The 144179-nt window shown below is 40.8% G+C and overlaps 7 protein-coding genes and 1 pseudogene across 9 annotated transcripts; 6 read left to right on the top strand and 2 right to left on the bottom strand.

The window, feature by feature from the left end:
* Positions 1-8306: 8306 nt before the first annotated feature.
* On the bottom strand, positions 8307-51746 carry arl4aa (ADP-ribosylation factor-like 4aa). 3 transcript variants are annotated; one of them, XM_084944185.1, is made up of 2 exons: positions 51392-51746; positions 8307-9736 (listed from the first exon to the last, which is right to left on the bottom strand). In XM_084944185.1, exon 2 carries the CDS (start codon positions 9633-9635, stop codon positions 9033-9035), a length of 603 nt encoding a protein of 200 aa, XP_084800311.1. In that variant the 5' UTR covers positions 9636-9736; positions 51392-51746; the 3' UTR covers positions 8307-9032. The 3 variants fall into 3 exon arrangements, with proteins under 3 accessions (XP_084800311.1, XP_084800310.1, XP_084800309.1); XM_084944184.1 differs by lacking the exon at positions 51392-51746 and adding an exon at positions 12063-12145; XM_084944183.1 differs by lacking the exon at positions 51392-51746 and adding an exon at positions 11324-12014.
* On the top strand, positions 29181-31528 carry LOC146378242 (uncharacterized). Its single transcript, XM_084945078.1, has 4 exons — positions 29181-29913; positions 30420-30617; positions 30791-31001; positions 31267-31528. The coding sequence occupies exons 1-4, from the start codon at positions 29181-29183 to the stop codon at positions 31526-31528; spliced, it is 1404 nt and encodes a 467-aa protein (XP_084801204.1).
* Positions 46514-49572, top strand: LOC146378243 (uncharacterized). The gene is made up of 4 exons (XM_084944186.1): positions 46514-47246; positions 47739-47936; positions 48111-48321; positions 49310-49572. Exons 1-4 carry the CDS (start codon positions 46514-46516, stop codon positions 49569-49571), a joined length of 1404 nt encoding a protein of 467 aa, XP_084800312.1. The 3' UTR covers position 49572.
* Positions 51747-66713: 14967 nt separating the features above from the next.
* LOC146378244 (uncharacterized) lies at positions 66714-69051 on the top strand. Its single transcript, XM_084944075.1, has 4 exons — positions 66714-67446; positions 67953-68150; positions 68314-68524; positions 68790-69051. Exons 1-4 carry the CDS (start codon positions 66714-66716, stop codon positions 69049-69051), a joined length of 1404 nt encoding a protein of 467 aa, XP_084800201.1.
* Positions 69052-82569: 13518 nt separating this feature from the next.
* On the top strand, positions 82570-85633 carry LOC146378245 (uncharacterized). Its single transcript, XM_084944890.1, has 4 exons — positions 82570-83302; positions 83795-83992; positions 84167-84377; positions 85371-85633. The coding sequence occupies exons 1-4, from the start codon at positions 82570-82572 to the stop codon at positions 85630-85632; spliced, it is 1404 nt and encodes a 467-aa protein (XP_084801016.1). The 3' UTR covers position 85633.
* A 15032-nt stretch (positions 85634-100665) lies between these two features.
* Positions 100666-103013, top strand: LOC146378246 (uncharacterized). Its single transcript, XM_084945062.1, has 4 exons — positions 100666-101398; positions 101905-102102; positions 102276-102486; positions 102752-103013. Exons 1-4 carry the CDS (start codon positions 100666-100668, stop codon positions 103011-103013), a joined length of 1404 nt encoding a protein of 467 aa, XP_084801188.1.
* A 13241-nt stretch (positions 103014-116254) lies between these two features.
* On the top strand, positions 116255-119320 carry LOC146378247 (uncharacterized). Its single transcript, XM_084944154.1, has 4 exons — positions 116255-116987; positions 117480-117677; positions 117852-118062; positions 119059-119320. The coding sequence occupies exons 1-4, from the start codon at positions 116255-116257 to the stop codon at positions 119318-119320; spliced, it is 1404 nt and encodes a 467-aa protein (XP_084800280.1).
* Positions 119321-124072: 4752 nt separating this feature from the next.
* Positions 124073-132283, bottom strand: LOC146378248 (uncharacterized; annotated as a pseudogene).
* Positions 132284-144179: the final 11896 nt, after the last annotated feature.

Consider the following 144179-nt stretch of genomic DNA (forward strand, 5'->3'; position numbering starts at 1 on the left):
GCAGTAAAGTTACGAAAAATTTCTGCATTATCTACCCTGTACATGCAGCATTTTGATGGAGACATATAGAAAAAAGCCTTTCACAAGTTTCTAGAATATGGTAAATAGACTGGTTCTTATATGGCACTTTTCTACTCTAAGCACTCAAAGCACTTTACAGAACTTCTCTCATTCACCAATTCACACAAGCACTTTTTTATGCTTTTCCTGTGTAAGTGCTTTCTTTCTAACATTCACACACATTCATACTCCAACGGATGCATCAAAGAGCAACTTGGGGTTAGGAAATTGGAGATTGGAGCACCACCAGCCTTCTGATTAGTAGGTGACCTGCTCTACCTTCTGAGCTACAGCTACCCCAGGATTTACTCCAGTAGACATAAAAAACATTTACAGAAATACCTTTGTGGTACAATAGACATGCTTAGAATTACATTTACACACTAAAGTCTTGACGGATTTATGCATAGCTGATGCAACTCAGTACTGTGTAGTATCCAAGTGATGCACTGTATTCCTCTCCCATGCTCAACGTGTGCACTCATCTGATAAAGCAGAGATGCAATTAAAATATCTGCAGAGAGAAGTTATACATATGACCTCTGTGTGAACCAAAAGTCCGCTTGCTTTGGTTGAGGAGTTCCTTTTCATGGCAGACATCACTGGGAAGCGTTAAGATGAATCACTCACAGTAACTGATTTGAATTTCAATTAGGATAAAGAGGGCAGAGTGTCTAGACATAACAACAGTTGTCTGTCTATATTCAAAGGTAAAAGGTTTCTAATAAATAAATTAACCTGCAGCAGATGCATTAAAAATATTAGGAGGCAGAAAAAATAAGTGAGCATTTTAACTAAATCTAAATCTTGCACTCTAGTTTATTTAGCTTTGTTTGTTATTTTAATATAGTGTTGATTTCCCAGATTTGCTTTCAGATTATAACCTTGTTGTAAGACATAGGTTTATGTTACCCCTAACCTCCTGGGTTTAATTTAGGTGATACAAATGTGTCCTAAATTGTACTGTTTTATTCCTTTTCCCAAAGTTATCCAATTTGTAGGGACAGCAGTTATGCATTTTGTTATTTTTTGTCATATACAAAGTGTAATATATGATATTCACAAGAATCATGGCAAAAGTTGAAAATTCTTAGATCAGTGTAGGTGCAAGCAGTTAACCTTTGATTTGGAAAGGGCAACAAATCAGAACCACTGTCTTAAAGTAAGGGGAATTAGGTAATCAAGGATTGTTTTGAACTGTGAATCATGCAAAGCTACTAGTAGAGAGCATAACAGGTTCCTGTCAAATGCTGCAAAACTCAAAAATAGTAATAGATATTATATTGCAAACTCTGGGGCCTTTCATTTGTGGAATGATGAAATGCTACCAAACAAATCCGAACACAGTGTTCTCCACAGATTTCCCTATCAGTCAGTGTGCAAACATAAAGCACTGGGGACCACAGCCTAAACCCACCCTAATCCCTTATGCCCAAACAAGACCAAAGACAGATTTCACAGGCTTGTGCCTCACAATAGCCAGACTGGAGGGGACATAGCTCTTTGTGGACTAGATTTGTGTGTGGACATGGGTGCATCATGGGTGTTGAGTGAGTGCAACTGGGTATCACAGAGTTCAAGGTCAAAATGAAAGAGAGAATGAAAAAGTAATTTGCCCCTCATCTAACGCACTCACCCACGCACATACAGATTTCCCCTGTTCCCATTCCAGCTGTCGACAGCCATCCTCTTTCAGATGAAGACTGAGAAGTGAAAGAGCAATCATCACCTCGACAAAGAAGCTTCCACACAAACTGAACTGAGGAATGTCATCACATGAAGACTGTCAACAATCCACGGCAGAAAAACACTCCTGAAACACACCAGTAATGCCTACAACAATTAGTTATGCATGTAGTTCTACTATAATGTGTTTTATTTGCATCACAAATGTCCGGCAACAGATTCGTTTATATCAGGTTGTGTTTAATTACATATATGTACCCTGAATATAAATCCCAGTAATCCATATTTGTAGGTTTAAGAAAAAGACAAAAAAAAAAGTTTGATTTTATATCTGATGATGGTGCTTGAAAGGTTGCATTTACTGAGTGTAGATTACACTACTCTGTGAGCAGGAATCTGTTTTTTTTCCACAGTACAAATGTCTAACAGGTGTGCGCACTGCATAACACTTAGTTTGATAGAGCAGTACTTAGCTTTTATAAGTTGGGCACTATCAGTAAAAGTCTTCAGAACAGAGGCAAAATTTTCCAGTTTAAAAACCTTAAAGAAAGTGAATGATTCTCTTACACACTCAGCTAAAGCAAGGTTTAAAGATGGGATTCAAGTCCAATGGCCTGTTAACATCCTGTTTGGAAAGATTTGACACAACTGTTTCTGTTCACCAGTTTGAAAGCACACATTATTTTTATATATTCCTAAAAAAAAAATCCTACCATTTGTCCTTTTCTCTGGACTGAATGTGAAATCCATGACGCCAAGACTGTGTTTTTTGGTTTTTTTTGCTGAAATCCCAGCATTTATATAGGTTGTAAAGTAGTGAATTCAACACAACATTTCTGTCAGTTTGACCTCTGTTCACTTTGGCACAGCTTACCCTCTATGTATCGTAAGGATTAATGAAACCAGTTTTTCGTCTCCGCACCAAAGAAAAGAGGAGTACACTTCTGTAGCTCCTCAAACCGTGTCTTCCTCCTCCTCTTCCTCCCCACTTTCCCCTTGCAGGTGGCCCCGTTCGCTACTTTGAGCGAGGCTGCAGGGCTGCGGGAGGAATTCACATGTAAATAGGCCACTAGCTCTCAATAGACTGGGGGGAAGAAAAATGAAACCCGTCATGATAACCTTGCATAATAAGCAGGCTACAAGTACGCATGTACTGCAATCTCCTTTTTAAGTACACAACAGGGTAAATCTCAAAACTCAGCAGAATGAGAGAACCCTCTGGAGGCTGATTTATGGGAAAGTGCAGTGGTGCAGTTTGACACAAACATTACTGTCACAGGCATGCAGCACAAGTATGTGTATTAACTTGTTCCTGCTTTATCTGCAAGCGGTTTCTTTCAGTGCACCAAATGTGTCCACATCCTTATCTCCAAAAATGCTTTCTTTGTGAAACAGTCTATATTTAAACGCTTGCATTGGAAGGTAAGGAGTATTAACTGTGCAGTCCCAAGGTCAAAAAAGATATTTGCAAAATGTGAGCACATGTGCTCACATTTAAGTTCACTTTCAGTTCATACCTAATTTGACCTTATTTCTCTGTGAATCATTTACGTTTAATATGAAGTTCATAGGAGTGCAAGTCCTATCCATAGCAGCCTCCAGCTTTTCCTGTCACTGCAATTTCATGTCTCAACATTTTGCAGTAAGGCCAATTTAAAACAGCATATTGTAAGCATAAATAACCACTTGCATACAACAACTGAAAAGCCAAATACATGTTTATAGTGTTTCTCTGGATAAGACTCGTGGGGATGCAGTAGGTGGTGTGCATGGAAAATCATTCTTGAAACCATTAGGTTTAACTTTAGTCATGCTCTCACCCACCCACCCAGCAAACATTTGCGAAAAAACACACTGAAAATTTATTTTGAAAAGACAGTGACTTTGGAGAACATCTAAATGTTGTACATAGAAAAAATTCATCTTTTAAAGCTTTCAAACATTGCCTAAAAAGATCACCCTTTCTGTTAGTTGAACCGTTAAAGAATTATTTTCCATTCATCTACAGTACTTATCTACCTAGGGTCTGAGTACTTATGGGAAATATGTGGGAAATCCACACATTTTGGACACGTACATAAATCATAGTCAAATCAGGCATAGCTGCCCCCCCTCTTTCTGTCATTGTTTGGTTAGAGTTAGGCACCGAAACTAGATGGTTAGGTTTGGATTAAATATAACCTTTTGCATGGTTAACCACACAATGTAGGAGTTACAACTGGTTGTAAATCATGTACAGAGATATTTTGGTTATTCAGCATTTATGAATTGTCCCACCCAGTTAAAACTTGTTGAAAGTATACTAGATACATACACAACTTTGGGATTAGGTTAAAAAGTGAAATGTTTAAAGCTTTTTTTTTCATGTCACTGAAAAGACCCTTTATGTCTAAAATGGTTTGAAAGTACAGCCCATCTCTTAATCCTTAACATCTCTTCAAATTCCACAGACTGCCAGCAGATTTAAAGACAGACCCTTCGGACTGTCAAGTAACATTGCTAACCACTTCACCACCCCAACACTCTAGCATATGGGCCTCCAGAGACCTGTACAAATAAGCTCATCATGCAACACACAATGAGAGAAAATTCCATGAGAAATGTAATTTACATATATTATAAATGGCTTAAACATGTTTTTATATTTTTAAAAAACTGCTGCTGGGCAATAGTAGTCTAGCTAAAGTTAATGTTAATGTGACATTCTGATCCAAACATTTAAACATAAAAAGGAAATGTTTCTCTACCATTTATATGTGTTTAGACCTCAAACAACCAGAACATTTTGTCAGTACTGGTGGTCGTCTTGATGCATTCTCAATCATCCAGGAAAGGACGTAGCGTTCTCCCACAAAACGCTACGTCCAGATGAACAGAATCAACTTTTGGAGGAATACTGGTGGTCATTCATTTATGTGACTTTCTGGCCAACTGTAACTCTGAAAGAAGCATTTTAATCAAAACAATCTAGTGAAAGATCAAAATCCTTGAGCAACTATGGTGTGATTTTTTTTTACTGTCATCTTTAACAAACAATAATTTACTTCATCTTAGGCATATCTTCTTCTCCATACTATAGCCTCATCCTTCAACAGACCTTGTGGCTATTGTTGCAGTATTTACAATCACCTATGTAAAAATGATGAGGGAGGGAAATATCACAGGAACAAAGCTGACAGTATTAGAAAGGAGGTACAAACCTCTTACAGTTAAAGAGTCTGAGTTTCCACGACAACTTGCATTCCTACATTGAGGGTGTTTCAAGGGCGTGACTGTGTTTAGCAACACTGAGCATATCATTAAAAGCAAACTTTGACATGAGAATTTACAGTGTGGAGAAATCCTCCTGAAACCAGCACCTCCTCCCACTTTGCTTCTGTCACTGGTTGTAGAAAACTCTGTTCTCACGTGGAAGAACATTTTGTACCATGTTCAGCTTCATGCCGCCCAAGCTGGAAAACAACTGCCAATCTCAATCATGCCTCAGGCAGTTGATATGGTTCCAGTATAAAAGCAAAAATTAGTGGGAGGTGTTGTATGGATGAGGTATTGCAGTTTGTGTGCTTTTTTTTTAATATATTGTGAGTGTTTTTGTGTCAAACACACCATCTGGGGTTAAATGCTTAATGGATCATACACGAAGAGAACATCTATTCACCGTAATTCACTTTTCATTGAGGACACAGCACTCTTACAAATAGAGGATCCATTTCTGACCCTATAAGTATATCCTATCCAGTGAGCGGCAGTTCTGTGGGAAAATGCCTTGTTGATGCTAGGGGTCAGAGGAGAATGACCAAACTGCTTTGAATTTACAGGAAGGCAACAGTAACTCAAATAACCATTAATTACAACCAAGATATGCAGAAGAGCATCTGTGAATGCAGAAGACAATGTACCTTGAAGCATGTAAGTGCTGTTTCAATATAAATTAAGGGTACAAAAAGGTCAATTTGAAATTCTATTTATCTTTCAAAGTTGTTTTAACCCTTTCATGTATAGTGGTCACTACAGTGGACAGCTATTCAAAGGCTGTTTTCTTGTATTTGTGTTAGTATTGATGGTATACTTGCACATAAACCACTACAGTGGACACTGATGTGTCACTCCATACAGTTGTCCACCTAAGTGGACATGTAAAAAACTCTTTGAAAAGTACATGTGTGAAAAAATGAAGTTCAAAATTTTTTTTTTCATGCCTAAAGATGAATACAAATACTTAAGAAAAAAATCCAGATTGAGGTTGTCATAATTCATGCGTGAAAGGGTTAATATCAAACAAGTGTGCAAAACTGATCAAAATAAACATCAGTGTTCAACCTTGATTCAGTTAAATTTAGGCTGACAGTCCAATGTTGATTTAACATAGTTTCAATGACTGTTTGCTATCTGGGAGATAGGCTACAACAGCAGAAGACCACACAAGAACAGGAAACTGAGGCCACAGTTTGCACAGGCTAAATAACATTGGACAATAGAGGGCTGAAAAATATTTGCCTGGTCGGACGACATTCAAATGACAGGGTCAGAAAATAGTGTAAACAGCATAAAAGCATTGATCCATCCAGTCTTGTATCAACCCTTTTGACTGCTGGGGGTGGTATAATAATTTGGGCCATGTTTTTGTGGCACATTTTGAGCCTCTAAGGCAGGCCGTATTGTTTAAACAATACTTAACAGACACTGAGTGTTGCTGACTATTTCTATCGCTTTATGACCACAGTGTACCAATCTTCTGATGGCTGCTATCAGCAGGATAACAAGTCATATCACAAAGTTCAAATGATCTGAAACTGTTTTCACTTAATAAGTACTGCCTGTGTAGAATGCCATTCACAAGACTTTATACTGATAAAGATACAGTCAGATACTTTTTTGCTGAGTGTACAGGAATAAGAATGGATAAAGAACAGGACAGAGTGAGCCCATTGGAAATACACTAAAAGTATGTATAATTAACTATTGGTTCATCCAAAAAGTATTTAAAAAAATTATGCTTCTATAACCACCATATTTATCCTTACCAGAGTCAACATGTGCTTATGGACATTTAAACTGTGTCCCAAAAACTGATACGCAACTTGGTGTAGAACCAGTAATTATTGAGTGCTTCAGTACAAATGACCTGAGGAACATAACAAGACAAAACAAGATAGGACACATAAAATTGACTTGTGCACACACAGAAAGCTGACGTGGCTTGCTTGCAGAGAGAGGGAAGTGGAATCAGGAAAAGTGTGAAAATGTCTGTGCCCCTTTGAGTTTCCTTCCTTGGCAAACAAGAGGCACCTGGGCTTCTAAATACAAAAACATGCTTCATCATTTGACAAAAATGAGTCATTCTGGCAACCTGACAACAATGTAACCAAAACACTGTGTACCATTGTTGCATTTATTCCTCCTCGCTGTCTTCCCATTAGTTCCTGTTCCCCTCTGCCTTTAAATACTGAAAGCTACTGAAAGTATTCCTTCATTTACTTCCTGCTGTTGCCTTTCAGTCATACAAATGTGTAAAATCCCACACTAAGGACATAAGCTTATCCTTCTATATGTGACAGGCCCCCTGGGAAACAGCACCAAAATCCCACATTGAGGTTATAATTATGACATTTAATTGGAACAGATATTTATGTGGTGAGGAAACTTGGTGATTTAGTCAGAGCGGAGTGCAAACTACCAATCTGCATCACACAGCTATTTTAGAAAGCCAGCTGCTTCTACACTGGCCTGCTGGGCTTACAGTCATTAATTGTTTCAAAGGAATGAGAGAACAAATGGCATTAATGCAGTGGACAAAATATCCTCGCCAACCCAGTCCAAAAATACTCAGTAATGCCCCTGGCTTCACAGTCTCCTTCCCCAGCCTGTTGTACTGGGTCAGGCCTCCAGACTGCCCTGACAACATTTTCAAGCTCTGAGGACAACATGTCTGAGCAGTAACGCATCAGTGCACTCTTTATCCCACTGCACTGAAGTGCGCAAAAGCAAAAACACATTCAAACTTCTTTTTTTTCCACTAAAGAGATTTGGTTTGTGTTTTTGATGACAATTTGGGGCCAAGATGTTAATGCTATTTTACTGTCAGTTTTACAGAAGGTTTGACTTCTGTGTGTTGTTAGCTCATTAGAAAACACTGAAACTGACAATCTGTAGGGAAATACAGGCTATGATAAGACATGTCTGAGTTTCCCGGGACACAATCTTATAAATGGAACTTCAACCTTTGGGTGTGTTCCTGTTCCACACAATTAGTGTGCAGGCTGCGTAAAATGAAACCCAAAAAGAACGTGACAATTAGAGGTCAGGTTGGCTGAGCATGCATTTTGGAAACACTCCTTATCACATGCAAACACTAGACTTGTAACATCAGCTAGTCAGCAGCTCTTGAATGCTTTAATGCCTTGTTGGGAGATTTGTTTAACAAACTGCTAATAATCTTTTTCTGGAGACTCAAACCAGCTCCTTAAAGCTTAGTGTTGCTATTATTTGAATAAATGAGCCTTTATGTGGCTGCTGTTTAAATATTAACTGTTAAATAATAGCCACTATATCGCAGTCAATATTGCTCTACATGTTTTATTCAATAAAACATATTGCATAACCAGTCTAAAGACAATGAGGCCAATGTGGACCAACTACTGTTTAGTAGCATTTGCTGTACATGTTTCTGTAAAATCTGACATAACTTTATCTTTTTAAAAACTCCATAGGAAGTGATAACCTAAAGTGCTTTGAAAAAAAGAGCGATATAAGACAGCAAGCACACGCATAATAATAATAATAATACAATAAAAACATAATACTTTTCTTTCACAAAGTCCAGTGTAAAAAAACCAAAACAAAATCAAAACAACAAAACAAGTCAGAACAACACATGAAATAGTAAAATAAATCATTGTTCAGCCGTTCACCAAATAACCCTTCATCTAGGCCAAGTCTTTTCTTAAATTATTTTTGGTTATATTGTTTGGAACAGACATCCTTAAAACAACTTCTATCGCCCTTCCAGACCCCAAACCCTCAATACTTTGCAATCCATATAAATTCTTTATAACATATCCACACATATCTGAAACTTTCTCATCTTCATACTGCATTCCTTTATGTGCATTTCTTGATCAACAGCATAAACATAAGACCATAAACATCGACCGGGAATCCTAAAGCTCAGTTTTGACTGATAAAACTCAGCATACTGAATTTGAACCTGAAGCTTAACAGGACAAATTCCTTTTTTTTAGGTTTCCTTCATACGAAACAACAGGAACGTCTATCTCATGAAAAGTTTATCTCTTTTTTCTTTGCTGCCGAAGCATTTTTCTCCTTTTCAGTATCATCTCATGGAGTTTGTCCAGGCCATCCCTGAGTCCTTCTCCTATGATGGCACAGGCTGGCTGCAGATGCCAGGGTGTAGCAGGGCCCAGTTCTTTCAAAGCCAGCAGTTTCTCAATTTCAGCCAATCCTAGAGAGTGCCTCAAGTCCTGTTTGTTGGCGACCACGAGCAGGGGAACTCCCTGGTTCTCAGAGCTCTTGGCGATTTTATGGAGCTCTGTTTTGGCCTCTTCCATGCGCTCTGCATCCACAGAGTCCACCACGAATATGATGCCATCTGTGCATCTCGTGTATGACTTCCACAGGGGGCGCAGCTTCTCCTGACCACCCACATCCCAGAAGTGGAAAGTCACAGTCTTGTGGCCTCCCAGTGGCACTCTGACTTTCTCTGCATTGAAACCTTTGGTGGGAACAGTGTTTACAAACTCATTGAACTGCAGTCTATACAAGACAGTGGTCTTTCCAGCAGAGTCTAGTCCAAGGATGGCAATGTGGAAAGACTGGAAGAACGGGATGTTTGAGAGACAGCTAGGTTGTTCCGAAAATCCATTCCCCATCTTTTCTCATGGGAAAGGCAGGTGAATTTGGAAGGATTGAGCCAACTGTCCAACAGATGTCCAAAGAACTGTTTAGATTCCAAAATGATGGCACCAAGTACCTGAAAGAACATGGATGGAACAAAGATTACATCAAATTTCCCAGGATTCTCAGGTTCAAAGACATTACTGCTCAGTCAGTAATATAACAATCTAGTCACTTAGTAATAAACAAGAGTCAAAAAGTCAACAAACTGAATGGTGTAAGTTACATAACAAATTCTATTTATTGGTTAATTTAAGTCACCTATTACTGATCATATCAAACCAAGTCAGCCTGTTTCAGCAGAACTCCTACACCTACTGAACTAGGCGGGGCGGGGGACAAAGATAGGATTTTATTATAGTAAATTCACTTGGGGTCAACATATGGTGAACTTTGGTTCACGAGTTTCGAGGTACAAAAAATAAATACATTTAAAGTTAAAAAATTAAAATCAAGCAATAAAATCCAACACATCTTTAAACTGGAATGCACCAAAGTCAGAAGAAGAATACTTTTCCCAAGTTGGACCACTAACTGAAAAAGAAAAGAAAAAACAAACAAACAAACAAACAAAAACAAACAAAAAAAACCCACAATGGCTCAAATGGCCTTAATGGGATAGTTTTCCTGCTCAGGAGGCAAATATTACAGAAAAAAAAAAACCCACACAAACTGTCTAACCTTAGCTGAGCTTAACTTAAAGCTTATAATTACTTTTTTAGCCAGCAGGTTAAGCACTGGTATACCCGTTTCCAGTTTCAGAATACTGGACAATGCTGAACATAGTGACTTCTAGCAAACAAAACTGGAAAATATTTTGTCAAGGCTAAAACAAAGATAAAAGCTAATGCACTACACTTGTGTATTTGTCAGTTGGACTGACTCCAGCTGATGTCAATGCTGCTCAATGCTTACTGAATGTGCAAAGGTCAGCTAGTGCTTTCAGTTCAGCTGCCCTCAAGTGGCCAAAAAAAAACCCCGACAAATGGAAACAAACAAAAAAAACAAGCAAAATGCAAACCTTGAATATGACAATATAAAAGACTATATCATTTGCTTTACATAGTGAGAATGCTACCAAACTATTAGTATTCAAGCTATCAATAAAAACATTCACAATCAGCATTAAAAAGACTATACTTCATTATTTCTTTTTATTATGGTGACACTGAAACTGTGACCATGCTTAGTCATGGTCTACCAATTTATTTTAACATTAAATACTTTCTTACATAATAAATATGCAAATCCACTTTTTATTTCACCCTCAATATCCATAAGTGCCTACTCACTGAATGACAATGTGGCTTTTAAGATGTATAGATATAGGTTTATAATTATTATTACGTTCATTTGCGGTGTATCAGAGTCAAAGCATTATTATGTAAAGTGAATTAAAGATGATAACTTTTAATTACTACATTGCATACTGGCTGAAGTCCCTCATAATGGAGCTCAAAGGGGTACTTAAATTCAAATTACTGCAACTCATGTTTCATTACACGGTATTTATGTATTATACTCGATCCCTAATTGCATTTTAATACTTCCCTTTATCACGATATGATTCTCCACTAATTTTGCAGTGGTAAGGTCTTTAAATCGAAGGAAAAGAAAATACGTTTTTATTTCTAGTAAAAAAAAAAAAGAATGTGTTACCTACCCTTCATATGACGATAAGATAATACAGTTAATCTCTCTGGACAGAAACGCGGTCGTCTTCTGCATCTACAGCGTCTGAAATTCAGCTCACGGTATATTTTCCTCTCTTATTTCCGCAAAGACAGCAGCAAAGCCTTCGCCAGAAACTGACACACCATGTCCGTCTGTCCTCAGTGTCCCGTATGGATCTACCGCTGATGACACTGCCGCTGTGTGTGCGCCCAGCCTGGAACAACGCCCATACTGACACTGCGGGACCGCGCAATTGGCCCGTGCCCTCATTCCTCTGTCAGCCGATTGGCTAAAACAGCTGTCAATCACGTTTCTGCCCGGGAACGCAGATCACCTGTTGCTCTGACTGCCCGTCGCACCATTTTACTCCGGACGTCAGTATTCTTTGATTCTTGATCCGCAGTAAGACGTACTAATTATGCGTCAAGTCAAATTTTCTATTAAAAAAAAAAAACCGCCGGGGAGGTTATATTTAAAAATACTACACAGAACATGCATACGGCTGGTTATTACATTTAGAAATCTATTCTGTCAAGCAAATGCAGTTCACGAAGAGCTCAAAATACGTTTCTAAGCTCTGTCAAGTCTACAACCCTAAACATTTATCATAATAATTATTGTTTCCGGTATTTTAGCCTTTATAAACAATTAACATTAACAGAATTTGATGAATGATGACCCGAATAGACACAGGTTAGTAACCATTGTAAATAAAATTTGAGAGTTACCTTTGATTCAGCTAATGCAGGCAGTGTACTTTCCCTTTATGACCGCGCCAGATCAGTGTGTGTGTGTGTGTGTGTGTGTGTGCAGAAACTGCACCGCCCCCTTCGGCCGCGTGTTTTTGTTTGAAATGATTGGTCAGAGGGCAGGAAAAGCGCCTCTCTCAGTGCAGGCCATCGCGCAGAAAGGATAACAAACAGTGTTTGGCCCTTAGCCACTGCCTTGCATAAGCAGTCTGTGCTGGACTATTTTAGCGCCTTTGATTTGTTTATTTTCACACAAACCCACAAAGACAGAATAATAGAATACACAGCCTAACACTGGACACAGAATCCGGCAGCACCATATGGTATGTATCCATATAAATAGCTACAATATGCAGCACACCTTCCCAAAAATGGCACAAAATTCAAGCACAACTGCTGGAAGAGGGAAGTATTGATGGGGAATTTGCTTTCAATGAATTGTATTTATAAAAGGCAGCAAATGTGCTGTCATAGTATATTATATAGTACTTTAGTCCTTACTGAACACTCCACAAGCCACATTTGCTCATTCATGCAGAGAATCATGCAGTCATTTATTATATTCCTTTCACCCTTTCACCAACATTGGGTATAAGAATCTTGCTAAAGGACACTTTTGCATGTGGACTGCAGGATTTAGGGATCAAACTACTGACCTTGGATTTACTAGGCAACTTACCCAGCCAGTTTAGAGCCATTTTTCTGAGTTGATCTTAATCACGTGCATGCTGAATAGCAAAAATTAATTCAGGGACTAACCTTTTTTCTTCAATTCAAAATTAGATGGTTTGGACATGTGTAAGGGAGGGATAGCGGATGTATCAGACAAAGAAATGGGAAACACAGAGCTTCCAGGCAGGATAAAAAGAAGAGGATCTCAGATTATGTTTAGGGATGCTGTGAAGGAAGACATGCAAGGCGTTAGTGTGACAGAAGAAGATGCTAGGGACTGAGTGAGATGGAGGCAGATTATTTACCTCTATGTAGTTTTTTTTTTTTCCAAAATGAAATGAGCAATATTTACAATTTTAGGTGTCAAAATAATCTCTTTTATAAGCACGCATAAATACTTAGGAATAGTATTATTATTATTTAGTGTTCACAAAAATATCTCAAGAAAGGAGCTGAATTTTTAATGTTTTTAGATTTTATTGCAAGCATTTTTTTTTTCATTTTTTTAATGTAACTTCTCAATGCAAGGTGGTGAAAGCTTACAGTGCAAAGAAACCTTACTAGAAACAAAAAAGCTACATGCAAGTAATACAACATAAAAGTTAAACTAGGTTAAAGCAACTAGCAAGAAAGAAGGAAAAAGAGGGTGCTTTCTAAAATTATGTTAAAGTAATTTTGAATAATTCCCCTAAACATTCTATAATGTAGGCCCTAAAAACATTACCAAAAATATTGAAATGCTTATTGATGTATTTTATACATGGTAAATTTTCGTTCCACTTTTATTATTCCATTGTTTGCTTTTTAACCACAGTGCTCAGAAACATAATGCCAAATTTAATGCAACAGAAGAACAATGTTCAGGATGCACGCTGTACACGGCAAGTTTAGAGTAAACTTCACTTGTTGTGCAATTTTATGTTATTGGTAACTTTAACTGGCTATATTTGAATTTAATTATATTTGCTAGCCAGCTTACACTACCTGGCTAACATGAGTTGATTTTTCAGAAAAGTAAACACAAGAGAGAATTTCTTTCTATTTTCATTCTATAATCTACACCAGAAACCAATCATCCTACATTCTTACTTTATCAACTTAAATCTACCAAATTGTTAATGTAGAGCACAATTTGCAGTGATTTTATTTAACTGGAGAAAATATTTAACATGGAAAGCATCAATAGATAAAATGTCTTCATGGCTGCACATCTACGACCCATAAAACAATACATGTAAGACCATCTATCTGGTCAACCAACTGTAACTATATCTATCTTTAGTTAATAAACTATAGAGACCTTTCTGAACTTTTCAAGTGATTATTCTAATTAAATGTTAACATCCACTATTTGTAATACAGAGTTTGCAAATTTAAAGTTACAGAATGTTCTTACTTTGCCTCTTACAAAAATTATTTTACTTTTTATTGTCACTTCAACCATATACAGTTAGTACACAGTGAAGTGAAACAGCGTTCCTCCAGGAACCAAGGTGCTACATAAATTTACAACATAAATTAACAGAAAAACACTAAACTAGCTAACTAAGAGGCCTAGTTAGCTGGTTAGCAGAGACAAGACAGACTGACCTAACATAAATTACAACATAAATTAACAAAAAAAAAACAAAAAAAACTATAACTACCTAAGGAAGACTTTTTTTTTTTTTTTTTTTGTTAATTTATGTTGTAATTTATGTTAGGTCAGTCTGTCTTGTCTCTGCTAGCCAGCTAACTAGGCCTCTTAGTTAGCTAGTTTAGTGTTTTTCTGTTAATTTATGTTGTAAATTTAAATACACTATCTTTCTACTAAATAAGCCTTCTGAAATTCTTTTTTTTTTTTTCATTCTGACAATTCTACAGTATCATCTGTGTACAGAAGCACAAAGTCTTAGACCTCAACATTGTCATCACTCATTTCTCAGCCAGAAATGATAGCCCGTTATCTCTTCTTTTTTTTTTTTGCCTGTCCCATTTGGTTCTTTAGCCGTCAGAATTGTTGTCTGAAGACCAACAAGGATACCCAATGGATTTACTTTGCCAAATGGATCATCATGGCCTTGCCGTATTGGTCCATTTGATCGACCTTTGTTGTTATTATTTATTTTATTATATTTTCAGTTGTTACAGACGGGACAGACATGACTGAGGGATAGGAAAGGGAGAAAGAAAGATGAAGGAAAAGAAAATCAGAAGGGAAGAGGGATAGTGAGAGAGGGCACTTAAAAAGAGAAAGAAGAGAAAAAAAAATCTCCTGGATTACCTGTTGAGAGAAAAAGAAGAGAAAACAAGCAAAAAAAACAGAGCAACATACTAAACACAACACCATCACATTAATCTAGCTAAGTGTAAACAGCAGTAAATACGAAATGTTGAATGTTGTTGTGTAGCAAGCAGGACCGACAGCGCACATTGTGCTTGGAAATAGCAGCCAATAAAGGTGTAGTTTATGTCTATGAACAGTGGACACCCGTGTGCACACCTGTGTGGATCAGCGCGCTTGTATTCAAAAGGTTTCCCCATGTAATGGTCTACTAGAGGATGTAGAGAGCCATAGCCCCGTCTCCCAGGGCATGAAGCAGGCATGGAGGAGATCCAGGCCCCAGACATCCAGAGGCCCCAGAGTGCGAGAGCCCAAGGAGGACCACCGGAGGGGCATCTGTGCCACCCTCCTAGGAAGAGCTGAGGAGAGCCCCAGATGAGGGGTCACCCAGTAGCCACGGAGCAGAAACCAGAGGGGGCTGCACTGGTGTGCCCGCCGGCTCTGCCGGCAGCCAGCTGTGCCAAAGTGAACCAAGCCGCAGGCCCAGAGGCCGGAGGCTGAGGGCCCCCTTTGCCCCGGAAGAGGCCTGACCGAGCAACAGGCACCAGGCCCTGCCAAGTAGTCACCGGGAGTGAGCTGGTACATACCTGAGCGCCCAGCCCCGGACACCAAGAACCACCAACGCACCGACCCCTGAGGGCATCAGTTACTGGCAGGGAGTGTGGTGAGGGGAGATAGGCCTTTGGAGGGCCTGGGAGTACCCAGAGAGGTGGAGTGTAAGACCCGACCTGACATATAAACACAGACAAACAGGCACACACAGACACAAACATGCATTCCCACCCTCATGCACACATATACAAATACTCAGCACTCACCCAACGTAGGGATAGACATGCATGGACACACAATCACACTCCCCAAACAAACTCTATACCCCAGGTCCAGGCTCCCTCGCCCCTGGAGGGGGAAGCGGCACCTAGACCCAGGAGATGTTACCCTTTCCCCCGGGGTGGAGGCAAGCGGACCGCCCCAGGCTCTGCAGTAGCAAGGAGGCCCCGCATCCCAGCCCGTTATCTCTACTACTAGTATACGCAAAATCATTTAGAAATTTTTACAGAGCAGAGTTGATAAATTTTCACCCTGTCAAACCCCGATCTTGCAGTCACAACAACACTGATTTCAGGCCATCACACACAACTTGGTATTTTGGTTTAAATTATACACAACTGTAAAAATTCTCCAATTTATGTCTGCAATGTTTAACTTTCTCTATAACAGACACTTTCAACTAATTCCGCAGCTTTTTCATAATCAAATAATCAAAAAATTGTATAATTGTTTCCTATAGTTCAAATATAATTCACATTATGAGAAACAACTATATGATCAATTGAGGAACCTGCACTAAAACCAGCTTGCTCATCTCCCAGAAAACCCTCTGCAGTTAAATAAGTTGTCATTAATTACTGAAGTAACACATTTTCCAATTGTCACGGGTTGCTTGGAGGATCCACTCGCAGGACTCCTGGGTAGCGTTCAAACAGAGATGTTTATTACAGATCTTCACCAAGTGTATGTACAGACAGTGCGAGGTTAGTGCTATATACAAGACGTGAGGGGCAGGGGTCCAGGGCTCCAGGGAAAACGGGGAAATCACACACGCGCTCAGAACAGCCTCTCTCCACTCCGCTAGCGACCTGTCACTCCTTCCACACTCCACACGGGGAAACACGGGGACGGGTCCGGGGAATCTAGGAACAAAGGAACACATTAAGTCTCTGAGACAGAGGCACGGGAAACTTGAGCTAGGTGTATACTGACAAGAGCCTTCACAACAATCCAGCGTTGAACAGTTGATCTCCTCCTTCTAATATACCAGCTGGTCTGATGAGGCCCAGGTGTGCACGATCCGGGAAGGCGTGGACCGAGGGCGTGAACCCGCCATGAGTTCTGCCCCGGCAAAACAGGGGAGAGGGAGAGAGAGAGGAAAAAGAGAAGAGAAGGGGGGCTAGGAGTGGAGAGATGCTGATCAGCGCCTTGCCGATCCCGCAGGTCGTGACACCAATACACCTAAATAGTAATACTATGATTATCTGTACAGGCCTTAACACCTTTACCATTTATTTCCCTATAGTCCAATTTATTGGTGTTGAAGACAGGAATTATATCAACTTAATAATTTGATAACCAATGAAATAAACTCTTCAGGACAAGCAATATTCCTTATTCCCCATTATTTTTGAATTTTTCTTTCTCCTTACTAATTTATCCAAAATACATTGATATAATTCCATATTCATTAGTACCGCTAGCATTACGTTTTCTTTCCAGTACCCAGATCTTTCCCAAATCTGCCATTAACTATATGTAAATCAAGTTTTTGGCAAAATTCAATAAGCATTTTACCATTGTTATCGTAATAAAGTTACCTAATGATTGCAACTTGCATTTGGAATTATTTGAACTCCATTCAAATAAGGAAAATCCTAACCTAATAATTATAGTAGTATCCAACTCCAACATCATCTATGAAGCCTGCCCTTGCATTAAAGTCCCAAGTAAAATACAGTTATCACAGTAGAGTGACCGTTCAAGGGGAATGTCCACAGCACCTACAATAAACTCCAAACCTATTACTTGAACATCAATCAACATCCATAGAACATTACATGAACTTTTAACAGCTTTGCACTATTTTGATATCGCGATTTTGGACCAACATTGCTAATTTATGTTCCCCTCAAAGAGTACATTCTTCATTACAATAAATATTAGTTTTAATTTTAATAAAACAAAATCAAACTTTTCAGTATATTCTTGCAAAATGCTACAACTCAGCTTCTTAGAAACTTCAGATATTTAAACCTAAGAATTTAAATGATCTTATTTGGTAAGACTGAACATCATGACTACTGATGTACTGTAGCCCCTTCAGTCCGCAGTCTTGCTCTTGATACTCCATCATGCTTGCGGTCTACTTGTGGCCTGCAAGTCATATTTTAGACGGTCCAACCCCCTCTCACCACGGAGAGTCACTTGTTGAATATACTGTCTCTGACTGTTTGTCAATCACTATATCAAGTATGATTAAAGTAATATGGAGTAAAGTCAGATTCTCACGCTTTCTTTTCCTCAGTGCTCTCTTGCTCACACAGCAAGTCAAGGACGTACCGTAGCCATAACAATGCTTCTGGAATCGAGTTGAAAAAGTCAGGCAACAAAATTATTTCATTACTCAAACTACATTATCATCAATAATATTGATTAGGTTTGCTCTTGACTATACTTTGATTAGAATTAAGCACAATTCACTTGAACCACAAAAAGGCTGGATGTTAAGTCCACTTTTGGATGCAGATGAGCCGGGGCATCTCAATCTTTGACAATTTGGATAACAAAAAAGATCCTGGGCATGTTGAGTGAGCTTCATAGTTGTTGTATAGGGCCTTGGCCATTTTACCCTGACCTGACATTTTCTGAACACACTCTAGTTGTGTGGGAAATTCAAAGTAGATCAGTTTTTTCTGAAATGCCTAGACCAGCCTGCAGTTGCTGCCACATGAGTAGCTTTTCTTTTTTTTTCTTTTTTTGCGAAGAGAAGCTAAATAGATGTACCTAATAAAGTGGCTAAGTGTTTATTTATCATTCCTTGTTTTCTGAGTGTTGTTTATCATATGCACTTGTGAATTACAATTGACATTGTGCAGATCCATTTTTCCCTCCTTGCACTGCTTAATGGGACAAATGAGAGAACATTTTAGGGATTTATCATTACACTCAAAGTCCTGTAACTAGGTAGAGACAGTGCGGTCAGGAACCCCGGGACCATGACATGTAACTGAAGTTGCAGTGTGTTTACTTTCCTAAAAAGAAATATCTGCATAAATACTTTCAGTACAGCAATGCCTTTTTTTCCAGATGTTTGGTTCTGTAACATTGTTTGGTACTTGAAAGAATATCAAGAGCTTAAACACCTTTGCTCTTGTGGTTCATTGAGTGATATCCTTTTCATTTTATATTTAGTCTGAGTTATGCAAAGTCACAGATGACGCATTAGATGCACATGTGCAGCTATTGCAGATATGCTTGGAACATGTGCCGGCTTCACATGTTTATAATTCCTCATATAGCGAATGAACAGCTGCCTCTGTACCAGTGGGCATCATGAGATCACAGTACATGCATGCCTTCTGTTAAAAACTAGATGATGTGTGGATATTTTTAGACTGTTTACTTGAAGTTATGTTTAGTTTGAGGGTGGGGTCTTCTCTTAATTAGGAAAGTAGTGCTTTTAGGATGTTTGAATAGCTGATAAGCGTTCTTATACTTAATCCACTGTCAGTTATTCTTAATGCAGTATAGTAAAGTGTGATGACTTGGCTGTAGCACAACTGCTGAGACATCTACACTGAGGCATATTGGGCATAAAAGGTCAAGTTGAGGACTATGCAGCAGGTTGTACATTTGCATTATCATAGTGTACACCTTGGAAAGGTTTTACTTGGATGGGTCTTAAAATCTGGAAATGGGTTATATTGTAAAGGGCAAGGAAGTCACTCTGACACAGACTTTAAAAAGTTCGCTTTGCAGGACATGGAAGGATGTATCCAGCCTGACTAGTATCATCAGATCAAGTGATGGTATAATGGTGTGGGAGATATTTTCTTCAGTTGGACAAGTAATGCTTTACCCAGTCAAAGCTCAAACTTGACTGTTTGCTTATGATTAGAGTTAAAGGAAATGATGATTTAGAAATGTACATTACGCAATTAAATTGGCTTAAAATATGAAAAATGTTTACAAAGTTTAAATAAGTGCTTGTTTTGTGTGGCACACAAGTCTGGATTACAAATTATTTACAAATATTTTTCCTCACAAATAAGAGTGTTTTTTTTAAGTCCCTGTATTAATTTAAATATAAAAATTTAAATTATATATTTTGCATGCCAGTTCAGTTCAGGAAAGATGAATGCAGCACTTAAACAGTGTCGTCAAGAATTATGGGATTTAACTGTTTAAACTGACATGTTTAAACACGCTGATTTTTAAAAAGAAATGCAGCCCAACTACAAACTCCTTAACATGTTGGCATAAATGCAAACTGGACGGCACATTTCAAAGATGTGGTTGTGGTAGTGCCAAAAAACGAATGAATCAGTTATTCTGAATAGTTGGGTATGGGAGATTTGGATGTTGGCCCCAGTGCCTTTTGTGTATCCCATGTAGTACTTTAAGTTTCGACTAGCTCAAAAGGATAGTCTGAGATGTTTATGATCTAGTGCTGCCATCTGCTGGTACTTGGTGGAATCAGGATGATGCTTTGTAGTGCTGCGTATTTATCAAGGTCTGGTCTGGGGGAGGAAAAAAAAGCTGTCCTCAAGAAACTAACTGGGCGCACGTCAATATCTACTCTGTAAGTTGGTAATGATATGCTTAAATACCCATATGACTAAGTTGGTATTATATAGGAATGTCAGTGAGCCAAATGCCCCATTCAACTTGCACTGACTTCATGGAGTATTATAGGTTATAGCTTTGTAATGCTTTGGCTTCCATGATGCAGTAATTTCCCCACTTCATTTATATACATATATATGTATATATATATATATATATATATATATATATATGTGTGTATATATGTATATATATATATATATATATAGATATACACACATATACATATATACACACATATACATATATACACACATATATATGCATATATACACATATATATACACACACATATATATATATATATATATATATATATATAACTTTATAAGCAGCTAGTTCAGGGGTTATGAATCTGTAGCTCTTTTGAGTCTCTGGATATATGCAAAAGTTATATTAAGTATCATTCCTGCAAGTGACTCTTTAAATTCTTCAGTTGTCTCCTGATTTTACTGAATTGCAAACCGTTCAAAATCAACTTTTTGTTTCATTGGTCCACAGCAAGATTAAAGTGCATAATCAAAGAGGCATTTAGTTATTACTAGCTATAAATAAAATGTTTAACAGTGTATTATATATTGAAAAAAATCTTTTGGGTTGTCCCTGAATATGCTAGTAGAGCCCTTTGCATTAGAATTATTTCTAAATATAGTGTACAAATTGTGGCAAAAGTAAAGAAAAGTGTGTGTAGGTTCTCAGTCATCCAGGTCATAGTGGTCTAAGGAGGTTGGAAAAAAGACAGCAACTGGACTTCTGTAAGTTAAAGAAGTTCTAACCTAATCCTAAACAGTTGATGCAAAACTTTGCATTAAAACACATAAAACTAAAATTGAAAGTCATCACTCACACTGATTAACTACACCTGTTCTGTTCAGAGGCTAACATAAAAACTATTTCCAAGAAATTTATAGACCTTACTGTGTCTTAACAGTTTTTGTAATGTAAATTATTTAAATTGTAATCTCCTCAGCATCAGGACTAAAGCTATGTTGTAATGGAGTTATACGATATTGCAATCTTGAATAGTTGACGTTGAGTGCAAGACTTCCCTAGGACGTTTTGGTCAAAACTAAACAGGTTCTGTATTACAGAGAGCTTAAGTACAGACTGTACTTCGTTGTTTTGTTTCTTTTAGACTGGATGTGTTACGCTACTGCATCACTGCAGCTGCAGCACCAATCTGTTTGTGGATCTCCCGCTCCCTTCTCCCATCACTCATGAACAAGACCCCCCAAGGTACTTGAACTCTTCCACTTGGGAGAGAAACTCATCCGTGACCCGGAGTGGGCACTCCACCCTTTTCAGGCTGAGGACCATGGCCTCAGATTTGGAGGTGCTAATTCTCTTTCCCACTGCTTCACACTCGGCTGCAAACCGTTCCAGTGCGAGCTGGAGGCCATCGCCTGATGAAGTCAACAGAAGCCAACAGACTAACCTAGCCCGATAAGACTCCTTCTTCAGCCTGGTGGCTCCCTTCACCTCTGGTGTCTGCCATTTGGTTCGGGGGTTGCCACCACGACAGGCACCAACCACCTTGTGGCCACAGCTCAGTGCAGCGGCTTCTCAGTGGAGGTGCAGAACATGGTCCATTCAGACTCAATGTCCCCACTTTCCCTCGGAATGCTGTTGAAGCTCTGCTGGAGGTATGTATTGAAGATCTTGCAGACTGGGGCCTCTGCCAGGCATTCCCAGCACACCCTCACTATACGTTTTGCTTCAGCCACTACCAACAAGTGAAAAAAACAAAACAAAACACAACATTGGCATTAAAGTTGGTTAGTGACCAAATTGTTGAACTGTATGTGGTGCAATATCCTGGTGTTAATTCAGAATGGTTTTCTCAAAATATGTTCCACATTATAATGAAACTTTTTCAGCTTGTGAGTTGCAATGTGAGCTGCATTTATTGTCATGTACATGGATTTTAACCCTTTTTTGGCTAACTATTTTATTCTAATGTTATAAAGCAAAACTGTCTTATATACCAATGATAAACACTTCATGTATTACCCCATTTTCTAAGGGTCACAATTACGCTTTTTAAGCTTAGTGTTTGTTTTTACTTTTTTTGTGTGTGTTAGTTTTTTTAGGTTTTGTTTTTGTTTTTCTTTCATTGACTCAATAAATCTGACTTTGAACATGAATTTATTTTTGGTCTTTGTAGTTATTGCCCTACTGGGTGAAAACCATCTTCTTCTTTAAATTTTTTTTTAAGATTTTATCTATACACTATGATCATGACATCCTGGTAAAAGACTCAAGAGGAGCTTCTATCCCCAAGCCATCCGGGCCCTAAACACACACACACCCGCCCTCTCACATCATCTATAATTGACTGAGACAGGACTCTCTTCCAGACACTCTAAACCAAGGCACAATGTACATTCCAAATTCCTTTAATTTTAAATATGTTTATATTGTCTATTCTGTAAAATAGTCAGATGTCTATTCATATTAATGTACAGAATTCACCTGCTTGCTGCTACTACTGCACATTCACCCAATGTATATACTATTTATTATACTATAATGTTCTTCCTCTACCCCCCCATTTTTGCACATGTCGAGGACCGTGTCAGGCTACATTTCACTGTGTGTTATACTTGTATAACTATGCATGTGACAAATAAAGAACCTTGAACCATAAAAACCTTGAAAGTTGTGGAAAAACAAACTGAGCGTTTAAACCAAAGTAATTTTCTAATATGCATTTGAAGAAACGGTGAGAGAGGAGAGAGGATAAAAAGCTGATGCAGTGTTTAAAAAAAAAAAGTTATTACAAGTTTTTGGACTTAAGTTGTAATAAATAAATAAATAAATATAACAAAGAAAATTCTGATAACTGGAGTTCCTGTTTAATTTTTACTGTGGCCTGTTTTTTTTTTTTTTTAATGATAATAAAAGTAATTTTCAAAATTCTTAAGCACATTGTGTGAGGAACTTTTATTCAATTGTTTAATTATTTTGTAGTACAAATAACCATGGGTGAGATCTCGGATGCTCATGATCATGATTATCTGGGCAAAGTGTATATAGAATTGTAAGTACAATCATGCAATACTGTTTTACTGTTTGACACTTGGACAGCAGGTAAGTAAACATTGTTTATTTTATTTTGTTTTACACTTTAAGTCGCTTCAGTTGTCTGACATATGGTTAAGAATCCCAAGCATCAAATCTCCTCACTTAAGAATGAATAGTTGATTTACTTTTTAAAAAAAAAAATGTTTTTAAAGACTCAAATCATAGAAGCATTATTCCATTGAGCATGTGATTTCACAATCCACTCTCTTACTCATCACATCTGGTTAGAAAAAACACCAACATGGCAAAAATACTAATTTCTACGATTCATAATGGAACGTCACAAACCCCTGAAGCATGTCATAATGGTTATAATCCATCTTTTATAGTGTCTACATTCCAAATACAGGGTGCCAGCAAAAATGGGACTAAAGAATTTTTCTGTGACTTCTCTGAGCAGTTTTCTGATTTACCGTTAGTTATTTAACAGAAGCACTATATTGCTTCTTTATTCCTGCTAATCTGCATATTTTACATTTTATTGTGCTCACTTCTTGAATACAACCAAACTGTTTTCTGTCCCCTTCCCATTGATTTTACCGTAGTGAACCAGTAAGACACCACTTCAGCATCACTGAGCTACAACAACTAGAGCAGCTGGAGCTGGGGTGCTTTCACAGAGACTGTCAAGGCCAAGCATGACCAAGTCAATCTTTGCAGAGGCCAATCAGGGAGCTGTCTTAGAAAAGCTTCAGGATCAACAATATGATGCAGCAAAGTTACGTTTTTTGAGTATGTGACTGTGTTTGGGGGGAGTAAGAACACAGGACTAAAACAATACTGCGATGTAAACATTTCAGAATCAACTGGTTGAATATTTAGAAATACTGTGAGGAGGTAAAACGATTTTTATAATAGGTCAGTTATTTTTAGAATGCCTTTGTTCACAAAAAGGGAATGAGGACAAAGGAAACAAGAAGCTGCTTCCTTGTTTTTGAAGTAAAACATTAGACGTGGTTATAATGATGTAATAGAATATCATGGTGTGAATTCGGTGTGCTTATTTTTTAATCATTTGCTCCAGTCGTGTTATGACAATTTTGGGGGGTTGTGCATTTTCATCAAGAGTTGTAAATTTAACAAAATAACAATTGTTTTTAATATTTGGATGAAAAGCCTTGAAACCTCATTGAAAGCATGAGCTACCCTTTATCATTTTGTCTGTGAAGGTCCAGTTTTGCAGCATTTGGCTGAATCTGAGCAGAGAGTACAACCCTGTGCACAATTCGTCCTGTTTCTTATATGAGCAGTCACATCATCACTAAACTAGTAACCTGGTTCCACTTTCAACCATGCATGCTCATGCTATAACATGTCACATAACTCATATCGTATTTGATCATCTGTTTTATTTTCCATTTCAGAAAATTAAGAGCAATTCTCGTGCATCCAGGGAAACACTTTGACTTTTCCAGAAGCTTAAATGAATGCAAATTACTGTCATCTGTTAAACAGCAGAAGTGTGGTCAAAACAGTGACCACAAAATGACAACCTCTCCTTTGGAAAATATGTTTTCTTATTTCTGCAACGAAAGCTATAGCACCTGTCTGTTTTTTTAAACAGTTACAGAAAATAAAAAGGACAGTCCTATATCACATCTCTTTGTGCAACACAAATGCTCTGTGTAAAAATAATATCACAAATACTAAATAAAAATGGGTTTGGTTGAGCAAATTACACTGGGGAGAAAAGTGCAACTGTACTTAAAAAACTAATAATACATCGATATTAATAAAGATGTAGCTTGTAGAACTTCAGGTTGTATTGAAAAGAGTTCAGATTATTAACAACTTGGTATTTCTGCAAAACCCAATCAAATCCTCCCCAGAAAATAAATAAGTCATTTAAATTTGCTGGACGCACTCTTTATAGAAAGAGTCCACAGAGAGCTGGAGATTTTCCTCAGTTTCAGCTGGACCCCGTTTCAGTTGGGTTACACTACTGTCAAAAAAATTCAAGGAAATATGTATACACAGATACAGTGTTTTATAATTAGATTTTTTTTTGTCTTATTCACCACTTTTTTTGCTGTTCTCTCACCTCTTTATTCACTTTCTAGCTTGGTCGACCACCACTGCTCACTTTGTACATTTTCTGTGAGCATTAGTGATAAACTGCATGTAAACAAAACTGGTCATTGGAACTTAGATTCTGCAGATTCAAGGAGAAAGGCATTTATAGAGGGTTTATAAGGTAATCAATAGCCATTTTTGGAGTTTTATTTCTCAAAATTAGGCCTCATTATTATTCAAACAGGCCCTTGAGTAACTTTCACCATATGGGTCGCTTCAACCAGGTGAGCTATAGTAGCAGCTACTTTGTACTAAGTGTTATTTTTTGATTATTTGTTCACGTACTTCTACACTTGCTTGATAATGCAAAATTCCTTTCAATATGTTTTTCATGTTTTACATGAAAAAAAAATTTTTTTTTAAACTAAACATGACATTTTGTGCTTTTCCCTCAGTGAAAAACTTTTTTTTTATCTCTTCTTCACAAAAACATTCTAAACTCAAATGTTTCTGTAATTTAGAATGTGTTTAACCAAAACAATTAAAGGCTTTTTGGGGGGGACTTTAGAAAGTGGGTGCTGCTCTGGGAACAAAGCAACAAACACGTGTTTGCCCATCATCTCTAAACTGGTGCAAAGAAGAGAAACCTCACCAGCTAGTTGCATGTGGAGAGGAATTGCCTCTGCAATCTGCACCTGTAACTTCAGATTTCTCATCCATTCATTTATTTCATGCAGCTGTTGTGCACTCTGCATTACCCCGGGGCCTCCAAACATTTGCCTATGCCTGCAGCCTCTGCTGCCAACAACTATTACTTTCAAACCTTCAGCCTTATGTGAATGTGGGTTTGAAGCAGGAAATTGCTGAAATCAAGCATCCGTGCCCTGGAGAGCAATTTGAACAGTTTTGAGCTTCTCTGATATGAATTATAAAATGCTAAAAATCTGCAGCCACTAAAATATTTATGATTGGACACTGGGAAAATAACCTGTTAGAAAACAGCAAAATCTTGCGGGATGTTCAGCTTAAGGCAGACTTGCGTGAAAAATATTGATTTTAGCCACATCACAAATAACTCAGAGCCTGTTATTGAATTACATTCTATAAGGTTCAGAAATAAAAACTTTGTTGTTGTTAAGATCAATATATTAGCCAGATAATTGTGATCATGATCATTCACATTATTTTACTTAGTTTAGGTTATTCTGTTAGTGTGGCACTCTGTTGTTTATGTAAGAAGTCTCTTTGTGTGTCTGTTTCCTTTGTTTCCCTCTTTTATGGTTTTTCTATGGTTTCTCTCTACATGCAACTAGCTGTTGAAGGTGTTAAAGGTTGTTAACGATTGTTTTCAACTTTCACAGTTGTTTTCATCTGTGTCCATTCACTGGTGCATATGGTCTCCACCTTATTGCTTATCTCTCAGTCTGTTCTCCTTGTGTATGTTTACCCATGTTTTTATTTTTGTTGTCATCAACTCTTTGCGTTTTGTTGATTTTTTTTTTTCAAGTTACTTTTGTCATTAATCACTTTATTTGAATTGCCTAGGAATTCTTACAACACACAAGAGTCTTTAGAAATACTAATTGAAAAGCAAATCCAAGGGTTGAATTTTCTGGTATTTATGGCCTGTGTTACAGTGGGGTGGGGGGTCGTTCCTGGAACTGTTGGGATGAATAGGTCATGTCAGCTGTTGCTGGTCATCCTTGGACAAACTTTATTGTCTGTCCAAAGATTGGCAGATTAAAGTTGGCTTTCTCACATGCACTTCTGTCCTTTAATTTGTAGAACAGTGTGTAGCTTTTTGCAGTCCTCGAGAGCTACACACCTGAATCAAATGCTACCTCGTTATCAAGCCTTTGCCAAACTTGATGGCACGCTGAAGATGTATTCCCATCATCTGATTCAGCTGTGTTGGAGTAGGGATGCGTCTAAAAGCTGCAGGACAGTAGCTCTCGTGGGAATCTAGTTGGACACCCCCGCTCTAGCTGCTACAAAAGGATTTGGAAGAAATTCATCATCTAAAGATTAGATCAGTTCTTACTATAATTGGAGTGTTTTTGTAAGGGATCATGGATACAGTTAAAGTGCATAAACAAATAACCTACTGCAGAGTAGTCACATGTTTATGTGGCTCCATGCAGATTTTAGACTGCTGAAAAAATAAATTGTGCTAAAAACAGATTTTTTTTTTTAATGTTAAAGTTTGCTGGTCTCTGAGTTAGCAAATATACAGTGATGGACTGCAGATAAGATCTGTGTAACTATTACAAAACCTTTGGTGCTGTTGAACATTCAGTTAAGACAAGCTTGAAATAAACTCTTTTAAATGAAACATTGAAAATATTCTTTACTTTGATTTCTATTTAGCTAAGAAAAAGGGACAAAATGTGTGGCTCAGTGTGACTGGTGTTGTTTGCTAAGTGTGCTAGTTAAGTCGTTTTACACAGGAATTCTGTATGAACACATGCAACAGCAATATGTCATGGTGGGCTTTCAGTTACATATGAGAAAGAAAAAGGACATGAAACAGTGAGTGGGGTGTGGAGACATGTAAGTGATGTGATCAAGCAGTCTGGAACACAACAATGGAGTGATGAGCTTCAGCCTCAAGCACGTTTGATTGACCTATCGAGAGTTGTTGGGGTGTAAAATGAGTCGTTGACACACCCCACTTGACTGATGATGTCAACAGCAGACAAATAAGAGGATATACAGGGATTATTTTATTGACAAAGTCGTATGTTAATTAAGTACCAGCAAGCTTTTTAAGGGTCACAGACCAGGGATGGTCACTCTGCTTTGGCCCTGTGTGTGTGCAGGCTGGAAGAGCTTCTCCATCTGCTTCTTGCTGGATTTGAACTTTTCAGAAACTCCTGCAAGGTAAGGATTATTCTCTACCACAAACTATAATTTGCTGTGTAGTTTAAGTTTACCTGTTGTAGCATCTCTGCTGGTTAGATGTACTGGAATGCTGTTTTCGTTAAGTTAAGCATTTAAAGTATGGATAGATCTTTACTGACCTATTTTAAGTAATTTTGGGAGTGAAAGTGGTTTTTCTGTTAAAACACATCTCAGATTATCCTTCATTTGTTTCTTTTTGGCTGGCTGTAGGGAATTAACATGTGCATGAAATGCTTTGTGAAAATAATCTAGGATTGTAATAATAATAATATGACTTTTTATATCCACGTTTCATGAAGCCAGACTGAGTCAGAGATTAATTTATTTGTTTGGAGATAAATACAAGGAGGCCTTGTTTTCAGTGACTCACAGATACAAGCAAATTTCACCTCAACAAGCTTCTTTAAATTCACATGGCAACCCACAAGGACGTTGGGATAGTTATTTCATATTACCGTCTTGCTGGAGGTGTGAAGCTTGCCTGAATAGTTTGGGGCAAAAATAAACACCTTTTACATTAAAAAAAGAGCTTAAGTGAGGTCTTGGTCATTTTTTGTTTAGCCTGAGTTGTAAACTGTAGTTGTTCCCTTTCCAGGTGCTCCTACATTTCAGCGAATCAGTGTGATTACTCAGGGACAAAGGACTATTAATTGTAGGTCTGCTGCCTCTGCATTGGTTGAATTTGGTTAAGGAATTGAGGTGCAATGGCTCAAACAGTCAACATGAAGGTCCCGGAGCTACCATATCTGCCACCTGAAGTTTGGGTTTTGGTGTTCGGCTACTTGAACACTGAGGAAAAGCACACAGCCCGCCTCTGCTGCAGACACTTCAGAGATCTCATCGACCACCCGTCCCTGTGGAAGGATTATACAGCAGGACTCTCCAACTTTCCCCGCTACACATCTGGATTCTGGGACACCGTGCAGTGCCGTGGGGTCAGCCGTGCCACAGTGCAATATTTACGACCCAAAGATTGGAAATTCCTCAGCGAGTCCCTCCCATCGCTCAACACCATTGTCTGTGTGAGGGAACGGCGATATTACAAGATGAAATACTTAGACAACCTGTGTGAATTCCCCAAACTGACGAGTCTTGGGGTACGAAATGCCACCTGGGTTGGGCCGTTACTGGTGCAGTGTCAGAGTCAGCAACTAGCAGAGCGGTTGACTCACCTCAGCGTCTGCAACATTCAGATGTCCTGCGACGACACTGTGGCGTTCATTAACAGCGTGTCACACTTGGTCAACCTGGAGTACTTGCTGTTCCACCAGCAGGAAAGTGAAGGGCTTGAGAGGATGAGGCCAGTGCCCTCTTGTGTCTTCCACAACCTGCTGCTAAGACTGAAGAAACTCAAACACTTATCCTGGGGAATGAAAGGGGAGCCACCAGTGCCACTGCCCAACAACTACTTCTACCCACTGGACCCAGAAAACCCAGGTAAGCCAGTCTCCTGATTACATTTTACACTTGCAAGCATCAGAACCAATACAGTCACTTTTTACACCTTTGACAAGAGCTTTTCATCAAGAAAATACAATATTTTCTTGACATTATGCCTTAATATTGGAACAAAACCCATCATATTGAAGTCAGTTGAGCTGCACACATGCTGCATTATTATATATATTTCACCTCTGTAATATTCTTGATGTTTATAATTGAGCGATTTGTATATATTAGTGCTATTTCTTAAATTTTGGAAACTGTATTGTACTTGTAATATATTGTATTATTTAATTAGTTTAGTCTATTACTGTTACTATCTTGGACAAACTGTAACCCACATAATTTCCTTAGGAATTATTATTCTGATTACATTCATACATACATATTAATCTGATTAGTATTGTGATCACACAGCCTGTTGTGCAATATTGTGTGACTATGCTAAACTTAACTGACAGAGACTAAATGTTTAACTAACCACCTCTTTTATCCTGTAGGAGAGTACGGCGGCCCAGAACTGATCTCTTTGGAGTTAGTCAATTACACAGAAATCATCCTGTCGGAGGACGCGCTGAGGGGTCTGACTTCACTCAAGTCACTTGCTGTCCACTACAGGTACCCCTGGGATGGTCTGCAGTGCCATATCTATTCCTGGCTCAGTTATCTGCAACAGCTGGAATCACTCTCAATCATTGGTGAGTCAAAACATGCATTTAATCTTTGTATTGTGTGTAAGTGTGTGTAGTAAGAAAAAATCTGTTGTCTTGCATGCATCCTTTTGTTTGTTTGTTTTTTTTGTGAAGCTGTGTGAAGCTCCAGGCCAAAACTGTTTTCTGTAACTTCTGTCCTGTCGTTTCTTTCCTTATAGGAGGGACTTTTCTTGCCTCTTATACGGAAGACCTTCCATCCCAGGTAACCAGTCTGACACTGCGAACATCCATATGCGAGTGCCAGATGAGCTCCATTGCATCTCAACTCAAGCAAGTTGAGCATCTGGACATAGATCAGAACCGCTTTGCTGATAGTCTCTGCAAACAGCTTCCTACACTGTTTCCTCAACTCAAGACTCTCAGGATACGGTATGCCCAGCAGATTTTTATTTTTTTTACTATTACAAAGTAAAAGTTCCATTTGATGGTTTATGTGTGACCTGCAGCATCAAATCATCTCACTTGAGAAACTGACATAACTTAATTTGCAGCAAAATGTAAATTTTTTTCTGTCTTGATTTCTTAAGTACAACTGAAACACTACAGAAAATCGTGTCAACAATTTCCCATTATGGGCCTATCGTTGCCAACACACAACTAGAGCTGACGTTTTTTCCTGTCTTGTCTTCTGTAGCTTCCACCGTGAGGAACCAACAAGAGACCTGCTGTTCCTCAACAAGCTGCGACACCTGGAGCGACTGGAGCTGATCAAGAGGCAGACATACATTCTTGTACGTGACAAAAACAAAACTTGGCCGAATCCATCTGTGGAGGGACTGATCAAGGAGCTGCGGGAGATCTCCAGGAACAGGTTCAGCATCCTGACCACAATGCCCGAAAGGGACGTTTTGCAAGAATGCGACTGCATTTGGGAAAGAGTGGAAACACGATTCTAATCCTGAGCAGTGCAAAGTGAACTATACAAACAAAAATTATATTATTATACAGTTTTCCTCCAGTGACTCATGTGACTTTCATGTAGATCCAGCAGGTCCTCAGTTCTGTAACTGTCAGTAACCCAAGGACTCGCAATGCGTGCAACACTACCTTTAAAATAAATGAAGGTCAGAGCAAGAAGCTGCTGCTTTGTTGCTGCAGAGAACTTTACACATAGTTAAAGTGATGTGATGAAATATTCTACTGTTTTTTTGGTTTTTTTAAAGGTTTGGTTCAACCATGTTATGATGAGAAATTCTCTGGTTCTGTGAGTGTTTATGTTTTTTTTTTTTTTCGATCAAATAAAAACTACTTTTCATGAAGAACTGCATTATTGTTTTTCTGTGAATTTAGTTATTATTTCATTCAACAGCTTTCAAATCAAAATACAGACCTCCAAGTGATTGTATAGAAAGCCTCCCTCCTCAGAAGGACATTATCAGTGTCATGCTCATGTCTAGCTGTGGAAATTCAGTTCACTTCACTTTTTTCAGCAAAAAAGACAGTAATAAAAAGAAACCCAATCACAACGACCCTGTCATGGTCTGGGTGAGTGCTGGTTTTTTCCATTGTACCAGTGTTTCCACCTTGTCTACTTGGATTGGCAACACCTGTGTCTATGGGGATTTAAGACCAGAGCTCACAGTCTTCACAAGCTGCAAAGCCGGAAGGAGGCAGTGGTAGTAAACTAGGGAAGGATGATACAAATTCAGGAAATTACAGACCTATAACTTTAACGTCAAATATCTGTAAAGTAATGGAGCGAATGATAAATGAAAGATTAATGTACTATATAGAAAATAAAGAATACATATCTAAACATCAAAGTGGGCTCAGAAGAGCGAGAAATTCAATGGATCTGGTATTGTGTTTGGAACACGAAGTCAGCACAACACAAATAAACAAAGACGATCGTGGCAGTGGTTTTTTGATATAGAAAAAGCCTATGACATGATGTGGAGAGAAGGCCTACTAATTAAAATCAGTAAATTGGGTATGAGGGGGCAGATGTACAGGTGGACAATGGATTTTTTTTTTAAAGGGAAGACAAATACAAGTGAGGACTGGAAAGGTTTACTGTGAGAGGTTTCCAGTCGAAAATGATACACCTCAAAGGAGCGTAGTGTTATGTTCTTATTTTCTTTAATGATAAATGATGTTTTTAATGATATAGAGGGTGGGATAGGGCTTTTGCTTTTTGCTGATGATGGAGCAATGTGGAAGAGAGGGAAAATGTAGAGTATATTGTAAAGAAACTGCAGGGAACAATTGGAAAAGTTGAGTGGTGATATAAGTCTGGTTTTAAATTCTCAGTTGATAAGGACAAGACAATGTTTTTTGTTTTGTTTTTTTTTTTACAAGGAAAAGAGTTGGTGAGGATGTCAAGCTTAAGTTATATGGTCAAGGATTGGAGTGAGTAAATGTAAATTTGGTGGTTTGATGAAAGGGTAACATGGGATGTACACATTCAGAAAGTGTTGGATAAATGTAAAAAAGATTTAAATATAATAAGGTGATTAGTTGGGAGGGACAGGGGAGCAGATAGGAAGTCTTTGAGGGCCATATACACTGGGTTGGTTAGATGGGTTGGTTAATTTGAACTGGATCAGGTAGACCTCAGTCAAAGAGTGCCATTACCAGCAATACCTCTATGGATAATACCTGAAGCCACAGTAGATTTCACATTATTGGACAAGAAGAATAAGGATAGGGCATTTATTTTAAACTCTCATACAGTACAGGCTTACATTGATATGTTCAAATATATACAGATGCATCAAAGAATGCAGCCAGTCAAACTGGTGTAGCAGTTGTGATCCCGGAGTTTGTGGTTGAAATGGGGAAAAGGATCAATGATGGACTTTCAGTATACACTGTAGAAATGCACACAATACTATTAGCTGTTCAGTGGGTAGAAGACATGAGGCCATTAAAAGCAGTCATTTGTTCAGACTCAAGATCGTCATTGGTCAGTTTACAGTGTAGTCACTCAGAAGGTAGAGCAGATGTTCTAGCAGAGGTTCAGCAAACACTTTTCAGAATACACATGATGGGACTTACAGTTGTGTTTTTATGGATTCCAGCGCACTATGGAGTAAGGGTGAATGAAATGGCAGAGTTGCAAAGGAGGCCACAAAACATGGGGTAGTTGACCTGGCTATTAGTTTTGGTCAGGCAGAGACAAAGAGTATGTTCTCCCTCTCACAGTGACTCTGAGGTCTCCACCTTATATCTTCACTTTCCTACAGCTTCAAGGTTCCTACTCTAGATATTACCCAGTGCCTGGTTCCCCCAGTCCTCGTCATGGACAGCTCTAAGACTCCCTCGTAGGACCCCCCACTTCCCTTTTGTGACTTTGAGCTCGAGCCCTAGCTCATGTGGTGACTCTTGGTGCTTAACCTTTTTCGTTAGTATTGCTAGTAGAAACTCATAGTATTGTTTCTTAGTTTATTGTGTCTCCTTAGAAATGTTCACAGCATTTTCGTCAGCACTGCTGATAATAGCTCATAGTATAGTTTTATAGTGTCCTTCCTACAGTCATGTTCATAGTGTTTTCCTTTAGTGCTACTGATAGCATCTCACAGCACAGCCTCATAGATTATAGAGGACTTCTAGTGATTTGGTGGTTCATGAAAAGTTATGTGCTACCTTGAAAATTAGTATTGTCCTCTGAGCCGGTTATTAGGTCAAGGTCAAATTTATTTATATAGCACATTTCCAGACAGACGATGCTGCACAAAGTGCTTAACAATATAAAATTGTCATTAAAAAGAAATAATGTAAAATAATAATAACAATATAAAACAATGATACAATAAAATATAATTTTATTCATATAGCACATTTAAAACCAGGGGTACACCAAAGTGCTTCACAGTAAGGAATAACGGTAAATGAAAATAACACGGTAAATGACACTGAACTGTAAGTCATTAAAACAAGGTAAAATAGAGAAACAAACCAAAGCATTAGTAAGTAGAGATAGGGAGAAATCATGATTATCCAGAGAAATGAGTAGCGATACAGCAATTAATGAGCGGTGAGAAATAGCAAGTCGGAAAAGCCATTTAATCCTTTAAAGGATTAAATGGAGTCAGAGGCACGAATGGTAGCAGGAAGACTAGGGATGGGTACCGGTATCCGGTGCCATGATGGCACCGGTTCTGACATAAACGGTAGTAACCAGACTGAAAAGCAGCGCACATTTCGGTGCTTTATTTCGGTGCTTTTTTTTCCTGAGCTGTGATACACTTTAGATTCTAGCCAATCATTTTACGTTTCCGAGGATAGTAGGCGGGTCCAGGTTCTGGACGTTCTTTTAGAGCAGAGCTACAGATTAAAAATGCCCAAGGCGAAGCGGTCAAAAGTATGGCTGTACTTCACAGCAAAATATGCAAACTCAGCAGCCTGCAACAAGTGCTTTAAGCTGATACTGTGATACTGTCAAAGGAGGTAACACCTCAAATCCGATGAAACACCTGCCGACGCATAGCGTTTTTTTTAAAAGCCGAGAAATGCGCCGTATTTGATAGCTTGCTGCGAGACCTCACACCGTGCACATCTACTGCGGGTGTGGTGCCTGTTATCGGACCCGGAGTTAGCAACATCCCCCAAAAACCCGAAGAGGAGAGTCCTGGCCCCTAGCCCTGCCAGTGTAGCAGAAATGATGACGGATGATGATGGCAGCAGCAGCCGTTCTTCTCTGCGTGAGTAGCTTAATGTTGTTCGTGTGTAATTTACATTGAGTAGGCTCACCACGTTATTACATTAATGCATGTAAGGTGAACTAGCAAACATCATCATAGCTACATGCGGCTGTCTTCTTGTTTGATGGCAGATACTCCCTTCACCCTGGCCAAAAAGGCTAAAATGACCAAAGAAAAAGTGGAAAACAGTTAAACATGAGAGGTTTTTGGACAAAATTTGTGTTTTTTCCATTGTTTAAGCACTGCTTCCAGCCAAGAGTGATACCATATATGCCCCATAGCTGCAGAAAAGGCTAACATTGTTATCTTTTTACAAAAAAACAGCTGAACATGAGAGGTTTTTGGACCAATTTTGTGTTCTCCATTCTTTAAGCACCGGTTTGAGCACCGTTTAAGCACCGGCACCGTTTCAAAAGTATCGGTTTGGCACCGGTATCGGATAAAACCTAAACGATACCCATCCCTAAGGAAGACTATTCCAGAGGTTTGGTGCTACAGAGGCAAAAGCACGATCACCCCTAGTTAGGGCTGGGCGATATGGCCTAATATTCATATCGCGATATAATTTGAAGCACGTGCGGTAACGATATATATCGCGATATATTCTTTTCTTCTGTATAACGTATTTTCCACACTATAAGGCACACTTAAAATCCTTTAATTTTCTCAAAAATCGAGAGTGTGCCTTATGTATGAATTCTGGTTGTGCTTACTGACCTTGAACCAATTTTGCCGTGCAGAAATCTGTTAAAAAATGTTTTAGTACAACTTTGGTAAGCCGCACTGCTTGATGGATTGTCAGAGCATTACGGCAGCCGTAGTGAGGAGCTTCGTGGAGTAATCTGGGTCCAAAACTCCGTTCCCTTCAGGTCCCAAAGTCAAACGAACATTGAGAGTTAAAAACGGTCTAAATTCTTTCATCTTTAGTCGAAAATGATACACCTCAAAGGAGCGTAGTGTTATGTTCTTATTTTCTTTAATGATAAATGATGTTTTTAATGATATAGAGGGTGGGATAGGGCTTTTGCTTTTTGCTGATGATGGAGCAATGTGGAAGAGAGGGAAAATGTAGAGTATATTGTAAAGAAACTGCAGGGAACAATTGGAAAAGTTGAGTGGTGATATAAGTCTGGTTTTAAATTCTCAGTTGATAAGGACAAGACAATGTTTTTTGTTTTGTTTTTTTTTTACAAGGAAAAGAGTTGGTGAGGATGTCAAGCTTAAGTTATATGGTCAAGGATTGGAGTGAGTAAATGAAGACTATTATACATATTATACAGATGCATCAAAGAATGCAGCCAGTCAAACTGGTGTAGCAGTTGTGATCCCGGAGTTTGTGGTTGAAATGGGGGAAAAGGATCAATGATGGACTTTCAGTATACACTGCAGAAATGCACACAATACTATTAGCTGTTCAGTGGGTAGAAGACATGAGGCCATTAAAAGCAGTCATTTGTTCAGACTCAAGATCGTCATTGGTCAGTTTACAGTGTAGTCACTCAGAAGGTAGAGCAGATGTTCTAGCAGAGGTTCAGCAAACACTTTTCAGAATACACATGATGGGACTTACAGTTGTGTTTTTATGGATTCCAGCGCACTATGGAGTAAGGGCGAATGAAATGGCAGAGTTGCAAAGGAGGCCACAAAACATGGGGTAGTTGACCTGGCTATTAGTTTTGGTCAGGCAGAGATAAAGAGTATGTTCTCCCTCTCACAGTGACTCTGAGGTCTCCACCTTATATCTTCACTTTCCTACAGCTTCAAGGTTCCTACTCTAGATATTACCCAGTGCCTGGTTCCCCCAGTCCTCGTCATGGACAGCTCTAAGACTCCCTCATAGGACCCCCCACTTCCCTTTTGTGACTTTGAGCTCGAGCCCTGAACAGTATGTCATTAAAACAAGGTAAAATAGAGAAACAAACCAAAGCATTAGTAAGTAGAGATAGGGAGAAATCATGATTATCCAGAGAAATGAGTAGCGATACAGCAATTAATGAGCGGTGAGAAATAGCAAGTCGGAAAAGCCATTTAATCCTTTAAAGGATTAAATGGAGTCAGAGGCACGAATGGTAGCACAAAGACTAGGGATGGGTACCGGTATCCGGTGCCATGATGGCACCGGTTCTGACATAAACGGTAGTAACCAGACTGAAAAGCAGCGCACATTTCGGTGCTTTATTTTGGTGCTTTTTTTTCCTGAGCTGTGATACACTTTAGATTCTAGCCAATCATTTTACGTTTCCGAGGATAGTAGGCGGGTCCAGGTACGTACGTTCTTTTAGAGCAGAGCTACAGATTAAAAATGCCCAAGGCGAAGCGGTCAAAAGTATGGCTGTACTTCACAGCAAAATATGCAAACTCAGCAACCTGCAACAAGTGCTTTAAGCTGATACTGTGATACCTCAAATCCGATGAAACACCTGCCGACGCATAGCGTTTTTTTTAAAAGCCGAGAAATGCGCCGTATTTGATAGCTTGCTGCGAGACCTCACACCGTGCACATCTACTGCGGGTGTGGTGCCTGTTATCGGACCCGGAGTTAGCAACATCCCCCAAAAACCCAAAGAGGAGAGTCCTGGCCCCTAGCCCTGCCAGTATAGCAGAAATGATGACGGATGATGATGGCAGCAGCAGCCGTTCTTCTCTGCGTGAGTAGCTTAATGTTGTTCGTGTGTAATTTACGTTGAGTAGGCTCACCACGTTATTACATTAATGCATGTAAGGTGAACTAGCAAACATCATCATAGCTACATGCAGCTGTCTTCTTTTTTGACTGCAGATACTCCCTTCACCCTGGCCAAAAAGGCTAAAATGACCAAAGAAAAAGTGGAAAACAGTTAAACATGAGAGGTTTTTGGACAAAATTTGTGTTTTTTCCATTGTTTAAGCACTGCTTCCAGCCAAGAGTGATACCATATATGCCCCATAGCTGCAGAAAAGGCTAACATTGTTATCTTTTTACAAAAAAACAGCTGAACATGAGAGGTTTTTGGACCAATTTTGTGTTCTCCATTCTTTAAGCACCGGTTTGAGCACCGTTTAAGCACCGGCACCGTTTCAAAAGTATCGGTTTGGCACCGGTATCGGATAAAACCTAAACAATACCCATCCCTAAGGAAGACTATTCCAGAGGTTTGGTGCTACAGAGGCAAAAGCACGATCACCCCTAGTTAGGGCTGGGCGATATGGCCTAATATTCATATCGCGATATAATTTGAAGCACGTGCGGTAACGATATATATCGCGATATATTCTTTTCTTCTGTATAACGTATTTTCCACACTATAAGGCACACTTAAAATCCTTTAATTTTCTCAAAAATCGAGAGTGTGCCTTATGTATGAATTCTGGTTGTGCTTACTGACCTTGAACCAATTTTGCCGTGCAGAAATCTGTTAAAAAAATGTTTTAGTACAACTTTGGTAAGCCGCACTGCTTGATGGATTGTCAGAGCATTACGGCTGCCGTAGTGAGGAGCTTCGTGGAGTAATCTGGGTCCAAAACTCCGTTCCCTTCAGGTCCCAAAGTCAAACGAACATTGAGAGTTAAAAACGGTCTAAATTCTTTCATCTTTAATAAAATCATCAGCGTTGCTGCTTTACCAGGTGTAACAATTAAGTTTAACATCCAGGCATCCATGAAAACAGTTATTAAATTTAACAGAGTTAGAAGTTAACAGGAAGTTAGCTCGCTAGTTTCCACCTAAACATGACATACCATGTTCTGACTGAGAGATTTTTGAAACTAATTAAAACGTACAGCTCTGCTACCACTTCCAAAATAATGAAGACAGAAAACTAAACAGCAGTGGCGTTTGCAGGGTTACTGAAGTTGGACTACCTGGTATATAGTGTTGTGCTACGTGATTGCTAGCGACACAGCTATGTTAGCATAACATTAGCACAGTGAAGCTGGAGGATGAACGCCAGCTTTTTTCCACTCGATAAAAGTTAACGTGAGGGATTCTGGTGGTTAGGGACAAATGCAATCGCATAGCAGGATGCTATACACGGGCCAAACTTCAGTCAGGAGAACAACTGAGCTCATTCATCCACAATACAAGGTTAGTTATTAATATACTGCAACATAGAGCAGCTGCGAGAGAATTCAACATTAATGAATCAATGTTACGGAAGTGGAGGAAGCGCAGTTTTTGGCTTTACCCATATTTCAAAAGTGCTTCTGTCACAGTGGTCGCTGATCAGCTGTCTCTCCCTCTTTCTCTCTAGTCCTCTCTCTCTCTCTCCCTCTCTCTCGCCAGGGCTGAACTCATTATGGGTTCACGCCCTTGGCCCACGCCCTCGGAGGAAGAAACACCTGTGCCTCATCAGTGTGGTATTTAAGACAGGAAGCAACGGCTGTTCTTCGCTGAATCGTTGTGAGAATCGCGTCAGTGAAAGTCGAGCGTCCCAGCAAGTATTTTCCCGTGCAGTGTGTGTTCAGCATCTAACAAGCGTTTCTTTGTGTACAGATTCCCTGAACTGTTTCCCTGGTGTGCGAGTGGATTCGTGTTTGGATTGTGTGGAGAGAGACGAGCGTGTTCCCCTGGATTTTCCCCGGAGCCCTGCCCCCCTCACCTTTTGTACATAGCACTGCCCCGCACCCTTGTAAATAGCACTGCCCCGTATCTGTGTATATACACTCATTGGACATTGTTCTTTAATAAATTCTCTTGTGTGCATCATCCCCGGAGTCCAGCGCGTGAGTCTACCTTGTACTTCGTGACAGCTTCATGTCTTTGCTATGACTGTCGCCCGGCATAATTTGCAGATGATATTTGTTGTAGCCACTGCGATGCTTTCGACCAAAACAGGCGCAGCTTGATGACTTCATCAACATGCGCTATCGCTATAGAGCGGTATAGTCAAAATCTCTATCGTTGGCCAAATTTATATCGTTTCTATCGCATATCGTTTATATCGCCCACCCTTACCCCTAGTCTTCAGATGGTGCCTGCGCTGGGCCAGAAGTAACTGACCAGATGATCATAAAGAACGGCTGGGAGTATAGACACTTTGACCTTGGAAATTTGGCGCAACTGGAAAAGGCCAGATTTAACCACTGAGGAAACCTGTTTATCCAGCTTAAATGAACTATCCAGGCAAACACCTAAATTACTTACAGTATCTGTAAGAAAGCAAGAAAAGGAACCAAATCGTGCAGCTAGCTGGTCTCATGGAGTGTGACTATCAAACACCATAATCTCAGTTTTCTTCTCATTTAAAATGAGAGAATTGGCTGACAGCCACTCTGTAACCTCTTTCAAGCAGTCAGGCTCAATGAAGCTGGCAGGTCATCAGACAATTGGAAACAGATTTGAATGTCGTCAGGATAACAGTGGTAGGAGATCTGATATTTGTCAAAGATAGAACCCAGGGGTAGCATGTACAAGGCAAACATTAGAGGGCCCAGCACAGACCTCTGTGGTACTCCACAGCAAACGGGCAGCGGCGGACGAGTAGCAGCCCATCATGACAGAGAAAGTCCTACCCGAGAGGTAGGATTTAAACCAATTAAGGGCAGAATCCTTGATGCCTATAACATGTTCCAGTCTCTCTGTATGGACATATTGCAAATCAATTTCTCATCGGGGAAAATAAAAGTTACCGTACCATTGACAACATATATTTAGGATTTATATTTGTTGCTGTTAAACTTATTTTGTGTAATTAGTAATTTAATAAGTACATTCATGGTTATAGTTGAACTAAAATTATTTTATTGCATTCGTGTTGGCTTGGTTAACTAAAACTGTGAATCCCTGTGCCTTAAAGGCTTGGTTTATGGTTAAAATCCCAGCATCAGGAATTTATGCAAATGAGTGCATGCGGTGCAGGTGGGGGGAGAGAGAGAAACTTAGTATAGTGTAGGCAAGATGCTGCAGCAGAGGAGGACAGAGCCACACGGTTTTCCTACCGTAGTAAGTTTACCGTAGGATAAGTTAAACCTGATCACTCCAGTAAGAAGATTTGCAAGCTGTGGAATAAATGGCTTAAAATATGGAAAATGTTTACAATTTTTAAATAAGTGCTTGTTTTGTGTAGCACACAAGTCTGGATTATAAATGATTTATCAATATTTTTCCTCATAAATAAGAGGTTTAAAAAATCCCTTTATTATTTTATAAATATTACTTTATATATTTTTATATGCCAGTTCAATTCATTGCCATAACATAAGTGCTCATTCTTTCAGAAAAGAAAAATTGGGCCAGAAGAACCTCAGACCTGCAGCTGAAGCTCAAACGGTTAACATGAAAGATCTACCACATCTCCCACCTGAAGTTTTGATGTTGGTGTTCAGCTACCTGAACACAAAAGAAAAACATTTAGTCTGCCTCTGCTTCAACGACCTCAAAAACTCATCGACCAACCATCCCTATGCAAGGACTACACAGTGGTGTTCTTCAGCCTCCTAAACTACACATCTGGCTTCCTGAACACACTAAACTAGTGCAGGATTACCCGGATTGCAGTGCGCCATTTACAGCCCAAGGATTGGCGATACCTCATCCAGTATCTCCCGTCACTCACCAGCATTGTCTGTACAAGGGGACGACGGCCATACACAAGTAAAAAAGAAGGGAAGATGGACAGTGAGAAAGGGCACTTAAAAAGAGAAAGAAGACGAAAAAAAATCTCCTGGATCACCTGTTGAGAGAAAAAGAAGAGAAAACAAGCAAAAAAAACAGAGCAACATACTAAACACAACACCATCACGTTAATCTAGCTAAGTGTAAACAGCAGTAAATACTAAATATTGAATGTTGTTGTGTAGCAATCAGGACCGACAGCGCACAATGTGCTTGGAAATAGCAGCCAATAAAGGTCTAGTTTATGTCTATGAACAGTGAACACCCGTGTGCACACCTGTGTGGATCAGCGCGCTTGTATTCAAAAGGTTTCCCCATGTAATGGTCTGCTAGAGGATGTAGAGAGCCATAGCCCTGTCCCCCAGGGCATGAAGCAGGCATGGAGGAGATCCAGGCTCCAGACATCCGGAGGCCCCAGAGTGCGAGAGCCCAAGGAGGACCACCGGAGGGGCATCCGTGCCACCCTCCTGGGAAGAGCTGAGGAGAGCCCCAGATGAGGGGTCACCCAGTAGCCACGAAGCAGAAGCCAGAGGGGGCTGCAGTGGCGTGCCCGCCGGCTCTGCCGGCAGCCAGCTGTGCCAGAGTGAACTGGGCCGGAGGCCGAGGGCCCCCTTTGCCCCGGAAGAGGCCTGACCAAGCAACAGGCACCAGGCCCCGTCAAGTAGTCACCGGGAGTGAGCTGGTACATACCTGAGCGCCCAGCCCCGGACACCAAGAACCACCAACGCACCGACCCCTGAGGGCATCAGTTACCGGCAGGGAGTGTGGTGAGGGGAGATAGGCCTTTGGAGGGCCTGGGAGTACCCAGAGAGGTGGAGTGTAAGACCTGACCTGACATATAAACACAGACAAACAGGCACACACAGACACAAGCATGCATTCCCACCCTCATGCACACATATACAAATACTCAGCACTAACCCAACGTAGGGATAGACATACATGGACACTGTACACACAATCACACTCCCCAAACAAACTCTATACCCCAGGTCCCCTCGCCCCTGGAGGGGGAAACGGCACCTAGACCCAGGAGATGCTACCCTTTCCCCCGGGGTGGAGGCAAGCAGACCGCCCCAAGCTCTGCAGCAGCAGGGAGGCCCCGCGTCCCAGATCCCAATCGGACGGCCAACACCTCCTCCCAGCCCCTCTGCCCCGATGGCCAGCAGAGAACAGGGGTGTGTGAAGACCCCAAACCTCCCTCCTCTCGCTCATGTGTAGTGTTAATGCGTGTTGTTCTAAGGTGCATTTAAAACACGGGAGAGCATGGTGCTGCTGCCAGAGAGCAGCAGGTGTTAGGACGGCCCCTCCCGAGAACCCTCAATGTCATTTGGCGTTTCTAACCTCAATCAATTTTGTTTGCACGTCACCATTCTTCCAGTCAAAGTATGATTGGAAATATTTTCCCTGTTCCATGGTTACTTGAGTCTGAGAAATGCTTTTATTGTTATTATTATTATCATTATATTTATTTTTAGCAACACACTAGTGTAATCCATGGATCTGTAGCTATTGTGATGCTTCATAATATGAAATGTCAGTGCACCTTCTGCTGCAGAACAACAGCATCCTCGTTTTCCCAGGTGTAACAAAGAACTCAGTCAACTTACTAGATGAATTTTTGCCTTGCACAACCTTTTTATGTTTTTCTGTGTCCATGTAAGCAACAAGATCTCCGGCACCTTTGTTAGACACACAAACGTTATGTGCCAGCTGTGCACACAGTGCACTACGCCTCCCATTTATTCCGACCGGGATGGTACGAGGGAAATTTCTTTTGCAGTTTGTCTGAAAAGATGCACTTGCGCTTTGGCATCTTTTCAGCGCGCCGCTCCGCGCTCTGTCCCGTCTGTGAGCGCGGAACAACCACTTACAACACAGCAGTTTGGGGATGACGTTGCACATATGGGTCCTCTGTAGGCCTGTAGGATAACCCGGACATTTTCATCCATCTCGAAAATCCCCCCGGACAGAACGTGAAAAGTGGACATGTCCAGGGAAAAGAGGACGGTTGGTCACCCTAGACTAGGAGTTTATTTCAGTGCCCAAGATGACTACTTCAGTGTACTAAAATGTAACATGAGGAAATGGCAGAAAATCCTCTTGAGGTCAAGTTTTCTTTTAGAGAAGTGCACTGGTATATTGTGTGGATCTCTGTAATGGTTTATATTGACATCAGCAAATAAGACATTTTAGGCGCTCTTAACCTGTTATCACATTAATGTTGCTCTGACGGAATATTTATGGGGCATAGATATGCCCCCTCCTATGCAAACTTATACATGAGTCAGTGGGAACGTGAGGCCCTTGCAAAATGCCCTCAGAAACTAACATTCTACTTTAGATTTTTGGATGACATCATAGGGGCTTGGTCTCACGGTGAGGAAAAGTTTTCTGAATTTATTGACATCCTAAATAACCATCACTCCTCTATCAAGGTCAAATATGAGTTGCATCCTACACAGGTGAACTTTCTGGACACAGTGTTTTTGGAACAACTGGATCCAAATTTGAAAAAGGTTTCTACTAAGGTTTATTTTAAACCCACAGATTCTCATGCCCTTTTACATAGGAGTAGTTATCATCCAAAACACACTTTTAAAGGTATCATAAAATCGCAAATTATTAGATTCTACAGAATCTCCTCAAAGGATTCAGACCTTCAGGATTCAATCGGTACATTATTTCGGAGTCTGAGAAACAGGGGTTATTCCAGAAGGTTTCTTGGAGCAATTAAAAGCAGTACTCTTGCAGGGCTTAACTCTAACACGACGAATGCAGGTGGAGCCTTAGATGATTCAGGGGAAAACTTGACTCAGAATCAGGCCCAATTGGGGGAACCGAGCAGATTCATGCCATTGGTAACTACTTATTCACGCCCCTATTTACCGTTACACCATCAATTTAAAACAAACTTTAAGGAGTATACCTCCGGTTTGATACAATTTCACAATTACAGGGTAATTTCAGCTCATAGGAGAAACAAGAACCTAAGGGACATGCTTGTTAGAGCTAAATTACCGGAACAGATAGGGAGAATAGGATCAGTGAAATCTGACCATTGGGCCTTCAAACCAAGACAGTTTATGTACAATCCTCATGGACAGGCAGGGGCACCCATTCTGCAGAGAATGACCTTGAACATGAAAAACATCATTTACTGTATCTCGTGTGAAAAATGCCATCGTCTCTATGTGGCTCCATGCAGATTTTGGGCTGCTGAAAATAACTTGTGCTAAAAACAGATTTTTAAAGTTTAAAGTTTGCAGGCCTCTGAGTTAGCAGATATACAGTGATGGACTGCAGATAAGATCTGTGTAACTCTGATGAGATTACAAACCCTTTGGTGCTGTAGAATATTCAGTTATTACAAGCTTGAAATAAACTCTTTTAAATGAAACATTGAAAATATTCTTTACTTTGATTTCTATTTAGCTAAGAAAAATTGACAAAAAATGGCTGGCTCAGTGTGACTGGTGTTGTTTACTAAGTCTGTTTAGCCGTTTTACACAGGAATTCTTCATGAACACAGTGGACATATTGCAGCAAAAGCAATATGTCATGGTGGACTTTCAGATGCAGCCAACAGTTACGTATAAGAAAGAGAAAGGACATGAAACAGTGAGTGGGGTGTGGAGACATGTAAGTGATGTGATCAAGCAGTCTGGAACACAACAATGGAGTGATGAGCTTCAGCTTCAACTTCATCGACAGTTGTTGACACACCCCACTTGACTGATGATGTCAACAGCAGACAAATAAGAGGATATACAGGGATTATTTTATTGACAAAGTCATATGTTAATTAAGTACCAGCAAGCTTTTTAAGGGTCACAGACCAGGGATAGTCACTTTGCTTTGGCCCTGTGTGTGTGCAGGCTGGAAGAGCTTCTCCATCTGCTTCTTACTGGATTTGAACTTTTCAGAAACTCCTGCAAGGTAAGGATTATTCTCTACCACAAACTATAATTTGCTGTGTAGTTCAAGTTTACCTGTTGTAGCATCTCTGCTGGTTAGATGTACTGCAATGCTGTTTTTGTCAAGTTAAGTATTGATAGATCATAATTGACCTGTTTTAAGTAATTTTGGGAGTGAAAGTGGTTAAAACACATCTCAGATTATCCTTCATTTGTTTATTTTTGGCTGGCTGTAGGGAATTAACATGTGCATGAAATACTTTGTGAAAATAATCTAGGATTGTAATAATAATATGACTTTTTATATCCACGTTTCATGAAGCCAGACTGAGTCAGAGATTAATTTATTTGTTTGGAGATAAATACAAGGAGGCCTTGTTTTCAGTGACTCACAGGTACAAGCAAATTTCACCTCAACAAGCTTCTTTAAATTCACATGGCAACCCACAAGGACGTTGGGATAGTTATTTCATATTACCGTCTTGCTGGAGGTGTGAGGCTTGCCTGAATAGTTTGGGGCAAAAATAAACACCTTTTACATTTAAAAAAAGAGCTTAAGTGAGGTCTTGGTCATTTTTTGTTTAGCCTGAGTTGTAAACTGTTGTTGTTCCCTTTCCAGGTGCTCCTTCCATTTCAGCGAATCAGTGTGATTACTCAGGGACAAAGGACTATTAATTGTAGGTCTGCTGCCTCTGCATTGGTTGAATTTGTGTAAGGAATTGAGGTGCAATGGCTCAAACAGTCAACATGAAGGTCCAGCAGCTACCATATCTGCCACCTGAAGTTTGGGTTTTGGTGTTCGGCTACTTGAACACTGAGGAAAAGCACACAGCCCGCCTCTGCTGCAGACACTTCAGAGATCTCATCGACCACCCGTCCCTGTGGAAGGATTATACAGCAGGACTCTCCAACTTTCCCCGCTACACATCTGGATTCTGGGACACCGTGCAGTGCCGTGGGGTCAGCCGTGCCACAGTGCAACATTTAGGACCCAAAGATTGGAAAATCCTCAGCAAGTCCCTCCCATCGCTCAACACCATTGTCTGTGTGAGGGAACAGCGATATTACAAGATGAAATACTTAGACAACCTGTGTGAATTCCCCAACCTGACGAGTCTTGGGGTACGAAACGCCACCTGGGTTGAGCCGTTACTGGTGCAGTGTCAGAGTCAGCAACTAGCAGAGCGGTTGACTCACCTCAGCGTCTGCAACATTCAGATGTCCTGCGACGACACTGTGGCGTTCATCAACAGCGTGTCACACTTGGTCAACCTGGAGTACTTGCTGTTCCACCAGCAGGAAAGTGAAGGGCTTGAGAGGATGAGGCCAGTGCCCTCTTGCGTCTTCCACAACCTGCTGCTAAGCCTGAAGAAACTCAAACACTTATCCTGGGGAATGAAAGGGGAGCCACCAGTGCCACTGCCCAACAACTACTTCTACCCACTGGACCCAGAAAACCCAGGTAAGCCAGTCTCCTGATTATATTTTACACTTGCAAGCATCAGAACCAATACAGTCACTTTTTACACCTTTGACAAGAGCTTTTCATCAAGAAAATACAATATTTTCTTGACATTATGCCTTAATATTGGAACAAAACCCATCATATTGAAGTCAGTTGAGCTGCACACATGCTGCATTATTATATATATTTCACCTCTGTAATATTCTTGATGTTTATAATTGAGCGATTTGTATATATTAGTGCTATTTCTTAAATTGTACTTGTAATATATTGTATTATTTAATTAGTTTAGTCTATTACTGTTACTATCTTGGACCAACTGTAACCCACATAATTTCCTTAGGAATTATTATTCTGATTACATTCATAAATACATATTATTCTGATTAGTATTGTGATCACACAGCCTGTTGTGCAGTATTGTGTGACTATGCTAAACTTAACTGACAGAGACTAAATGTTTAACTAACCACCTCTTTTATCCTGTAGGAGAGTACGGCGGCCCAGAACTGATCTCTTTGGAGTTAGTCAATTACACAGAAATCATCCTGTCGGAGGACGCGCTGTGGGGTCTGACTTCACTCAAGTCGCTTGCTGTCCACTACAGGTACCCCTGGGATGGTCTGCAGTGCCATATCTATTCCTGGCTCAGTTATCTGCAACAGCTGGAATCACTCTCAATCATTGGTGAGTCAAAACATGCATTTAATCTTTGTATTGTGTGTAAGTGTGTGTAGTAAGAAAAAATCTGTTGTCTTGCATGCATCCTTTTGTTTGTTTGTTTTTTTAAGTGAAGCTGTGTGAAGCTCCAGGCCAAAACTGTTTTCTGTAACTTCTGTCCTGTCGTTTCTTTCCTTATAGGAGGGACTTTTCTTGCCTCTTATATGGAAGACCTTCCATCCCAGATGACCAGTCTGACACTGCGAACATCCATATGTGCGTGCCAGATGAGCTCCATTGCATCTCAACTCCAGCGAGTTGAGCATCTGGACATAGATCAGAACCGCTATGATGATTGTCTCTGCAAACAGCTTCCTACACTGTTTCCTCAACTCAAGACTCTCAGGATACGGTATGCCCAGCAGATTTTTATTTTTATTACTATTACAAAGTAAAAGTTCCATTTCAAATTCAAATTTTATTTGTCACACACACACACAACCATACACAGTATGACATGGGGGTGAAATGCTTGTAGCTGTACAATGCCCGACCATTAAATGACAGAAAAAAAGTTTTACAGTATTTACAATTTACAGGTTACTACAAAATTTACAAATTAACTTAGAAATTTGCAGTAAAAAATGTGCAAATAGCAGAAAGAGATTATAAAGATTATAAATTATAGGAAATGTGTGGTGGTGCGTGTTGTGATGTGTGTGAGAGTCCAGTCTTATAGTGATGTGTGTGGGAGAGTCCAGTCCTACACCTGGTTCAGGGCCCGAATAGCCTGGGGGAAGAAGCTCCTCCTCATTCTCTCTGTTTTGGCCTTTAGGGAGCGGAAGCGCTTCCCAGACCTCAACAGTGAGAAGACTCCATTGTTGGGATGGGAGAGGTTCATCATAATCTTCCTAGCTTTGGACTTGCACCGCTTGGTGTAGATGGACAGCAGGTCAGGGAGCTCTGATTGAATGATGCGTTCGGCTGAGCGCACCACTCTTTGCAGATCTCGTCTGTCCTGCTTGGTGCTGTTCCCAAACCAGGTGCAGATGTTTGCCGTCAGGACGCTCTCGATGGTGCAGGAGTAAAAGTTCTTGAGCACCTTCAGTGGCAGATGGAAGTCTAAGTCTTCTGAGGAAGAAGAGACGCTGACGGGCTTTCTTAACAAGGGTGTTGACATAAACCATTTGATGGTTTATGTGTGACCTGCAGCATCAAATCATCTCACTTGAGAAACTGACATCATTTACATTTTGCTGCAAATTAAGCTTTTCTCTGTCTTGATTTCTTAAGTACAACTGAAACACTACAGAAAATCGTGTCAACAATTTCCCATTATGGGCCTATCGTTGCCAACACGCAACTAGAGCTGACGTTTTTTCCTGTCTTGTCTTCTGTAGCTTCCACCGTGAGGAACCAACAAGAGACCTGCTGTTCCTCAACAAGCTGCGACACCTGGAGAGACTGGAGCTGATCAAGAGACAGACATACATTCTTATAAGTGATGAAAACAAAACTTGGCCGAGTCCATCTTTGGAGGGACTGATCAAGGAGCTGCGGGAGATCTCCAGGAACAGGTTCAGCATCATGACCACAATGCCTGAAAGGGACGTTTTGCAAGAATGCGACTGCATTTGGGAAAGAGAGGAAACACGATTCTAATCTTGAGCAGTGCAAAGTGAACAATACAAACAAAAATTACATTATACAATTGTTTTTCCTCCAGTGCCTCATGTGACTAACTGACTGGACTTTCATGTAGATCCAGCAGGTCCTCAGTTCTGTAACTGTCAGTAACCCAAGGACTCGCAATGCGTGCAACACTACCTTTAAAATAAATGAAGGTCAGAGCAAGAAGCTGCTGCTTTGTTGCTGCAGAGAACTTTACACATAGTTAAAATGATGTGATGAAATATTCTGCTGTTTTTTTTTTTAAAGGTTTGGTTCAACAATGTTACGATGAGAAATTCTCTGTGAGTGTTTATGATGTTTTTTTTCGATCAAATAAAAACTACTTTTCATGAAGAACTGTATTATTGTTTTTCTGTGAATTTAGTTATTATTTCATTCAACAGCTTTCAAATCAAAATACAGACCTCCAACTGATTGTATAGAAAGCCTCCCTCCTCAGAAGGACATTATCAGTGCCACGCTCATGTCTAGCTGTGGAAATTCAGTTCACTTCACTTTTTTCAGCAAAAAAGACAGTAATAAAAAGAAACCCAATCACAACGATCCTGTCATGGTCTGGGTGAGTGCTGTTTTTTTCCATTGTACCAGTGTTTCCACCTTGTCTACTTGGATTGGCAACACCTGTGTCTATGGGGATTTAAGATCAGAGCTCACAGTCTTCACAAGCTGCAAAGCTGGAAGGAGGCAGTGGTAGTAAACCAGGGAAGGATGATACAAACTCAGGAAATTACAGACCTATAACTTTAACGTCAAATATCTGTAAAGTAATGGAGCGAATGATAAATGAAAGATTAATGTAAAAATAAATAAAAATAAAAATGGATTTTTGTAAAGGGAAGACAAATACAAGTGAGGACTGGAAAGGTTTACTCTGAGAGGTTTCCAGTCGAAAACGATACACCTCAAGGGAGCGTAGTGTTATGTTCTTAGTTATTTTAATGATAAATGATGTTTTTAATGATATAGAGGGTGAGAAAGGGCTTTTGCTTTTTGCTGATGATGGAGCAATATGGAAGAGAGGGAAAATGTAGAGTATATTGTAAAGAAACTGCAGGGAGCAATTGGAAAAGTTGAAGAGTGGTGATATAAGTCGGGTTTTAAATTCTCAGTTGATAAGGACAAGACAATGATTTTTTTTACAAGGAAAAGAGTTGGTGAGGATGTCAAGCTTAAGTTATATGGTCAAGGATTGGAGTGAGAATGCTACCAAACTATTAGTATTCAAGCTATCAATAAAAACATTCACAATCAGCATTAAAAAGACTATACTTCATTATTTCTTTTTATTATGGTGACACTGAAACTGTGACCATGCTTAGTCATGGTCTACCAATTTATTTTAACATTAAATACTTTCTTACATAATAAATATGCAAATCTACTTTTTATTTCACCCTCAATATCCATAAGTGCCTACTCACTGAATGACAATGTGGCTTTTAAGATGTATAGATATAGGTTTATAATTATTATTACGTTCATTTGCGGTGTATCAGAGTCAAAGCATTATTATGTAAAGTGAATTAAAGATGATAACTTTTAATTACTACATTGCATACTGGCTGAAGTCCCTCATAATGGAGCTCAAAGGGGTACTTAAGTTCAAATTACTGCAACTCATGTTTCATTACACGGTATTTATGTATTATACTCGATCCCTAATTGCATTTTAATACTTACCTTTATCACAATATGATTCTCCACTAATTTTGCAGTGGTAAGGTCTTTAAATCGAAGGAAAAGAAAATACGTTTTTATTTCTAGTAAAAAAAAAAGAATGTGTTACCTACCCTTCATATGACGATAAGATAATACAGCTAATCTCTCTGGACAGAAACGCGGTCGTCTTCTGCATCTACAGCGTCTGAAATTCAGCTCACGGTATATTTTCCTCTCTTATTTCCGCAAAGACAGCAGCAAAGCCTTGCCAGAAACTGACACACCATGTCCGTCTGTCCTCAGTGTCCCGTATGGATCTACCGCTGATGACACTGCCGCTGTGTGTGCGCCCAGCCTGGAACAACGCCCATACTGACACTGCGGGACCGCGCAATTGGCCCGTGCCCTCATTCCTCTGTCAGCCGATTGGCTAAAACAGCTGTCAATCACGTTTCTGCCCGGGAACGCAGATCACCTGTTGCTCTGACTGCCCGTCGCACCATTTTACTCCGGACATCAGTATTCTTTGATTCTTGATCCGCAGTAAGACGTACTAATTATGCGTCAAGTCAAATTTTCTATTAAAAAAAAAAAACCGCCGGGGAGGTTATATTTAAAAATACTACACAGAACATGCATACGGCTGGTTATTACATTTAGAAATCTATTCTGTCAAGCAAATGCAGTTCACGAAGAGCTCAAAATACGTTTCTAAGCTCTGTCAAGTCTACAACCCTAAACATTTATCATAATAATTATTGTTTCCGGTATTTTAGCCTTTATAAACAATTAACATTAACAGAATTTGATGAATGATGACCCGAATAGACACAGTTTAGTAACCATTGTAAATAAAATTTGAGAGTTACCTTTGATTCAGCTAATGCAGGCAGTGTTTCTTTCCCTTTATGACCACGCCAGATCAGTGCGTGTCATTTCATTCTATAATCTACACCAGAAACCAATCATCCTACATTCTTTATCAACTTAAATCTACCAAATTGTTAATGTAGAGCACAATTTGCAGCGATTTTATTTAACTGGAGAAAATATTTAACATGGAAAGCATCAATAGATAAAATGTCTTCATGGCTGCACATCTATGACCCATACAACAATACATGTAAGACCATCTATCTGGTCAACCAACTGTAACTATATCTATCTTTAGTTAATAAACTATAGAGACCTTTCTGAACTTTTCAAGTGATTATTCTAATTAAATGTTAACATCCACTATTTGTAATACAGAGTTTGCAAATTTAAAGTTACAGAATGTTCTTACTTTGCCTCTTACAAAAATTATTTTACTTTTATTGGGGTTTACACACAGTCTCCAGTCAACACTATCTTTCTACTAAATAAACCTTCTGAAGTTCTTTTTTAAAAAAATTTTCATTCTGACAATTCTACAGTATCATCTGTGTACAGAAGCACAAAGTCTTAGACCTCAACATTGTCATCACTCATTTCTCAGCCAGAAATGATAGCCCGTTATCTCTTCTTTTTTTTTTTGCCTGTCCCATTTGGTTCTTTAGCCGTCAGAATTGTTGTCTGAAGACCAACAAGGATACCCAATGGATTTACTTTGCCAATAGGATCATCATGGCCTTGCCGTATTGGTCCATTTGATCGACCTTTGTTGTTATTATTTATTTTATTATATTTTCAGTTGTTACACATGGGACAGACATGACTGAGGGATAGGAAAGGGAGAAAGAAAGATGAAGGAAAAGAAAAACAGAAGGGAAGAGGGATAGTGAGAGAGGGCACTTAAAAAGAGAAAGAAGAGAAAAAAAAGAAAAAAAATCTCCTGGATCACCTGTTGAGAGAAAAAGAAGAGAAAACAAGCAAAAAAACCAAAAAAACAGAGCAACATACTAAACACAACACCATCACATTAATCTAGCTAAGTGTAAACAGCAGTAAATACGAAATGTTGAATGTTGTTGTGTAGCAAGCAGGACCGACAGCGCACATTGTGCTTGGAAATAGCAGCCAATAAAGGTGTAGTTTATGTCTATGAACAGTGGACACCCGTGTGCACACCTGTGTGGATCAGCGCTCTTGTATTCAAAAGGTTTCCCCATGTAATGGTCTGCTAGAGGATGTAGAGAGCCATAGCCCTATCCCCCAGGACATGAAGCAGGCATGGAGGAGATCCAGGCTCCAGACATCCAGAGGCCCCAGAGTGCGAGAGCCCAAGGAGGACCACCGGAGGGGCATCTGTGCCACCCTCCTAGGAAGAGCTGAGGAGAGCCCCAGATGAGGGGTCACCCAATAGCCACGGAGCAGAAACCAGAGGGGGCTGCACTGGTGTGCCCGCCGGCTCTGCCAGCAGCCAGCTGTGCCAAAGTGAACCGAGCCGCAGGCCCAGAGGCCGGAGGCCCGAGGGCCCCCTTTGCCCCGGAAGAGGCCTGACCGAGCAACAGGCATCAGGCCCTGCCAAGTAGTCACCGGGAGTGAGCTGGTACATACCTGAGCGCCCAGCCCCGGACACCAAGAACCACCAACGCACCGACACCTGAGGGCATCAGTTACCGGCAGGGAGTGTGGTGAGGGGAGATAGGCCTTTGGAGGGCCTGGGAGTACCCAGAGAGGTGGAGTGTAAGACCCGACCTGACATATAAACACAGACAAACAGGCACACACAGACACAAACATGCATTCCCACCCTCATGCACACATATACAAATACTCAGCACTCACCCAACGTAGGGATAGACATGCATGGACACACAATCACACTCCCCAAACAAACTCTATACCCCAGGTCCAGGTTCCCTCGCCCCTGGAGGGGGAAGCGGCACCTAGACCCAGGAGACGTTACCCTTTCCCCCGGGTGGAGGCAAGCGGACCGCCCCAGGCTCTGCAGCAGCAAGGAGGCCCCGCATCCCAGCCCGTTATCTCTACTACTAGTATACGCAAAATCATTTAGAAATTTTTACAGAGGAGAGTTGATAAATTTTCACCCTGTCAAACCCCGATCTTGCAGTCACAACAACACGGATTTCAGGCCATCACACACAACTTGGTATTTTGGTTTAAATTATACACAACTGTAAAAATTCTCCAATTTATGTCTGCAATGTTTAACTTTCTCTATAACAGACACTTTCAACTAATTCCGCAGCTTTTTCATAATCAAATAATCAAAAAATTGTATAATTGTTTCCTATAGTTCAAATATAATTCACATTATGAGAAACAACTATATGATCAATTGAGGAACCTGCACTAAAACCAGCTTGCTCGTCTCCCAGAAAACCCTCTGCAGTTAAATAAGTTGTCATTAATTACTGAAGTAACACATTTTCCAATACACCTAAATAGTAATACTATGATTATCTGTACAGGCCTTAACACCTTTACCGTTTATTTCCCTATAGTCCAATTTGTTGTTGAAGACAGGAATTATATCAACTTAATAATTTGGTAACCAATGAAATAAACTCTTCAGGACAAGCAATATTCCTTATTCCCCATTATTTTTGAATTTTTCTTTCTCCTTACTAATTTATCCAAAATACATTGATATAATTCCATATTCATTAGTACCGCTATTATTACGTTTTCTTTCCAGTACCCAGATCTTTCCCAAATCTGCCATTAACTATATGTAAATCAAGTTTTTGGCAAAATTCAATAAGCATTTTACCATTGTTATAGTAATAAAGTTACCTAATGATTTCAACTTGCATTTGGAATTATTTGAACTCCATTCAAATAAGGAAAATCCTAACCTAATAATTATAGTAGTATCCAACTCCAACATCATCTATGAAGCCTGCCCTTGCATTAAAGTCCCAAGTAAAATACAGTTATCACAGTAGAGTGACCGTTCAAGGGGAATGTCCACAGCACCTACAATAAACTCCAAACCTATTACTTGAACATCAATCAACATCCATAGAACATTACATGAACTTTTAACAGCTTTGCACTATTTTGATATCGCGATTTTGGACCAACATTGCTAATTTATGTTCCCCTCAAAGAGTACATTCTTCATTACAATAAATATTAGTTATGCTACAACTCAGCTTCTTAGAAACTTCAGATATTTAAACCTAAGAATTTAAATGATCTTATTTGGTAAGACTGAACATCATGACTACTGATGTACTGTAGCCCCTTCAATCCGCAGTCTTGCTCTTGATACTCCATCATGCTTGTGGTCTACTTGTGGCCTGCAAGTCATATTTTAGACGGTCCAACCCCCTCTCACCACTGTGAGTCACTTGTTGAATATACTGTCTCCGACTGTTTGTCAATCACTATATCAAGTATGATTAAAGTAATATGGAGTAAAGTCAGATTCTCACCCCGGGACCATGACATGTAACTGAAGTTGCAGTGTGTTTACTTTCCTAAAAAAAATATCTGCATAAATACTTTCAGTACAGCAATGCCTTTTTTTTCCAGATGTTTGGTTCTGTAACATTGTTTGGTACTTGAAAGAATATCAAGAGCTTAAACACCTTTGCTCTTGTGGTTTATTGAGTGATATCCTTTTCAGTTTATATTTAGTCTGAGTTATGCAAAGTCACAGATGACGCATTAGATGCACATGTGCAGCTATTGCAGATATAGCGAATGAACAGCTGCCTCTGTACCAGTGGGCATCATGAGATCACAGTACATGCATGCCTTCTGTTAAAAACTAGATGATGTGTGGATATTTTTAGACTGTTTACTTGAAGTTATGTTTAGTTTGAGGGTGGGGTCTTCTCTTAATTAGGAAAGTAGTGCTTTTAGGATGTTTGAATAGCTGATAAGCGTTCTTATACTTAATCCACTGTCAGTTATTCTTAATGCAGTATAGTAAAGTGTGATGACTTGGCTGTAGCACAACTGCTGAGACATCTACACTGAGGCATATTGGGCATAAAAGGTCAAGTTGAGGACTATGCAGCAGGTTGTACATTTGCATTATCATAGTGTACACCTTGGAAAGGTTTTACTTGGATGGGTCTTAAAATCTGGAAATGGGTTATATTGTAAAGGGCAAGGAAGTCACTCTGACACAGACTTTAAAAAGTTCGCTTTGCAGGACATGGAAGGATGTATCCAGCCTGACTAGTATCATCAGATCAAGTGATGGTATAATGGTGTGGGAGATATTTTCTTCAGTTGGACAAGTAATGCTTTACCCAGTCAAAGCTCAAACTTGACTGTTTGCTTATGATTAGAGTTAAAGGAAATGATGATTTAGAAATGTACATTACGCAATTAAATTGGCTTAAAATATAAAAAATGTTTACAAAGTTTAAATAAGTGCTTGTTTTGTGTGGCACACAAGTCTGGATTACAAATTATTTACAAATATTTTTCCTCACAAATAAGAGTGTTTTTTTTAAGTCCCTGTATTAATTTAAATATAAAATTTTAAATTATATATTTTTCATGCCAGTTCAGTTCAGGAAAGATGAATGCAGCACTTAAACAGTGTCGTCAAGAATTATGGGATTTAACTGTTTAAACTGACATGTTTAAACACGCTGATTTTTAAAAAGAAATGCAGCCCAACTACAAACTCCTTAACATGTTGGCATAAATGCAAACTGGACGGCACATTTCAAAGATGTGGTTGTGGTAGTGCCAAAAAACGAATGAATCAGTTATTCTGAATAGTTGGGTATGGGAGATTTGGATGTTGGCCCCAGTGCCTTTTGTGTATCCCATGTAGTACTTTAAGTTTCGACTAGCTCAAAAGGATAGTCTGAGATGTTTATGATCTAGTGCTGCCATCTGCTGGTACTTGGTGGAATCAGGATGATGCTTTGTAGTGCAGCGTATTTATCAAGGTCTGGTCTGGGGGAGGAAAAAAAAGCTGTCCTCAAGAAACTAACTGGGCGCACGTCAATATCTACTCTGTAAGTTGGTAATGATATGCTTAAATACCCATATGACTAAGTTGGTATTATATAGGAATGTCAGTGAGCCAAATGCCCCATTCAACTTGCACTGACTTCATGGAGTATTATAGGTTATAGCTTTGTAATGCTTTGACTTCCATGATGCAGTAATTTCCCCACTTCATTTATATACATATGTATATGTATATATATATATATATATATATATACACATATACATATATACACACACACATATATATATATATATATAACTTTATAAGCAGCTAGTTCAGGGGTTATGAATCTGTAGCTCTTTTGAGTCTCTGGATATATGCAAAAGTTATATTAAGTATCATTCCTGCAAGTGACTCTTTAAATTCTTCAGTTGTCTCCTGATTTTACTGAATTGCAAACCGTTCAAAATCAACTTTTTGTTTCATTGGTCCACAGCAAGATTAAAGTGCATAATCAAAGAGGCATTTAGTTATTACTAGCTATAAATAAAATGTTTAACAGTGTATTATATATTGAAAAAAATCTTTTGGGTTGTCCCTGAATATGCTAGTAGAGCCCTTTGCATTAGAATTATTTCTAAATATAGTGTACAAATTGTGGCAAAAGTAAAGAAAAGTGTGTGTAGGTTCTCAGTCATCCAGGTCATAGTGGTCTAAGGAGGTTGGAAAAAAGACAGCAACTGGACTTCTGTAAGTTAAAGAAGTTCTAACCTAATCCTAAACAGTTGATGCTAAACTTTGCATTAAAACACATAAAACTAAAATTGAAAGTCATCACTCACACTGATTAACTACACCTGTTCTGTTCAGAGGCTAACATAAAAACTATTTCCAAGAAATTTATAGACCTTACTGTGTCTTAACAGTTTTTGTAATGTAAATTATTTAAATTGTAATCTCCTCAGCATCAGGACTAAAGCTATGTTGTAATGGAGTTATACGATATTGCAATCTTGAATAGTTGACGTTGAGTGCAAGACTTCCCTAGGACGTTTTGGTCAAAACTAAACAGGTTCTATATTACAGAGAGCTTAAGTACAGACTGTACTTCGTTGTTTTGTTTCTTTTAGACTGGATGTGTTACGCTACTGCATCACTGCAGCTGCAGCACCAATCTGTTTGTGGATCTCCTGCTCCCTTCTCCCATCACTCATGAACAAGACCCCCCAAGGTACTTGAACTCTTCCACTTGGGAGAGAAACTCATCCGTGACCCGGAGTGGGCACTCCACCCTTTTCAGGCTGAGGACCATGGCCTCAGATTTGGAGGTGCTAATTCTCTTTCCCACTGCTTCACACTCGGCTGCAAACCGTTCCAGTGCGAGCTGGAGGCCATCGCCTGATGAAGTCAACAGAAGCCAACAGACTAACCTAGCCCGATAAGACTCCTTCTTCAGCCTGGTGGCTCCCTTCACCTCTGGTGTCTGCCATTTGGTTCGGGGGTTGCCACCACGACAGGCACCAACCACCTTGTGGCCACAGCTCAGTGCAGCGGCTTCTCAGTGGAGGTGCAGAACATGGTCCATTCAGATTCAACAAGTGACCAAATTGTTGAACTGTATGTGGTGCAATATCCTGGTGTTAATTCAGAATGGTTTTCTCAAAATATGTTCCACATTATAATGAAACTTTTTCAGCTTGTGAGTTGCAATGTGAGCTGCATTTATTGTCATGTACATGGATTTTAACCCTTTTTTGGCTAACTATTTTATTCTAATGTTATAAAGCAAAACTGTCTTATATACCAATGATAAACACTTCATGTATTACCCCATTTTCTAAGGGTCACAATTACGCTTTTTAAGCTTAGTGTTTGTTTTTACTTTTTTTGTGTGTGTTAGTTTTTTTAGGTTTTGTTTTTGTTTTTCTTTCATTGACTCAATAAATCTGACTTTGAACATGAATTTATTTTTGGTCTTTGTAGTTATTGCCCTACTGGGTGAAAACCATCTTCTTCTTTAAATTTTTTTTTAAGATTTTATCTATACAGGGAGTGCAGAATTATTAGGCAAATGAGTATTTTGTCCACATCATCCTCTTCATGCATGTTGTCTTACTCCAAGCTGTATAGGCTCGAAAGCCTACTACCAATTAAGCATATTAGGTGATGTGCATCTCTGTAATAAGAAGGGGTGTGGTCTAATGACATCAACACCCTATATCAGGTGTGCATAATTATTAGGCAACGTCCTTTCCTTTGGCAAAATGGGTCAAAAGAAGGACTTGACAGGCTCAGAAAAGTCAAAAATAGTGAGATATCTTGCAGAGGGATGCAGCAGTCTCAAAATTGCAAAGCTTCTGAAGTGTGATCATCGAACAATCAAGCGTTTCATTCAAAATAGTCAACAGGGTCGCAAGAAGCGTGTGGAAAAACCAAGGCGCAAAATAACTGCCCATGAACGAAGAAAAGTCAAGCGTGCAGCTGCCAAGATGCCACTTGCCACCAATTTGGCCATATTTCAGAGCTGCAACATCACTGGAGTGCCCAAAAGCACAAGGTGTGCAATACTCAGAGACATGGCCAAGGTAAGAAAGGCTGAAAGACGACCACCACTGAACAAGACACACAAGCTGAAACGTCAAGACTGGGCCAAGAAATATCTCAAGAGTGGTTTTTCTAAGGTTTTATGGACTGATGAAATGAGAGTGAGTCTTGATGGGCCAGATGGATGGGCCCGTGGCTGGATTGGTAAAGGGCAGAGAGCTCCAGTCCGACTCAGACGCCAGCAAGGTGGAGGTGGAGTACTGGTTTGGGCTGGTATCATCAAAGATGAGCTTGTGGGGCCTTTTCGGGTTGAGGATGGAGTCAAGCTCAACTCCCAGTCCTATTGCCAGTTTCTGGAAGACACCTTCTTCAAGCAGTGGTACAGGAAGAAGTCTGCATCCTTCAAGAAAAACGTGATTTTCATGCAGGACAATGCTCCATCACACGCGTCCAAGTACTCCACAGCGTGGCTGGCAAGAAAGGGTATAAAAGAAGAAAAACTAATGACATGGCCACCTTGTTCACCTGATCTGGACCCCATTGAGAACCTGTGGTCCATCATCAAATGTGAGATTTACAAGGAGGGAAAACAGTACACCTCTCTGAACAGTGTCTGGGAGGCTGTGGTTGCTGCTGCACGCAATGTTGATGGTGAACAGATCAAAACACTGACAGAATCCATGGATGGCAGGCTTTTGAGTGTCCTTGCAAAGAAAGGTGGCTATATTGGTCGCTGATTTGTTTTTGTTTTGTTTTTGAATGTCAGAAATGTATATTTGTGAATGTGGAGATGTTATATTGGTTTCACTGGTAAAAATAAATAATTGAAATGGGTATATATTTGTTTTTTGTTAAGTTGCCTAATAATTATGCACAGTAATAGTCACCTGCACACACAGATATCCCCCTAAAATAGCTAAAACTAAAAACAAACTAAAAACTACTTCCAAAAACATTCAGCTTTGATATTAATGAGTTTTTTGGGTTCATTGAGAACATGGTTGTTGTTCAATAATAAAATTATTCCTCAAAAATACAACTTGCCTAATAATTCTGCACTCCCTGTACACTATGATCATGACATCCTGGTAAAAGTTGTGGAAAAACAAACTGAGCGTTTAAACCAAAGTAATTTTCTAATATGCATTTGAAGAAACGGTGAGAGAGGAGAGAGGATAAAAAGCTGATGCAGTGTTTAAAAAAAAAAAAGTTATTACAAGTTTTTGGACTTAAGTTGTAATAAATAAATAAATAAATATAACAAAGAAAATTCTGATAACTGGAGTTCCTGTTTAATTTTTACTGTGGCCTGTTTTGTTTGTTTTTTTTAAATGATAATAAAAGTAATTTTCAAAATTCCTAAGCACATTGTGTGAGGAACTTTTATTCAATTGTTTAATTATTTTGTAGTACAAATAACCATGGGTGAGATCTCGGATGCTCATGATCATGATTATCTGGGCAAAGTGTATATAGAATTGTAAGTACAATCATGCAATACTGTTTTACTGTTTGACACTTGGACAGCAGGTAAGTAAACATTGTTTATTTTATTTTGTTTTACACTTTAAGTCGCTTCAGTTGTCTGACATATGGTTAAGAATCCCAAGCATCAAATCTCCTCACTTAAGAATGAATAGTTGATTTACTTTTTTAAAAAAAAAATGTTTTTAAAGACTCAAATCATAGAAGCATTATTCCATTGAGCATGTGATTTCACAATCCACTCTCTTACTCATCACATCTGGTTAGAAAAAACACCAACATGGCAAAAATACTAATTTCTACGATTCATAATGGAACGTCACAAACCCCTGAAGCATGTCATAATGGTTATAATCCATCTTTTATAGTGTCTACATTCCAAATACAGGGTGCCAGCAAAAATGGGACTAAAGAATTTTTCTGTGACTTCTCTGAGCAGTTTTCTGATTTACCGTTAGTTATTTAACAGAAGCACTATATTGCTTCTTTATTCCTGCTAATCTGCATATTTTACATTTTATTGTGCTCACTTCTTGAATACAACCAAACTGTTTTCTGTCCCCTTCCCATTGATTTTACCGTAGTGAACCAGTAAGAGACCACTTCAGCATCACTGAGCTACAACAACTAGAGCAGCTGGAGCTGGGGTGCTTTCACAGAGACTGTCAAGGCCAAGCATGACCAAGTCAATCTTTGCAGAGGCCAATCAGGGAGCTGTCTTAGAACAGCTTCAGGATTAACAATATGATGCAGCAAAGTTACGTTTTTTTGAGTATGTGACTGTGTTTGGGGGGAGTAAGAACACAGGACTAAAACAATACTGCGATGTAAACATTTCAGAATCAACTGGTTGAATATTTAGAAATACTGTGAGGAGGTAAAACGATTTTTATAATAGGTCAGTTATTTTTAGAATGCCTTTGTTCACAAAAAGGGAATGAGGACAAAGGAAACAAGAAGCTGCTTCCTTGTTTTTGAAGTAAAACATTAGACGTGGTTATAATGATGTAATAGAATATCATGGTGTGAATTCTGTGTGCTTATTTTTTAATCATTTGCTCCAGTCGTGTTATGACAATTTTGGGGGGTTGTGCATTTTCATCAAGAGTTGTAAATTTAACAAAATAACAATTGTTTTTAATATTTGGATGAAAAGCCTTGAAACCTCATTGAAAGCATGAGCTACCCTTTATCATTTTGTCTGTGAAGGTCCAGTTTTGCAGCATTTGGCTGAATCTGAGCAGAGAGTACAACCCTGTGCACAATTCGTCCTGTTTCTTATATGAGCAGTCACATCATCACTAAACTAGTAACCTGGTTCCACTTTCAACCATGCATGCTCATGCTATAACATGTCACATAACTCATATCGTATTTGATCATCTGTTTTATTTTCCATTTCAGAAAATTAAGAGCAATTCTCGTGCATCCAGGGAAACACTTTGACTTTTCCAGAAGCTTAAATGAATGCAAATTACTGTCATCTGTTAAACAGCAGAAGTGTGGTCAAAACAGTGATCACAAAATGACAACCTCTCCTTTGGAAAATATGTTTTCTTATTTCTGCAACGTAAGCTATAGCACCTGTCTGTTTTTTTAAACAGTTACAGAAAATAAAAAGTACAGTCCTATATCACACTAAATAAAAATGGGTTTGGTTGAGCAAATTACACTGGGGAGAAAAGTGCAACTGTACTTAAAAAACTAATAATACATCGATATTAATAAAGATGTAGCTTGTAGAACTTCAGGTTGTATTGAAAAGAGTTCAGATTATTAACAACTTGGTATTTCTGCAAAACCCAATCAAATCCTCCCCAGAAAATAAATAAGTCATTTAAATTTGCTGGACGCACTCTTTATAGAAAGAGTCCACAGAGAGCTGGAGATTTTCCTCAGTTTCAGCTGGACCCCGTTTCAGTTGGGTTACACTACTGTCAAAAAAATTCAAGGAAATATGTATACACAGATACAGTGTTTTATAATTAGATTTTTTTTGTCTTATTCACCACTTTTTTTGCTGTTCTCTCACCTCTTTATTCACTTTCTAGCTTGGTCGACCACCACTGCTCACTTTGTACATTTTCTGTGAGCATTAGTGATAAACTGCATGTAAACAAAACTGGTCATTGGAACTTAGATTCTGCAGATTCAAGGAGAAAGGCATTTATAGAGGGTTTATAAGGTAATCAATAGCCATTTTTGGAGTTTTATTTCTCAAAATTAGGCCTCATTATTATTCAAACAGGCCCTTGAGTAACTTTCACCATATGGGTCGCTTCAACCAGGTGAGCTATAGTAGCAGCTACTTTGTACTAAGTGTTATTTTTTGATTATTTGTTCACGTACTTCTACACTTGCTTGATAATGCAAAATTCCTTTCAATATGTTTTTCATGTTTTAGATGAAAAAAAAAATTTTTTTTAAACTAAACATGACATTTTGTGCTTTTCCCTCAGTGAAAAACTTTTTTTTTATCTCTTCTTCACAAAAACATTCTAAACTCAAATGTTTCTGTAATTTAGAATGTGTTTAACCAAAACAGTTAAAGGCTTTTTGGGGGGGACTTTAGAAAGTGGGTGCTGCTCTGGCAACAAAGCAACAAACACGTGTTTGCCCATCATCTCTAAACTGGTGCAAAGAAGAGAAACCTCACCAGCTAGTTGCATGTGGAGAGGAATTGCCTCTGCAATCTGCACCTATAACTTCAGATTTCTCATCCATTCATTTATTTCATGCAGCTGTTGTGCACTCTGCATTACCCCAGGGCCTCCAAACATTTGCCTATGCCTGCAGCCTCTGCTGCCAACAACTATTACTTTCAAACCTTCAGCCTTATGTGAATGTGGGTTTGAAGCAGGAAATTGCTGAAATCAAGCATCCGTGCCCTGGAGAGCAATTTGAACAGTTTTGAGCTTCTCTGATATGAATTATAAAATGCTAAAAATCTGCAGCCACTAAAATATTTATGATTGGACACTGGGAAAATAACCTGTTAGAAAACAGCAAAATCTTGCGGGATGTTCAGCTTAAGGCAGACTTGCGTGAAAAATATTGATTTTAGCCACATCACAAATAACTCAGAGCCTGTTATTGAATTACATTCTATAAGGTTCAGAAATAAAAACTTTGTTGTTGTTAAGATCAATATATTAGCCAGATAATTGTGATCATGATCATTCACATTATTTTACTTAGTTTAGGTTATTCTGTTAGTGTGACACTCTGTTGTTTATGTAAGAAGTCTCTTTGTGTGTCTGTTTCCTTTGTTTCCCTCTTTTATGGTTTTTCTATGGTTTCTCTCTACATGCAACTAGCTGTTGAAGGTGTTAAAGGTTGTTAACGATTGTTTTCAACTTTCACAGTTGTTTTCATCTGTGTCCATTCACTGGTGCATATGGTCTCCACCTTATTGCTTATCTCTCAGTCTGTTCTCCTTGTGTATGTTTACCCATGTTTTTATTTTTGTTGTTATCAACTCTTTGCGTTTTGTTGATTTTTTTTTTTCAAGTTACTTTTGTCATTAATCACTTTATTTGAATTGCCTAGGAATTCTTACAACACACAAGAGTCTTTAGAAATACTAATTGAAAAGCAAATCCAAGGGTTGAATTTTCTGGTATTTATGGCCTGTGTTACAGTGGAGTGGGGGGTCGTTCCTGGAACTGTTGGGATGAATAGGTCATGTCAGCTGTTGCTGGTCATCCTTGGACAGACTTTATTGTCTGTCCAAAGATTGGCAGATTAAAGTTGGCTTTCTCACATGCACTTCTGTCCTTTAATTTGTAGAACAGTGTGTAGCTTTTTGCAGTCCTCGAGAGCTACACACCTGAATCAAATGCTACCTCGTTATCAAGCCTTTGCCAAACTTGATGGCACGCTGAAGATGTATTCCCATCATCTGATTCAGCTGTGTTGGAGTAGGGATGCGTCTAAAAGCTGCAGGACAGTAGCTCTCGGGGGAATCTAGTTGGACACCCCCGCTCTAGCTGCTACAAAAGGATTTGGAAGAAATTCATCATCTAAAGATTAGATCAGTTCTTACTATAATTGGAGTGTTTTTGTAAGGGATCATGGATACAGTTAAAGTGCATAAACAAATAACCTACTGCAGAGTAGTCACATGTTTATGTGGCTCCATGCAGATTTTAGACTGCTGAAAAAATAAATTGTGCTAAAAACAGATTTTTTTTTTAATGTTAAAGTTTGCTGGTCTCTGAGTTAGCAGATATACAGTGATGGACTGCAGATAAGATCTGTGTAACTATTACAAAACCTTTGGTGCTGTTGAACATTCAGTTAAGACAAGCTTGAAATAAACTATTTTAAATGAAACATTGAAAATATTCTTTACTTTGATTTCTATTTAGCTAAGAAAAAGGGACAAAATGTGTGGCTCGGTGTGACTGGTGTTGTTTGCTAAGTGTGCTAGTTAAGTCGTTTTACACAGGAATTCTGTATGAACACATGCAACAGCAATATGTCATGGTGGGCTTTCAGTTACATATGAGAAAGAAAAAGGACATGAAACAGTGAGTGGGGTGTGGAGACATGTAAGTGATGTGATCAAGCAGTCTGGAACACAACAATGGAGTGATGAGCTTCAGCCTCAAGCACGTTTGATTGACCTATCGAGAGTTGTTGAGGTGTAAAATGAGTCGTTGACACACCCCACTTGACTGATGATGTCAACAGCAGACAAATAACAGGATATACAGGGATTATTTTATTGACAAAGTCGTATGTTAATTAAGTACCAGCAAGCTTTTTAAGGGTCACAGACCAGGGATGGTCACTCTGCTTTGGCCCTGTGTGTGTGCAGGCTGGAAGAGCTTCTCCATCTGCTTCTTGCTGGATTTGAACTTTTCAGAAACTCCTGCAAGGTAAGGATTATTCTCTACCACAAACTATAATTTGCTGTGTAGTTTAAGTTTACCTGTTGTAGCATCTCTGCTGGTTAGATGTACTGCAATGCTGTTTTCGTTAAGTTAAGCATTTAAAGTATGGATAGATCTTTACTGACCTGTTTTAAGTAATTTTGGGAGTGAAAGTGGTTTTTCTGTTAAAACACATCTCAGATTATCCTTCATTTGTTTCTTTTTGGCTGGCTGTAGGGAATTAACATGTGCATGAAATGCTTTGTGAAAATAATCTAGGATTGTAATAATAATAATATGACTTTTTATATCCACGTTTCATGAAGCCAGACTGAGTCAGAGATTAATTTATTTGTTTGGAGATAAATACAAGGAGGCCTTGTTTTCAGTGACTCACAGGTACAAGCAAATTTCACCTCAACAAGCTTCTTTAAGTTCACATGGCAACCCACAAGGACGTTGGGATAGTTATTTCATATTACCGTCTTGCTGGAGGTGTGAAGCTTGCCTGAATAGTTTGGGGCAAAAATAAACACCTTTTACATTTAAAAAAAGAGCTTAAGTGAGGTCTTGGTCATTTTTTGTTTAGCCTGAGTTGTAAACTGTTGTTGTTCCCTTTCCAGGTGCTCCTACATTTCAGCGAATCAGTGTGATTACTCAGGGACAAAGGACTATTAATTGTAGGTCTGCTGCCTCTGCATTGGTTGAATTTGTGTAAGGAATTGAGGTGCAATGGCTCAAACAGTCAACATGAAGGTCCCGGAGCTACCATATCTGCCACCTGAAGTTTGGGTTTTGGTGTTCGGCTACTTGAACACTGAGGAAAAGCACACAGCCCGCCTCTGCTGCAGACACTTCAGAGATCTCATCGACCACCCGTCCCTGTGGAAGGATTATACAGCAGGACTCTCCAACTTTCCCCGCTACACATCTGGATTCTGGGACACCGTGCAGTGCCGTGGGGTCAGCCGTGCCACAGTGCAATATTTACGACCCAAAGATTGGAAATTCCTCAGCGAGTCCCTCCCATCGCTCAACACCATTGTCTGTGTGAGGGAACGGCGATATTACAAGATGAAATACTTAGACAACCTGTGTGAATTCCCCAAACTGACGAGTCTTGGGGTACGAAATGCCACCTGGGTTGGGCCGTTACTGGTGCAGTGTCAGAGTCAGCAACTAGCAGAGCGGTTGACTCACCTCAGCGTCTGCAACATTCAGATGTCCTGCGACGACACTGTGGCGTTCATTAACAGCGTGTCACACTTGGTCAACCTGGAGTACTTGCTGTTCCACCAGCAGGAAAGTGAAGGGCTTGAGAGGATGAGGCCAGTGCCCTCTTGTGTCTTCCACAACCTGCTGCTAAGACTGAAGAAACTCAAACACTTATCCTGGGGAATGAAAGGGGAGCCACCAGTGCCACTGCCCAACAACTACTTCTACCCACTGGACCCAGAAAACCCAGGTAAGCCAGTCCCCTGATTACATTTTACACTTGCAAGCATCAGAACCAATACAGTCACTTTTTACACCTTTGACAAGAGCTTTTCATCAAGAAAATACAATATTTTCTTGACATTATGCCTTAATATTGGAACAAAACCCATCATATTGAAGTCAGTTGAGCTGCACACATGCTGCATTATTATATATATTTCACCTCTGTAATATTCTTGATGTTTATAATTGAGCGATTTGTATATATTAGTGCTATTTCTTAAATTTTGGAAACTGTATTGTACTTGTAATATATTGTATTATTTAATTAGTTTAGTCTATTACTGTTACTATCTTGGACAAACTGTAACCCACATAATTTCCTTAGGAATTATTATTCTGATTGCATTCATACATACATATTAATCTGATTAGTATTGTGATCACACAGCCTGTTGTGCAATATTGTGTGACTATGCTAAACTTAACTGACAGAGACTAAATGTTTAACTAACCACCTCTTTTATCCTGTAGGAGAGTACGGCGGCCCAGAACTGATCTCTTTGGAGTTAGTCAATTACACAGAAATCATCCTGTCGGAGGACGCGCTGAGGGGTCTGACTTCACTCAAGTCGCTTGCTGTCCACTACAGGTACCCCTGGGATGGTCTCCAGTGCCATATCTATTCCTGGCTCAGTTATCTGCAACAGCTGGAATCACTCGCAATCATTGGTGACCATTTAATCTTTGTAATGTGTGTAAGTGTGTGTAGTAAGAAAAAATCTGTTGTCTTGCATGCATCCTTTTGTTTGTTTGTTTTTTTTGTGAAGCTGTGTGAAGCTCCAGGCCAAAACTGTTTTCTGTAACTTCTGTCCTGTCGTTTCTTTCCTTATAGGAGGGACTTTTCTTGCCTCTTATACGGAAGACCTTCCATCCCAGGTAACCAGTCTGACACTGCGAACATCCATATGCGAGTGCCAGATGAGCTCCATTGCATCTCAACTCAAGCAAGTTGAGCATCTGGACATAGATCAGAACCGCTTTGCTGATAGTCTCTGCAAACAGCTTCCTACACTGTTTCCTCAACTCAAGACTCTCAGGATACGGTATGCCCAGCAGATTTTTATTTTTTTTACTATTACAAAGTAAAAGTTCCATTTGATGGTTTATGTGTGACCTGCAGCATCAAATCATCTCACTTGAGAAACTGACATAACTTAATTTGCAGCAAAATGTAAATTTTTTTCTGTCTTGATTTCTTAAGTACAACTGAAACACTACAGAAAATCGTGTCAACAATTTCCCATTATGGGCCTATCGTTGCCAACACACAACTAGAGCTGACGTTTTTTCCTGTCTTGTCTTCTGTAGCTTCCACCGTGAGGAACCAACAAGAGACCTGCTGTTCCTCAACAAGCTGCGACACCTGGAGCGACTGGAGCTGATCAAGAGGCAGACATACATTCTTGTACGTGACAAAAACAAAACTTGGCCGAATCCATCTGTGGAGGGACTGATCAAGGAGCTGCGGGAGATCTCCAGGAACAGGTTCAGCATCCTGACCACAATGCCCGAAAGGGACGTTTTGCAAGAATGCGACTGCATTTGGGAAAGAGTGGAAACACGATTCTAATCCTGAGCAGTGCAAAGTGAACTATACAAACAAAAATTATATTATTATACAGTTTTCCTCCAGTGACTCATGTGACTTTCATGTAGATCCAGCAGGTCCTCAGTTCTGTAACTGTCAGTAACCCAAGGACTCGCAATGCGTGCAACACTACCTTTAAAATAAATGAAGGTCAGAGCAAGAAGCTGCTGCTTTGTTGCTGCAGAGAACTTTACACATAGTTAAAGTGATGTGATGAAATATTCTACTGTTTTTTTGGTTTTTTTAAAGGTTTGGTTCAACCATGTTATGATGAGAAATTCTCTGGTTCTGTGAGTGTTTATGTTTTTTTTTTTTTTTCGATCAAATAAAAACTACTTTTCATGAAGAACTGCATTATTGTTTTTCTGTGAATTTAGTTATTATTTCATTCAACAGCTTTCAAATCAAAATACAGACCTCCAACTGATTGTATAGAAAGCCTCCCTCCTCAGAAGGACATTATCAGTGTCATGCTCATGTCTAGCTGTGGAAATTCAGTTCACTTCACTTTTTTCAGCAAAAAAGACAGTAATAAAAAGAAACCCAATCACAACGACCCTGTCATGGTCTGGGTGAGTGCTGGTTTTTTCCATTGTACCAGTGTTTCCACCTTGTCTACTTGGATTGGCAACACCTGTGTCTATGGGGATTTAAGACCAGAGTTCACAGTCTTCACAAGCTGCAAAGCCGGAAGGAGGCAGTGGTAGTAAACTAGGGAAGGATGATACAAATTCAGGAAATTACAGACCTATAACTTTAACGTCAAATATCTGTAAAGTAATGGAGCGAATGATAAATGAAAGATTAATGTACTATATAGAAAATAAAGAATACATATCTAAACATCAAAGTGGGCTCAGAAGAGCGAGAAATTCAATGGATCTGGTATTGTGTTTGGAACACGAAGTCAGCACAACACAAATAAACAAAGACGATCGTGGCAGTGTTTTTTGATATAGAAAAAGCCTATGACATGATGTGGAGAGAAGGCCTACTAATTAAAATCAGTAAATTGGGAATGAGGGGGCAGATGTACAGGTGGACAATGGATTTTTTTTTTTTAAAGGGAAGACAAATACAAGTGAGGACTGGAAAGGTTTACTGTGAGAGGTTTCCAGTCGAACATGATACACCTCAAAGGAGCGTAGTGTTATGTTCTTATTTTCTTTAATGATAAATGATGTTTTTAATGATATAGAGGGTGGGATAGGGCTTTTGCTTTTTGCTGATGATGGAGCAATGTGGAAGAGAGGGAAAATGTAGAGTATATTGTAAAGAAACTGCAGGGAACAATTGGAAAAGTTGAGTGGTGATATAAGTCTGGTTTTAAATTCTCAGTTGATAAGGACAAGACAATGTTTTTTGTTTTGTTTTTTTTTTTACAAGGAAAAGAGTTGGTGAGGATGTCAAGCTTAAGTTATATGGTCAAGGATTGGAGTGAGTAAATGTAAATTTGGTGGTTTGATGAAAGGGTAACATGGGATGTACACATTCAGAAAGTGTTGGATAAATGTAAAAAAGATTTAAATATAATAAGGTGATTAGTTGGGAGGGACAGGGGAGCAGATAGGAAGTCTTTGAGGGCCATATACACTGGGTTGGTTAGATGGGTTGGTTAATTTGAACTGGATCAGGTAGACCTCAGTCAAAGAGTGCCATTACCAGCAATACCTCTATGGATAATACCTGAAGCCACAGTAGATTTCACATTATTGGACAAGAAGAATAAGGATAGGGCATTTATTTTAAACTCTCATACAGTACAGGCTTACATTGATATGTTCAAATATATACAGATGCATCAAAGAATGCAGCCAGTCAAACTGGTGTAGCAGTTGTGATCCCGGAGTTTGTGGTTGAAATGGGGAAAAGGATCAATGATGGACTTTCAGTATACACTGTAGAAATGCACACAATACTATTAGTTGTTCAGTGGGTAGAAGACATGAGGCCATTAAAAGCAGTCATTTGTTCAGACTCAAGATCGTCATTGGTCAGTTTACAGTGTAGTCACTCAGAAGGTAGAGCAGATGTTCTAGCAGAGGTTCAGCAAACACTTTTCAGAATACACATGATGGGACTTACAGTTGTTGCTGCTTTACCAGGTGTAACAATTAAGTTTAACATCCAGGCATCCATGAAAAGAGAAGTTATTAAATTTAACAGAGTTAGAAGTTAACAGGAAGTTAGCTCGCTAGTTTCCACCTAAACATGACATACCATGTTCTGACTGAGAGATTTTTGAAACTAATTAAAACGTACAGCTCTGCTACCACTTCCAAAATAATGAAGACAGAAAACTAAACAGCAGTGGCGTTTGCAGGGTTACTGAAGTTGGACTACCTGGTATATAATGTTGTGCTACGTGATTGCTAGCACAGTGAAGCTGGAGGATGAACGCCAGCTTTTTTCCACTCAATAAAAGTTAACGTGAGGGATTCTGGTGGTTAGGGACAAATGCAATCGCATAACAGGATGCTATACACGGGCCAAACTTCAGTCAGGAGAACAACTGAGCTCATTCATCCACAATACAAGGTTAGTTATTAATAGGGATGGGTATCGTTTAGGTTTTATCCGATACCGGTGCCAACCGGTGTTCTTTTCAAGATGGCGGCGCGTGAACAACGCGAGGCTCAGTGTCTCTCCAGAATCTGCTATTTAGCGGTTTTTTATCTACTTTTAACCGGATTATTCGTCCAGAATTGCTGTGCGTTGCTGACCTACAGCAGACAGGAGCTTCTGGACATCTGGACTCATAACTCCAACAGTTTTATCGCCGATCTCCGACTCATCCCAGAGATCTCCAGAACACCGGAGGCTGCCCACTCTCCCCGGCTGGGCGGAAGTGCACGCAGACGGCGCCGAGATCGTAAACAAAGGCGAGGTAGGCACGGAGGGCTACGGGCTAAGCTAAAGCTAACACCACACCGGCTGCCTTTACCCAGTATTTTCGTCGCCAATGTCCGTTCTCTGGCAAACAAAATGGATGAGATACGGCTCTCCATCACTAACAACAGACGGATTATGGACTCAAATGTCATGTTTTTCACCGAAACATGGTTGAACAACAGCTGCCCGGACAATGCTATCGAGTTAGCAGGACGCCACACACACCGAGCCGACAGGCTAGCAGATGACTCCGGCAAGACCAGAGGTGGAGGTTTGTGCATTTATATTAACAATGCTTGGTGCATGAACTCCACTACTACTGAGAGTCACTGCTCACCTAATGCGGAGTTTTTAATGGTCGATCATACTCACTGCCGTGTATATACCCCCCGACACTAATGCTAGGTTGGCCATGAAAGAACTTTCTGCAGCCATTAACAAACACCAGAATAAACACCCCGAGGCTGCTTTTATTGTTGCTGGCGACTTCAACCACACCAACTTAAAGACAGTCCTCCCCAGATTCCACCAACATGTCTCCTGCCACACCAGAGGAGACAAGACTTTAGACCATGTGTATTCCAATCTGGCTGGAGCCTACAAAGCCACGCCCCTCCCCCACATTGGACAATCGGACCATCTCTCCCTGTTCCTCACACCTCGGTATTCACCACTCATCCAACGTGTGAAACCTGCTGTGAGGACAATTAAAATGTGGCCAGAGGGGACAGACGCAGTGCTCCAGGACAGATTTAAAAACACAGACTGGAATACGTTCACCCACACAGACCTGGACCAGTATGCCTCATCTGTACTGGATTACATCTCCAAAACCACAGACAGTGTCACCACCCAGAAACGGATCACCATGTACCCCAACCAGAAGCCTTGGATGAACCGGGATGTTCGTCTCCTCCTGAAGGCCCGCAACACCGCCTTTAGGTCAGGAGATGCACACGCCTACAGCACAGCCAGGGCTAATCTAAAGAAGGGCATCAAAAAAGCCAAACACCATTACAAAAAGAAGGTAGAAGAACACTTCTCCAACTCCAACCCCCGACGCATGTGGCAAGGACTCCAGACCATCACAGACTACAGGACCACCAAACCCTCCCCCGCATCCTCTGATGTCTCCTTCCTCAACGAGCTCAACAACTTTTATGCTCGTTTTGAGCGAGGGAACCCCACAACCACAACCAAAGCAGACGTGACGCCAGACCACCAACCTCTGACTCTCTCCCCCACCGATGTAGGAGCGGTGCTGAGCAGGATCAATGTCCACAAGGCTGCAGGCCCTGATGGCATACCCGGGCGTGTTCTCAGAGCGTGTTCTGGGGAGCTTGCAGGAGTGCTGACAGACATATTCAACCTGTCCTTGGCCCACGCTGTGGTACCGGCCTGCTTCAAATCCACCTCCATCGTCCCGATACCCAAAAACTCCAACCCATCTTGCCTCAATGACTACCGCCCAGTAGCACTCACCCCCATCATCACTAAGTGCTTAGAGCAGCTGGTCCTAGCACACTTCAAATCCTGTCTCCCCCCCACCCTGGACCCCCACCAATTCGCATACCGCCAGAACAGGAGCACAGAGGATGCAGTCTCCATCGCACTGCACTCTGTCCTCTCACACCTGGACAACAACAACACCTACACCAGAATGCTGTTTATAGACTTCAGTTCAGCGTTCAATACAATCCACCCCTCACAACTCATCAGGAAACTGACAGACCTGGGCATCAGTTCCCTCATCTGCAAATGGTTACTGGACTTCCTGACCAACCGCCCCCAACATGTCCGGCTGGATAACCACTGCTCATCTACCATCACAATGAACACCGGTGTACCACAAGGCTGTGTGATGAGCCCCTTCCTCTACTCCCTCTTCACCCACGACTGCAGACCTGCTGATGGTTCAAACACCATCATCAAGTTTGCAGATGACACCACGGTGATTGGCCTCATCAGTGACAACGATGAGGCCGCCTACAGGGAGGAGGTGGATCGTCTGGCTGAGTGGTGCGACACAAACAACCTGCTGCTTAACACCGAGAAGACCAAGGAGCTCATCGTGGACTACAGGAGGAATGCTGACCCACATCCACCCATCCACATTAAGGGGACGGCTGTGGAGCGTGTGAGCAGCTTCAAGTTCCTGGGAGTCCACATCTCCGAGGATCTCACCTGGACGACCAACTGCTCCAAGCTGGTCAAGAAGGCTCACCAGCACCTCTTCTTCTTGAGGACTCTGAGGAAGAACCACCTGTCCTCAGACATCCTGGTGAACTTCTATCGTTGCACCATCGAGAGCATCCTGACCAACTGTATAACAGTCTGGCACGGGAACTGCTCTGCCTCGGACCGGAAGGCGTTGCAGAGGGTCGTGAAAACTGCCCAGCGCATCGCCGGAGCACCACTTCCTGCCATAAAAGACATCTACAGGAAGCGGTGTCTGAAAAGGGCTGGGAAAATCATCAGAGACCCCAGTCACCCATCACATGGACTCTTCACCCTCCTGCCCTCTGGGAGGCGCTACAGGAGCCTCCGGACTAAGACCACCAGGTACCGGAACAGCTTCTTCCCCACAGCTGTCAGACTCCTGAACTCTGCCTCCTGACATCTGACCCACGTTAACACATGGACTGAACATACACACACCCACAATGGACAACTGTACCCTCAAACACACAATAATAACATGGACTGAACCACCACTCACAACCACTAGCACTTTATATAGATACTGTAGAAATTATCCACATATCTAATTTATCTTAACTGCACTACTGTATAGCTCTGTAAATAATCATTCTGTACATACGATAATTTTTAACCCTACAACTGTTTACAACTTGCATAGTTCCCATTTCTGTATAACTGTATATCTCAGATTTCTGTAAAGTTATTTATTTCATATTCTGTATAGTTTTTCATATTTATATCCTGTTCATAGCCTGTACATAGCTTGTACTCACTACAGCCTGTACATACCTATAGTTATAGAATATTCACAACATACTTCATACCGTGTACATTATAACATACCATAATAGACCCATTTCTGTAATATACTTGCATATCTATATTATTGCTAATATATATTGTAATATATCTATATCACTAAAGCACTTCTGGATGGATGCAAACTGCATTTCGTTGCCCTGTACCTGTGCATGTGCAATGACAATAAAGTTGAATTCTATTCTATTCTATTCTAAACCGGTACTTTTGAAACGGTGCCGGTGCTTAAACGGTGCTCAAACCGGTGCTTAAAGAATGGAGAACACCAACTTTGTCCAAAAACCTCTCATGTTCAGCTGTTTTTTTGTAAAAAGATAACAATGTTAGCCTTTTCTGCAGCTATGGGGCATATATGGTATCACTCTTGGCTGGAAGCAGTGCTTAAACAATGGAAAAAACACAAACTTTATCCAAAAACCTCTCATGTTTAACTGTTTTCCACTTTTTCTTTGGTCATTTTAGCCTTTTTGGCCAGGGTGAAGGGAGTATCTGCCATCAAACAAGAAGACAGCCGCATGTAGCTATGATGATGTTTGCTAGTTCACCTTACATGCATTAATGTAATAACGTGGTGAGCCTACTCAAGGTAAATTACACACGAACAACATTACGCTACTCACGCAGAGAAGAACGGCTGCTGCTGCCATCATCATCCGTTATCATTTCTGCTACACTGGCAGGGCTAGGGGCCAGGACTCTATTCTTCGGGTTTTTGGGGGATGTTGCTCCAGGTCCGATAACTAGCAACCCACCCGCAGTAGATGTGCACGGAGTGAGGTCTCGCAGCAAGCTATCAAATACGGCGCATTTCTCGGCTTTTAAAAAAAACGCTATGCGTCGGCAGGTGTTTCATCGGATTTGAGGTGTTACCTCCTTTGACAGTATCACAGTATCAGCTTAAAGCACTTGTTGCAGGCTGCTGAGTTTGCATATTTTGCTGTGAAGTACAGCCATACATTTGACCGGTCCTCCTTGGGCATTTTTAATCTGTAGCTCTGCTCTAAAAGAACGTACGTACCTGGACCCGCCTACTATCCTCGGAAACGTAAAATGATTGGCTAGAATCTAAAGTGTATCACAGCTCAGGAAAAAAAAGCACCGAAATAAAGCACCGAAATGTGCGCTGCTTTTCGGTCTGGTTACTACCGTTTATGTCAGAACCGGTGCCATCATGGCACCGGATACCGGTACCCATCCCTAGTTATTAATATACTGCAACATAGAGCAGCTGCGAGAGAATTCAACATTAATGAATCAATGTTACGGAAGTGGAGAAAGCGCAGTTTTTGGCTTTCCCCATATTTCAAAAGTGCTTCATCTCTTTGCTATGACTGTCGCCCGGCATAATTTGCAGATGATAATTGTTGTAGCCACTGCGATGCTTTCGACCAAAACAGGCGCAGCTTGATGACATCATCAATATGCGCTATCGCTATAGAGCGGTATAGTCAAAATCTCTATCGTTGGCCAAATTTATATCGTTTCTATCGTATATCGTTTATATCGCCCACCCCTACCCCTAGTCTTCAGATGGTGCCTGCGCTGGGCCAGAAGTAACTGACCAGATGATCATAAAGAACGGCTGGGAGTATAGACACTTTGACCTTGGAAATTTGGCGCAACTGGAAAAGGCCAGATTTAACCACTGAGGAAACCTGTTTATCCAGCTTAAATGAACTATCCAGGCAAACACCTAGATTACTTACAGTATCTGTAAGAAAGCAAGCAAAGGGACCAAATCGTGCAGCTAGCTGGTCTCATGGAGTGTGACTATCAAACACCATAATCTCAGTTTTCTTCTCATTTAAAATGAGAGAATTAGCTGACAGCCACTCTGTAACCTCTTTCAAGCAGTCAGGCTCAATGAAGCTGGCAGGTCATCAGACAATTGGAAACAGATTTGAATGTCGTCAGGATAACAGTGGTAGGAGATCTGATATTTGTCAAAGATAGAACCCAGGGGTAGCATGTACAAGGCAAACATTAGAGGGCCCAGCACAGACCCCTGTGGTACTCCACAGCAAACAGGGGCAGCGGCGGACGAGTAGCAGCCCATCATGACAGAGAAAGTCCTACCCGAGAGGTAGGATTTAAACCAATTAAGGGCAGGATCCTTGATGCCTATAACATGTTCCAGTCTCTCTGTATGGACATATTGCAAATCAATTTCTCATCGGGGAAAATAAAAGTTACCGTACCATTGACAACATATATTTAGGATTTATATTTGTTGCTGTTAAACTTATTTTGTGTAATTAGTAATTTAATAAGTACATTCATGGTTATAGTTGAACTAAAATTATTTTATTGCATTCGTGTTGGCTTGGTTAACTAAAACTGTGAATCCCTGTGCCTTAAAGGCTTGGTTTATGGTTAAAATCCCAGCATCAGGAATTTATGCAAATGAGTGCATGCGGTGCAGGTGGGGGGAGAGAGAGAAACTTAGTATAGTGTAGGCAAGATGCTGCAGCAGAGGAGGACAGAGCCACACGGTTTTCCTACCGTAGTAAGTTTACCGTAGGATAAGTTAAACCTGATCACTCCAGTAAGAAGATTTGCAAGCTGTGGAATAAATGGCTTAAAATATGGAAAATGTTTACAATTTTTAAATAAGTGCTTGTTTTGTGTAGCACACAAGTCTGGATTATAAATGATTTATCAATATTTTTCCTCATAAATAAGAGGTTTAAAAAATCCCTTTATTACTTTATAAATATTACTTTATATATTTTTATATGCCAGTTCAATTCATTGCCATAACATAAGTGCTCATTCTTTCAGAAAAGAAAAATTGGGCCAGAAGAACCTCAGACCTGCAGCTGAAGCTCAAACGGTTAACATGAAAGATCTACCACATCTCCCACCTGAAGTTTTGATGTTGGTGTTCAGCTACCTGAACACAAAAGAAAAACATTTAGTCTGCCTCTGCTTCAACGACCTCAAAAACTCATCGACCAACCATCCCTATGCAAGGACTACACAGTGGTGTTCTTCAGCCTCCTAAACTACACATCTGGCTTCCTGAACACACTAAACTAGTGCAGGATTACCCGGATTGCAGTGCGCCATTTACAGCCCAAGGATTGGCGATACCTCATCCAGTATCTCCCGTCACTCACCAGCATTGTCTGTATAAGGGGACGACGGCCATACACAAGTAAAAAAGAAGGGAAGATGGACAGTGAGAAAGGGCACTTAAAAAGAGAAAGAAGAGAAAAAAAAATCTCCTGGATTACCTGTTGAGAGAAAAAGAAGAGAAAACAAGCAAAAAAAACAGAGCAACATACTAAACACAACACCATCACGTTAATCTAGCTAAGTGTAAACAGCAGTAAATACTAAATATTGAATGTTGTTGTGTAGCAATCAGGACCGACAGCGCACAATGTGCTTGGAAATAGCAGCCAATAAAGGTCTAGTTTATGTCTATGAACAGTGAACACCCGTGTGCACACCTGTGTGGATCAGCGCGCTTGTATTCAAAAGGTTTCCCCATGTAATGGTCTGCTAGAGGATGTAGAGAGCCATAGCCCTATCCCCCAGGGCATGAAGCAGGCATGGAGGAGATCCAGGCTCCAGACATCCAGAGGCCCCAGAGTGCGAGAGCCCAAGGAGGACCACCGGAGGGGCATCCGTGCCACCCTCCTGGGAAGAGCTGAGGAGCGCCCCAGATGAGGGGTCACCCAGTAGCCACGAAGCAGAAGCCACAGGGGGCTGCAGTGGTGTGCCCGCCGGCTCTGCCGGCAGCCAGCTGTGCCAGAGTGAACTGTGCCGGAGGCCCGAGGGCCCCCTTTGCCCCGGAAGAGGCCTGACCAAGCAACAGGCACCAGGCCCCGCCAAGTAGTCACCGGGAGTGAGCTGGTACATACCTGAGCGCCCATACATGGACACTGTACACACAATCACACTCCCCAAACAAGCTCTATACCCCAGGTCCCCTCACCCCTGGAGGGGGAAACGGAACCTAGACCCAGGAGATGTTACCCTTTCCCCCGGGGTGGAGGCAAGCAGACCGCCCCAAGCTCTGCAGCAGCAGGGAGGCCCCGCGTCCCAGATCCCAATCGGACGGCCAACACCTCCTCCCAGCCCCCCTGCCCCGATGGCCAGCAGAGAACAGGGGTGTGTGAAGACCCCAAACCTCCCTCCTCTCGCTCATGTGTAGTATTGCTGCGTGTTGTTCTAAGGTGCATTTAAAACACGGGAGAGCATGGTGCTGCTGCCAGAGAGCAGCAGGTGTTAGCACGGCCCCTCCCGAGAACCCTCAATGTCATTTGGCGTTTCTAACCTCAATCAATTTTGTTTGCACGTCACCATTCTTCCAGTCAAAGTATGATTGGAAATATTTTCCCTGTTCCATGGTTACTTGAGTCTGAGAAATGCTTTTATTGTTATTATTATTATCATTATATTTATTTTTAGCAACACACTAGTATAATCCATGGATCTGTAGCTATTGTGATGCTTCATAGTATGAAATGTCAGTGCACCTTCTGCTGCAGAACAACAGCATCCTCGTTTTTCCCAGGTGTAACAAAGAACTCAGTCAACTTACTAGATGAATTTTTGCCTTGCACAACCTTTTTATGTTTTTCTGTGTCCATGTAAGCAACAAGATCTCCGGCACCTTTGTTAGACACACAAACGTTATGTGCCAGCTGTGCACACAGTGCACTATGCCTCCCATTTATTCCGACCGGGATGGTACGAGGGAAATTTCTTTTGCAGTTTGTCTGAAAAGATGCACTTGCGCTTTGGCATCTTTTCAGCGCGCCGCTCCGCGCTCTGTCCCGTCTGTGAGCGCGGAACAACCACTTACAACACAGCAGTTTGGGGATGACGTTGCACATATGGGTCCTCTGTAGGCCTGTAGGAAAACCTGGACATTTTCATCCATCTCGAAAATCCCCCCGGACAGAACGTGAAAAGTGGACATGTCCAGGGAAAAGAGGACGGTTGGTCACCCTAGACTAGGAGTTTATTTCAGTGCCCAAGATGACTACTTCAGTGTACTAAAATGTAACATGAGGAAATGGCAGAAAATCCTCTTGAGGTCAAGTTTTCTTTTAGAGAAGTGCACTGGTATATTGTGTGGATCTCTGTAATGGTTTATATTGACATCAGCAAATAAGACATTTTGGGCGCTCTTAACCTGTTATCACATTAATGTTGCTCTGACGGAATATTTATGGGGCATAGATATACCCCCTCCTATGCAAACTTATACATGAGTCAGTGGGAACGTGAGGCTCTTGCAAAATGCCCTCAGAAACTAACATTCTACTTTAGATTTTTGGATGACATCATAGGGGCTTGGTCTCACGGTGAGGAAAAGTTTTCTGAATTTATTGACATCCTAAATAACCATCACTCCTCTATCAAGGTCAAATATGAGTTGCATCCTGCACAGGTGAACTTTCTGGACACAGTGTTTTTGGAACAACTGGATCCAAATTTGAAAAAGGTTTCTACTAAGGTTTATTTTAAACCCACAGATTCTCATGCCCTTTTACATAGGAGTAGTTATCATCCAAAACACACTTTTAAAGGTATCATAAAATCGCAAATTATTAGATTCTACAGAATCTCCTCAAAGGATTCAGACCTTCAGGATTCAATCGGTACATTATTTCAGAGTCTGAGAAACAGGGGTTATTCCAGAAGGTTTCTTGGAGCAATTAAAAGCAGTACTCTTGCAGGGCTTAACTCTAACACGACGAATGCAGGTGGAGCCTTAGATGATTCAGGGGAAAACTTGACTCAGAATCAGGCCCAATTGGGGGAACCGAGCAGATTCATGCCATTGGTAACTACTTATTCACGCCCCTATTTACCGTTACACCATCAATTTAAAACAAACTTTAAGGAGTATACCTCCGGTTTGATACAATTTCACAATTACAGGGTAATTTCAGCTCATAGGAGAAACAAGAACCTAAGGGACATGCTTGTTAGAGCTAAATTACCGGAACAGATAGGGAGAATAGGATCAGTGAAATCTGACCATTGGGCCTTCAAACCAAGACAGTTTATGTACAATCCTCATGGACAGGCAGGGGCACCCATTCTGCAGAGAATGACCTTGAACATGAAAAACATCATTTACTGTATCTCGTGTGAAAAATGCCATCGTCTCTATGTGGCTCCATGCAGATTTTGGGCTGCTGAAAATAACTTGTGCTAAAAACAGATTTTTAAAGTTTAAAGTTTGCAGGCCTCTGAGTTAGCAGATATACAGTGATGGACTGCAGATAAGATCTGTGTAACTCTAATGAGATTACAAACCCTTTGGTGCTGTAGAATATTCAGTTATTACAAGCTTGAAATAAACTCTTTTAAATGAAACACTGAAAATATTCTTTACTTTGATTTCTATTTAGCTAAGAAAAATTGACAAAAAATGGCTGGCTCAGTGTGACTGGTGTTGTTTACTAAGTCTGTTTAGCCGTTTTACACAGGAATTCTTCATGAACACAGTGGACATATTGCAGCAAAAGCAATATGTCATGGTGGACTTTCAGATGCAGCCAACAGTTACGTATAAGAAAGAGAAAGGACATGAAACAGTGAGTGGGGTGTGGAGACATGTAAGTGATGTGATCAAGCAGTCTGGAACACAACAATGGAGTGATGAGCTTCAGCTTCAACTTCATCGACAGTTGTTGACACACCCCACTTGACTGATGATGTCAACAGCAGACAAATAAGAGGATATACAGGGATTATTTTATTGACAAAGTCATATGTTAATTAAGTACCAGCAAGCTTTTTAAGGGTCACAGACCAGGGATGGTCACTCTGCTTTGGCCCTGTGTGTGTGTGCAGGCTGGAAGAGCTTCTCCATCTGCTTCTTACTGGATTTGAACTTTTCAGAAACTCCTGCAAGGTAAGGATTATTCTCTACCACATACTATAATTTGCTGTGTAGTTTAAGTTTACCTGTTGTAGCATCTCTGCTGGTTAGATGTACTGCAATGCTGTTTTTGTCAAGTTAAGTATTGATAGATCTTTATTGACCTGTTTTAAGTAATTTTGGGAGTGAAAGTGGTTAAAACACATCTCAGATTATTCTTCATTTGTTTCTTTTTGGCTGGCTGTAGGGAATTAATGTGTGCATGAAATACTTTGTGAAAATAATCTAGGATTGTAATAATAATATGACTTTTTATATCCACGTTTCATGAAGCCAGACTGAGTCAGAGATTAATTTATTTGTTTGGAGATAAATACAAGGAGGCCTTGTTTTCAGTGACTCACAAGTACAGGAAAATTTCACCTCAACAAGCTTCTTTAAATTCACATGGCAACCCACAAGGACGTTGGGATAGTTATTTCATATTACCGTCTTGCTGGAGGTGTGAGGCTTGCCTGAATAGTTTAGAGCAAAAATAAACACCTTTTACATAAAAAAAGAGCTTAAGTGAGGTCTTGGTCATTTTTTGTTTAGCCTGAGTTGTAAACTGTTGTTGTTCCCTTTCCAGGTGCTCCTATATTTCAGCGAATCAGTGTGATTACTCAGGGACAAAGGACTATTAATTGTAGGTCTGCTGCCTCTGCATTGGTTGAATTTGTGTAAGGAATTGAGGTGCAATGGCTCAAACAGTCAACATGAAGGTCCCGGAGCTACCATATCTGCCACCTGAAGTTTGGGTTTTGGTGTTTGGCTACTTGAACACTGAGGAAAAGCACACAGCCCGCCTCTGCTGCAGACACTTCAGAGATCTCATCGACCACCCGTCCCTGTGGAAGGATTATACAGCAGGACTCTCCAACTTTCCCCGCTACACATCTGGATTCTGGGACACCGTGCAGTGCCGTGGGGTCAGCCGTGCCACAGTGCAACATTTAGGACCCAAAGATTGGAAAATCCTCAGCAAGTCCCTCCCATCGCTCAACACCATTGTCTGTGTGAGGGAACAGCGATATTACAAGATGAAATACTTAGACAACCTGTGTGAATTCCCCAACCTGACGAGTCTTGGGGTACGAAACGCCACCTGGGTTGAGCCGTTACTGGTGCAGTGTCAGAGTCAGCAACTAGCAGAGCGGTTGACTCACCTCAGCGTCTGCAACATTCAGATGTCCTGCGACGACACTGTGGCGTTCATCAACAGCGTGTCACACTTGGTCAACCTGGAGTACTTGCTGTTCCACCAGCAGGAAAGTGAAGGGCTTGAGAGGATGAGGCCAGTGCCCTCTTGCGTCTTCCACAACCTGCTGCTAAGACTGAAGAAACTCAAACACTTATCCTGGGGAATGAAAGGGGAGCCACCAGTGCCACTGCCCAACAACTACTTCTACCCACTGGACCCAGAAAACCCAGGTAAGCCAGTCTCCTGATTATATTTTACACTTGCAAGCATCAGAACCAATACAGTCACTTTTTACACCTTTGACAAGAGCTTTTCATCAAGAAAATACAATATTTTCTTGACATTATGCCTTAATATTGGAACAAAACCCATCATATTTAAGTCAGTTGAGCTGCACACATGCTGCATTATTATATATATTTCACCTCTGTAATATTCTTGATGTTTATAATTGAGCGATTTGTATATATTAGTGCTATTTCTTAAATTGTACTTGTAATATATTGTATTATTTAATTAGTTTAGTCTATTACTGTTACTATCTTGGACCAACTGTAACCCACATAATTTCCTTAGGAATTATTATTCTGATTACATTCATAAATACATATTATTCTGATTAGTATTGTGATCACACAGCCTGTTGTGCAGTATTGTGTGACTATGCTAAACTTAACTGACAGAGACTAAATGTTTAACTAACCACCTCTTTTATCCTGTAGGAGAGTACGGCGGCCCAGAACTGATCTCTTTGGAGTTAGTCAATTACACAGAAATCATCCTGTCGGAGGACGCGCTGTGGGGTCTGACTTCACTCAAGTCGCTTGCTGTCCACTACAGGTACCCCTGGGATGGTCTGCAGTGCCATATCTATTCCTGGCTCAGTTATCTGCAACAGCTGGAATCACTCTCAATCATTGGTGAGTCAAAACATGCATTTAATCTTTGTATTGTGTGTAAGTGTGTGTAGTAAGCAAAAATCTGTTGTCTTGCATGCATCCTTTTGTTTGTTTGTTTTTTTAAGTGAAGCTGTGTGAAGCTCCAGGCCAAAACTGTTTTCTGTAACTTCTGTCCTGTCGTTTCTTTCCTTATAGGAGGGACTTTTCATGCCTCTTATATGGAAGACCTTCCATCCCAGATGACCAGTCTGACACTGCGAACATCCATATGCGCGTGCCAGATGAGCTCCATTGCATCTCAACTCCAGCGAGTTGAGCATCTGGACATAGATCAGAACCGCTATGATGATTGTCTCTGCAAACAGCTTCCTACACTGTTTCCTCAACTCAAGACTCTCAGGATACGGTATGCCCAGCAGATTTTTATTTTTATTACTATTACAAAGTAAAAGTTCCATTTCAAATTCAAATTTTATTTGTCACACACACACACAACCATACACAGTATGACATGGGGGTGAAATGCTTGTAGCTGTACAATGCCCGACCATTAAATGACAGAAAAAAAGTTTTACAGTATTTACAATTTACAGGTTACTACAAAATTTACAAATTAACTTAGAAATTTACAGTAAAAAATGTGCAAATAGCAGAAAGAGATTATAAAGATTCTAAATTATAGGAAATGTGTGGTGGTGCGTGTTGTGATGTGATGTGTGTGAGAGTCCAGTCTTATAGTGATGTGTGTGGGAGAGTCCAGTCCTACACCTGGTTCAGGGCCCGAATAGCCTGGGGGAAGAAGCTCCTCCTCATTCTCTCTGTTTTGGCCTTTAGGGAGCGGAAGCGCTTCCCAGACCTCAACAGTGAGAAGACTCCATTGTTGGGATGGGAGAGGTTCATCATAATCTTCCTAGCTTTGGACTTGCACCGCTTGGTGTAGATGGACAGCAGGTCAGGGAGCTCTGATTGAATGATGCGTTCGGCTGAGCGCACCACTCTTTGCAGATCTCGTCTGTCCTGCTTGGTGCTGTTCCCAAACCAGGTGCAGATGTTTGCCGTCAGGACGCTCTCGATGGTGCAGGAGTAAAAGTTCTTGAGCACCTTCAGTGGCAGATGGAAGTCTAAGTCTTCTGAAGAAGAAGAGACGCTGACGGGCTTTCTTAACAAGGGTGTTGACATAAACCATTTGATGGTTTATGTGTGACCTGCAGCATCAAATCATCTCACTTGAGAAACTGACATCATTTACATTTTGCTGCAAATTAAGCTTTTCTCTGTCTTGATTTCTTAAGTACAACTGAAACACTACAGAAAATCGTGTCAACAATTTCCCATTATGGGCCTATCGTTGCCAACACGCAACTAGAGCTGACGTTTTTTCCTGTCTTGTCTTCTGTAGCTTCCACCGTGAGGAACCAACAAGAGACCTGCTGTTCCTCAACAAGCTGCGACACCTGGAGCGACTGGAGCTGATCAAGAGGCAGACATACATTCTTGTACGTGACAAAAACAAAACTTGGCCGAGTCCATCTTTGGAGGGACTGATCAAGGAGCTGCGGGAGATCTCCAGGAACAGGTTCAGCATCATGACCACAATGCCTGAAAGGGACGTTTTGCAAGAATGCGACTGCATTTGGGAAAGAGAGGAAACACGATTCTAATCTTGAGCAGTGCAAAGTGAACAATACAAACAAAAATTACATTATACAATTGTTTTTCCTCCAGTGCCTCATGTGACTAACTGACTGGACTTTCATGTAGATCCAGCAGGTCCTCAGTTCTGTAACTGTCAGTAACCCAAGGACTCGCAATGCGTGCAACACTACCTTTAAAATAAATGAAGGTCAGAGCAAGAAGCTGCTGCTTTGTTGCTGCAGAGAACTTTACACATAGTTAAAATGATGTGATGAAATATTCTGCTGTTTTTTTTAAAGGTTTGGTTCAACAATGTTACGATGAGAAATTCTCTGTGAGTGTTTATGATGTTTTTTTTTCAATCAAATAAAAACTACTTTTCATGAAGAACTGTATTATTGTTTTTCTGTGAATTTAGTTATTATTTCATTCAACAGCTTTCAAATCAAAATACAGACCTCCAACTGATTGTATAGAAAGCCTCCCTCCTCAGAAGGACATTATCAGTGCCACGCTCATGTCTAGCTGTGGAAATTCAGTTCACTTCACTTTTTTCAGCAAAAAAGACAGTAATAAAAAGAAACCCAATCACAACGATCCTGTCATGGTCTGGGTGAGTGCTGTTTTTTTCCATTGTACCAGTGTTTCCACCTTGTCTACTTGGATTGCCAACACCTGTGTCTATGGGGATTTAAGATCAGAGTTCACAGTCTTCACAAGCTGCAAAGCTGGAAGGAGGCAGTGGTAGTAAACCAGGGAAGGATGATACAAACTCAGGAAATTACAGACCTATAACTTTAACGTCAAATATCTGTAAAGTAATGGAGCGAGTGATAAATGAAAGATTAATGTAAAAATAAATAAAAATAAAAATGGATTTTTGTAAAGGGAAGACAAATACAAGTGAGGACTGGAAAGGTTTACTCTGAGAGGTTTCCAGTCGAAAACGATACACCTCAAGGGAGCGTAGTGTTATGTTCTTAGTTATTTTAATGATAAATGATGTTTTTAATGATATAGAGGGTGGGATAGGGCTTTTGCTTTTTGCTGATGATGGAGCAATATGGAAGAGAGAGAAAATGTAGAGTATATTGTAAAGAAACTGCAGGGAGCAATTGGAAAAGTTGAAGAGTGGTGATATAAGTCGGGTTTTAAATTCTCAGTTGATAAGGACAAGACAATGATTTTTTTTACAAGGAAAAGAGTTGGTGAGGATGTCAAGCTTAAGTTATATGGTCAAGGATTGGAGTGAGAATGCTACCAAACTATTAGTATTCAAGCTATCAATAAAAACATTCACAATCAGCATTAAAAAGACTATACTTCATTATTTCTTTTTATTATGGTGACACTGAAACTGTGACCATGCTTAGTCATGGTCTACCAATTTATTTTAACATTAAATACTTTCTTACATAATAAATATGCAAATCCACTTTTTATTTCACCCTCAATATCCATAAGTGCCTACTCACTGAATGACAATGTGGCTTTTAAGATGTATAGATATAGGTTTATAATTATTATTACGTTCATTTGCGGTGTATCAGAGTCAAAGCATTATTATGTAAAGTGAATTAAAGATGATAACTTTTAATTACTACATTGCATACTGGCTGAAGTCCCTCATAATGGAGCTCAAAGGGGTACTTAAGTTCAAATTACTGCAACTCATGTTTCATTACACGGTATTTATGTATTATACTCGATCCCTAATTGCATTTTAATACTTCCCTTTATCACGATATGATTCTCCACTAATTTTGCAGTGGTAAGGTCTTTAAATCGAAGGAAAAGAAAATACGTTTTTATTTCTAGTAAAAAAAAAAAGAATGTGTTACCTACCCTTCATATGACGATAAGATAATACAGCTAATCTCTCTGGACAGAAACGCGGTCGTCTTCTGCATCTACAGCGTCTGAAATTCAGCTCACGGTATATTTTCCTCTCTTATTTCCGCAAAGACAGCAGCAAAGCCTTCGCCAGAAACTGACACACCATGTCCGTCTGTCCTCAGTGTCCCGTATGGATCTACCGCTGATGACACTGCCGCTGTGTGTACGCCCAGCCTGGAACAACGCCCATACTGACACTGCGGGACCGCGCAATTGGCTCGTGCCCTCATTCCTCTGTCAGCCGATTGGCTAAAACAGCTGTCAATCACGTTTCTGCCCGGGAACGCAGATCACCTGTTGCTCTGACTGCCCGTCGCACCATTTTACTCCGGACGTCAGTATTCTTTGATTCTTGATCCGCAGTAAGACGTACTAATTATGCGTCAAGTCAAATTTTCTATTAAAAAAAAAAAAACGCCGGGGAGGTTATATTTAAAAATACTACACAGAACATGCATACGGCTGGTTATTACATTTAGAAATCTATTCTGTCAAGCAAATGCAGTTCACGAAGAGCTCAAAATACGTTTCTAAGCTCTGTCAAGTCTACAACCCTAAACATTTATCATAATAATTATTGTTTCCGGTATTTTAGCCTTTATAAACAATTAACATTAACAGAATTTGATGAATGATGACCCGAATAGACACAGGTTAGTAACCATTGTAAATAAAATTTGAGAGTTACCTTTGATTCAGCTAATGCAGGCAGTGTACTTTCCCTTTATGACCACGCCAGATCAGTGCGTGTCATTTCATTCTATAATCTACACCAGAAACCAATCATCCTACATTCTTTATCAACTTAAATCTACCAAATTGTTAATGTAGAGCACAATTTGCAGCGATTTTATTTAACTGGAGAAAATATTTAACATGGAAAGCATCAATAGATAAAATGTCTTCATGGCTGCACATCTATGACCCATACAACAATACATGTAAGACCATCTATCTGGTCAACCAACTGTAACTATATCTATCTTTAGTTAATAAACTATAGAGACCTTTCTGAACTTTTCAAGTGATTATTCTAATTAAATGTTAACATCCACTATTTGTAATACAGAGTTTGCAAATTTAAAGTTACAGAATGTTCTTACTTTGCCTCTTACAAAAATTATTTTACTTTTATTGGGGTTTACACACAGTCTCCAGTCAACACTATCTTTCTACTAAATAAACCTTCTGAAGTTCTTTTTTAAAAAAATTTTCATTCTGACAATTCTACAGTATCATCTGTGTACAGAAGCACAAAGTCTTAGACCTCAACATTGTCATCACTCATTTCTCAGCCAGAAATGATAGCCCGTTATCTTTTTTTTTTTTTTTTGCCTGTCCCATTTGGTTCTTTAGCCGTCAGAATTGTTGTCTGAAGACCAACAAGGATACCCAATGGATTTACTTTGCCAAATGGATCATCGTGGCCTTGCCGTATTGGTCCATTTGATCGACCTTTGTTGTTATTATTTATTTTATTATATTTTCAGTTGTTACACACGGGACAGACATGACTGAGGGATAGGAAAGGGAGAAAGAAAGATGAAGGAAAAGAAAAACAGAAGGGAAGAGGGATAGTGAGAGAGGGCACTTAAAAAGAGAAAGAAGAGAAAAAAAAGAAAAAAAATCTCCTGGATCACCTGTTGAGAGAAAAAGAAGAGAAAACAAGCAAAAAAAACAGAGCAACATACTAAACACAACACCATCACATTAATCTAGCTAAGTGTAGACAGCAGTAAATACGAAATGTTGAATGTTGTTGTGTAGCAAGCAGGACCGACAGCGCACATTGTGCTTGGAAATAGCAGCCAATAAAGGTGTAGTTTATGTCTATGAACAGTGGACACCCGTGTGCACACCTGTGTGGATCAGCGCTCTTGTATTCAAAAGGTTTCCCCATGTAATGGTCTGCTAGAGGATGTAGAGAGCCATAGCCCTGTCCCCCAGGACATGAAGCAGGCATGGAGGAGATCCAGGCTCCAGACATCCAGAGGCCCCAGAGTGCGAGAGCCCAAGGAGGACCACCGGAGGGGCATCTGTGCCACCCTCCTAGGAAGAACTGAGGAGAGCCCCAGATGAGGGGTCACCCAATAGCCACGGAGCAGAAACCAGAGGGGGCTGCACTGGTGTGCCCGCCGGCTCTGCCAGCAGCCAGCTGTGCCAAAGTGAACCGAGCCGCAGGCCCAGAGGCCGGAGGCCCGAGGGCCCCCTTTGCCCCGGAAGAGGCCTGACCGAGCAACAGGCATCAGGCCCTGCCAAGTAGTCACCGGGAGTGAGCTGGTACATACCTGAGCGCCCAGCCCCGGACACCAAGAACCACCAACGCACCGACACCTGAGGGCATCAGTTACCGGCAGGGAGTGTGGTGAGGGGAGATAGGCCTTTGGAGGGCCTGGGAGTACCCAGAGAGGTGGAGTGTAAGACCCGACCTGACATATAAACACAGACAAACAGGCACACACAGACACAAACATGCATTCCCACCCTCATGCACACATATACAAATACTCAGCACTCACCCAACGTAGGGATAGACATGCATGGACACACAATCACACTCCCCAAACAAACTCTATACCCCAGGTCCAGGCTCCCTCGCCCTTGGAGGGGGAAGCGGCACCTAGACCCAGGAGACGTTACCCTTTCCCCCGGGTGGAGGCAAGCGGACCGCCCCAGGCTCTGCAGCAGCAAGGAGGCCCCGCATCCCAGCCCGTTATCTCTACTACTAGTATACGCAAAATCATTTAGAAATTTTTACAGAGCAGAGTTGATAAATTTTCACCCTGTCAAACCCCGATCTTGCAGTCACAACAACACGGATTTCAGGCCATCACACACAACTTGGTATTTTGGTTTAAATTATACACAACTGTAAAAATTCTCCAATTTATGTCTGCAATGTTTAACTTTCTCTATAACAGACACTTTCAACTAATTCCGCAGCTTTTTCATAATCAAATAATCAAAAAATTGTATAATTGTTTCCTATAGTTCAAATATAATTCACATTATGAGAAACAACTATATGATCAATTGAGGAACCTGCACTAAAACCAGCTTGCTCGTCTCCCAGAAAACCCTCTGCAGTTAAATAAGTTGTCATTAATTACTGAAGTAACACATTTTCCAATACACCTAAATAGTAATACTATGATTATCTGTACAGGCCTTAACACCTTTACCGTTTATTTCCCTATAGTCCAATTTGTTGTTGAAGACAGGAATTATATCAACTTAATAATTTGGTAACCAATGAAATAAACTCTTCAGGACAAGCAATATTCCTTATTCCCCATTATTTTTGAATTTTTCTTTCTCCTTACTAATTTATCCAAAATACATTGATATAATTCCATATTCATTAGTACCGCTATTATTACATTTTCTTTCCAGTACCCAGATCTTTCCCAAATCTGCCATTAACTATATGTAAATCAAGTTTTTGGCAAAATTCAATAAGCATTTTACCATTGTTATCGTAATAAAGTTACCTAATGATTTCAACTTGCATTTGGAATTATTTGAACTCCATTCAAATAAGGAAAATCCTAACCTAATAATTATAGTAGTATCCAACTCCAACATCATCTATGAAGCCTGCCCTTGCATTAAAGTCCCAAGTAAAATACAGTTATCACAGTAGAGTGACCGTTCAAGGGGAATGTCCACAGCACCTACAATAAACTCCAAACCTATTACTTGAACATCAATCAACATCCATAGAACATTACATGAACTTTTAACAGCTTTGCACTATTTTGATATCGCGATTTTGACCAACATTGCTAATTCATGTTCCCCTCAAAGAGTACATTCTTCATTACAATAAATATTAGTTTTAATTTTACTTAAACAAAATCAAACACTCAGTATATTCTTGCAAAATGCTACAACTCAGCTTCTTAGAAACTTCAGATATTTAAACCTAAGAATTTAAATGATCTTATTTGGTAAGACTGAACATCATGACTACTGATGTACTGTAGCCCCTTCAATCCGCAGTCTTGCTCTTGATACTCCATCATGCTTGTGGTCTACTTGTGGCCTGCAAGTCATATTTTAGACGGTCCAACCCCCTCTCACCACTGTGAGTCACTTGTTGAATATACTGTCTCCGACTGTTTGTCAATCACTATATCAAGTATGATTAAAGTAATATGGAGTAAAGTCAGATTCTCACCCCGGGACCATGACATGTAACTGAAGTTGCAGTGTGTTTACTTTCCTAAAAAAAATATCTGCATAAATACTTTCAGTACAGCAATGCCTTTTTTTCCAGATGTTTGGTTCTGTAACATTGTTTGGTACTTGAAAGAATATCAAGAGCTTAAACACCTTTGCTCTTGTGGTTTATTGAGTGATATCCTTTTCATTTTATATTTAGTCTGAGTTATGCAAAGTCACAGATGACGCATTAGATGCACATGTGCAGCTATTTCAGATATGCTTGGAACATGTGCCGGCTTCACATGTTTATAATTCCTCATATAGCGAATGAACAGCTGCCTCTGTACCAGTGGGCATCATGAGATCACAGTACATGCATGCCTTCTGTTAAAAACTAGATGATGTGTGGATATTTTTAGACTGTTTACTTGAAGTTATGTTTAGTTTGAGGGTGGGGTCTTCTCTTAATTAGGAAAGTAGTGCTTTTAGGATGTTTGAATAGCTGATAAGCGTTCTTATACTTAATCCACTGTCAGTTATTCTTAATGCAGTATAGTAAAGTGTGATGACTTGGCTGTAGCACAACTGCTGAGACATCTACACTGAGGCATATTGGGCATAAAAGGTCAAGTTGAGGACTATGCAGCAGGTTGTACATTTGCATTATCATAGTGTACACCTTGGAAAGGTTTTACTTGGATGGGTCTTAAAATCTGGAAATGGGTTATATTGTAAAGGGCAAGGAAGTCACTCTGACACAGACTTTAAAAAGTTCGCTTTGCAGGACATGGAAGGATGTATCCAGCCTGACTAGTATCATCAGATCAAGTGATGGTATAATGGTGTGGGAGATATTTTCTTCAGTTGGACAAGTAATGCTTTACCCAGTCAAAGATCAAACTTGACTGTTTGCTTATGATTAGAGTTAAAGGAAATGATGATTTAGAAATGTACATTACGCAATTAAATTGGCTTAAAATATGAAAAATGTTTACAAAGTTTAAATAAGTGCTTGTTTTGTGTGGCACACAAGTCTGGATTACAAATTATTTACAAATATTTTTCCTCACAAAGAAGAGTGGTTTTTTTAAGTCCCTGTATTAATTTAAATATTAAATATTAAATTATATATTTTGTATGCCAGTTCAGTTCAGGGAAGATGAATGCAGCACTTAAACATTGTCGTCAAGAATTATGGGATTTAACTGTTTAAACTGACATGTTTAAACACGCTGATTTTTAAAAAGAAATGCAGCCCAACTACAAACTCCTTAACATGTTGGCATAAATGCAAACTGGACGGCGCATTTCAAAGATGTGGTTGTGGTAGTGCCAAAAAACAAATGAATCAGTTATTCTGAATAGTTGGGTATGGGAGATTTGGATGTTGGCCCCAGTGCCTTTTGTGTATCCCATGTAGTACTTTAAGTTTCGACTAACTCAAAAGGATAGTCTGCGATGTTTATGATCTAGTGCTGCCATCTGCTGGTACTTGGTGGAATCAGGATGATGCTTTGCAGTGCAGCGTATTTATCAAGGTCTGGTCTGGGGGAGGAAAAAAAAGCTGTCCTCAAGAAACTAACTGGGCGCACGTCAATATCTACTCTGTAAGTTGGTAATGATATGCTTAAATACCCATATGACTAAGTTGGTATTATATAGGAATGTCAGTGAGCCAAATGCCCAATTCAACTTGCACTGACTTCATGGAGTATTATAGGTTATAGCTTTGTAATGCTTTGGCTTCCATGATGCAGTAATTTCCCCACTTCATTTATATACATATGTATGTGTATATATATATAGCCTGGTGGCTCCCTTCACCTCTGGTGTCTGCCATTTGGTTCGGGGGTTGCCACCACGACAGGCACCAACCACCTTGTGGCCACAGCTCAGTGCAGCGGCTTCTCAGTGGAGGTGCAGAACATGGTCCATTCAGACTCAATGTCCCCACTTTCCCTCGGAATGCTGTTGAAGCTCTGCTGGAGGTATGTATTGAAGATCTTGCAGACTGGGGCCTCTGCCAGGCATTCCCAGCACACCCTCACTATACGTTTTGCTTCAGCCACTACCAACAAGTGAAAAAAAAAAACAAAACACAACATTGGCATTAAAGTTGGTTAGTGACCAAATTGTTGAACTGTATGTGGTGCAATATCCTGGTGTTAATTCAGAATGGTTTTCTCAAAATATGTTCCACATTATAATGAAACTTTTTCAGCTTGTGAGTTGCAATGTGAGCTGCATTTATTGTCATGTACATGGATTTTAACCCTTTTTTGGCTAACTATTTTATTCTAATGTTATAAAGCAAAACTGTCTTATATACCAATGATAAACACTTCATGTATTACCCCATTTTCTAAGGGTCACAATTACGCTTTTTAAGCTTAGTGTTTGTTTTTACTTTTTTTGTGTGTGTTAGTTTTTTTAGGTTTTGTTTTTGTTTTTCTTTCATTGACTCAATAAATCTGACTTTGAACATGAATTTATTTTTGGTCTTTGTAGTTATTGCCCTACTGGGTGAAAACCATCTTCTTCTTTAAATTTTTTTTTAAGATTTTATCTATACACTATGATCATGACATCCTGGTAAAAGACTCAAGAGGAGCTTCTATCCCCAAGCCATCCGGGCCCTAAACACACACACACCCGCCCTCTCACATCATCTATAATTGACTGAGACAGGACTCTCTTCCAGACACTCTAAACCAAGGCACAATGTACATTCCAAATTCCTTTAATTTTAAATATGTTTATATTGTCTATTCTGTAAAATAGTCAGATGTCTATTCATATTAATGTACAGAATTCACCTGCTTGCTGCTACTACTGCACATTCACCCAGTGTATATACTATTTATTATACTATAATGTTCTTCCTCTACCCCCCCATTTTTGCACATGTCGAGGAGCGTGTCAGGCTACATTTCACTGTGTGTTATACTTGTATAACTATGCATGTGACAAATAAAGAACCTTGAACCATAAAAACCTTGAAAGTTGTGGAAAAACAAACTGAGCGTTTAAACCAAAGTAATTTTCTAATATGCATTTGAAGAAACGGTGAGAGAGGAGAGAGGATAAAAAGCTGATACAGTGTTAAAAAAAATAAAGTTATTACAAGTTTTTGGACTTAAGTTGTAATAAATAAATAAATAAATATAACAAAGAAAATTCTGATAACTGGAGTTCCTGTTTAATTTTTACTGTGGCCTGTTTTTTTTTTTTTTTTAATGATAATAAAAGTAATTTTCAAAATTCTTAAGCACATTGTGTGAGGAACTTTTATTCAATTGTTTAATTATTTTGTAGTACAAATAACCATGGGTGAGATCTCGGATGCTCATGATCATGATTATCTGGGCAAAGTGTATATAGAATTGTAAGTACAATCATGCAATACTGTTTTACTGTTTGACACTTGGACAGCAGGTAAGTAAACATTGTTTATTTTATTTTGTTTTACACTTTAAGTCGCTTCAGTTGTCTGACATATGGTTAAGAATCCCAAGCATCAAATCTCCTCACTTAAGAATGAATAGTTGATTTACTTTTTAAAAAAAAAAATGTTTTTAAAGACTCAAATCATAGAAGCATTATTCCATTGAGCATGTGATTTCACAATCCACTCTCTTACTCATCACATCCGGTTAGAAAAAACACCAACATGGCAAAAATACTAATTTCTACGATTCATAATGGAACGTCACAAACCCCTGAAGCATGTCATAATGGTTATAATCCATCTTTTATAGTGTCTACATTCCAAATACAGGGTGCCAGCAAAAATGGGACTAAAGAATTTTTCTGTGACTTCTCTGAGCAGTTTTCTGATTTACCGTTAGTTATTTAACAGAAGCACTATATTGCTTCTTTATTCCTGCTAATCTGCATATTTTACATTTTATTGTGCTCACTTCTTGAATACAACCAAACTGTTTTCTGTCCCCTTCCCATTGATTTTACCGTAGTGAACCAGTAAGAGACCACTTCAGCATCACTGAGCTACAACAACTAGAGCAGCTGGAGCTGGGGTGCTTTCACAGAGACTGTCAAGGCCAAGCATGACCAAGTCAATCTTTGCAGAGGCCAATCAGGGAGCTGTCTTAGAAAAGCTTCAGGATCAACAATATGATGCAGCAAAGTTACGTTTTTTGAGTATGTGACTGTGTTTGGGGGGAGTAAGAACACAGGACTAAAACAATACTGCGATGTAAACATTTCAGAATCAACTGGTTGAATATTTAGAAATACTGTGAGGAGGTAAAACGATTTTTATAATAGGTCAGTTATTTTTAGAATGCCTTTGTTCACAAAAAGGGAATGAGGACAAAGGAAACAAGAAGCTGCTTCCTTGTTTTTGAAGTAAAACATTAGACGTGGTTATAATGATGTAATAGAATATCATGGTGTGAATTCTGTGTGCTTATTTTTTAATCATTTGCTCCAGTCGTGCTATGACAATTTTGGGGGGTTGTGCATTTTCATCAAGAGTTGTAAATTTAACAAAATAACAATTGTTTTTAATATTTGGATGAAAAGCCTTGAAACCTCATTGAAAGCATGAGCTACCCTTTATCATTTTGTCTGTGAAGGTCCAGTTTTGCAGCATTTGGCTGAATCTGAGCAGAGAGTACAACCCTGTGCACAATTCGTCCTGTTTCTTATATGAGCAGTCACATCATCACTAAACTAGTAACCTGGTTCCACTTTCAACCATGCATGCTCATGCTATAACATGTCACATAACTCATATCGTATTTGATCATCTGTTTTATTTTCCATTTCAGAAAATTAAGAGCAATTCTCGTGCATCCAGGGAAACACTTTGACTTTTCCAGAAGCTTAAATGAATGCAAATTACTGTCATCTGTTAAACAGCAGAAGTGTGGTCAAAACAGTGACCACAAAATGACAACCTCTCCTTTGGAAAATATGTTTTCTTATTTCTGCAACGTAAGCTATAGCACCTGTCTGTTTTTTTAAACAGTTACAGAAAATAAAAAGTACAGTCCTATATCACACTAAATAAAAATGGGTTTGGTTGAGCAAATTACACTGGGGAGAAAAGTGCAACTGTACTTAAAAAACTAATAATACATCGATATTAATAAAGATGTAGCTTGTAGAACTTCAGGTTGTATTGAAAAGAGTTCAGATTATTAACAACTTGGTATTTCTGCAAAACCCAATCAAATCCTCCCCAGAAAATAAATAAGTCATTTAAATTTGCTGGACGCACTCTTTATAGAAAGAGTCCACAGAGAGCTGGAGATTTTCCTCAGTTTCAGCTGGACCCCGTTTCAGTTGGGTTACACTACTGTCAAAAAAATTCAAGGAAATATGTATACACAGATACAGTGTTTTATAATTAGATTTTTTTTGTCTTATTCACCACTTTTTTTGCTGTTCTCTCACCTCTTTATTCACTTTCTAGCTTGGTCGACCACCACTGCTCACTTTGTACATTTTCTGTGAGCATTAGTGATAAACTGCATGTAAACAAAACTGGTCATTGGAACTTAGATTCTGCAGATTCAAGGAGAAAGGCATTTATAGAGGGTTTATAAGGTAATCAATAGCCATTTTTGGAGTTTTATTTCTCAAAATTAGGCCTCATTATTATTCAAACAGGCCCTTGAGTAACTTTCACCATATGGGTCGCTTCAACCAGGTGAGCTATAGTAGCAGCTACTTTGTAATAAGTGTTATTTTTTGATTATTTGTTCACGTACTTCTACACTTGCTTGATAATGCAAAATTCCTTTCAATATGTTTTTCATGTTTTACATGAAAAAATTTTTTTTTTAAAACTAAACATGACATTTTGTGCTTTTCTCTCAGTGAAAAACTTTTTTTTATCTCTTCTTCACAAAAACATTCTAAACTCAAATGTTTCTGTAATTTAGAATGTGTTTAACCAAAACAGTTAAAGGCTTTTTGGGGGGGACTTTAGAAAGTGGGTGCTGCTCTGGCAACAAAGCAACAAACACGTGTTTGCCCATCATCTCTAAACTGGTGCAAAGAAGAGAAACCTCACCAGCTAGTTGCATGTGGAGAGGAATTGCCTCTGCAATCTGCACCTATAACTTCAGATTTCTCATCCATTCATTTATTTCATGCAGCTGTTGTGCACTCTGCATTACCCCAGGGCCTCCAAACATTTGCCTATGCCTGCAGCCTCTGCTGCCAACAACTATTACTTTCAAACCTTCAGCCTTATGTGAATGTGGGTTTGAAGCAGGAAATTGCTGAAATCAAGCATCCGTGCCCTGGAGAGCAATTTGAACAGTTTTGAGCTTCTCTGATATGAATTATAAAATGCTAAAAATCTGCAGCCACTAAAATATTTATGATTGGACACTGGGAAAATAACCTGTTAGAAAACAGCAAAATCTTGCGGGATGTTCAGCTTAAGGCAGACTTGCGTGAAAAATATTGATTTTAGCCACATCACAAATAACTCAGAGCCTGTTATTGAATTACATTCTATAAGGTTCAGAAATAAAAACTTTGTTGTTGTTAAGATCAATATATTAGCCAGATAATTGTGATCATGATCATTCACATTATTTTACTTAGTTTAGGTTATTCTGTTAGTGTGACACTCTGTTGTTTATGTAAGAAGTCTCTTTGTGTGTCTGTTTCCTTTGTTTCCCTCTTTTATGGTTTTTCTATGGTTTCTCTCTACATGCAACTAGCTGTTGAAGGTGTTAAAGGTTGTTAACGATTGTTTTCAACTTTCACAGTTGTTTTCATCTGTGTCCATTCACTGGTGCATATGGTCTCCACCTTATTGCTTATCTCTCAGTCTGTTCTCCTTGTGTATGTTTACCCATGTTTTTATTTTTGTTGTTATCAACTCTTTGCGTTTTGTTGATTTTTTTTTTTCAAGTTACTTTTGTCATTAATCACTTTATTTGAATTGCCTAGGAATTCTTACAACACACAAGAGTCTTTAGAAATACTAATTGAAAAGCAAATCCAAGGGTTGAATTTTCTGGTATTTATGGCCTGTGTTACAGTGGGGTGGGGGGTCGTTCCTGGAACTGTTGGGATGAATAGGTCATGTCAGCTGTTGCTGGTCATCCTTGGACAGACTTTATTGTCTGTCCAAAGATTGGCAGATTAAAGTTGGCTTTCTCACATGCACTTCTGTCCTTTAATTTGTAGAACAGTGTGTAGCTTTTTGCAGTCCTCGAGAGCTACACACCTGAATCAAATGCTACCTCGTTATCAAGCCTTTGCCAAACTTGATGGCACGCTGAAGATGTATTCCCATCATCTGATTCAGCTGTGTTGGAGTAGGGATGCGTCTAAAAGCTGCAGGACAGTAGCTCTCGGGGGAATCTAGTTGGACACCCCCGCTCTAGCTGCTACAAAAGGATTTGGAAGAAATTCATCATCTAAAGATTAGATCAGTTCTTACTATAATTGGAGTGTTTTTGTAAGGGATCATGGATACAGTTAAAGTGCATAAACAAATAACCTACTGCAGAGTAGTCACATGTTTATGTGGCTCCATGCAGATTTTAGACTGCTGAAAAAATAAATTGTGCTAAAAACAGATTTTTTTTTTAATGTTAAAGTTTGCTGGTCTCTGAGTTAGCAGATATACAGTGATGGACTGCAGATAAGATCTGTGTAACTATTACAAAACCTTTGGTGCTGTTGAACATTCAGTTAAGACAAGCTTGAAATAAACTATTTTAAATGAAACATTGAAAATATTCTTTACTTTGATTTCTATTTAGCTAAGAAAAAGGGACAAAATGTGTGGCTCGGTGTGACTGGTGTTGTTTGCTAAGTGTGCTAGTTAAGTCGTTTTACACAGGAATTCTGTATGAACACATGCAACAGCAATATGTCATGGTGGGCTTTCAGTTACATATGAGAAAGAAAAAGGACATGAAACAGTGAGTGGGGTGTGGAGACATGTAAGTGATGTGATCAAGCAGTCTGGAACACAACAATGGAGTGATGAGCTTCAGCCTCAAGCACGTTTGATTGACCTATCGAGAGTTGTTGAGGTGTAAAATGAGTCGTTGACACACCCCACTTGACTGATGATGTCAACAGCAGACAAATAACAGGATATACAGGGATTATTTTATTGACAAAGTCGTATGTTAATTAAGTACCAGCAAGCTTTTTAAGGGTCACAGACCAGGGATGGTCACTCTGCTTTGGCCCTGTGTGTGTGCAGGCTGGAAGAGCTTCTCCATCTGCTTCTTGCTGGATTTGAACTTTTCAGAAACTCCTGCAAGGTAAGGATTATTCTCTACCACAAACTATAATTTGCTGTGTAGTTTAAGTTTACCTGTTGTAGCATCTCTGCTGGTTAGATGTACTGGAATGCTGTTTTCGTTAAGTTAAGCATTTAAAGTATGGATAGATCTTTACTGACCTGTTTTAAGTAATTTTGGGAGTGAAAGTGGTTTTTCTGTTAAAACACATCTCAGATTATCCTTCATTTGTTTCTTTTTGGCTGGCTGTAGGGAATTAACATGTGCATGAAATGCTTTGTGAAAATAATCTAGGATTGTAATAATAATAATATGACTTTTTATATCCACGTTTCATGAAGCCAGACTGAGTCAGAGATTAATTTATTTGTTTGGAGATAAATACAAGGAGGCCTTGTTTTCAGTGACTCACAGGTACAAGCAAATTTCACCTCAACAAGCTTCTTTAAGTTCACATGGCAACCCACAAGGACGTTGGGATAGTTATTTCATATTACCGTCTTGCTGGAGGTGTGAAGCTTGCCTGAATAGTTTGGGGCAAAAATAAACACCTTTTACATTTAAAAAAAGAGCTTAAGTGAGGTCTTGGTCATTTTTTGTTTAGCCTGAGTTGTAAACTGTTGTTGTTCCCTTTCCAGGTGCTCCTACATTTCAGCGAATCAGTGTGATTACTCAGGGACAAAGGACTATTAATTGTAGGTCTGCTGCCTCTGCATTGGTTGAATTTGTGTAAGGAATTGAGGTGCAATGGCTCAAACAGTCAACATGAAGGTCCCGGAGCTACCATATCTGCCACCTGAAGTTTGGGTTTTGGTGTTCGGCTACTTGAACACTGAGGAAAAGCACACAGCCCGCCTCTGCTGCAGACACTTCAGAGATCTCATCGACCACCCGTCCCTGTGGAAGGATTATACAGCAGGACTCTCCAACTTTCCCCGCTACACATCTGGATTCTGGGACACCGTGCAGTGCCGTGGGGTCAGCCGTGCCACAGTGCAATATTTACGACCCAAAGATTGGAAATTCCTCAGCGAGTCCCTCCCATCGCTCAACACCATTGTCTGTGTGAGGGAACGGCGATATTACAAGATGAAATACTTAGACAACCTGTGTGAATTCCCCAAACTGACGAGTCTTGGGGTACGAAATGCCACCTGGGTTGGGCCGTTACTGGTGCAGTGTCAGAGTCAGCAACTAGCAGAGCGGTTGACTCACCTCAGCGTCTGCAACATTCAGATGTCCTGCGACGACACTGTGGCGTTCATTAACAGCGTGTCACACTTGGTCAACCTGGAGTACTTGCTGTTCCACCAGCAGGAAAGTGAAGGGCTTGAGAGGATGAGGCCAGTGCCCTCTTGTGTCTTCCACAACCTGCTGCTAAGACTGAAGAAACTCAAACACTTATCCTGGGGAATGAAAGGGGAGCCACCAGTGCCACTGCCCAACAACTACTTCTACCCACTGGACCCAGAAAACCCAGGTAAGCCAGTCCCCTGATTACATTTTACACTTGCAAGCATCAGAACCAATACAGTCACTTTTTACACCTTTGACAAGAGCTTTTCATCAAGAAAATACAATATTTTCTTGACATTATGCCTTAATATTGGAACAAAACCCATCATATTGAAGTCAGTTGAGCTGCACACATGCTGCATTATTATATATATTTCACCTCTGTAATATTCTTGATGTTTATAATTGAGCGATTTGTATATATTAGTGCTATTTCTTAAATTTTGGAAACTGTATTGTACTTGTAATATATTGTATTATTTAATTAGTTTAGTCTATTACTGTTACTATCTTGGACAAACTGTAACCCACATAATTTCCTTAGGAATTATTATTCTGATTGCATTCATACATACATATTAATCTGATTAGTATTGTGATCACACAGCCTGTTGTGCAATATTGTGTGACTATGCTAAACTTAACTGACAGAGACTAAATGTTTAACTAACCACCTCTTTTATCCTGTAGGAGAGTACGGCGGCCCAGAACTGATCTCTTTGGAGTTAGTCAATTACACAGAAATCATCCTGTCGGAGGACGCGCTGAGGGGTCTGACTTCACTCAAGTCGCTTGCTGTCCACTACAGGTACCCCTGGGATGGTCTCCAGTGCCATATCTATTCCTGGCTCAGTTATCTGCAACAGCTGGAATCACTCGCAATCATTGGTGAGTCAAAACATGCATTTAATCTTTGTATTGTGTGTAAGTGTGTGTAGTAAGAAAAAATCTGTTGTCTTGCATGCATCCTTTTGTTTGTTTGTTTTTTTTGTGAAGCTGTGTGAAGCTCCAGGCCAAAACTGTTTTCTGTAACTTCTGTCCTGTCGTTTCTTTCCTTATAGGAGGGACTTTTCTTGCCTCTTATACGGAAGACCTTCCATCCCAGGTAACCAGTCTGACACTGCGAACATCCATATGCGAGTGCCAGATGAGCTCCATTGCATCTCAACTCAAGCAAGTTGAGCATCTGGACATAGATCAGAACCGCTTTGCTGATAGTCTCTGCAAACAGCTTCCTACACTGTTTCCTCAACTCAAGACTCTCAGGATACGGTATGCCCAGCAGATTTTTATTTTTTTTACTATTACAAAGTAAAAGTTCCATTTGATGGTTTATGTGTGACCTGCAGCATCAAATCATCTCACTTGAGAAACTGACATAACTTAATTTGCAGCAAAATGTAAATTTTTTTCTGTCTTGATTTCTTAAGTACAACTGAAACACTACAGAAAATCGTGTCAACAATTTCCCATTATGGGCCTATCGTTGCCAACACACAACTAGAGCTGACGTTTTTTCCTGTCTTGTCTTCTGTAGCTTCCACCGTGAGGAACCAACAAGAGACCTGCTGTTCCTCAACAAGCTGCGACACCTGGAGCGACTGGAGCTGATCAAGAGGCAGACATACATTCTTGTACGTGACAAAAACAAAACTTGGCCGAATCCATCTGTGGAGGGACTGATCAAGGAGCTGCGGGAGATCTCCAGGAACAGGTTCAGCATCCTGACCACAATGCCCGAAAGGGACGTTTTGCAAGAATGCGACTGCATTTGGGAAAGAGTGGAAACACGATTCTAATCCTGAGCAGTGCAAAGTGAACTATACAAACAAAAATTATATTATTATACAGTTTTCCTCCAGTGACTCATGTGACTTTCATGTAGATCCAGCAGGTCCTCAGTTCTGTAACTGTCAGTAACCCAAGGACTCGCAATGCGTGCAACACTACCTTTAAAATAAATGAAGGTCAGAGCAAGAAGCTGCTGCTTTGTTGCTGCAGAGAACTTTACACATAGTTAAAGTGATGTGATGAAATATTCTACTGTTTTTTTGGTTTTTTTAAAGGTTTGGTTCAACCATGTTATGATGAGAAATTCTCTGGTTCTGTGAGTGTTTATGTTTTTTTTTTTTTTCGATCAAATAAAAACTACTTTTCATGAAGATTGGCAACACCTGTGTCTATGGGGATTTAAGACCAGAGTTCACAGTCTTCACAAGCTGCAAAGCCGGAAGGAGGCAGTGGTAGTAAACTAGGGAAGGATGATACAAATTCAGGAAATTACAGACCTATAACTTTAACGTCAAATATCTGTAAAGTAATGGAGCGAATGATAAATGAAAGATTAATGTACTATATAGAAAATAAAGAATACATATCTAAACATCAAAGTGGGCTCAGAAGAGCGAGAAATTCAATGGATCTGGTATTGTGTTTGGAACACGAAGTCAGCACAACACAAATAAACAAAGACGATCGTGGCAGTGTTTTTTGATATAGAAAAAGCCTATGACATGATGTGGAGAGAAGGCCTACTAATTAAAATCAGTAAATTGGGAATGAGGGGGCAGATGTACAGGTGGACAATGGATTTTTTTTTTTTAAAGGGAAGACAAATACAAGTGAGGACTGGAAAGGTTTACTGTGAGAGGTTTCCAGTCGAACATGATACACCTCAAAGGAGCGTAGTGTTATGTTCTTATTTTCTTTAATGATAAATGATGTTTTTAATGATATAGAGGGTGGGATAGGGCTTTTGCTTTTTGCTGATGATGGAGCAATGTGGAAGAGAGGGAAAATGTAGAGTATATTGTAAAGAAACTGCAGGGAACAATTGGAAAAGTTGAGTGGTGATATAAGTCTGGTTTTAAATTCTCAGTTGATAAGGACAAGACAATGTTTTTTGTTTTGTTTTTTTTTTTACAAGGAAAAGAGTTGGTGAGGATGTCAAGCTTAAGTTATATGGTCAAGGATTGGAGTGAGTAAATGTAAGTTTTGTGGTTTGATGAAAGGGTAACATGGGATGTACACATTCAGAAAGTGTTGGATAAATGTAAAAAAGATTTAAATATAATAAGGTGATTAGTTGGGAGGGACAGGGGAGCAGATAGGAAGTCTTTGAGGGCCATATACACTGGGTTGGTTAGATGGGTTGGTTAATTTGAACTGGATCAGGTAGACCTCAGTCAAAGAGTGCCATTACCAGCAATACCTCTATGGATAATACCTGAAGCCACAGTAGATTTCACATTATTGGACAAGAAGAATAAGGATAGGGCATTTATTTTAAACTCTCATACAGTACAGGCTTACATTGATATGTTCAAATATATACAGATGCATCAAAGAATGCAGCCAGTCAAACTGGTGTAGCAGTTGTGATCCCGGAGTTTGTGGTTGAAATGGGGAAAAGGATCAATGATGGACTTTCAGTATACACTGTAGAAATGCACACAATACTATTAGCTGTTCAGTGGGTAGAAGACATGAGGCCATTAAAAGCAGTCATTTGTTCAGACTCAAGATCGTCATTGGTCAGTTTACAGTGTAGTCACTCAGAAGGTAGAGCAGATGTTCTAGCAGAGGTTCAGCAAACACTTTTCAGAATACACATGATGGGACTTACAGTTGTTGCTGCTTTACCAGGTGTAACAATTAAGTTTAACATCCAGGCATCCATGAAAAGAGAAGTTATTAAATTTAACAGAGTTAGAAGTTAACAGGAAGTTAGCTCGCTAGTTTCCACCTAAACATGACATACCATGTTCTGACTGAGAGATTTTTGAAACTAATTAAAACGTACAGCTCTGCTACCACTTCCAAAATAATGAAGACAGAAAACTAAACAGCAGTGGCGTTTGCAGGGTTACTGAAGTTGGACTACCTGGTATATAATGTTGTGCTACGTGATTGCTAGCACAGTGAAGCTGGAGGATGAACGCCAGCTTTTTTCCACTCAATAAAAGTTAACGTGAGGGATTCTGGTGGTTAGGGACAAATGCAATCGCATAACAGGATGCTATACACGGGCCAAACTTCAGTCAGGAGAACAACTGAGCTCATTCATCCACAATACAAGGTTAGTTATTAATAGGGATGGGTATCGTTTAGGTTTTATCCGATACCGGTGCCAACCGGTGTTCTTTTCAAGATGGCGGCGCGTGAACAACGCGAGGCTCAGTGTCTCTCCAGAATCTGCTATTTAGCGGTTTTTTATCTACTTTTAACCGGATTATTCGTCCAGAATTGCTGTGCGTTGCTGACCTACAGCAGACAAGAGCTTCTGGACATCTGGACTCATAACTCCAACAGTTTTATCGCCGATCTCCGACTCATCCCAGAGATCTCCAGAACACCGGAGGCTGCCCACTCTCCCCGGCTGGGCGGAAGTGCACGCAGACGGCGCCGAGATCGTAAACAAAGGCGAGGTAGGCACGGAGGGCTACGGGCTAAGCTAAAGCTAACACCACACCGGCTGCCTTTACCCAGTATTTTCGTCGCCAATGTCCGTTCTCTGGCAAACAAAATGGATGAGATACGGCTCTCCATCACTAACAACAGACGGATTATGGACTCAAATGTCATGTTTTTCACCGAAACATGGTTGAACAACAGCTGCCCGGACAATGCTATCGAGTTAGCAGGACGCCACACACACCGAGCCGACAGGCTAGCAGATGACTCCGGCAAGACCAGAGGTGGAGGTTTGTGCATTTATATTAACAATGCTTGGTGCATGAACTCCACTACTACTGAGAGTCACTGCTCACCTAATGCGGAGTTTTTAATGGTCGATCATACTCACTGCCGTGTATATACCCCCCGACACTAATGCTAGGTTGGCCATGAAAGAACTTTCTGCAGCCATTAACAAACACCAGAATAAACACCCCGAGGCTGCTTTTATTGTTGCTGGCGACTTCAACCACACCAACTTAAAGACAGTCCTCCCCAGATTCCACCAACATGTCTCCTGCCACACCAGAGGAGACAAGACTTTAGACCATGTGTATTCCAATCTGGCTGGAGCCTACAAAGCCACGCCCCTCCCCCACATTGGACAATCGGACCATCTCTCCCTGTTCCTCACACCTCGGTATTCACCACTCATCCAACGTGTGAAACCTGCTGTGAGGACAATTAAAATGTGGCCAGAGGGGACAGACGCAGTGCTCCAGGACAGATTTAAAAACACAGACTGGAATACGTTCACCCACACAGACCTGGACCAGTATGCCTCATCTGTACTGGATTACATCTCCAAAACCACAGACAGTGTCACCACCCAGAAACGGATCACCATGTACCCCAACCAGAAGCCTTGGATGAACCGGGATGTTCGTCTCCTCCTGAAGGCCCGCAACACCGCCTTTAGGTCAGGAGATGCACACGCCTACAGCACAGCCAGGGCTAATCTAAAGAAGGGCATCAAAAAAGCCAAACACCATTACAAAAAGAAGGTAGAAGAACACTTCTCCAACTCCAACCCCCGACGCATGTGGCAAGGACTCCAGACCATCACAGACTACAGGACCACCAAACCCTCCCCCGCATCCTCTGATGTCTCCTTCCTCAACGAGCTCAACAACTTTTATGCTCGTTTTGAGCGAGGGAACCCCACAACCACAACCAAAGCAGACGTGACGCCAGACCACCAACCTCTGACTCTCTCCCCCACCGATGTAGGAGCGGTGCTGAGCAGGATCAATGTCCACAAGGCTGCAGGCCCTGATGGCATACCCGGGCGTGTTCTCAGAGCGTGTTCTGGGGAGCTTGCAGGAGTGCTGACAGACATATTCAACCTGTCCTTGGCCCACGCTGTGGTACCGGCCTGCTTCAAATCCACCTCCATCGTCCCGATACCCAAAAACTCCAACCCATCTTGCCTCAATGACTACCGCCCAGTAGCACTCACCCCCATCATCACTAAGTGCTTAGAGCAGCTGGTCCTAGCACACTTCAAATCCTGTCTCCCCCCCACCCTGGACCCCCACCAATTCGCATACCGCCAGAACAGGAGCACAGAGGATGCAGTCTCCATCGCACTGCACTCTGTCCTCTCACACCTGGACAACAACAACACCTACACCAGAATGCTGTTTATAGACTTCAGTTCAGCGTTCAATACAATCCACCCCTCACAACTCATCAGGAAACTGACAGACCTGGGCATCAGTTCCCTCATCTGCAAATGGTTACTGGACTTCCTGACCAACCGCCCCCAACATGTCCGGCTGGATAACCACTGCTCATCTACCATCACAATGAACACCGGTGTACCACAAGGCTGTGTGATGAGCCCCTTCCTCTACTCCCTCTTCACCCACGACTGCAGACCTGCTGATGGTTCAAACACCATCATCAAGTTTGCAGATGACACCACGGTGATTGGCCTCATCAGTGACAACGATGAGGCCGCCTACAGGGAGGAGGTGGATCGTCTGGCTGAGTGGTGCGACACAAACAACCTGCTGCTTAACACCGAGAAGACCAAGGAGCTCATCGTGGACTACAGGAGGAATGCTGACCCACATCCACCCATCCACATTAAGGGGACGGCTGTGGAGCGTGTGAGCAGCTTCAAGTTCCTGGGAGTCCACATCTCCGAGGATCTCACCTGGACGACCAACTGCTCCAAGCTGGTCAAGAAGGCTCACCAGCACCTCTTCTTCTTGAGGACTCTGAGGAAGAACCACCTGTCCTCAGACATCCTGGTGAACTTCTATCGTTGCACCATCGAGAGCATCCTGACCAACTGTATAACAGTCTGGCACGGGAACTGCTCTGCCTCGGACCGGAAGGCGTTGCAGAGGGTCGTGAAAACTGCCCAGCGCATCGCCGGAGCACCACTTCCTGCCATAAAAGACATCTACAGGAAGCGGTGTCTGAAAAGGGCTGGGAAAATCATCAGAGACCCCAGTCACCCATCACATGGACTCTTCACCCTCCTGCCCTCTGGGAGGCGCTACAGGAGCCTCCGGACTAAGACCACCAGGTACCGGAACAGCTTCTTCCCCACAGCTGTCAGACTCCTGAACTCTGCCTCCTGACATCTGACCCACGTTAACACATGGACTGAACATACACACACCCACAATGGACAACTGTACCCTCAAACACACAATAATAACATGGACTGAACCACCACTCACAACCACTAGCACTTTATATAGATACTGTAGAAATTATCCACATATCTAATTTATCTTAACTGCACTACTGTATAGCTCTGTAAATAATCATTCTGTACATACGATAATTTTTAACCCTACAACTGTTTACAACTTGCATAGTTCCCATTTCTGTATAACTGTATATCTCAGATTTCTGTAAAGTTATTTATTTCATATTCTGTATAGTTTTTCATATTTATATCCTGTTCATAGCCTGTACATAGCTTGTACTCACTACAGCCTGTACATACCTATAGTTATAGAATATTCACAACATACTTCATACCGTGTACATTATAACATACCATAATAGACCCATTTCTGTAATATACTTGCATATCTATATTATTGCTAATATATATTGTAATATATCTATATCACTAAAGCACTTCTGGATGGATGCAAACTGCATTTCGTTGCCCTGTACCTGTGCATGTGCAATGACAATAAAGTTGAATTCTATTCTATTCTATTCTAAACCGGTACTTTTGAAACGGTGCCGGTGCTTAAACGGTGCTCAAACCGGTGCTTAAAGAATGGAGAACACCAACTTTGTCCAAAAACCTCTCATGTTCAGCTGTTTTTTTGTAAAAAGATAACAATGTTAGCCTTTTCTGCAGCTATGGGGCATATATGGTATCACTCTTGGCTGGAAGCAGTGCTTAAACAATGGAAAAAACACAAACTTTATCCAAAAACCTCTCATGTTTAACTGTTTTCCACTTTTTCTTTGGTCATTTTAGCCTTTTTGGCCAGGGTGAAGGGAGTATCTGCCATCAAACAAGAAGACAGCCGCATGTAGCTATGATGATGTTTGCTAGTTCACCTTACATGCATTAATGTAATAACGTGGTGAGCCTACTCAAGGTAAATTACACACGAACAACATTACGCTACTCACGCAGAGAAGAACGGCTGCTGCTGCCATCATCATCCGTCATCATTTCTGCTACACTGGCAGGGCTAGGGGCCAGGACTCTATTCTTCGGGTTTTTGGGGGATGTTGCTCCAGGTCCGATAACTAGCAACCCACCCGCAGTAGATGTGCACGGAGTGAGGTCTCGCAGCAAGCTATCAAATACGGCGCATTTCTCGGCTTTTAAAAAAAACGCTATGCGTCGGCAGGTGTTTCATCGGATTTGAGGTGTTACCTCCTTTGACAGTATCACAGTATCAGCTTAAAGCACTTGTTGCAGGCTGCTGAGTTTGCATATTTTGCTGTGAAGTACAGCCATACATTTGACCGGTCCTCCTTGGGCATTTTTAATCTGTAGCTCTGCTCTAAAAGAACGTACGTACCTGGACCCGCCTACTATCCTCGGAAACGTAAAATGATTGGCTAGAATCTAAAGTGTATCACAGCTCAGGAAAAAAAAGCACCAAAATAAAGCACCGAAATGTGCGCTGCTTTTCGGTCTGGTTACTACCGTTTATGTCAGAACCGGTGCCATCATGGCACCGGATACCGGTACCCATCCCTAGTTATTAATATACTGCAACATAGAGCAGCTGCGAGAGAATTCAACATTAATGAATCAATGTTACGGAAGTGGAGAAAGCGCAGTTTTTGGCTTTCCCCATATTTCAAAAGTGCTTCATCTCTTTGCTATGACTGTCGCCCGGCATAATTTGCAGATGATAATTGTTGTAGCCACTGCGATGCTTTCGACCAAAACAGGCGCAGCTTGATGACATCATCAATATGCGCTATCGCTATAGAGCGGTATAGTCAAAATCTCTATCGTTGGCCAAATTTATATCGTTTCTATCGTATATTGTTTATATCGCCCACCCCTACCCCTAGTCTTCAGATGGTGCCTGCGCTGGGCCAGAAGTAACTGACCAGATGATCATAAAGAACGGCTGGGAGTATAGACACTTTGACCTTGGAAATTTGGCGCAACTGGAAAAGGCCAGATTTAACCACTGAGGAAACCTGTTTATCCAGCTTAAATGAACTATCCAGGCAAACACCTAGATTACTTACAGTATCTGTAAGAAAGCAAGCAAAGGGACCAAATCGTGCAGCTAGCTGGTCTCATGGAGTGTGACTATCAAACACCATAATCTCAGTTTTCTTCTCATTTAAAATGAGAGAATTAGCTGACAGCCACTCTGTAACCTCTTTCAAGCAGTCAGGCTCAATGAAGCTGGCAGGTCATCAGACAATTGGAAACAGATTTGAATGTCGTCAGGATAACAGTGGTAGGAGATCTGATATTTGTCAAAGATAGAACCCAGGGGTAGCATGTACAAGGCAAACATTAGAGGGCCCAGCACAGACCCCTGTGGTACTCCACAGCAAACAGGGGCAGCGGCGGACGAGTAGCAGCCCATCATGACAGAGAAAGTCCTACCCGAGAGGTAGGATTTAAACCAATTAAGGGCAGGATCCTTGATGCCTATAACATGTTCCAGTCTCTCTGTATGGACATATTGCAAATCAATTTCTCATCGGGGAAAATAAAAGTTACCGTACCATTGACAACATATATTTAGGATTTATATTTGTTGCTGTTAAACTTATTTTGTGTAATTAGTAATTTAATAAGTACATTCATGGTTATAGTTGAACTAAAATTATTTTATTACATTCGTGTTGGCTTGGTTAACTAAAACTGTGAATCCCTGTGCCTTAAAGGCTTGGTTTATGGTTAAAATCCCAGCATCAGGAATTTATGCAAATGAGTGCATGCGGTGCAGGTGGGGGGAGAGAGAGAAACTTAGTATAGTGTAGGCAAGATGCTGCAGCAGAGGAGGACAGAGCCACACGGTTTTCCTACCGTAGTAAGTTTACCGTAGGATAAGTTAAACCTGATCACTCCAGTAAGAAGATTTGCAAGCTGTGGAATAAATGGCTTAAAATATGGAAAATGTTTACAATTTTTAAATAAGTGCTTGTTTTGTGTAGCACACAAGTCTGGATTATAAATGATTTATCAATATTTTTCCTCATAAATAAGAGGTTTAAAAAATCCCTTTATTACTTTATAAATATTACTTTATATATTTTTATATGCCAGTTCAATTCATTGCCATAACATAAGTGCTCATTCTTTCAGAAAAGAAAAATTGGGCCAGAAGAACCTCAGACCTGCAGCTGAAGCTCAAACGGTTAACATGAAAGATCTACCACATCTCCCACCTGAAGTTTTGATGTTGGTGTTCAGCTACCTGAACACAAAAGAAAAACATTTAGTCTGCCTCTGCTTCAACGACCTCAAAAACTCATCGACCAACCATCCCTATGCAAGGACTACACAGTGGTGTTCTTCAGCCTCCTAAACTACACATCTGGCTTCCTGAACACACTAAACTAGTGCAGGATTACCCGGATTGCAGTGCGCCATTTACAGCCCAAGGATTGGCGATACCTCATCCAGTATCTCCCGTCACTCACCAGCATTGTCTGTATAAGGGGACGACGGCCATACACAAGTAAAAAAGAAGGGAAGATGGACAGTGAGAAAGGGCACTTAAAAAGAGAAAGAAGAGAAAAAAAAATCTCCTGGATTACCTGTTGAGAGAAAAAGAAGAGAAAACAAGCAAAAAAAACAGAGCAACATACTAAACACAACACTATCACGTTAATCTAGCTAAGTGTAAACAGCAGTAAATACTAAATATTGAATGTTGTTGTGTAGCAATCAGGACCGACAGCGCACAATGTGCTTGGAAATAGCAGCCAATAAAGGTCTAGTTTATGTCTATGAACAGTGAACACCCGTGTGCACACCTGTGTGGATCAGCGCGCTTGTATTCAAAAGGTTTCCCCATGTAATGGTCTGCTAGAGGATGTAGAGAGCCATAGCCCTATCCCCCAGGGCATGAAGCAGGCATGGAGGAGATCCAGGCTCCAGACATCCAGAGGCCCCAGAGTGCGAGAGCCCAAGGAGGACCACCGGAGGGGCATCCGTGCCACCCTCCTGGGAAGAGCTGAGGAGAGCCCCAGATGAGGGGTCACCCAGTAGCCACGAAGCAGAAGCCACAGGGGGCTGCAGTGGTGTGCCCGCCGGCTCTGCCGGCAGCCAGCTGTGCCAGAGTGAACTGTGCCGGAGGCCCGAGGGCCCCCTTTGCCCCGGAAGAGGCCTGACCAAGCAACAGGCACCAGGCCCCGCCAAGTAGTCACCGGGAGTGAGCTGGTACATACCTGAGCGCCCATACATGGACACTGTACACACAATCACACTCCCCAAACAAGCTCTATACCCCAGGTCCCCTCGCCCCTGGAGGGGGAAACGGAACCTAGACCCAGGAGATGTTACCCTTTCCCCCGGGGTGGAGGCAAGCAGACCGCCCCAAGCTCTGCAGCAGCAGGGAGGCCCCGCGTCCCAGATGCCAATCGGACGGCCAACACCTCCTCCCAGCCCCCCTGCCCCGATGGCCAGCAGAGAACAGGGGTGTGTGAAGACCCCAAACCTCCCTCCTCTCGCTCATGTGTAGTATTGCTGCGTGTTGTTCTAAGGTGCATTTAAAACACGGGAGAGCATGGTGCTGCTGCCAGAGAGCAGCAGGTGTTAGCACGGCCCCTCCCGAGAACCCTCAATGTCATTTGGCGTTTCTAACCTCAATCAATTTTGTTTGCACGTCACCATTCTTCCAGTCAAAGTATGATTGGAAATATTTTCCCTGTTCCATGGTTACTTGAGTCTGAGAAATGCTTTTATTGTTATTATTATTATCATTATATTTATTTTTAGCAACACACTAGTATAATCCATGGATCTGTAGCTATTGTGATGCTTCATAGTATGAAATGTCAGTGCACCTTCTGCTGCAGAACAACAGCATCCTCGTTTTTCCCAGGTGTAACAAAGAACTCAGTCAACTTACTAGATGAATTTTTGCCTTGCACAACCTTTTTATGTTTTTCTGTGTCCATGTAAGCAACAAGATCTCCGGCACCTTTGTTAGACACACAAACGTTATGTGCCAGCTGTGCACACAGTGCACTATGCCTCCCATTTATTCCGACCGGGATGGTACGAGGGAAATTTCTTTTGCAGTTTGTCTGAAAAGATGCACTTGCGCTTTGGCATCTTTTCAGCGCGCCGCTCCGCGCTCTGTCCCGTCTGTGAGCGCGGAACAACCACTTACAACACAGCAGTTTGGGGATGACGTTGCACATATGGGTCCTCTGTAGGCCTGTAGGAAAACCTGGACATTTTCATCCATCTCGAAAATCCCCCCGGACAGAACGTGAAAAGTGGACATGTCCAGGGAAAAGAGGACGGTTGGTCACCCTAGACTAGGAGTTTATTTCAGTGCCCAAGATGACTACTTCAGTGTACTAAAATGTAACATGAGGAAATGGCAGAAAATCCTCTTGAGGTCAAGTTTTCTTTTAGAGAAGTGCACTGGTATATTGTGTGGATCTCTGTAATGGTTTATATTGACATCAGCAAATAAGACATTTTGGGCGCTCTTAACCTGTTATCACATTAATGTTGCTCTGACGGAATATTTATGGGGCATAGATATGCCCCCTCCTATGCAAACTTATACATGAGTCAGTGGGAACGTGAGGCTCTTGCAAAATGCCCTCAGAAACTAACATTCTACTTTAGATTTTTGGATGACATCATAGGGGCTTGGTCTCACGGTGAGGAAAAGTTTTCTGAATTTATTGACATCCTAAATAACCATCACTCCTCTATCAAGGTCAAATATGAGTTGCATCCTGCACAGGTGAACTTTCTGGACACAGTGTTTTTGGAACAACTGGATCCAAATTTGAAAAAGGTTTCTACTAAGGTTTATTTTAAACCCACAGATTCTCATGCCCTTTTACATAGGAGTAGTTATCATCCAAAACACACTTTTAAAGGTATCATAAAATCGCAAATTATTAGATTCTACAGAATCTCCTCAAAGGATTCAGACCTTCAGGATTCAATCGGTACATTATTTCAGAGTCTGAGAAACAGGGGTTATTCCAGAAGGTTTCTTGGAGCAATTAAAAGCAGTACTCTTGCAGGGCTTAACTCTAACACGACGAATGCAGGTGGAGCCTTAGATGATTCAGGGGAAAACTTGACTCAGAATCAGGCCCAATTGGGGGAACCGAGCAGATTCATGCCATTGGTAACTACTTATTCACGCCCCTATTTACCGTTACACCATCAATTTAAAACAAACTTTAAGGAGTATACCTCCGGTTTGATACAATTTCACAATTACAGGGTAATTTCAGCTCATAGGAGAAACAAGAACCTAAGGGACATGCTTGTTAGAGCTAAATTACCGGAACAGATAGGGAGAATAGGATCAGTGAAATCTGACCATTGGGCCTTCAAACCAAGACAGTTTATGTACAATCCTCATGGACAGGCAGGGGCACCCATTCTGCAGAGAATGACCTTGAACATGAAAAACATCATTTACTGTATCTCGTGTGAAAAATGCCATCGTCTCTATGTGGCTCCATGCAGATTTTGGGCTGCTGAAAATAACTTGTGCTAAAAACAGATTTTTAAAGTTTAAAGTTTGCAGGCCTCTGAGTTAGCAGATATATAGTGATGGACTGCAGATAAGATCTGTGTAACTCTAATGAGATTACAAACCCTTTGGTGCTGTAGAATATTCAGTTATTACAAGCTTGAAATAAACTCTTTTAAATGAAACACTGAAAATATTCTTTACTTTGATTTCTATTTAGCTAAGAAAAATTGACAAAAAATGGCTGGCTCAGTGTGACTGGTGTTGTTTACTAAGTCTGTTTAGCCGTTTTACACAGGAATTCTTCATGAACACAGTGGACATATTGCAGCAAAAGCAATATGTCATGGTGGACTTTCAGATGCAGCCAACAGTTACGTATAAGAAAGAGAAAGGACATGAAACAGTGAGTGGGGTGTGGAGACATGTAAGTGATGTGATCAAGCAGTCTGGAACACAACAATGGAGTGATGAGCTTCAGCTTCAACTTCATCGACAGTTGTTGACACACCCCACTTGACTGATGATGTCAACAGCAGACAAATAAGAGGATATACAGGGATTATTTTATTGACAAAGTCATATGTTAATTAAGTACCAGCAAGCTTTTTAAGGGTCACAGACCAGGGATGGTCACTCTGCTTTGGCCCTGTGTGTGTGTGCAGGCTGGAAGAGCTTCTCCATCTGCTTCTTACTGGATTTGAACTTTTCAGAAACTCCTGCAAGGTAAGGATTATTCTCTACCACAAACTATAATTTGCTGTGTAGTTTAAGTTTACCTGTTGTAGCATCTCTGCTGGTTAGATGTACTGCAATGCTGTTTTTGTCAAGTTAAGCATTGATAGATCCTTATTGACCTGTTTTAAGTAATTTTGGGAGTGAAAGTGGTTAAAACACATCTCAGATTATCCTTCATTTGTTTCTTTTTGGCTGGCTGTAGGGAATTAATGTGTGCATGAAATACTTTGTGAAAATAATCTAGGATTGTAATAATAATATGACTTTTTATATCCACGTTTCATGAAGCCAGACTGAGTCAGAGATTAATTTATTTGTTTGGAGATAAATACAAGGAGGCCTTGTTTTCAGTGACTCACAGGTACAAGCAAATTTCACCTCAACAAGCTTCTTTAAATTCACATGGCAACCCACAAGGACGTTGGGATAGTTATTTCATATTACCGTCTTGCTGGAGGTGTGAGGCTTGCCTGAATAGTTTAGAGCAAAAATAAACACCTTTTACATAAAAAAAGAGCTTTAGTGAGGTCTTGGTCATTTTTTGTTTAGCCTGAGTTGTAAACTGTTGTTGTTCCCTTTCCAGGTGCTCCTATATTTCAGCGAATCAGTGTGATTACTCAGGGACAAAGGACTATTAATTGTAGGTCTGCTGCCTCTGCATTGGTTGAATTTGTGTAAGGAATTGAGGTGCAATGGCTCAAACAGTCAACATGAAGGTCCCGGAGCTACCATATCTGCCACCTGAAGTTTGGGTTTTGGTGTTCGGCTACTTGAACACTGAGGAAAAGCACACAGCCCGCCTCTGCTGCAGACACTTCAGAGATCTCATCGACCACCCGTCCCTGTGGAAGGATTATACAGCAGGACTCTCCAACTTTCCCCGCTACACATCTGGATTCTGGAACACCGTGCAGTGCCGTGGGGTCAGCCGTGCCACAGTGCAACATTTAGGACCCAAAGATTGGAAAATCCTCAGCAAGTCCCTCCCATCGCTCAACACCATTGTCTGTGTGAGGGAACAGCGATATTACAAGATGAAATACTTAGACAACCTGTGTGAATTCCCCAACCTGACGAGTCTTGGGGTACGAAACGCCACCTGGGTTGAGCCGTTACTGGTGCAGTGTCAGAGTCAGCAACTAGCAGAGCGGTTGACTCACCTCAGCGTCTGCAACATTCAGATGTCCTGCGACGACACTGTGGCGTTCATCAACAGCGTGTCACACTTGGTCAACCTGGAGTACTTGCTGTTCCACCAGCAGGAAAGTGAAGGGCTTGAGAGGATGAGGCCAGTGCCCTCTTGCGTCTTCCACAACCTGCTGCTAAGCCTGAAGAAACTCAAACACTTATCCTGGGGAATGAAAGGGGAGCCACCAGTGCCACTGCCCAACAACTACTTCTACCCACTGGACCCAGAAAACCCAGGTAAGCCAGTCTCCTGATTATATTTTACACTTGCAAGCATCAGAACCAATATAGTCACTTTTTACACCTTTGACAAGAGCTTTTCATCAAGAAAATACAATATTTTATTGACATTATGCCTTAAAATTGGAACAAAACCCATCATATTGAAGTCAGTTGAGCTGCACACATGCTGCATTATTATATATATTTCACCTCTGTAATATTCTTGATGTTTATAATTGAGCGATTTGTATATATTAGTGCTATTTCTTAAATTGTACTTGTAATATATTGTATTATTTAATTAGTTTAGTCTATTACTGTTACTATCTTGGACCAACTGTAACCCACATAATTTCCTTAGGAATTATTATTCTGATTACATTCATAAATACATATTATTCTGATTAGTATTGTGATCACACAGCCTGTTGTGCAGTATTGTGTGACTATGCTAAACTTAACTGACAGAGACTAAATGTTTAACTAACCACCTCTTTTATCCTGTAGGAGAGTACGGCGGCCCAGAACTGATCTCTTTGGAGTTAGTCAATTACACAGAAATCATCCTGTCGGAGGACGCGCTGTGGGGTCTGACTTCACTCAAGTCGCTTGCTGTCCACTACAGGTACCCCTGGGATGGTCTGCAGTGCCATATCTATTCCTGGCTCAGTTATCTGCAACAGCTGGAATCACTCTCAATCATTGGTGAGTCAAAACATGCATTTAATCTTTGTATTGTGTGTAAGTGTGTGTAGTAAGAAAAAATCTGTTGTCTTGCATGCATCCTTTTGTTTGTTTGTTTTTTTAAGTGAAGCAGTGTGAAGCTCCAGGCCAAAACTGTTTTCTGTAACTTCTGTCCTGTCGTTTCTTTCCTTATAGGAGGGACTTTTCTTGCCTCTTATATGGAAGACCTTCCATCCCAGATGACCAGTCTGACACTGCGAACATCCACATGCGCGTGCCAGATGAGCTCCATTGCATCTCAACTCCAGCGAGTTGAGCATCTGGACATAGATCAGAACCGCTATGATGATTGTCTCTGCAAACAGCTTCCTACACTGTTTCCTCAACTCAAGACTCTCAGGATACGGTATGCCCAGCAGATTTTTATTTTTTATTACTATTACAAAGTAAAAGTTCCATTTCAAATTCAAATTTTATTTGTCACACACACACACAACCATACACAGTATGACATGGGGGTGAAATGCTTGTAGCTGTACAATGCCCGACCATTAAATGACAGAAAAAAAGTTTTACAGTATTTACAATTTACAGGTTACTACAAAATTTACAAATTAACTTAGAAATTTACAGTAAAAAATGTGCAAATAGCAGAAAGAGATTATAAAGATTATAAATTATAGGAAATGTGTGGTGGTGCGTGTTGTGATGTGATGTGTGTGAGAGTCCAGTATTATAGTGATGTGTGTGGGAGAGTCCAGTCCTACACCTGGTTCAGGGCCTGAATAGCCTGGGGGAAGAAGCTCCTCCTCATTCTCTCTGTTTTGGCCTTAAGGGAGCGGAAGCGCTTCCCAGACCTCAACAGTGAGAAGACTCCATTGTTGGGATGGGAGAGGTTCATCATAATCTTCCTAGCTTTGGACTTGCACCGCTTGGTGTAGATGGACAGCAGGTCAGGGAGCTCTGATTGAATGATGCGTTCGGCTGAGCGCACCACTCTTTGCAGATCTCGTCTGTCCTGCTTGGTGCTGTTCCCAAACCAGGTGCAGATGTTTGCCGTCAGGACGCTCTCGATGGTGCAGGAGTAAAAGTTCTTGAGCACCTTCGGTGGCAGATGGAAGTCTCTAAGTCTTCTGAGGAAGAAGAGACGCTGACGGGCTTTCTTAACAAGGGTGTTGACATAAACCATTTGATGGTTTATGTGTGACCTGCAGCATCAAATCATCTCACTTGAGAAACTGACATCATTTACATTTTGCTGCAAATTAAGCTTTTCTCTGTCTTGATTTCTTAAGTACAACTGAAACACTACAGAAAATCATGTCAACAATTTCCCATTATGGGCCTATCGTTGCCAACACGCAACTAGAGCTGACGTTTTTTCCTGTCTTGTCTTCTGTAGCTTCCACCGTGAGGAACCAACAAGAGACCTGCTGTTCCTCAACAAGCTGCGACACCTGGAGAGACTGGAGCTGATCAAGAGACAGACATACATTCTTATAAGTGATGAAAACAAAACTTGGCCGAGTCCATCTTTGGAGGGACTGATCAAGGAGCTGCGGGAGATCTCCAGGAACAGGTTCAGCATCATGACCACAATGCCCGAAAGGGACGTTTTGCAAGAATGCGACTGCATTTGGGAAAGAGAGGAAACACGATTCTAATCTTGAGCAGTGCAAAGTGAACTATACAAACAAAAATTATATTATAGAATTTTTTTTCCTCCAGTGCCTCATGTGACTAGCTGACTGGACTTTCATGTAGATCCAGCAGGTCCTCAGTTCTCTAACTGTCAGTAACCCAAGGACTCGCAATGCGTGCAACACTACCTTTAAAATAAATGAAGGTCAGAGCAAGAAGCTGCTGCTTTGTTGCTGCAGAGAACTTTACACATAGTTAAAATGATGTGATGAAATATTCTGCTGTTTTTTTTAAAGGTTTGGTTCAACAATGTTACGATGAGAAATTCTCTGTGAGTGTTTATGATGTTTTTTTTTCAATCAAATAAAAACTACTTTTCATGAAGAACTGTATTATTGTTTTTCTGTGAATTTAGTTATTATTTCATTCAACAGCTTTCAAATCAAAATACAGACCTCCAACTGATTGTATAGAAAGCCTCCCTCCTCAGAAGGACATTATCAGTGCCACGCTCATGTCTAGCTGTGGAAATTCAGTTCACTTCACTTTTTTCAGCAAAAAAGACAGTAATAAAAAGAAACCCAATCACAACGACCCTGTCATGGTCTGGGTGAGTGCTGGGTTTTTCCATTGTACCAGTGTTTCCACCTTGTCTACTTGGATTGGCAACACCTGTGTCTATGGGGATTTAAGACCAGAGCTCACAGTCTTCACAAGCTGCAAAGCTGGAAGGAGGCAGTGGTAGTAAACTAGGGAAGGATGATACAAACTCAGGAAATTACAGACCTATAACTTTAACATCAAATATCTGTAAAGTAATGGAGCGAGTGATAAATGAAAGATTAATGTAAAATTAAATAAAAATAAAAATGGATTTTTTTTAAAGGGAAGACAAATACAAGTGAGGACTGGAAAGGCTTACTCTGAGAGGTTTCCAGTTGAAAACGATACACCTCAAGGGAGCGTAGTGTTATGTTCTTAGTTATTTTAATGATATAGAGGGTGGGATAGGGCTTTTGCTTTTTGCTGATGATGGAGCAATGTGGAAGAGAGGGAAAATGTAGAGTATATTGTAAAGAAACTGCAGGGAGCAATTGGAAAAGTTGAAGAGTGGTGATATAAGTCGGGTTTTAAATTCTCAGTTGATAAGGACAAGACAATGATTTTTTACAAGGAAAAGAGTTGGTGAGGATGTCAAGCTTAAGTTATATGGTCAAGAATTAGAGTGAGTAAATGTAAGTTTTGTGGTTTGATGAAAGGGTAACATGGGATGTACACATTCAGAAAGTGTTGGATAAATGTAAAAAAGATTTAAAAATAATAAGGTGTTTAGTTGGGAGGGACAGGGGAGCAGATAGGAAGTCTTTGAGGGCCATATACACTGGGTTGGTTAGATGGGTTGGTTAATTTGAACTGGATCAGTTAGACATCGGTCAAAGAGTGCCATTACCAGCAATACCTCTATGTATAATTCCTGAATTCACATTATTGGACAAGAAGAATAAGGATAGGGCATTTATTTTAAACTCTCATACAGTACAGGCTTACATTGATATGTTCAAATATATACAGATGCATCAAAGAATGCAGCCAGTCAAACTGGTGTAGCAGTTGTGATCCCGGAGTTTGTGGTTGAAATGGGGAAAAGGATCAATGATGGACTTTCAGTATACACTGCAGAAATGCACACAATACTATTAGCTGTTCAGTGGGTAGAAGACATGAGGCCATTAAAAGCAGTCATTTGTTCAGACTCAAGATCGTCATTGGTCAGTTTACAGTGTAGTCACTCAGAAGGTAGAGCAGATGTTCTAGCAGAGGTTCAGCAAACACTTTTCAGAATACACATGATGGGACTTACAGTTGTGTTTTTATGGATTCCAGCGCACTATGGAGTAAGGGCGAATGAAATGGCAGAGTTGCAAAGGAGGCCACAAAACATGGGGTAGTTGACCTGGCTATTAGTTTTGGTCAGGCAGAGATAAAGAGTATGTTCTCCCTCTCACAGTGACTCTGAGGTCTCCACCTTATATCTTCACTTTCCTACAGCTTCAAGGTTCCTACTCTAGATATTACCCAGTGCCTGGTTCCCCCAGTCCTCGTCATGGACAGCTCTAAGACTCCCTCATAGGACCCCCCACTTCCCTTTTGTGACTTTGAGCTCGAGCCCTAGCTCATGCGGTGACTCTCGTTGGTATTGCTAGTAGAAACTCATAGTATTGTTTCTTAGTTTATTGTGCCTCCTTAGAAATGTTCACAGCATTTTCATCAGCACTGCTGATAATAGCTCATAGTATAGTTTTATAGTGTCCTTCCTACAGTCATGTTCATAGTGTTTTCCTTTAGTGCTACTGATAGCATCTCACAGCACAGCCTCATGTATTATAGAGGACTTCTAGTGATGTGGTGGTTCATGAAAAGTTATGTGCTACCTTGAAAATTAGTATTGTCCTCTGAGCCGGTTATTAGGTCAAGGTCAAATTTATTTATATAGCACATTTCCAGACAGACAATGCTGCACAAAGTGCTTAACAATATAAAATTGTCATTAAAAAGAAATAATGTAAAATAATAATAACAATATAAAACAATGATACAATACAATATAATTTTATTTATGTATGTATATATGTAAACCAGGGGTAGACCAAAGTGCTTCACAGTAAGGAATAACGGTAAATGATTACACTGAACCCATTGCTACGGGCCATTCGATCCCTGTACAACCGTTGCAAGAGCTTGGTTCGCATTGCCGGCAATAAGTCGGACTCGTTCCCGGTGGGTGATGGGCTCCGTCAGGGCTGCCCTTTGTCACCGATTCTGTTCATAATTTTTATGGACAGGATTTCTAGGTGCAGCCAAGTGGCGGAGGGCTTTCACTTTGGTGGCCTCAGAATCTCATCTCTGCTTTTTGCGGATGATGTGGTTCTGTTGGCTTCATCGAGTGATGGCCTCCAGCTCGCACTGGAACGGTTCGCAGCCGAGTGTGAAGCAGCGGGAATGAGGATCAGCACCTTCAAATCTGAGGCCATGGTTCTCAACCGGAAAAGGGCGGAGTGCTCACTCCAGGTCGGGGATGAGTTCCTGCCCCAAGTGGAAGAGTTCAAGTATCTCAGGGTCTTGTTCGCAAGTGATGGGAGAAGGGAGCCGGAGATCGACAGACGGATTGGTGCTGCGGCCGCAGTGATGCGGACGCTGCACCGGTCCGTCATGGTGAAGAGGGAGCTGAGTGTAAAAGCGAAGCTCTCAATTTACCGGTCGATCTACGTCCCTCACCCTCACCTATGGCCACGAGCTGTGGGTAGTGACCGAAAGAACGAGATCGCGGATACAAGCGGGGGAAATGAGCTTCCTCCGAATGGTGGCTGGCCTCTCCCTTAGAGATAGGGTGAGAAGTTCAGCTATCCGGGAGGGGCTCAGAGTAGAGCCGCTGCTCCTCCACATCGAAAGGAGCCAGCTGAGGTGGTTCGGGCATCTGACAAGGATGCTTCCTGGGCGCCTCCTGGGTGAGGTGTTCCAGGCATGTCCCACTGGGAGGAGGCCCCGGGGCAGACCCAGGACATGCTGGAGAGATTATATCTCTTGGCTGGCCTGGGAATGCCTTGGTGTTCCCCCGGTTAAGCTGGAGGAGGTGGCTGGGGAGAGGGAGGTCTGGGCTTCTCTGCTTGGGCTGCTGCCCCCGCGACCCGGCCCTGGATAAAGTGGAAGAAGATGGATGGATGGATTACACTGAACAGTAAGTCATTAAAACAAGGTAAAATAGAGAAACAAACAAAAACATTAGTAAGTAGAGATAGGGAGAAATCAGCATACGATACAGCAATTAATGAGCGGTGAGAATTCGGAAAAGCCAGGTTGAATAGGTAATTTTCAAGCGTGCTTTAAAGGATTAAATGGAGTCAGAGGCATGAATGGTAGCAGGAAGACTATTCCAGAGGTTTGGTGCTACAGAGGCAAAAGCACGATCACCCCTAGTCTTCAGATGGTGCCTGCGCTGGGCCAGAAGTAACTGACCAGATGATCATAAAGAACGGCTGCACTGTAAAATATAACTTGTTTCAAGTTAAAAATATCAGGTAAAGGGCTACCTTAAAATTTTAAGTTAAGTCAAGAAATAGAGTTTGTTCTTGTAACACAACCAAATGTTACGTTGATGAAAAATCACATGTTGTCTAAACTTTCGTCTTAGTTTAGTTGACTGAGATTTGTTAGTCAGTTCAACTCCTTTAATTGTCATTTTTACTTGGGAAAACTCTTTCAGCTAAATTAAAATAATCTATTGTTTAAACTCTTGTCCTAGTTCAGTTGACTTGGGTTTTTTAGTTAATTCAAATACTTTAGTAGTTCTTTTAACTTAGGAATGTATTTTAGCTTAGCTAACATAATCTGTTAGCTAAGTTGATTTAAGTTTATTAATTAACTGAGCTCCTTAAGGTAGCTGAGTGAACTTGTAAATCAGTTTCATTTTAATTATCAGAGTTGATTGACTGGATGTAAAGAAAAATGTGTATTGAACATCTTAAGTTTTTTTTTTTTTTTTTTTTTTTAGCTTTCCAACATCCATTTCAGCAAAACTACCTGTTAGGTTTATCTTAGATCTCCGGTTTAAATATCTACATTCCTTTAAATTAATTTTCTGTTGTTTACAGAAAAAAAATAAAAACCCACAGATTCCATTAAAGTGTATCTGATCATTTCAGGCAGAAAGTTTGTTTTAAGAACATGACAAGACAATTACTCATGAGCACGCAACATTCAACATTTATTGTGCCATCTTAGTCATCTGAGAAACAGAAAAATCAGTGACGTAGCTCATCAGGCTCACAATCCATCAAAACTCAAAAGTTGCTCCCTGTGAAACAATAAATTTGAACTTGGTCTTGAGCCCAGTTTGGGTGAAGATTAAATTCTAACCAATACTCTAGGAGCAGTAGTGATTCTTGTGAAGCAACAACATAAAGTCTGCATTAATGTAATGTATCAACGGGACACTTGCTATTTTAGAAAAGTTATTCTTTACATTTGCAAAATTTTTAAACTTCACTGTGCTCAGTCACACCTGTTAGCATAAAACTTGAAATATTAAAATAGTACAAAACCTTTGATAAGTGACAGTAAAGATCAGTTTATAACAACTAAGACATCAAACTCTTGTATTTGTCTTTGTTTACAATTGCAACAAATTCCACAGAACCAATATCTCTGAAAATGAGTGCATGCTTCTGAAACATTTGATAATATGAATATTTCAGAAACATTAGTTTGAGTCTGCTCAATTGCAAAACAAAGGGAAAACTACTGACTTGCATGAGATAAGCATCTGCAGAGTCCACCATTATATTGTTGTTCACATAAGTTTCTTAAACCATGAACAAATGAGTAATTGTCTAATCTGGAATGTAAAGTGTAGTCATTTAGTGACATACAAAAGTGAGAATGAGAACTTGCAAGAATAAAAAAACAAACAGTAAAATAAAAACTGTCCTTAACACTAAGGCAATTGTACGCTGTGAGCATACAATTACAGTTCTGCTTGGCGTTCTGCAAGAGTCTGTTTCTTAGACCATGCACTAGTGAGGAGCACTGCCTTCCACCAATGTTCATTAGGACGTTCTGAATGACTTCAAAGATGCCCTTAAGTTCCTTTGGATAGTCTATGTTGAAGGCAAAAAGAAGGCCCATCAGCATGGAAATGGCACTTGAGACATCCCTCAGATTAGACAGGATTACTGCCGCCTCAAGGACAACCAACACATCGATGATGTCTTCTTCTTTCACCATCACAATGCCAACTTTCATCCTCTTAGAAAAAGTGTCTTCAATACCTGTCGGCTATAAAAGGGTTCAAAGACAAAAAATAAATAAAATTACACAATTATAATTACACAATATCTCTTGTGCTTAAGAATTCATGTCTTTCCTAAGAAGAGCCATACTGATGCCTTGTATGATGCTGATTGGCTTTGGGTAACACTTATTAGTTGTTAAAGTTTTCTCAGAATGAGATATGCACCTCCATGTTACAAATCCATTTCTTGCTTTAAACAAAGACCATGTTCATAAATAACTGAGCATGTCTTCAATTGCAGAATTCAAACAAAATTTTCAATTTAAATGGTAAATGGCCTGTATTTGTATAGCGCTTTATTAGTACCTTAAGGACTCCAAAGCGCTTTACACATTCAGTCATTCACACACATGGGTGGATGACTGAATCGTGGCTCAAGAGTTGATAGTTTGTCTTATAATCGGAAGGTTGCCGGTTTGAGCCCCGGCTCCGACAGTTTCAGTCGTTGTGTCCTTGGGAAAGACACTTCACCTGTTGCCTACTGGTGGTGGTCAGAGGGCCCGGTGGTGCCAGTGTCCGGCAGCATCGCCTCTGTCAGTGCGCCCCAGGGTGGCTGTGGCTACAATGTAGCTGCCATCACCAGTGTGTGTGAATTTAAATCTACTTATGCTAAATATTGGCTGTGCTCTACACCAAATCTGGCTGAGAATACATGAAATGTGCAAACTGCAGCTACACTACAGGGTCAGATTGTGGCTCCATAGACAATGCTTCTTTAATCAGTTTATTGATTAAAGTTTATTTTCCCCCCTATATTAACAGCATAAAAAAGAGCATATCAACATCCACCTTTACCCAGCTGCCCAATGACTCTGGGCCAGTAACCTTTAATTGCTTACCCAGTCTACAGTCTCTTTTCCACGGTCCAGGACATTTCACCAAAGTATTGCCCCCCACAGCTGTAGCAGCCACTGCAGGCCCTTAAATATCCTAATATCTCTGCCATTACAATATACAATGTGAGAAATCAAACGTAAAGCTGAAGTGAACAGTACAGCAGCGAAATGCCAAAGACCCTGGTGAAGACATGAATAAACACAAGACACTAATAATATCAATGCTAGCTTGCCAGTTAGTTTCTCTGAAACCCAGACCAAATCAAGTGTCAAAGATCTTGTAATAATACATTTGGTGAGGAAAAAGTACACATGTTATCATGTGGCATCTATTGTTTCATAGATGCCACATGTTTAATTTAAAATCCACTGTGGTGCTGTCATTATTAAATTTACTAAAAGAAACAATGCTAACCTTCACAGTCTTGAAAGTGTGTGAGGGATCTTCCTTTAGAAAATGAGGTCCTCTGTCCTCTTCCTTTGTGTAGGGCTCTGGTCAAAGAAGTCAAAAAGAAAACAAAAACACTTTTTAAACAGTGTTTATTAAGCATGTAGACAGCTCCAAATTCACAGCTTTTTGATACATAATTCCATCAATATATGATTATCATTGGAGATTTTGAATCAGGCTTATCAGGACATTCAAGTAGAATATGATATCCAACCTACCACCAATATACACAGTAAAAGTTACCATGCTAAATGCCCAGTTGTGAAATATGATGACAGACTTTACTTATCAGCTTTCTTTCAATGAGTTCATCAGTTGAACTGGATAACCTAAAACTTAAACAAAGGATTAGATTTCGCAGTTGAACACTTACATCATCACCGAAGCATTATATGAGCCTAGTTAGCCCTCCTATGCCGCTCTTGATTTTGTACAGCTCCACGAACCTCTCCATAATGGTCAAGCATAGCAAAAAGGAACCCTTTCAGGTCAACAGATGTAAGACGGGCAAATTCTGCTTCAACCTGAGCAATAGAAGAAGAGGGGTGGGGAGTAAAGGGCAGAATATAAAAAATATTCTTTGAGACCCAAATTTAAGCAAACCGTCATCTGAGGACCATTAGAGAAAACACAAACACACAAAAGCAAACAAACAAAAAGATGCACTTTACCTGCCGTTCAGCGAACAAGGAAGTTCAGAGAACAATAAGCTCTGTCTTGAAATCTTTTAAAGTAGAATGATTGTGAAAATGACTTATGTGATGTGAAACTTTAGTAAACGTGCGATTAAAAGAACACTGAGTAAAAGGACAAGTAACAATTTCCTTATTCCTCAGATGTTTAGCTTGATGAGCAATACTGTTTTAGTCCAACTGCCTCATTAAAGTTACACAACAGGCTTTTTACATTAAAGCCAGCAAGTCCGTTACATACTCCCTTTTTATATCTGAAATACTGTGCACATTCTGTGTATATGTAGTGGACAGCAATTTACCCAAAAGAGTGCAAAGTTTGCAAGTCCACCTCATTTAAATGACAAAGTCAGATGTGATTCATCTAGACCTGTGAAAATAAATTAATGACAAACCTGCAGGTATGGATGTTATTACCACCACAAGAACCTAAACAGTCTAACCCTAACCCTCCATTGCTTTTGTTAATGAATCATTTGTTGGTAGCACGTCTGAATATTTAGTTTATGCCACCTGCATGCGATCATCAATAGTGCAATATTACTTCTTAACCCTTTAAAGCCGGTTGGAGCAGGCACGCTCCGTTTTGCGTAATTATTTTTAAATCCCTGTAGAACCAGAACCGCGTAAGCAAGCACAATCATTTTTTTTTGCATATGAAACCGGAGGAGTTGTACTTACATCTTATGCCATCAGTTTGTCCTAGGTCACGGTTTCCTTCCACATAAAGCTTTGCAAAAATTGCATAAAAAGCGCTTGCAGCAACAAAAACATAATATTCCAAAAACACGCTTTGCCGATCCGATCAGCTGTTCGTAACACTTCCCACATTGAAACAGAGGTCAACGCCAACGATCACATGTCCGCCATTTCCTGCCCGAAACCGGAAGTGACGCCATTTTCGAGGAAAATGTAGTTTTTTACTTGTAGGCCTTAAAAGCCTATACTGGTGGTTTTATAAGTCATGTTTGACTTTATGCTTTTCTGAATAGTTTCTGGGATGCTTAGAACTCAAATCGCACTGCTTTAAATAGTTTATTTTGATGCAAATGCTGTTTTCTTTGCAAATATGCATCATAGGATTGTTTTTTGTTTTTCCTGCAGTATATAAAATTGCTGTATCTCAAAAATAAAACTATGAAGACACTCAAAATAAATTTTCTGTTGTTGTAAACTATTTTTTGCAACTTTTTTGTATTTAAAGTTTTGAGGGATAAGCCTCTTAAATTTCTCCAAGTAGAAATATATGTAAAAAAAACAAAAACAATTTTCAATTTTTTTGTAGTTTATTGCACTTTTTTGCAATTAATGTAGTTACTATGGACTTAATGCATACATATTATTAAAATATGGGCTATAACAGTTGTATTGATGTATAGCAACTTGAAATGCTCCCAAAAATGGCACTACAGTATGTAAAAATATAAAGTAAGCTCTGGCGGACTTGGTTCTATGGTAGGTCTTAAAGGGTTAAGAAGTACCTTGACACTACAATCTTTATATCATTTGTTCTACAGAGCTATTAAGTTACAATATAATCTGTGGTGTTTCCAGTAAGACAAAATGCACAAATTGTAACTTACCATTTGACTCCACTGACAAAAATAAATCTCCAGCATCAAGATTGGCTTCACAAAATAAAGTAAAATAAAATAAATAAATTATTAAATAAATAAATTTTACTAAAATAAGTAAAATAAAAATATATGTTATAATTATATTGTTTTCGCCATTTATTCATGTTTGCTAATTTTCTGACATATAAACAATGTTAGTTTTCTTACAATACAGGGAATGCAGTTTAATTAAAAGGTAAATTATGCAACAAAAAAAACCAAACAAACTTCTGCAGTATATCATGCCAAAAATCAGTGTCTCTTATGCCAATTATTTTATCACTACAGCTCTTTTAGTATGGAAACTCACACAATCTGGTCATACAGATCACAAGAGTTCAAAAATAAGTTAAAATAGTGAGCTGTTGTTAAGCATAAAGCATTTCAGGGTAACAAATAACTGCACAATATAATTAAAGCAAAAAATAAACACACAGGAGGACTATCTGATAAAAACGAATATAATGCTGGTTTGTAGACCATATTTTGTCTCAATCCTCAGTACACTCTTGCAGCTTAGCATGCAGCAGTTAATAACAACTTAAGTGATTACATAGGGGTAAACAGATGACAACAAGCATAGCAGTTCTGCCAAAAAGTTCTTTTTGAACCCAGTCAGGAAATATTGCCAAAATGAACTTCCACCAAAATACAACAGCCTGTGAACTTCAAAGGAATTTACAAGTACAGAGACAATATGAAATAAGCTATATTAATTAGCTGAGTTAGCTTGCTAATATCGCAACAGTGGTTGAGTGCACAACCTTAAAGCTAGCGGCACAATACTTGTGATTTGGTCAGTACCACATTAAACCCATAAAAAAGGCCATATGTCAGTTTATTAGGTCAAGTTTGGTCATGACACACAAGCTGGACCTTGTCGGCTAAAGTTACATTAGCTAAAGCAAACATTTCGGTAAAAGAGAAAAACCCACGTCATGCCATAAATTCAAAACATGTTCCAACTTTTGTAGCTCTCTTTCCTTATAGTTATAACCAATGTTACTCACCTTGAAAGCATATTCCAAAGAAGACGATTAGAAAACGTCCAAGTAAAGTGAGCATGTCGTTAACCGCCAATTCCCCATGATGCACCTCGATAGCAGTCACGTGGGACAGTTTTGAATCCTGCTGTGCTCAACTTCCCCACATTGTCAAGTTCACATAAGTTGCTGATTTAGCTGGACATGAGTTTTCAAGTTAGCTTTTTTTGGTGTAATTGGGACGCTTTTAACTTGTAATTCTATGTTATAGCAACAACTTCAGTCATCTATTGTCAAACTGATATAAAATAATATGTTGAAATAACAAACATCTAGAATTACATTTTACAGTGTGGGAGTACAGACACTTTGTGTCATGGTCCTGGGTCGGTGACCCAGCGCCTTGAGTTTGTGATTATTATTTTCTAGTTATTCTGATTTGTATTGGTTGTTGGGGTTTGGTTGTCGTGTTTATTTTCCCTACCTGTGTCTCCCTCTGTGCTCTGTACAGGTCCCCGAGTTTTGTGTTGTAAAACAGTCTCGGTGTTTCCTGTTTTACTTTGTAGGTCTGTCTCGTTATGCCCATTAGTTCCAGCTGTGTCCCCTCCTGTGTGCCATTTCCTGATTACCTGGTGTGTGTATTTATAGTTGGTGTCTGCCTGTGCTTCTCGTCGCGTCGCCTGTGTTTCTCTGTGTATCTGCCGTGTATTTAATGTTATTCTGTGTTTCACCATGTCTCTCTGATCCTCGCTCCATGTCCTCCATTTTGTATTAGTTTTCCCAGTTTAGGTTTATGTTCGGTTCTGCCCACACCTTGGTTTTGTGCACTGTAAATAAAACCCACTTGCACCTCCGCCATTGTCTGCTATTGGATCCTCCTTTCTCACCCTCCACATGACTGCCGCCCCAGCCGTGACAGTACGACGCGACCACAAGATGGATCCAGCAGCTTTGTCTGGGGAGAGCGACCTCGCACGCATCCAACGCCTGATGGACTGGGTAACCCACACCACCAACGCAAGGGCAAAAGTGGTGGGGTTAAAAGCCATCGAGGTGATCCTGGAAGGAAATCCCTACCTCTGTCAGCTCAAGGGAGTTTCGGACTTAATTTGCAACCTGCATAAAGCCCAGGGGGTGGTGCAAGCTCGGGAACCCACAGACTTTGTCTAGCAGCAGCGGACTACGGCCGCCCCGGAACAGTCACGTCAGCTTCTCCTGCCGGAAGTTTTGCCCGGCCCGCCGGATGTGATTTTGCCCGGCCCGTCGGATCCGTCGGCAGGGAGGAAGCGACGATCACGCCGTCGGCGCGTCACCCCACAGCCGGATATTAGGACTTCAGAACTGCCAGCTGTGGTGAGTGAGAAGGACCCTTTTTCTGTTTTGGACTGTGGGACAGTTTATTCAGGGGCTTTGTTTTGTGCAGCAGATGACAAGGAGAACTGTTTGTTGCCTGTTCATTCTCCTGCTCAGCTGTCTTTACCTCGTTTAGCTGCACAGCCACAAGCTCGTTTAGCTGCACAGCCACAAGCTCGTTTAGCTGCACAGCCACAGGCTCGTTTAGCTGCACAGCAGCAGGCTCATTTAGCTACACAGCAGCATTCAGCTCGGCCTCCGGTATCCCCGCTAGCCCAGTCATCTATGCCATCTCCGTCTTCACCGACTCCCTCTGTACGGGAGGCTGCGTCTGTGCCTCCTGTTTTGGACTCTTTTTCTAGTACGCATTTTTTGCAGAGAGACAAACACGTTAAAAATGCAATCGTTCCTCAACAGCTGGCTAGTTTAGAGACTGTTACTTGCTCCAGGGCCTCACCAGAGGTTAAATTACAGCCCTCAGCTGACTCTGGACCCCTGGAGGCTAAGAACCCAGCTGAGGACTGCACCCGGCTGTCGCTGCCTGAGCAGGGTCGGTGCTCCACGCAGCTGCAGTCTGTTCTGTGCCCGCCAGAGGTCCCCGCACCTGGTGGTTCTGTCCTGTGTGTTCCAGGGGCCCCTGTGCCCACTGGGCCTCTGACTGCCCCTGCTGGAGGGCCCGAGGAGCCCGTCCAGCCTCCTGCTTTGTCAGCTGGAGGGCCCGAGGAGCCCGTCCAGCCTCTTGCCTTGTTAGCTGGGGGTCTTGGAGGACCCAGCCAGCACATCCTCATGTCTGCTGACGGTTCTGGGGAGACCGTGCAGCCACCACCTGCTGCTCCGCCTGCAGCAGCTTCATCCACGCCGCCTGCAGCAGCTTCATCCACGCCGCCTGCAGCAGAAGCAGCAGCTTCACCCACGCCGCCTGCAGCAGAAGCTTCAGCCACGCCGTCGCCTGGTCCAGCTTCATCATCGGCTTTGGCGTCGCCTGCACCAGCCTCCTCGTCAGCTTCAGCGTCGCCTGGTCCAGCCTCCTCGTCAGCTTCAGCGTCGCCTGGTCCAGCCCCCTCGTCAGCTTCAGCGTCGCCTGCAGAAGCCTCATCCGCTTTGGCTTCAGCTTCGTCTGGTCCAGCCTCTGCCTTGGCCTCGTCTGTTGCTGCAGGGACCACGCCACCTTCAGGTCCCAAACTGCTGCCTCAACATCATCGGTCATTTGTCAGGCCGCTTGTTGGGCGTCATCGCCACTATGGACAACCTGCCGAACGCAGCCGCTACCTTCCGCGCGGCCGTCCTCCGGACTTGTGTCACCGCCGCCGTTGCTGTCCGCATGGTCGGCCGCCTGAACTGTTTCCCCGTCGCCGCCGTTGCTGTCCGCACGGTCGGCCGCCTGAATTGTTTCCCCGTCGCCGCCACTGCCTTCCACAGGGTCGGCCCCCAGAACTGCTTTCTCGCCGCTGCCGTTGCCTTCCTCATGGCCGGCCCCCTGAACTGTCTCACCCTGGCCTTCGGTGCTATCGGCCCCTAGGCTGACCACCTGAACTATGTTTCGGACTCTGCTCCTCTGTGCGCGTTCTGGACTTTTGGTTTGCCTTCCTGGGGGCCTCTTGTTTTGCTCTGTTCCGGGCCCTCCTTCCTGGGCCCCCCACCGCCCACACGGGTCTGGTGGTGTGTTTGGGGCTGTCGGGAGCCAGCCCTTGTGGGGGGGGGGGTACTGTCATGGTCCTGGGTTGGTGACCCAGCGCCTTGAGTTTGTGATTATTGTTTTCTAGTTATTCTGATTTGTATTGGTTGTTGGGGTTTGGTTGTCGTGTTTATTTTCCCTACCTGTGTCTCCCTCTGTGCTCTGTACAGGTCCCCGAGTTTTGTGTTGTAAAACAGTCTCGGTGTTTCCTGTTTTACTTTGTAGGTCTGTCTCGTTATGCCCATTAGTTCCAGCTGTGTCCCCTCCTGTGTGCCATTTCCTGGTGTGTGTATTTATAGTTGGTGTCTGCCTGTGCTTCTCGTCGCGTCGCCTGTGTTTCTCTGTGTATCTGCCGTGTATTTAATGTTATTCTGTGTTTCACCGTGTCTCTCTGATCCTCGCTCCATGTCCTCCATTTTGTATTCGTTTTCCCAGTTTAGGTTTATGTTCGGTTCTGCCCACACCTCGGTTTTGTGCACTGTAAATAAAACCCACTTGCACCTCCGCCATTGTCTGCTATTGGATCCTCCTTTCTCACCCTCCACACGACTGCCGCCCCAGCCGTGACACTTTGACCTTGGAAATTCGGCGCAATTGGAAGAAGCCAGATTTAACCACTGAGGAAACCTGTTTATCCAGCTTAAATGAACTATCCCGGCAAACACCTAGATTACTTACAGTATCTGTAAGAAAGCAAGCAAAGGGACCAAATAGGGCAGCTAGCTGGTCTTGTGGAGTGTGACAATCAAACACCATGATCTCAGTTTTCTTCTCATTTAAAATAAGAGAATTGGCTGACAGCCACTTTGTAACCTCTTTCAAGCAGTCCGACTCAATGAAGCTGGCAGGTCATCAGACAATTGGAAACAGATTTGAATGTCGTCGGATAACAGTGGTAGGAGATCTGATATTTGTCAAAGATAGAACCCAGGGGTAGCATGTACAAGGCAAACATTAGAGGGCCCAGCACAGACCCCTGTGGTACTCCACAGCAAACAGGGGCAGCGGCGGACGAGTAGCAGCCCATCATGACAGAGGAAGTCCTACCCGAGAGGTAGGATTTAAACCAATTAAGGGCAGGATCCTTGATGCCTATAACATGTTCCAGTCTCTCTGTATGGACATATTGCAAATCAATTTCCCATCAGGGACAATAAAAGTTACCATACCGTTGACAATCTATATTTAGGATTTATATTTGTCGCTGTTAAACTTATTTTGTGTAATTAGTAATTTAATAAGTACATTTATGGTTATAGGTGAACTAAAATTATTTTATTGCATTCGTGTTGGCTTGGTTAACTAAAACTGTGAATCCCTGTGCCTTAAAGGCTTGGTTTATGGTTAAAATCCCAGCATCAGGAATTTATGCAAATGAGTGCATGCGGTGCAGGTGGGGGGAGAGAGAGAAACTTAGTATAGTGTAGGCAAGATGCTGCAGCAGAGGAGGACAGAGCCACACGGTTTTCCTACCGTAGTAAGTTTACCGTAGGATAAGTTAAACCTGATCACTCCAGTAAGAAGATTTGCAAGCTGTGGAATAAATGGCTTAAAATATGGAAAATGTTTACAATTTTTAAATAAGTGCTTGTGTCGTGTGGCACACAAGTCTGGATTATAAATGATTTATGAATATTTTTCCTCACAAATAAGAGGTTTAAAAAATCCCTTTATTAATTTAAATATTAAATATGCCAGTTCAATTCATTGCCATAACATAAGTGCTCATTCTTTCAGAAAAGAAGAATTCAGCACTTAAACAGTCTCCTCGTGAATGATGGGATTTAACTTTTTAAACTGACATGTTTAAGCACGCTGGTTTTTAAAAAGAAATGCAGCCCAACTACAAACTCCTTAACATGTTGGCATAAATGCAAACTGGACGGCGCATTTCAAAGATGTGGTTGTGGTAGTGCCAAAAAACAAATGAATGAATCAGTTATTCTGAATAGTTGGGTATGGGAGATTTGGATGTTGGCCCCAGTGCCTTTTGTGTATCCCATGCAGTACTTCAAGTTTCGACAAACTCAAAAGGATAGTCTCAGATGTTTATGATCTAGTGCTGCCATCTGCTGGTACTTGGTGGAATTAGGATGATGCTTTGTAGTGCAGCGTATTTATCAAGGTCTGGTCTGGGGGAGGAAACAGAAAACTGTCCTCAAGAAACTAACTGGGCGCACATCAATATCTACACTGTAAGTTGGTAATGATATGCTTAAATACCCATATGACTGAGTTGGTATTATATAGGAATGTCAGTGAGCCAAATGCCCCATGCCACTTGCACTGACTTCATGGGGTATTATAGGTTGCCTTTTAATGCTTTGGCTTCCATGATGCAGTAATTTCCCCACTTCATTTATAATATTTTATTTTATTTAACTTTATAAGCAGCTAGTTCAGGGGTTATGAATCTGTAGCTCTTTTGAGTCTCTGGATGTATGCAAAAGTTATATTAATTATCATTGCTGCAAGTGACTCTTTAAATTCTTCAGTTGTCAATTTTACTGAATTGCAAACCAAATTCCAAATTCACTTTTTGTCTCATTGGTCCACAGCAAGGTTAAAGCGCATAATCAAATAGGCATTGGCCATTTGATTATCTCTTCCAATAAATGGAAGAGAGTAATCTGCGTATGCTAAAACGGGTGCTTGCGTTAAGGGCCTCAAATGCCATTTGACATTCTGGGGACCACTGCACTTTGCGACGGTCTGCTTTCTTGTTCACAGGGACCCCTGTCAATAATGCATTTAAAGGGCGTGCGATATTAGCAAAGCCAGATACAAAACGTCTGTAGTAGCCAGCCAGGCCCAGAAAAGATCTTACTTGTCTGATGGTATCAGGGACCGGCCAATCCACAACTGCAGAAATTTTACCAGGGTCCGGTCTTACACCACAGTTATCCACTACATGCCCCAGAAATTTCACCTCCCGTTTCAGGAACTTGCACTTGTTCGGCTGTAACTTCAACCCATGACGCCACAGCCTCTGAAACACTTCATCGAGATGCTGTAAATGATAATATCATCTAAGTACACCAACAAGGACTCTGCAATCTGTCCACTCAAACAGTGCTGCATCAGCCGTTGAAATGTAGCGGGCGCATTGCACAGACCAAACGGCATCCGCTCGAACTCAAACAACCCGACTGGGGTAGTAAAAGCAGTCTTCTCCCTGTCTGTCGGGTCCATTTGGACCTGCCAGTATCCACTGGCTAAGTCCAGTGTGGAAAACCACTGCGCTCGAGTGTGGCTTGTCAATGTCTCTTCTATTCGTGGCAGGGAAAAAGCATCCTTATGTGTCACCGCATTCAATTTTCTGTAGTCCACACAGAACCTCCAGGTGCCATCTTTTTTCCTCACCAAAACAATGGGTGCAGCCCATGCGCTACAGCTTTCCCTGATAACTCCCTTTTCCATCATATCTGCCAAGAGGCTCCTCATCTCTTTATACATTGCAGGGGGCAAAGGACGATACCTCTCTCTAATGGGGGCTGCATCACCTGTGGGGATACAATGATGCACCAGGTCAGTCCTCCCAAAATCTTCATCATCCTTAGAGAACACCTTCTCCCATTTAAGCAATAAAGCACGCAGCTCGCCCTGTTGCAGTTCAGACAGATCAGGTCTTTCAATCAGTTTACTCATCTCCTCAGGTAATCCCGCATCCTCCGCGGGGGTGCCACTGTCCACCAGAGCCACCTCCACCACACCATCTGCCCCAAGGGATAGGCTCAGGTCCTGTGAGCCATGTATATTGGCTTCATCTACGCAGGATAGCTTTCCCAGTTTCTGGTAGCAATAAAAAGAGGATAGGGGTGTGGGTTACAAAACCTCACTGGCACTCTCCCGGCCTTCACCATGACGAGCGTTCTCGCCACCCCCACATCAGGGGCTTCAGGCAGTGCCTCCACCAGGGCACAATAATCCGTTCCTTGCGGACCCGTCTGAAGCCGGCCCCACACCATTATTTCACACCTTGGGGGAACTTTAATTTTGCATCGGCCAGCTAGCCGTACATACCCCACTATTCCGTACTCCACTATACTCGCTTCTATCCGTCTGCATGTTGCGAAGGCAGTCCTCCAGGCCTGTTGATTCGTTAATTGCTGTGGGACAGGAGCAGTCTTTTCCGGCCACTTAAATACATTCCAACAGGCAGTCACAACATTCATACCAACAATCAGTGGGTGCGTGCAATGGTCATCTTTTACCACCACAACCCCGCGTCCAGGAACCTTACCACCTTCTATTTCCATGTCCAGGACAGCATAGGTGGTATAGGGAATTTCCAGACCATTGGCGGCTCTCAGCTTAAAGGTGGTTGGAGTTTTCTCAAGCTTAGCCTGGGAAAAATGCTCATTAAACAAACTCTCCTGTATCAAAGTCGCTTGTGACCATGTATCTAACAAGCCTTGAAGCTCCACCCCCTCGATCACCATCTTCACTGTTGGACACTGCCCAATGAATGTTTCTGTGGCCCTTAATTCCTTAGGTGAACCAAAAGCCCCTGCCCCTCGGACCTTAGCAGCAGGGTCATCTAGTTTAAACTGGGCTGAGAAGACATGGAGGTCTGGCAAAACCTAGCTATATGTCCTGCTTGTTTACACCTCCGACAGATGGGCCGACCTTGGGCATCCCAGCTAACATTTGGTCGTCGCGGTCCTCTCCTAAACTGAGGCGCAGGCGGTGGAGTAGCTACAGCTGGCTGAGTGAGGCCTCTAATTTCCCTTCCTAGCTCTTGTGCCAGTCCCTTCATTTGTAACTTGACATCCTCCAGTATCTCCTGCTTTAACACCTGTCTCCAATCTTCTTTCTGTTCAACCTTAAGAGAAGCATGCGACTTATTTACAGACAGGCAAGTTACTTCAGACTGGGGCTGTATATGTTCTGAGTCTAGCAGCAGTGCCTCCTGGCGTATGGCAGCAAAATCTTGATTTGGGTTACACCGCACATAGACCTTCAATGCCTGACTTACAGGGCCCTCCCACAATCCTAGCAACAATTGATCTCGCAGGGCTGCATCAGAGGGAACATTATCTGGGTCATGCTTTCGCAACCTACAGTATAATTCTCTCAACCGCAAAATAAACGAAGATACAGTTTCACTTGGGTTCTGAGTGCAACTAAAAAACTGTGACGTTAGAACTGGGGTGGGGACACGATCACCATATAAAGAGTCTAAAAAAGAAAAGATTTTTTGTACTTGGTCTCTTTCACTGGTTTCGAGAACACTGACCTGACGTTTAGCCTCACCTGCTAGCGCTCCCAACACAATAGCGACTTTCCTCACTTCAGGCAAATCCTGCGATCCCAGTAGCCCCTGCATCTGCTCCTTCTAATCCTGATATTGCACATCCTGATCAGGCCCTTTAAATTTCGGCAGCCACGGGGCTCCGGGATATATAGGCATCGTCATCTTTGCTATTCCCCTGACTACCCCAACTGCTCTTAACTCCGTACCCTATGTCGACAACGCCAGTTATGTAACGGTGGAATGTGATTTTGATTTAACACAGGTGTTATTAAAGGAGGGAAACCCTCCCGAAAAACGGACGGAGCAGTGAGCAGCCAAGGGAATAGACTGAATTAAAAAAAAACTGTATGACTAAAATATAATTTATTATACAAAAACAGTTAAAAATATAAAAGGGAATTAAAACAGCCCTGGCCTCCAGTTATCCCAGCAGCAGAACAGCTCCCTCTGCTTCTCTGCTCGCTGGCGTCGTATGCTCTCCCACGTCCTGCACGGCAACCTTCACCAGCCCGTGTCGCCGTGGCTGAGCACTCTCTCTAAATCACCGCCCGCTGTCACCTCTCAGGTGTGTCAAATTAGTAAAACGGGAAAGGGCAGAGTCTCTCCAGGACAAATTGACAGATGTAACTAAAACATGCAATATATATAAAAACACTCCACAAGATATAACCAAAACATGCAAAGCAAACAACTTAAAAACAAAAATCCGTCCTTCCCTGGATGACAATAACACTGCAACCATGCGTGAAAAGGAGCAGGAAGAAGAAAATATTCTTATTAAACCCTGCCCCCTATCTGCAATCCAACTAATATTACAAGTGGACACCATAAACCAAGGAACACACTAACATTTATCTCCAGATCCTAACGCAGACCAAACATCAAATTTACAATCAGCAATATACCACTTCACATAATAACAAGGAGAAAAAATACGTAAATAGAATAAAATAAGGCGAGAGAAAGCGGGAGAGAGTAAAAAAAACACAAAATTCCTTCTTCAATTAACTCCAATTTCATTCATATTCTTCATATTGAATGATTGTTTTAGACATGTAACACTTTTTAAAACAATGTAAATTTGTACAATTCTTTAGATTATAATGAAGAGAGTTCCACAGTCGTATACCCCTAACCGTTGGACTCATTAATCTTTGTGTAGTCCTAGCTAGTTGATGCTTCAAATGAAATTTCCTTCTGCTGTCTTCATCCCCCGAACACGCTGAAAATAAACTTTGTAACTTGAAAGGCAAAGTATTATTTTTAGCCTTAAACATAATTAATAGTGTCCGTAGTTTCACTAAATCTCCTAATTTCAATAGTTTCGATTTTATAAACAATTCATTTGGATTATGTTCCTGTGTGCACTCTTGCTCTTGACACAAAGAAATCAAAGGTTTACTTACTACCAAAGCTTTGTGGTTGGACAGTCTCATCAGGCACCGTCACACAGTCTTAGTGAGTCACGTCTTTTTCTTTGGTTCTATAGGAGCATATGGTGGCCCAGCACTGACTGCTCTGGAGCTGGTGAATTACCCAGAATCCATACCATCTGAGAATGCATTGAGGGCCTGACCTCGCTCAAGTCCCTGTTTGTTCACTATGACAACCTGAGAGAGAACATCCCATGTCATCTACAGTCCTGGCTGAATCGTATGCAACATCTGGAATCGCTCACAGTCATTGGTGAGTCGCACTGTTCTTGTTTTTTAATATTGTTGTTTAATTTTCTCTACACACACTTGACCTGTTATACAAAATGAGAACATCAGCAAGATAATTGAGTTGGAATGCAAATGTTGCTCAAACTCTGTTTACAAAAAAGGTTGGGGAAAATTGATTTGCTGATGATTACCTGGGCAAATGATGTACATTAGTACATGAGGAAGAAAACATTCTCTAAATCCATGGCTCTAACAAATCTAACATAAATTCTGCATTGTTTTTTGTTTTGTTTTGTTTTTCTTGTGTCATTGAATACATACTTATGTTATCCTGTTATCTCTTGGATCTGCGTGTCATCCTTGAATATTTATTGATTTTGTTTAAAATGTATTTTTTATTTCATTTACGAATGAGAAATCAGTACAAACACAAATCCAACAAGAATTTGAAACATATCTACAAAATAATGACAATGGCGAGGTGTCTCCAAATACTCTATGGGACGCACCAAAAGCTGTCACTAGACGTAAGATTATTGCCCTCACAGCTCATCGGAAGAAAGAAAAACAGAAAAGACTTGAGAAGCTACAGGAAGAATTGAAATCATTAGAGACTAGACACACTGAACAAAAAGATCCCCAGATATTATTGAGAATGAATAAAATTAAACAATATATAAATGGCATATATGATGAGGAAATTGAAAAAAAAAAAATTTAAATTTACTAAACAAAAGTATTATGAGACGGGACCTAGGGCGATGAAGCTTCTTTCATGAAGGTTACAAAAATAACAGGAAAAGAACAGAATTCAGCAAATCAGGAACCCTGAGTCACAAATTATTTGCAGTAAACTAGACGATATTCAACAGGCATTTGAACAATATTACAAAGACCTATATACCCAACCTCCCATAGCAGAAATTACAACGATAGATGCCTTTCTAAATTCACTAGACCTACCATCTATAGGAGAATTACAAAATAAAAAACTCATGGCTGAGATAACGGCAGAAGAACTGCATAAAGCTATTTCAAGGCTGAAGGCGAATAAGGCACCAGGCACAGACGGTTATCCGTCTGAATGGTATAAAGCATGTAGAACACAAATAACACCACTGCTGCTTAATTGCTTTAATCATACATTAAGAACAGGAGTAGCCCCACAATCTTGGAAAGAAGCAGTTATCTCAAATATCCCAAAAGAAGGCAAAGATAAAAGAGAATGCAGCTCACATAGGCCAATATATGTCCTTAATGTGGACTATAAATTATTTGCTTCAATATTATCTAAGAGACTGGAATCAATTATTCTGGAGCTGATACACTTAGATCAGACAGGCTTTGTTTCAAATAGACTGACTCAAGATAACTTAAGGAGAACATTACAAGTGATGAACCACATAACATCAGAAAATATTAGTGCAATGTTGATTAGCTTAGATGCCGAAAAGGCTTTTGATTCGGTGGGTTGGGAATATCTACTTAGGGTACTAGCAAGATTCGGATTCAAAGATGGCTTCATTAAATGTATTAAAGCACTGTATTACTCTCCAACAGCCAGGATCAGGATTAATGGACACCTGTCTCAAAATATTTTCTTGAAGAGAAGGACACGCCATGGCTGTCCCTGTTTGCCTTGTACATTGAGCCTCTGGCTCAGGCTATTAGAGAAGACCCTGAAATAAAAGGAATTATGGTCAGAGGAGAAGAACATAAGACTTGTATGTTTGCGGATGATGTTCTACTTTTTATTACAAATCCTGAATCAAGCTTGTTCAAATTGATGGCCTTGCTAAAAGTCTATAATCAATACTCTGGCTATAAGCTAAATATTCAAAAAACTCAATCCCTTACATTCAATTATACACCTCTACCGGAAACTAAAAAGAAATTTAACTATAAATGGGACTCTCCTACAATAAAAATATTTAGGAGTAAACCTAACAAAAGACATGTCTAAACTTTATGAAAATAATTATGGCCCCATCAATAAAGAGATCAAATCTGACATGTCTCGGTGGTCTCTCCTCCCTCTAGATATGAGTAATAGAACAGAAATAATTAAAATGAACGTACTGCCTCGAATTCTCTCTCTTCCAGTCATTGCCCCTGGAGATACCCCAAAAACAATTTGACGAATGGGATGGATGGATCTCACGGTTCATCTGGAACAGCAGAAGACCTAGGGTCCAGTATAAAACGTTGCAGCTGAAAAAAAGAGAAGGGAGGGAGAGGTTTGCCGTGCTTACAGGATTACTATTATGCCGCACAATTGAAACCCCTGGTAAACTGGTGTTCCCCAAATTATGAGGCTAAATGGAAAACCATGGAAATTACTCAATTAGACATTCCATTACAGTCCCTATTAGGAAATAAAAGCCAAGCTGAAAAATTTTACAAAAGTTTGAATCAATTGACCCAGTTCTAGCTGAAACTATGGTTCAAGGTATTGAGGAAATTACAAACAGAAAAACAGGCTAGGATCTTGAATTGGATAGCTTATGATCCAGAATTTGCACCCGCCTGTTAGGAGGTGGTGGGTAGGTGTATTGTTGTTGTTTGGGTTTTGTTTTCCTTTTTGGCATAGGTAGGCGAGGCGGGGCTTGATGGCATTCCGGCACACCTGCGGCGCATCGGACGTCATCAGTGAGCGCTTTTATGGAGCTGAGTCACGGACGTCTGGTGTCGGAGTATTGTCGCTGTCACAAGTGGTAACGTGTTAGTGCAAGCTGAATCTGTTGATTCCACGCTATTGAGCTGCATGTTTTTAGGATCCATCTTCTGCCTGCTTCTCCTTTGTTTTAAGCCTGTCCCGCTGCCTGCTCGCCTGCCTAGTTTTCTTTGTGTTGGCTACTGTGGATCCGTGACGGGGAGTTACGTCATACCAGTCTGTGATCACTGCTACAGCTGTAGTTCTGTGTTTCAAGTAAGCTCTCCAACTCTCCTTGTCCACTTTAGTTTAACTCTCGGCTATCGACGTTACTCCGTAAACTCTGTTTGTCCCTCGTTTTCAGGTAGCTCCGGTGCGTCATCTGCCCACCCGCATACCTCGGCTCCGTCTCATCTCTTCGGCTCTGCTCTCCTTGCACATTTTTACCTGTCACTGTATATAGCCCCCTCCCTTGTAAATATTCCCTATCATTGTATATAAACTTGCATCACAACTATCTTGTGCCCGTGTGTGTTTCTGCCACTAAATCCATCCGTGTAAGTTTTCCTAACACCGCCAGGTTGGATGGGACCTTTAAACAGTGGACTCTGAGTGGAATTACTTCTTTCTGTTCACTGGCAACAAACGGGGGATTTCAAAGCTATAAAACTATTTCAGATACATTCGGATTGGAAAAGCATGACTTCCATAGATACCTGCAAGTTAGAGACTATTATAACAAGAACTTACTATTCAAAGAGGAAAACGAATACAACCTAATTTATATCTTTCATGATGCATACAAAAAAAAAGGACACTAAAAAGTTAGTCTCAAAAATATATGGAAGTATACAAGCCTCTAAAAACCACTCTACATTATATATCAAGCAAAAATGGGAGAGGGATTCAGGATCACAAATATCAGAGGAGAGCTGGATGGAAATCTGTGAGTCTCAAGCTACCACTGCAAATTCAAGGTCTTTGAGAGAGTTTGGTTGGAAAAATGTAGTGAGATTTTTTATCACTCCGAAATTAACAGCTCGGCAAACAGGATTACAGAGCCTCGGCCTATGTTGGAGAGGTTGTGGTTCCCCCATGGCAAACCATTTCCATGTCTTCTGGGCCTGCCCAAGAATCCAGCCATATTAGGGAGAGGTGGCCATTGAGATAAACAAAATAATCGGGATAGAAATGGACTATTTATTACCTTGTATCTTGGCAAGATACCTAAGACACTTCCACATAAAGATAATTATTTATTGAAAATACCTTTGGCCAGCAGCAGAAAGGCCATAACCCGAAGATGGCTAAAGGCTGATCCTCCAACTCTGGCCCAGTGGCGTGGGATAGTGAAAGAAATTTTTGGAATGGAGAGGCTTACGTTTGCCCTTAGACTTGAGCTGGAGAAATTCAAGAAGCTCTGGAAAAAAATGGATTGTGTATACCCTTTGTACGGAATAATTATAGATTACCATGATGTATGTAGATATTAATGTTGAGACTGTGGATAGCATCCATGCTGACCTAATGTTTTGTATTGTCATACTGTAAATAAATAAATAAAAAGTAAAAAAAAAAAAAAAATGTATGTTTTATAAAATATTTCTCACAAATCCTTCAGCATGTAACAATCACTGCTAAACAGGTATAGACATTTAACCCAGGGGTGAACAACTCCAGGCCTCAAGGGCCGGTGTCCTGCAGGTTTTAGATGTGTCCTTGATCCAACACAGCTATTCAAATAACTAAAAGACCTCCTCAACATGTCTTAAAGTTCTCCAGAGGCCTGGTAATGAACTAATCATTTGATTCAGCTGTTTTGACTCAGGGTGATATCTAAAACCTGCAGGACAC

Source organism: Perissodus microlepis, chromosome 11, assembly GCF_051167445.1.
Source record: "Perissodus microlepis isolate ML-2025 ecotype Zambia chromosome 11, ASM5116744v1, whole genome shotgun sequence".
In the NCBI taxonomy this organism is placed as follows: Eukaryota; Metazoa; Chordata; class Actinopteri; order Cichliformes; family Cichlidae; genus Perissodus; species Perissodus microlepis.

Bases quoted from the DNA above. Each gene is read 5' to 3' on its own strand.
- LOC146378247 (XM_084944154.1), top strand. From the start codon at position 116,255: ATGGCTCAAACAGTCAACATGAAGGTCCCGGAGCTACCATATCTGCCA. The intron at 117,678-117,851 runs GTGAGTCAAAAC...CTTTCCTTATAG, and splicing joins GGAATCACTCTCAATCATTG to GAGGGACTTTTCTTGCCTCT. The intron at 118,063-119,058 runs GTATGCCCAGCA...TGTCTTCTGTAG, and splicing joins CTCAAGACTCTCAGGATACG to CTTCCACCGTGAGGAACCAA.
- LOC146378246 (XM_084945062.1), top strand. From the start codon at position 100,666: ATGGCTCAAACAGTCAACATGAAGGTCCCGGAGCTACCATATCTGCCA. The intron at 101,399-101,904 runs GTAAGCCAGTCC...TTTATCCTGTAG, and splicing joins ACTGGACCCAGAAAACCCAG to GAGAGTACGGCGGCCCAGAA. The intron at 102,487-102,751 runs GTATGCCCAGCA...TGTCTTCTGTAG, and splicing joins CTCAAGACTCTCAGGATACG to CTTCCACCGTGAGGAACCAA.
- arl4aa (XM_084944185.1), bottom strand. From the start codon at position 9,635: ATGGGGAATGGATTTTCGGAACAACCTAGCTGTCTCTCAAACATCCCG.
- LOC146378242 (XM_084945078.1), top strand. From the start codon at position 29,181: ATGGCTCAAACAGTCAACATGAAGGTCCCGGAGCTACCATATCTGCCA. The intron at 30,618-30,790 runs GTGAGTCAAAAC...CTTTCCTTATAG, and splicing joins GGAATCACTCTCAATCATTG to GAGGGACTTTTCTTGCCTCT. The intron at 31,002-31,266 runs GTATGCCCAGCA...TGTCTTCTGTAG, and splicing joins CTCAAGACTCTCAGGATACG to CTTCCACCGTGAGGAACCAA.
- LOC146378243 (XM_084944186.1), top strand. From the start codon at position 46,514: ATGGCTCAAACAGTCAACATGAAGGTCCAGCAGCTACCATATCTGCCA. The intron at 47,247-47,738 runs GTAAGCCAGTCT...TTTATCCTGTAG, and splicing joins ACTGGACCCAGAAAACCCAG to GAGAGTACGGCGGCCCAGAA. The intron at 47,937-48,110 runs GTGAGTCAAAAC...CTTTCCTTATAG, and splicing joins GGAATCACTCTCAATCATTG to GAGGGACTTTTCTTGCCTCT.
- LOC146378245 (XM_084944890.1), top strand. From the start codon at position 82,570: ATGGCTCAAACAGTCAACATGAAGGTCCCGGAGCTACCATATCTGCCA. The intron at 83,303-83,794 runs GTAAGCCAGTCT...TTTATCCTGTAG, and splicing joins ACTGGACCCAGAAAACCCAG to GAGAGTACGGCGGCCCAGAA. The intron at 84,378-85,370 runs GTATGCCCAGCA...TGTCTTCTGTAG, and splicing joins CTCAAGACTCTCAGGATACG to CTTCCACCGTGAGGAACCAA.
- LOC146378244 (XM_084944075.1), top strand. From the start codon at position 66,714: ATGGCTCAAACAGTCAACATGAAGGTCCCGGAGCTACCATATCTGCCA. The intron at 67,447-67,952 runs GTAAGCCAGTCC...TTTATCCTGTAG, and splicing joins ACTGGACCCAGAAAACCCAG to GAGAGTACGGCGGCCCAGAA. The intron at 68,151-68,313 runs GTGACCATTTAA...CTTTCCTTATAG, and splicing joins GGAATCACTCGCAATCATTG to GAGGGACTTTTCTTGCCTCT.